This window comes from Schistocerca piceifrons, chromosome 1, assembly GCF_021461385.2.
Source record: "Schistocerca piceifrons isolate TAMUIC-IGC-003096 chromosome 1, iqSchPice1.1, whole genome shotgun sequence".
Taxonomy (NCBI): Eukaryota; Metazoa; Arthropoda; class Insecta; order Orthoptera; family Acrididae; genus Schistocerca; species Schistocerca piceifrons.
Window position 1 is genome coordinate 780238592 of NC_060138.1, and position 119683 is coordinate 780358274.

The following is a 119683-nucleotide window of genomic DNA, read 5'->3' on the forward strand; positions in this document are numbered from 1 at the left end:
ACCGCACAAGAGGTGCAACCGTATGAGTTCGCTCGGGAGTGTGTGTCTCAGCTAATTTAGGCACAGGGACGCACACCCCAGACGTTAGGCTTACGATTTCCTGTATACACAGAAAAACTGTAACACATAATATTAGCCTTGAAGTTATTTACCTCTTCTTCCTTGAAGACAATGTTACGGCGTCGAACTTGCTCTGTTTAAATTTCTTGCTTCTCCGAAATATTACAGGTACCGGCAGCGCAGATATACACTCCTGGAAATGGAAAAAAGAACACATTGACACCGGTGTGTCAGACCCACCATACTTGCTCCGGACACTGCGAGAGGGCTGTACAAGCAATGATCACACGCACGGCACAGCGGACACACAAGGAACCGCGGTGTTGGCCGTCGAATTGCGCTAGCTGCGCAGCATTTGTGCACCGCCGCCGTCAGTGTCAGCCAGTTTGCCGTGGCATACGGAGCTCCATCGCAGTCTTTAACACTTGTAGCATGCCGCGACAGCGTGGACGTGAACCGTATGTGCAGTTGACGGACTTTGAGCGAGGGCGTATAGTGGGCATGCGGGAGGCCGGGTGGACGTACCGCCGAATTGCTCAACACGTGCGTGAGGTCTCCACAGTACATCGATGTTGTCGCCAGTGGTCGGCGGAAGGTGCACGTGCCCGTCGACCTGGGATCGGACCGCAGCGACGCACGGATGCACGCCAAGACCGTAGGATCCTACGCAGTGCCGTAGGGGACCGCACAGCCACTTCCCAGCTAATTAGGGACACTGTTGCTCCTGGGGTATCGGCGAGGACCATTTGCAACCGTCTCCATGAAGCTGGGCTACGGTCCCGCACACCGTTAGGCCGTCTTCCGCTCACGCCCCAACATCGTGCAGCCCGCCTCCAGTGGTGTCGCGACAGGCGTGAATGGAGGGACGAATGGAGACGTGTCGTCTTCAGCGATGAGAGTCGCTTCTGCCTTGGTGCCAATGATGGTCGTATGCGTGTTTGGCGCCGTGCAGGTGAGCGCCACAATCAGGACTGCATACGACCGAGGCACACAGGGCCAACACCCGGCATCATGGTGTGGGGAGCGATCTCCTACACTGGCCGTACACCACTGGTGATCGTCGAGGGGACACTGAATAGTGCACGGTACATCCAAACCGTCATCGAACCCGTCGTTCTACCATTCCTAGACCGGCAAGGTAACTTGCTGTTCCAACAGGACAATGCACGTCCGCATGTATTCCGTGCCACCCAACGTGCTCTAGAAGGTGTAAGTCAACTACCCTGGCCAGCAAAATCTCCGGATCTGTCCCCCATTGAGCATGTTTGGGACTGGATGAAGCGTCGTCTGACGCGGTCTGCACGTCCAGCACGAACCCTGGTTCAACTGAGGCGCCAGGTGGAAATGGCATGTCAAGCCGTTCCACAGGACTACATCCAGCATCTCTACGATCGTCTCCATGGGAGAATAGCAGCCTGCATTGCTGCGAACGGTGGATATACACTGTACTAGTGCCGACATTGTGCATGCTCTGTTGCCTGTGTCTATGTGCCTGTGGTTCTGTCAGTGTGATCATGTGATGTATCTGACCCCAGGAATGTGTCAATAAAGTTTCCCCTTCCTGGGACAATGAATTCACGGTGTTCTTATTTCAATTTCCAGGAATGTATAAATCGGGTGAAATAAGGAACTATTAAGTGAAATGGACTTATAACCATAAGAATTAACGTATTTCACATTATTATTGAACTAAACATAAATCACGTCCTCTCTCTACTATGGACGAGAAAAGACGGACAGTACATAATCGATGAAACATCCGACAGGAGTTTTTACAAACATAAGAAAGTTAATGTTCTTCATTTCTTCTCACTAGCTTCATAGGCTTGATTGCTGTGGGCATACCGGGTTTCAGTCTTTGCCGTAAACTACGAATGAATTGAAAAAGAAAAAACATTTCCGTATAGGTAAAGTAGCATAAGTCTCAATAAATGCGGACAGTCTAATCTCAAATGATCCTCCGAGGCACGCTGTCAGAGTGGACGGAGTGCACAAGTCTCGTCCACGTCAGAGAGCCTGCATGCTCTAGCCAGCTGCACTGACAATGCAGGTTTGCTTTTTGTTTACCTCCCCCACATGTTTCAAATGTTTGTGAAGTCTTATGAGACTTAACTGCTAAGGTCATCAGTCCCTAAGCTTACACACTACTTAACCTAAATTATCCTAAGAACAAACACACACACCCATGCCCGAGGGAGGAATCGAACCTCCGCCGGGACCAGCCGCACAGTCCATGACTGCAGCGCCCAGACCGATCGGCTAATCCCGTGTGGCCCACATACGAGAAGAGGACAGTCCGCCAACAGCGAAGAAGAGCGAACCTTCGACAATGCCAGCCACTAATACTGGCGAATCATCAGAAAAATCGTCCAACAATCGTCGGGCCAAGAACCCAAGACAGAAGCCAACAAGCAATGTGTCAACAACAGACCACGAAAGCCTCGACAATTTTATAACAAACAAAATCTTGAAACAATTTCCATACTCGTTTCATTGTTAATAAAACAGTGGAAAAATCGTTATCAAGCAAAATTATTGTCGTCTTGTCAGTAAATAACATACAATTAGGGAAGATGTTGCACACCGACACTGGAACCATACAGATTCTGCGGACTGGCGGCTCATGCCGCCAGAGGAGGGAGGGGCCTGTTTGTCGGAGGATAATGCCCGCTTCTCAATAGTGCTAAGGGGGTAGATCAGGGCGGAAATACTTTATTGGCTTAAAGTGTTCCTTAGAGAGTCTGTTCTTAAGATTCATTCATACGGTGATAAAAGTCACGGGACAGCGATGTGCATGAATGCAAATGGTGCTAATATAGCGTGCACAAGGTATGAAATGGTAGTGCACTCTGGAGCAGCCATTTGTACTCAGATCATTCATGTGATAATGTGTCCGACGTGATTATGGCCGCACGACGGGAATTAACAGACTTTCAACGCGGAATGTCAGTTGTAGCTAGGCGCATAGAACATTCCATTTCGGAAATCCTTAGGTAATTCAATATTGTAAGCTACACAGTGCCGAACTCGTGCAGAGAATACCAAATTTTGGGCATTAGCTCTGACCACGAACAACCCGAAGGCCGACGGCCTTAACTTAACGACTGAGAGCAGCGGCGTTTGCGTGGAGTTGTCAGTGCTAACAGACAAGCAACGCTGCATAAAGTAGTCGCAGAAATCAATGTGAGACGTACGCCAAACGTAACCGTTAGGACAGTACTGCGTAACTTGACGTCAGTGGGCTACGGCAACACGACCGACGCGAGTGCCTTCACTAACAGCACGATGACGCGTGCACCGCCTCTCCAGGGCTCGTAATCATATCGGATGGACCCTAGACGATTGGAAAACCGGTCCCTGGTCCTCGATTGTGGCGTGGAATCCACAAGGCCAAGACCCAAGTTGTCAACAAGTCACTGTGCAAGCTCGTGGCGACTCCATAATGGTGTGAACAGTGTTTACATGGAATGGACTGTGTCCTTTGGTGCAACTGAACCGAACATTGACTGGAAGTGGTTATGATCGGCTACCAGGAGACCATTTGCAGCTATTCGTCTACTTTATGTTCCCAAACAACAATGGATCTTTTATGGATTACAGTAAGCCATGTCACCAGTCACAGTTGTTCGCGATTGGTTTGAAGGACATTCTGAACAGTTCGACAGAATGATTAGGGTACACAGATCGCCCGACATGAATCCCATCGAAGTTATACTCGACTTCATCGAGAGGTCAGTTCACGCACAGCAGCACGCAACGTAAACAGTTTCTCAATTGTGGACGGCAACAGAGGCTGCATGGCTCAGTATCTCTGCAGTTGACTTTCAAGGACGTGTTGAGTCCATGCCACATCGAGTTGCTGCACTACGCCGGGAAAAATGAGGTCCCACACGATATTAGGAGGTACCCCCTGCCTTTTGTCAGCTCAGTGCGTGAAATGTTAAGATAATGTTAAAATCGTGATTTACTGCAGGAGAGTCTGGCTCATCGAGCTCTCGAATGCAACCAATGTAATACCATAATAGTTACTGGCAGAATGGGGGTCCTGTTGATTTCTGATAGTATTACAGAGGGCATTAATATCAACTAATATACTATTCTCAACAAGATTTCTCTTTGTGACGTGATTTGAGTATGGTATACAGTCTGAACCCTCATGCTTGTCTCGCGTTTCCTTAACTTGTCACTTCGTTTGTTTTTTATGGGAAGTAAAATGTGAATGCTTGAGAATGTCAAACTAACGTATCTATAAGGATAGAAAAAGTTCAAACGTTATCCCAATCGTGCAAAAAACGCTTCGATTGGTAAGCGGAGGCCAGTTAATCCATATCATTTCGTCAAAAAGAGAGTATTCCTATATCGGTGAAAGAAAGGCTAACTGTACGGTGCTCATATAGCCGATTAAAGATTTGTTTAGTTTCAATATTAAAAAACACAAGTTGAAACCTTGAAAGCTTGTTTTTTCAAAAATAAATTCAGTTTGGTGGTAGCTATAACCCACGAAATATACGTGCAGTTACCTTATACTGTTTTGTAACCTTGGCGTTTTTTCTTCTGTAGTAGATTTTTTCGATTTATTTTACTTTCGATTCTTTTTTTCACATTTTTATAACATCTTTTTCTCGAAAAAGTTGACTATTGTTTCAGAGTGTCGTCATTTTGTTAGAATCCATTTTTTTAAAAAATATCCCTATGTACTACATTAGACGATATCATCTGTTTCAAAGCAGGTTTTGTAATTTTGTTTTAGGTTGAAAGTTATGGCTTTCAGATCTCTTGCCAACTTTCCTCGCATTCGCAAAGGCCTTCGTCGATGTCGTGTAGTGTCTTCTGGGTGCAAAATTTACTTAAAAACACAGACTTCACTCTTACGGATGTTCAACAAAGGTCTAAAGTCAAACTTCTAATTTGTTTCTTATTAAAAAACGAATATCGGTTCCAAAATCGAAGGTCAACCTGGTCTATCCTTTCAAAGCCACGTCTTTCCATCCGTGTACTGGAACGATGTTATCCATTGCAGAACTGTAGATTTCATCGCTCTTTATTTCTCATTTTGTATTTCGAGCCACACATTATCCCACTCATAGACGGTTCTTCACCACAATAACGAGGTAATAGGACTCAAGACGACAGCACAGGGCGACACATTGTTTTCTTGGCACTCATCTCTTTCTGCCGTGTCACACTGCTCATTTCTCAAGATCACCAGGTGCCCCATACTCCAGTATATTTGTACAACTTTCGCTTGACGTCTATACAGGGTGTTACAAAAAGGTACGCCCAAACTTTCACGAAAAATTCCTCACACACAAAGAAAGAAACTATGTTATGTGGACATGCGCCCGGAAACGCTTACTTTCCATGTTAGAGTTCATTTTATTATTTCTCTTCAAATCACATTAATCATGGAATGGAAACACACAGCAACAGAACGTACCAGCGTGACTTCAAACACTTTGTTACAGGAAATGTTCAAAATGTACTCCGTTAGCGAGGATACATGCATCCACCCTCCGTCACATGGAATCCCCGATGCGCTGATGCAGCCCTGGAGAATGGCGTATTGTATCACAACCGTCCACAATACGAGCACGAAGAGTCTCTACATTTGGTACCGGGGTTGCGTAGACAAGAGCTTTCAAATGCCCCCATAAATGAAAGTCAAGAGGGTTGAGATCAGGAGAGCGTGGAGGCCATGGAATTGGTCCGCCTCTACCAATCCATCGGCCACCGAGTCTGTTGTTGAGAAGCGTACGAACACTTCGACTGAAATGTGCAGGAGCTCCATCGTGCATGAACCACTTGTTGTGTCGTACTTGTAAAGGCACATGTTCTAGTAGCACAGGTAGAGTATCCCGTATGAAATCATGATAACGTGCTCCATTGAGCGTAGGTGGAAGAACATGGGGCCCAATCAAGACATCACCAACAATGCCTGCCCAAACTTTCACAGAAAATCTGTGTTGATGACGTGATTGCACAATTGCATGCGGACTCTCGTCAGCCCACACATGTTGATTGCGAAAGATTACAATTTGATCACGTTGGAATGAAGCCTCATCCGTAAAGAGAACATCTGCACTGAAATGAGAATTGACACATTCTTGGATGAACCATTCGCAGAAGTGTACCCGTGGAGGCCAATCAGCTGCTGATAGTGCCTGCACACGCTGTACATGGTACGGAAACAACAGGTTCTCCCGTAGCACTCTCCATACAGTGACGTGGTCAACGTTACCTTGTACAGCAGCAACATCTCTGACGCTGACATTAGGGTTATCGTCAACTGCACGAAGAACTGCCTCGTCCACTGCAGGTGTCCTCGTCCTTCTAGGTCTTCCCCAGTCGCGAGTCATAGGCTGGAATGTTCCGTGCTCCCTAAGACGCCGATGAATTGCTTCGAACGTCTTCCTGTCGGGACACCTTCGTTCTGGAAATCTGTCTCGATACAAAACGTACGGCGCCACGGCTATTGCCCCGTGCTAATCCATACATCAAATGGGCATATGCCAACTCCGCATTTGTAAACATAGCACTGACTGCAAAACCACGTTCGTGATGAACACTAACCTGTTGACGCTACGTACTGATGTGCTTGATGCTAGTACTGTAGAGCAATGAGTCGCATGTCAACACAAGCACCGAAGTCAACATTACCTTCCTTCAATTGGGCCAACTGGCGGAGAATCGAGGAAGTACAGTACATACTGACTAAACGAAAATGAGCTCTAACATGGAAATTAAGCGTTTCCAGACACATGTCCACATAACATTTTTTCTTTATTTGTGTGTGAGGAATGTTTCCTGAAAGTTTGGCCGTACCTTTTTGTAACACCCTGTATAGTACCTGCTTCAAAAGGCTTTCGGCACTGACTCGGTATGCGCTGTTACTTAGAAAGGCAATTAAAGTTCAGAGAGAAGGAATAAAAACTTAGAGATTTGTCAGTGAAGTTGTAATTTGGTCACTGACAGCAAAAGGCTTCGAAGGGCAGCTAAACAGAATCGATATTGCCTTGAAAATAAATTCTAATATGAACATACCAAAGAGAACAACAGTAATGGAATTCAGTCTAGTCAAATCAGTCGATACTGAGAGAATCGGATTAGAAAATGAGACACTAAAGGTAGTAGTAGAGAGGAAATACATCAAAAAAAGTTTTGCATCACCCTGGTTCCCAGAACTCTTGAAGATAGACGTTGAGTGTGGATATGGTATTACAGACACAGTCCCTTTGACTATTCAGAGATAACACTAAACCCGTCAAATGGTTCAAATGGCTCTGAGCACTATGCGACTTAACTTCTGAGGTCATCAGTCGCCTAGAACTTAGAACTAATTAAACCTAACTAACCTAAGGACATCACAAACATCCACGCCCGAGGCAGGATTCTAACCTGCGACCGTAGCGGTCGCTCGGTTCCAGACTGTAGCGCCTAGAACCGGACGGCCACTTAGGCCGGCCTAAACCCGTCCAAAGATGTAAACAACCATGCATGAGCAGCGACTGTTAGACGGATAGGGTCCGACAGGCGATCAGTTCCAGTCATTCCACCAGGAAGGAGGTGCACGGCTCGTGTTGTCTGTAGTTCAACAATGCCTAGACGGTGAATACCGCTGTTCGATCACTTCCGCATTGCTACTTTGTGCCAGGAAGGGCTCTCAACAAGGGAAGTGTCCATGCGTCTCGGAGTGAACCAAAGCGATGTTGTTCGGACATGGAGGAGATACAGAGAGACAGGAACTGTCGATGACATGCCTCGCTCAGGCCGCCAAAGAGCTACTACTGCAGTGGATGACCGCTACCTACCGATTATGGCTCAGAGGAACCCTGACAGCACCATGTTGAATAATGCTTTCCGTGCAGCCACATGACGTCTTGTTACGACTCAAACTGTGCACAATAAGTTGCATGATTCGCAACTTCACTCCCGACGTCAATGGCGAGGTCCATCATGCAACCACGACACCATGCAGCGCGGTAGAGATGGGCCCAACAACATGCCAAATGGACTGCTCATGACTGGCATCACGTTCTCTTCACCGACGAGTGTCGAATATGCCTTCAACCAGACAATCGTCGGAGACGTGTTTGGAGGCAACCCGGTCAGGCTGAACGCCTTAGACACACTGTCCAGCGAGTACAGAAAGGTAGAGGTTCCCTGCTCTTTTGAGGTGGCATTATGTGCGGCCGACGTACGCCGGTGGTGGTCATGGAAGTCACCGTAGCGGCTGAACGATACGTGAATGCCATTCTCCAACCCATAGTGTAACCATATCGGCAGCATATTGGCAAGGCATTCGTCTTCGTGGACGACCATTCGCGCTCCCATCGTGCACATGTTGTGAATGACTTCCTTCAGGATAACGACATCGCTCGACTAGAGGGGCCAGTATGTTTTCCAGATACGAACCCTATCGAACATGCCTGGGATAGATTGAAAAGGGCTGTTTATGGACGACGTGACCCACCAACCGCTGTGAGGGATCTACACCGAATCGCCGTTGAGAAGTGGGACAACCTGGACCAACAGTGCCTTGATGAACTTGTGGATAGTATGCCACGACGAATACAGGCATGCATCAATACAAGAGGACGTGCTACTGGTTATTAGTGGTACCGGTTTGTACAGCAATCTGGACCATCCTCTCTGAAGGTCTCGCTATATGGTGGTATGTGAGGTTTTCATGAGCAATAAAGAAAGCTGAAGTGATGTTTATGTTGATCTCTATTCCAATCTTCTGTACACGTTCCAAAACTCTCGGAACCAAGGTTATGCAAAACTTTTTTTGATGTGTGTAAAATGCAGACTGTCAATGGCAGGAAAAGCATTTCTGAAAAGAGGAATCTGTTAACATATGCACGTATTGCGAGGTGTGTGAGAAAAGTAGTGGGACTGACAACGCTGCGAGCGATTTGGGAACGCTGTGTTCTACTTGTGTAGACCGGTGTGTTCATCCCTTCCAAATGCTCATTCTGAGTTTCAAGTCCGTACAACCATCACGTTATTTTTGAGATCTCAGTCAGTCAACTTGTGGACACGTTGAAAATGAACCTCGCTCAGGGAATGTTTGGCATCAAAGGCATTCCTGTTGTTCCACGACCCCCCTAGTCACCTGATCTGAGTCCTTTCCCGAAATTGAAAAATGTCTCAAAAGCGCTTAATTTTGGGACTCTGGACATGCTAAAGGCCCTATCAGCTGAATAACGATTCCACCGGACTGTAGCAGGGGTAGGGAACTACTTTGAGGGGGACTATATTATTGGCTGAAAAAGTCAGTCTCATTACTTTTCTCATACATCTCGTATAAATTAAAAGCCCCCTGCCACGTTTTTCTGTGTGTATATGAAGGCTAATCACTGGAAATACACTTGGCATTTTGATACCGTTTTCAATAATAAACTGATTCACAAGGAAAGCTTTGCATGTAATGTATAACCACGACACCAGACAAGAACTACGTCCGTAGACACTTAGTGCTAAGTGGGCGCTAGTTATGAGGTCCTTGTGGAGATATTTGTCTGGAGTGTAACCTTGTACGGAAGTAAAACGTGGACGATAAACAGTTCACACAATAAGGAAATATAAGCTTTTGGAATGTGCTGCTGCAGAGGAATGCCCGAGATTAGAATTTTAGATCGAATAACCATTGAGGAGGCCATGCATCGAACTGGGGGAAAAGAAATTTATGACACAACTTGAGTAATATGTGGAATCGGTGAGAGGACGTATCCTGACGCGTCAAAGAAGAGTGGGTGGAGAGGGAGGGGTCAAAGTTGTACAGCAACATCTGGGCAGGAAGACAGAAGTTCAAATGGATTTAGGCTGCAATAGGTGTTCAGAGATGAAGGGGTATGCACGGGATATACTGGCGTCGTACGCTGGATCTAAGAAATCTCCGGTCTGAAGGCAAGAACTGTTAGCTGGAGTGTCCAAGATGTAGTTCTCCGATTATCGACGGTGCTGGGCTGTGGCGTGCAGTACCTGTCATTATTGGTAGGTACACAGTGTGACTGAGTGGACCATCGGGCTATCTGTGTTACACAATTATAACAAATTCAACTGATCAACTCGACTTCGATTATTAACGTTCATCTCAGAAAATCCGTTTTCAATACTCTCTCCATCAGATCTTCAGATCTGCACCTTGAACCAGACGCCTGCCGCCTCGAGGTGCTAGACCCCTCCCGAAGCTACTGACAGGGCCGAGAGTTCTCCAGAAGCCGCCGGAGACGCCTGCGGGCCGCTCCCCTCGCCGCGCCGGGATATTTCGGTCCGCCAGCAACCCACGCAGGGCGTGCTCCGGCACTGACCTAGAGGCTCCCTCCTATAAATAGGCGAACGTCCCTGCGGTCGCGTCAGTGCCCCGCCAGCATGCATGGGATCAGCGTCACCGCCTCCGTGTCGGAGCAGGACCGCCACCTCACCGACATCTCCACCATCATCTTCGGCAACGGCAGGCTCTATAGCGGCGGCGACGATGGCAAGGTCAAGGTACGCCATCCCCAAAGATGCACACGCACATTGGTTACCTAGGCATCAATGTTCAGATCGCCCTTAAGTAGAAAGCTAGAGTCGTCGCTGGATATTGTGGTCGGTGCGCAGTGACCAGTGTTCGTACGAAGCCCTGTGCAAGTTCATTCGTTCGTTCGGAAAGGGAGACTAATAGTGTTTGCCCCTTTTGGGCAGTCGGCAATGATAGAATCGTGGCGCACGCCCCGCAGTCTTTCTAAAACGATTTTACAGTAACTGTTCGGTAAAAAAATTCTTTACTGACGTACTTGTAGCTTTATATGTCAGATTCATGACGATGACCTCATCATTTCGTTAATGGTCATAGTTATTGTGATACTTGCATGAGAGTAAGACACTGCACGAAATTCGAAGAGGTTAGCAAATGAAAAGTAGGGGTCGCTGTGATTTTACGTTTCGTGCGTATTAAGTAATACGTTACTGCGTATGAAATTCAGCTAACGTATTGAATGTTTCGTTAGACCTGGGTGGAGATCTCCAACTGTCCCCAATATCAAGAAAAATTATCTGACGTAACACACTCATCTGCGATGACGTGTGTCGGCCGGAGTGGCCGAGCGGTTAATGGCGCTACAGTCTGGTACCGCACGACCGCTACGGTCGCAGGTTCGAATCCTGCCTCAGGCATGGATGTGTGTGATGTCCTTAGGTTAGTTAGGTTTAAGTAGTTCTAAGTTCTAGGGGACTTATGACCACAGCAGTTGAGTCCCATAGTGCTCAGAGCCATTTTTTTGTGATGACGTGTGCCAGCGATAAAGCCAGAGTGAAATATTCATAACATTCCTCATATTTCATAAACGGTTTGAGAGAGCTAAGTGAGATTTTGGCAAAGAGGAAAGTATTTTGCCACATGGTTATTGTGCAAAACTTCATTATATACTTTGTTATTCTACTAACTACAGACTTTTTCGATGAAAGAATGTAATTTATAAGGCCCATGGATAGCTGATGAAACGAGAAATGCTATGGGTTTTGGAACAACATAAGCGAAGACGTAACACGTTTATTTTGTACCGATTATGTACTTTTTAGTTAGCAATTGACCTCACTTTTCCTCAGTTCCTCACTTAACAGACTTAATAGACTGCGGCTGTACATGTTAGTGAGGTGACACTATGTAAAATCCGCTATGTTTTGGCAGAGGAAACAAATTTAAACGTTGAAACAAGAGGAATGTGTAGGTTTTACACAAAATTCGCCCCTCATGACGCCTTTCTGATAGCTCCAAGTGGTCAACAAACTAGGCGGAAATAATTCGCTGCTTTTTTTGCATTTTAGCGGAATTCTTTTTAAGGGGTGACAATTATGGAACTATATGAAATAAATCTTTATAACTTCTTAATGGTTTGCGTTAGGACATTCAAACTGCGCTGTTTGTCCGCGGGGCATGGCGGGAATTAGTATGGTATATACGGTTTGGTTTAGCGACGAAGCCCAGTTTCATCTGGGTGGGTTCGTCAATAAGCAAAATTGGCGCAGCTGGAAGACTGAGAAAACGCATTTCCCGATCGAGAAGTCTCTTTACCCTCAACTTGGGACGCACACTGGACTCGCATTCGGAAAGACGACGGTTCAATCCCGTCTCCGCCCATCCTGATTTAGGTTTTCCGTGATTTCCCTAAATCACTTCAGGCAAATGCCGGGATGGTTACTTTGAAATGGCACGGCCGATTTCCTTCCCCATCCTTCCCTCACCCGAGCTTGCGCTCCGTCTCTAATGACCTCGCTGTCGACAGGACGTTAAACACTAATCTCCTCCTCCTCCTCCCTCAACTTGTGACTATGTTGTATGCAATGTCCTGTCACTTGTTGATGGCAGGCATGTCGCGCGGTTCCAGACTGTAGCTCCTAGAACCGCTCGGCCACACCGGCCGGCCTGCCTGCCATCGTTGGTGACGATGTGGTGCAGACGAAAAGCGAATTTCTGCATGACCTGCTGAAGTGTTGATGGCACGATGACTAGTGAACGTTGCCTGAAGGTTTTGGAAGATGATTTCATCCCTGTTATCCACAGTGACCATCATTTCGACAAGATGTGGTTCATGCAAGACCCCATAGAAGCAGGAGAGTGTTTGATGTCCTGGAGGAGCACTTTGGGGACTGCATTCTGGCTCTGGGGTACCCAGAGACCACTGGCAAGGGCCTTGTTTGGCCACCATATTCTCCCGATCTGAACACAAGCGACTCCTTTTCGTGGAGCTGTATTAAAGACAAGGTGTACAGCAATAACCCCAAAACCATTGCTGAGCTGAAAACAGCCATTCAGGAGGTCATCGATGTTTCAACACTTCAGCAGGTCATGCAGAAATTCGCTTTTCGTCTGCACCACATCGTCGCCAACGATGGCAGGCAGGCCGGCCGGTGTGGCCGAGCGGTTCTAGGAGCTACAGTCTGGAACCGCGCGACCGCTACGGTCGCAGGTTCGAATCCTGCCTCGGGCATGGAGGTGTGTGATGTCCTTAGGTTAGTTAGGTTTAAGTAGTGCTAAGTTCTAGTGGACTGATGACCTCAGAAGTTAAGTCCCATAGTGCTCAGACCCATTTGATGGCAGGCATATCGAACATATCGCAACCTAAATCCGAATATCTGTAGTGACGTTCACATGTTGAATAAAGTTGGTACACGCCGAAGTTTGTAACTAATTTACGTTTTCCTTCATGTAGTTCAATAATTGTCACCCTGTATGCAAATACTAACCAAAGCAGAGATGACAGGTCGTTTTGAATAGGTACCAGGCAAATGTGGGCGTGGAGGGGCTCCACTTAATATTTACAAAAAATGTTAATGTGGTCTTCAGTTTAGAATGGCGTTTCCCCTCGAGCGCTCAGCACATCCGCTACAGCGCCTCTCCGTAATCCCTACCCTACCAGTACCGCTTCCACCAGGCTTTCCCTGTTGATTGCGCATCTACTCGTCACGTTATTCTGCGTGCACTCTACATATGTGCTTGATAACTTACCATCTTTCACGTTCATGGAGATTCAGCTGCCGTCTGTAAGGAATAATTGGCCAACGGCGGAAGAGAAGTACTTTTCGTTCACTGTGAAACCAAAGTAAGACGCCAGATTTTCCACAAATGAGAAAATTCACTCTCTTTAGTCACAAATGTCTTGACAGAAATTGGTAGATATGTTACAGTTACGGTTCATCTATGAATCATAATCAGAGCTAAAAATCTGATATCGTGTTATAGAAGTAACTCGTCAAAGAAAATCACCAGGCACTTATTGTGAACCATTAAAATTAAAATATGTTCGGGTTTTAAGTGCCCACAATGAGTGCTTGACAATACCTGGGTGTGTTACTTCCGCAACGAGATTGGGTTATTCGTTCTAATAATGCCACATAGAGTCGAAACTAATTAATTGAAACGTCTCTCAGACATTTCTCTCGACGGTACATCCGCAACTGTTAGTCACTGCCAACGATAAAAATCCGATACAGTTGTAAAAATTGTTTATTGCTAAAAAGGAAAGGACTAACCGGTTTCAGGACATATGTCCCATCTTCTAGTGCAGCTGCAATATTTTAAATGAATAATAATATCTATCCACATGATTAAGACAATCAACGCTAAACAAAACCAGTAGATATTCTTAGAAAAAACCGTTATACGTACATTAAAATTTTAGTTCACAAAAGTTAACCTTAGTTATGCGTATTTTGTGGACTCACATTTTAATGTACACATAGGGTTTTTTTTCTAAGAATTTCTGTCAGTTCTGTTTCGCTCTGATTATTTTAACAATGTGGATAGGTATTATTATTCATTTAAAATTTTGCAGGCGCACCTGACGATAGGACATACGTCGTGAAACTGGATAGTGTTTTGCTTTTTAGACATCAGAACACCTCACCTAATAAAAGGAATTCTATTTGTTAAGGTATTCTTATTCTTATGGTGATGTGTATCGGAAGATGGAAAACGAATAAGTTTTAAAATGATCAGATAATAATGTAGTCACTATTAAAAGAGTGACTGGAATGAAATATTCTACGAAATTGTTACCGTAAAACAGCTGCTTTCCTTCCTTCTAGCTACATGAAAAGTAAAATTTCTCATTTCTTTGCACGTATCTTATGTGCATTTTCCTGAAAATGGTTGTTTAGAAAGCACGAAGTTATATTTTTACTTACTTATAATTTTATGCCAACGTCTTGCCGCAGTGGTAACACGTTCCCGTCAGATCACCGAAGTTAAGCGCTGTTGGGCTTAGATGGATCACGGTCTGGGTATGCCGGATGTTGTTGGTAAGCGGAATGCGCTCAGCTCTTGTGAGGCCAACTGTAAAGCTACCTGATATAGAAGTGGCGGCACCGGACACGAAAACTGGCAACGGCCGGATGAGTGGTGTGCTGACCACATGCCCCTCCCTGTACACATCCGGTGACCCCTAAGGCCTGAGGATGACACGGCAAACGGGCGGTACCGTTGAGCCTTCAAGGTCTGTTCGGGCAGCCTTTGTTCCTTTTTTTTTTTTTTAATATTGTAATGAACTGGCCAAGTGCTTACATCAGCATGCGACTGCTATTACTTTAATGCTATTTATTGTTTTCCTGATTGACAATATTGAAAGTAATTTTGTGAGTGCTTGGGTGTGTGTGTGTGTGTGTGTGTGTGCGTGTGTGTACATCAGAGTAGAAAAGCGGGACGACCATGAAAAATTAAGGAGAGAACATCGATGACAATACATCAATAGAAGAGTGTGTCAGCAGATTTAGCGTGTAAATCATGATCTTAAAAGAAAGAAATAAAGATTCTGTCAAAATTATACGTTTTAAGAAAATAAACTATGCGCCTCCCTTCAGCAATACAGTGTTGGCACAAGAACATAAACCCGGAAGCATCTGGCATGTGCATTAATTTCACCTTAAAACACAGAAGAAAAGGGAGTCTTAGATATGCTATAAACATATACCTGTTTCTTTCATACAGAGGCACATAGACGGTCGCTTTTCCCTCACTCCATTTGCAAGTGGAAATGAAAGGGAATGACTATTGGTGGTACAAGGTACCCGTCTCCGTGAACCGTATGATGGCTTGCGGAGTATGACTGCAGATGTAGATGAAACGTAAAACAGTAGTCATCTAGTCCATATTACAACAATGTTTCCTTAGCACTGAAGATACTGTTGTGCAACTCTGTGACAAATTTTCACATATATTATGTTTTCTGTGGAGCGTAGTTCATTAACTTAAACTCACGTAAAACGTATTACAGTAAGTGAACTCACTAAAAATTCATTTTGCAACAGATCTTAATTTTGCATTGGCTCCCGTTAATCTTCTTTATTCCGAGGTCTGGCAGCTATCCTGAAATGCTACATGTCACAGTGTAGACGTAGGTCTCATCACACATATCATTTGTTTGTTCTTCTATATCCACCTGGTTAACCACTTTGTCCTTATTCTAGATTTTCTGTATTGCGATGAGGTTCGCTGCATTCTGCAGTATTTTAAAAAGGATTATCGACTTCGTGACGGTTGAAAATCTTTCCCATAACTGGAGAACCCCCCATGAACCATGGACCATGGACCATGGATCTCGCTGTTGGTGGGGCGACTTGCATGCCTCAGCGATACAGACAGCCGCTACAACGGAGGGGTATCTGTTGAGAGGCCAGACAAACGAGTGATTTCTGAACAGGGGCAGCAGCCTTTTCAGTAGTTGCAGGGGCAAGGGTCTGGATGATTGACTCATCTGGCCTTGTAACACTAACCAAAACGCCCTTGTTGCGCCGGTATTGCCAACAGCTGAAAGCAAGGGGAAACTACAGCAGTAATTTTTTCCGAGGGCATACAGCTTTAATGTATGGTTAAATAATGATGGCGTCCTCTTGGGTAAAATGATGGCGTTCTCTTGGGTAAAATATTTCGGAGATAAAATAGTCCCCAATTCCGACCTCCGGGAGGGGACTACTCAGGAGGACGTCGTTATCAGGAGAAAGAAAACTGGCGTTCTACGGATCGGAGATTGGAATGTCAGATCCCTTAATCAGGCTGGTAGGTTAGAAAATTTTAAATGGGAAATGGATATGTTGAAGTTAGATATAGTGAGAATTAGTGAACTTCGGTGGCAGGAGGAACAAGACTTCTGGTCAGGTGAAATGAGGGTTATAAATAAAAAATCAAGTAAAGGTAATGCAGGAGTAGGTATAATAACGAATAAAAAAATAGGAGCGAGGGTCAGCAGCTACAAACAACATAGTTAACGCATTTTTGTAGCCAAGATAGACACGAAGCCCAGGCCTACCGCAGTATTATAAGTTTATATGCCAATTAGTTCCGCAGATGACGAAGAGATTGATGAAATGTATGATGGGATAAAAGAAATTATTCAGATAGTGAAGGGAGACAAAAATTTATGAGTCATGGGGGACTGCAATTCGATAGTAGGAAAAGGAAGAGAAGGAAGTAGTAGGTGAATATGGATTGTGGTTAAGGAAAGAAAGAGGAAGCGGGCTGGTAGAATTTTGCTCAGAGCATAACTTAATCATAGCTAACACTTGGTTTAAGAATCACGAAAGAAGCCTGTTACGTGGAGACACTGGAAGGTTTCGGATAGATTATATAATAGTAAGACAGAGATTTAGGAACCAGGTTTTCAATTGTAAGACAGATGTGGACGCTGACCTTAATCTATTGGTTATGATCCGTAGATTAAATCTGAAGGAACTGTAAAAAGGTGGGAATTTAAGAAGATGGGACCTGGATAAACAGAAAGAATCAGAGTTTCAGAGAGAGCATTAGGGAACGATTGAGAGGAACAGGAAAAAGAAATACAGTAGAAGAAGAATGGGTAGCTTTGAGAGATGAAATAGTGACGGCAGTGGAGGATCAAGTGGGTAAAAAGACGACGGATATTAGATATCCTTGGGTAACAGAAGAGATATTGAATTTAATTGATGAAAGGAGAAAATACAAAAATGCAGTAAATGAAGCAGGCAAAAAGGAATACAAACGTCTCAAAAATGAGATCGACAGGAAGTGCAAAATGGCTAAGCATGGATGGCTAGAGGACAAATGTAAGGATGTAGAGGCATATATCACCACGTGTAAGATAGATACTGCCTACAGGAATATTAAAGAGACCTTTGGAGAAAAGAAAACCACTTGTATGGATATCAAGAGCTCAGATGGAAAACAATATCTAAGCAAAGAATGGAAAGCAAGAAAGGTGGAAGGAATATATAGAGGGTCTATACAAGGGCGATGTACTTGACGGCAATATTTTGGAAATGGAAGAGCACATCGATGAAGAAATGGGCGATATGATACTGCGTGAAGAATTTGACAGAGCACTGAAAGGCCTAAATCGATATAAGGCCCCGGGAGTAGACAACGTTCCATTAGAACTACTGATAGCCTTGGGAGAGCCAGCCCTGACAAAACTCTACCATCTGGTGAGCAAGATGTATGTGACAGGCGAAACACTCTCAGACTTCAAGAAGAATATAATAATTCCAATCCCAAAGATAGCAGGTGTTGACAGGTGTGAAAATTACCGAACTATCAGTTTCATAAGCCATGGCTGCAAAATACTAACACGAATTCTTTACAGACGAATGGAAAAACTGGTAGACGCCAACCTCGGGGAAGACGAGTTTGGATTCCGTAGAAAGGTTGGAACACGTGAGGCAATACTGACCCTACGACGTATCTTAGGAAAAGATTAAGGAAAGAAAAACCTACGTTTCTAGCATTTGTAGACTTAGAGAAAGCTTTTGACAATGTTGACTGGAATACTCTCTTTCAAATTCTGAAGGTGGCGGGGGTAAAATACAGTGAGCGAAAGGCGATTTAAAATTTCTACAGAAACCAGAGGGCAGTTATAAGAGTCGAGGGACATGAAAGGGAAACAGTGGTTGGGAAGGGAGTGAGACAGGGTTGTTGCCCCTCCCCGATGTTATTCAATCTGTATATTGAGCAAGCAGTAAAAGAAACAAAAGAAAAATTTGGAGTAGGAATTAAAATCCATGGGGAAGAAATAAAAACTTTGAGGTTTCCTCATGACACTGTAATTCTGTCAGAGACAGCAAAGAACCTGGAAGGGTAGTTAAACGGAATGGAGAGTGTCTTGGAAGGAGGATATAAGATGAAAATCAGCAAAAGCAAAACGAGGATAATGGAATGTAGTCTAATTAAATCAGGTTAGAAAAGAGACACTTTAAAGTAAATGAGTATTGCTATTTGGCGCGCAAAGTAACTGATGATGGTCGAAGTAAAGATGATATATAATGTAGACAGGCAATGGCGAGATAATCGTTTCTGAAGAAGAGAAGTTTGTTAATATCGACTATAGATTTAAGTGTCAGGAAGTCTTTTCTAAATGTATTTGTATGGAGTGTATGGTGTGAACCATGGACAATAAATAGTTTAGACAAGAAGAAAATAGAAGCTTTCGAAATTTGGTGCTACAGAAGAATGCTGAAGATTAGATGAGTAGATCACGTAACTAATGAGTACGTTCTGAATAGAATTGGGTAGAAGAGGAATTTGTGGCACAACTTGGTAGGACATGTTCTGAGACATCAAGGGATCACCAATTTAGTACTGGAGGGCAGCGTGGAGGGTAAAAATCGTAGAGGGAGACCAAGAGATGAATACGCTAAGCAGATTCAGAAGGATGTAGGGTGCAGTAGTTACTTGGAGATGAAGAACCTTGCACAAGATAGAGTAGCATGGAGAGCTACATCAAACCAGTCTGTGAAATGAAGACCACAACAACAACAAGATCAACAACTGGACAAAGATTATTGTTTAGTTAAATTTATGAACTACATGTGGGTACATAATTTTCCTATATAATTTCTTGTATAGTTAAACTACATTTTAACAGAAACAGGATCTTTATTCGTTTTGTCCTGTTCATATACAGATAAGGCTCTAAAGCCGCGAAACTAATTGGAACACAAACAAACAATTATCGTTCAGCTGAAGTAGTCTTTTTCATCATGGTACCACTTGACATGATGTAGAGAATTCGTTATTTTAGCGTTTTCTGCGAGAAAGAATTCCAATGAACTACTGATTTTATTTACATGTCTTTTATGAGCCGATCACATAAAATATTTTTCATCCATTTAAATACAAATGTGACGTTCGATCAGTGACTGTCACTGTAGATGGTTCAAAATGGTTCAAATGGCTCTGAGCGCTATGGGACTTAATTTCTGTGGTCATCAGTCCCCTAGACCTTAGAACTACTTAAACCTAACTAACCTAAGGACATCACACACATCCATGCCCGAGGTAGGATTCGAACCTGCGACCGTAGCGGTCGCGCGGTTCCAGACTGTAGTGCCTAGAACCGCTCGGCCACCCCGGCCGGCCACTGTAGATGGCACTAGGCCGATTCAGTACCCAGTTGGGAATATTTGGGAGGAGATATGCAATTACGGCATTTGCTTCATAACCGAGGAGAATGAACCAGACAACTGGAATTGATTTGTTTCTGGGATAGTACGTCTGAGGCAAAAATTTGAGGGCCTGGTGTGTATGCGGGCTTGCACGTGTGGTGTGTGTGTGTGTGTGTGTGTGTGTGTGTGTGTGTGTGTGTGTGTGTGTGCGTTTTACTGCAAAGAGTGGGTGGCGGAATGATTGGTGCATATAACGATCAATACATTGCATCAACGGACGGTTTGTTTCGTAAGTTCATAATCGCTTCCTTCCCTTATGTCCTATTTGGTCAGTTACACTTCGTACGACGAAAGAAGAGCTCTGACAGTTGTCAGCGATGTTGTCAGGTTTCAAGTGCGAAGCGTAAAAGGTCACTGACGGTACCGAAGTTACGTGGCTGGAAACAATAGACATCTATAGACTATGTTGTAGAGAAGTATTCAAAATCGCGTTACCTGATTGGTTGTGGAAGACGCGCGAAGCAGTCGCACCAAGCCCACTGAAATTGCTGTCATGTTTCGTAATTCGCTGTACCATCCATTCCTTTCATTTTAGTTTTAGGCAAGATTTTCAGCAAAGCTCTATCGGTTTCTGCTACTTTTCTTCCAACTATAAAAATAGTAGATATCGATGTCGTCTATTTCGTCTGTACTGGTACTGAACAGCCCCCTCTGAGCAACCTCCCCTCAACATCACACAACCCCAGGCAAAAAACAGACCGATCTGCTAACTAGCTGCCCCTTGACCCAAGCAGCCTTGGTTACTTGATGGACATTGGGTTGGCGGGTTCAATTATTGGCAGTCTCTGGATGTGCTTGAGGATTTGTTTAATTATCCCGAAATCGATTAGAAGTAAGTTAGTAAGTTTTCAAAAAACACAACTACATAGACAAGTGAATTTAATAAACCGGAGTTAACAACTGTTCATTTCGCAAGATAACAAAGATTTTATTCTAATAGCGATAGAGTGCTGACTGGTTTACTATCACAGGCGTGATCTTGATGACTGGTCCTCAACAGGCTTGCCTCGGCCACCAGGCAAACTTCCAGAGCCTACTAGATAAAAAAGGTGCACTGTTACATAACCCTGGGGCTGAGATTGCTAACGCACTCACTACGGCTTCCTTTGGCTGTCTGCCTCGGGCGTGTTTCATATGTGTACCAACGAGGAATGACAAACGAGTAACTATGAACGGTACTGTAAGTTTTCTGTCTGGCAAACGACCGAAAGCTCTCTCATATTGTAAGGAATGTCATGAGCGTTTAATGTATCCTATTAAAATTAACCACTGTTTAAAGGTATTTTTCCTCACTCAAAGGATGACAAGTGTAACGAATATTAGGGTCTGTGGTAAAATGTAGTCTCACAGTAAAAGCAGATATGATACCCATAAGCTACACAATGGGTTACAGTAAATGGAACTTCCCATCTTAAAGATGTGTCGGGATTAATAGGTGGATTTTAGCAAGAAATGTCTGCGATCACTTTCCATAGCACAAATGGAGGCAACTTGCTTCCGTCACGTCTTCTAAAGATATTCCGTAACAGTTGTCCCGCTTGGTTTCTTCTCTGTCGGTCGCGAGCTCTAAGGCCTTGTACACGTTAATATACATAGTCGAGCGAATTTTATCTTTATACATTGTCTATAGACTGCCGAGTGATTTTATATATAGACAACTAAGAGACATTTCTTATCTATAGGCACGCTTCTGCAACAAAATCGGACAACTTTTGGCTTCCATTTAAAATGGGAGCTATGTGACAATTCCTAGACAATGATGCGCAACATTCCGTAGTGTGAATATGTTGATAGACATGGCCTCCAGTTCTTCTCATTGCGCCGTGGAAAACTCATGGTCATTTTTTTTTATTATTTTTGATTTTTTATTGTTAAACTTCACTTACCAAGATGTGGCCAATGAGATAGTGTTCGAGCTGATCGAAGATTTTCAAGTGGAATCATGTTTGTGGGAAGTTAGCAATAACGAATATAAAAAACGAAACAACAAGGAGTTGGTCGTCGAAGTGTTGGTCAAATAATATTAAGTATCAGTCAATGACGTAACAAAAAAAAAAAAAAAAAACGAATTCAAATAGAAAACCAAAAAAACATGTTGCTTCTAATTTCAAAGACGAAAGTAAATTACAGCCGAAACGAGGTCCTTCCGCAAACAGTACACGTTTGTACCAAAGTCTCCTCTTTCGATGTCTTTCACTACCCATTATTATCATGCATAACTCGACATTCTAACAAGGTCAACCGTATTTAGCAAAAACATCAAGGAACAACGCATTCAGGTGTGTACACAAGACAAATTATCTAGACTGTCTATAAACTTCGTCTAGCTACATGTCTATAGACACTCTCTACAATGTCTGTAGGTAGTCGCTAGATTTTCTACACAACGCTTGTGCCATAAACACTGCAGAATAATGTGACAAGTGGTTAGGTGTAGATGCTAATTATAATAAGAATTGTAAGATGTTAGAGTTCCAACTAATATTGTTTTTTTTTATTTCATTAACAGCAAAATTAGTAAAACAATTCCTAAAGCCAATCTATTTTTAATATTCGTAACAAGATTCCCTGTCATTAATCATTAGTTCCCGAGCACCGCAAAAGTCACAAAAATGCTTCACACGATCTTAGAATTAACATGAGATCGCACAAATCTGTTTTCCGAGGCAAATTTAACGCCGGCCGGTGTGACCGAGCGGTTCTAGGAGCTTCAGTCTGGAACCGCACGACCGCTACGGTGGCAGGTTCGAATCCTGCCTGGGGCATGGATGTGCGTGATGCCCTTAGGTTAGTTTGGTTTAAGTAGTTGTAAGTTCTTGGGGACTGATGACCTCAGATGTTAAGTCCCATAGTGGTCAGAGCCATTTGCACCATTTTTTTTTTTTTTTTTTTTTTTGCAACTTTAACAGTTAGTTCCGTCTTTATGCGGACTTGCACTTCACACACTAGTTCGCCTGTTGCCATCTCTAAAATCGATCGCAGACTACCTTGAATTAACACAACATCGCACAAGTATGTCATACGAGTCAATTTCTCAACAACTGTTAGGGCTTAACATGAGATCAGGTTTTATACAGGGATTCATGTATTACTTTCTCGGAAACAGATCACAGAAGTTTGGTGCCTGCCCTCTCAGGGCATACTTGTCATTGGTCCATACTTACCATCAATAAGCACTGACAGTAACTACAATTTTTAATTAGCACTTCCTGATGAATTGAGTGATATTGAAATCACCGTTAATACGATGTCAGTGCAAGTAATGTCATCAGGGCAGTTGAAGCTATAGATTAATATTTGAACATGTAAATAACAGATTAGTTTCTTTGCACTCAGCGTTATAGGTGAATCGCCATTGTCTCTCTCTGCTCCAGTGGCACGCGGCTCTTGCTCACCCGGCCATTGTCACTGCATCGACCATCTGGCGCGCAGTCTGATGAGTCCGCCTTATCATCCTATCTACTCGCTAGTCTTCCGTAACAATTTTTTTTCATACTCTGCATTAAAGCGTAACAACAAAAATATAATAAACGTGGGCAGTGGCATAAACGCCTCAAGTGATGCATTAATTATTGACAGTCATGACCTTCAAACCACTTGCCGAAGCAAGTAATGAAATCGGTTATCGGGTGATGCATTGCAGGTTACCAAGCACCAATTAGTAAAACTCTCGTAGTGGCATGTCAGGAGCGGTCACAAAATTAACAATTTCAAATGTGCTTGGCCCAACAGCTGAATGATATGAGAGATAGGTGTGAGATGGCTGCCAAACTGCATGGACATTCGGTACGACAGTTCTGTTGTACTAGATTTCGATAAATGGAATGTGGTGCAGCATAACTAAAGACAAGTCATATGGTAGACAGTTGTGCAAAACTTAAGGACGAAAGTAGCTTTTGCATGATGTGTCACTGCCAAATAACGTAGCGTCATGGAACTCTGACCGTAGACAAAAAATTACAGAAGGTAAATGGAGAAATGCGCAATTAGAGGAATGGAAACGACAATTTTGTTGAGAGAGAATAATTACACATAAGTCACCGTGATTTATGATGGTCCCCTGGACATTGAGAAAGGCGGGACATGGTTCTTAATAGGGTTGTGATCACCACGAACAGCAATGCGTGTTCTGCCGTGTGCTCCCTTGTTGATCGCAAGGGATTTTAGAACATATATTGTGTGCGAACATTATGAATTACCTCGAAGAAAACTGTCTACTGTCACACAGTCAACATGGGTTTAGAAAACATCGTTACTGTGAAACACAACTAGCTCTTTATTCACATGAAGTGTTGACTGCTATTAACAAGGGATTTCAGATCGATTCCGTATTTCTGGATATCCAGAAGGTTTTTGACACTGTACCATACAAGCGGCTCGTATTGAAATTGCCTGCTTACGGAATATCGTCTCAGTTATGTGACTGGATTTGTGATTTCCTGTCAGAGAGGTCACAGTTCGTAGTAATTGACGGAAAGTCATAGAGTAAAACAGAAGTGATTTGAGGCGTTCCTCAAGGTAGTGTTATAGGCCTTTTGCTGTTCCTTATCTATATAAACGATTTTGGAGACAATCTGAGCAGCCATCTTCGGTTGTTTGCAGATGACGCTGTCGTTTATCGACTAATAAAGTCATCAGAAGATCAAAAGAAACTGCAAAACGATTTAGAAAAAATATCTGGACGGTGCGACAAGTGGAAGTTGACCCTGAATAACGAAAAGTGTGAGGTCATCCACATGATAACTAAAAGAAACTCGTTAAACTTCGGTTACACGATAAATCAGTCTAATCTAAAAGCCGTAAATTCAACTAAATACGTAGGTATTACAATTACGAAAAACTGAAATTCGAAGGAACACATAGAAAATGTTGTGGGGAAGGCTAACCAAAGACTGCGTTTTATTGGCAGGACACTTAGAAAATGTAACAGATCTACTAAAGAGACTGCCTACACTACGCTTGTCCGTTCTCTTTTTGAATACTGCTGCGCAGTGCGGGATTCTTACCGGATGGAACTGACGGTCAAAGAAAGGCAGCACGTTTTGTATTATCGCGAAATATGGGAGAGAGTGTCACAGAAATGATACAGGATTTGGGCTGGAAATCGTTAAAAGAAAGACGTTTTTCGTTGCAACGGAATCTTCTCACAATCACCAACTTTCTCCTCCGAATGTGAAAATATTTTGTTGACACCGACCTACATAGGGAGGAACGATCACCACAATAAAATAAAGAAAATCAGAGCTCGTACGGAAAGATGTAAGTGTTCGTTCTTTCCGCGCGCTATACGATATTGGAATAATAGGGAATTGTGAAAGTGGTTCGATGAACCCTCTGCCAGGCACTTGAATGTGATTTGCAGAGTATCCATGTAGACGTAGATGTAGATGTATAAGGTTAATGGGAAGTTTCCACCAGCGCGATTGACAACTGTTGGATGGTCGCTGGTGCATGTGGATGTCTCTCCAACGCGACTCAAAAATGCTCGATGGGATTTAAGTCACGGGAACCGGCAGGCTAGCCGGATATCCTCTTGTTCCAAGAACCCTTCCAACCGCGCTGTTTGATATTGTCATCCATAAAAATAAAGTCAGGACCGAATACACCACCGAAAAACGCACATGGGTAAGGAGCACGGTGTCACAATAACGTTGACTGGTGAGGGTACCGTGTTCAAAGATCTGGATGTCGGTACTCCCGTGCAACCCTCTCGCCATATGAGAATGCGTCAAGAATGACAGACTGAGTCTGTTTTCATCCAACAAGAAAACGCGGTCTCACTCCCAGTTGGCCCAGTCCCTATGCCCTTGGCATCACCGAAAACGGTGCTAACGATGTGCAATTGTCAATGGATCGTACTGGTCGTCGGGCAGAGACTCCTTTTAAATGTGGTTGCAATTACACCTGCTGTTGATGTGCGAGCATTCTTGCCTGTTGCACAATGTAGTGGTCATCTGCTGGTATAGTTGACCTTCGTCAACTACCTTTTCTCCTTCGAGCAGCGGTACCTGTGATTTGGAAAGCTCCCCATGCACCTGAAGCTATGCTATGAGACACACCAAACTCCTGGGCAACACTGGTCACATTTCGTCCTGCTTCCTGTTTTCCCATGATTGTTTCCCGTCTGAAGTCATCCACATGTTGCTACTGGCCATGTTTTAATGACTACCACAGTGCATCGTAAATACTAGCCGACTGGCACACAGTGCGTTTTCCTGTCCTTTCAACTGGCACGATTGTGGGGCCATCCCATGTAGTCACTTTGAGCTCACGCCATGTAATGTCCAGCCCTCTGTGCATGACTAGGAGACCTCTGACAAAACGTCCCCGCACTTTCATTCATTTCCACTCGATAGTTGTAACGTAATGGTGTTTAATTTATTTCGTCCTCAAGATTTGCAGAGCAGTGTATTTTATATATCGCAAAATTCGCGGGGTACATAAATGACATCGTGTGCTTATAGTTTATAGAAGAGTAAGTTGATGGTTGTAGTTGTACTCATCAGCCCAAAGACTGATGTTATAGGCAGTCAGTGCTAGCCAGTCTTGTGCACATATCTTCATCCATGAAAAACTATTAAACTTTACATCTACACACATCAAAAAAGGTTTTGCATCACCCCAGTTCCCAGAACTCCTGAAGATACACGTTGATTGTGGATATTGTATCACAGACTCAGTCCCTTTGACTGTTCAGAGATAACATTAAACCCGCCCAAAGATGTAAACTACCATGCATGAGCAGCGTCTGTTAGACGGACGGGGTCCGACAGCCGATCCGTTCCAGTCATTCTCCAGGAAGAAGGTACACGCTCGTGTTGTCTGTAGTTCAACCGTGCCTAGACGGCCAATACCGCAGTTCGATTGCTTCCGCATTTTTACTTTATGCCAGGAAGGGCTCTCAACAAGTGAGGCGTCCAGGCGTCTTGGAGTGAACCAAAGCGATGTTGTTCGGACATGGAGGAGATACAGAGAGACAGGAACTGTCGATTACATGCCTTGCTCAGGCCGCCCAAGGGCTACTACTGCAGTGGATCGCCGTTACCTACCGATTATGGCTAGTAGGAACCCTGACAGCAACGCCACCATGTTCAATAATGCTTTTCGTGCAGCCACAGGACGTCGTGTTACTACTCAAACTGTGCGCAATAGGCTGCATGATGGGCAACTTCACTCCCTTCGTCCATGGTGGGGTCCATCTTTGCAACCGTGACACCGTGCAGCGCGGTACGGATGGTCCCAATAACAGGCCGAATGGACCGCTAAGGATTGGCATCACGTTCTCTTCACCGGTAAATGACGCATATGCTTTCAACCAGACAGTCGTCGGAGACGTGTTTGGAGGCAACCCGGTCAGGCTGAACGCCTCAGACACACTGTCCAGCGAGTACAGGAAGGGGGAGGTTCCCTGCTGTTTTGGGGTGGCATTATGTGGGGCCGTCGTACGCCGCTGGTGGTCATGGAAGTCACCGTAACGGCTGTACGATACGTGAATTCATTTCTCAGACTGATAGTGCAACCATATCATTGGCGAGGCATTTCGTCTTCATGGACGACAATTTGAGCTCCCATTGTGCACATGTTGTGAATTACTTCCTTCAGGATAACGACAACGTTCGACTAGAGTGGCCAGCATGTTCTCCACACATAAACCCTATCGAACATGCCGGGGATACATTGAAAAGGGTTGTTTATGGACGACGTGACGCACCAACTACCTGTTGAATCGCCGTTGAGGAGTGAGACAATCTGGATCAACAGTGTCTTGATGAACTTGTGGATAGTTTGCCAAGCCGAATACAGGCATGCATCAATGCAAGAGGACGTGCTACTGGGTATTAGAGGTAACGGTGTGTACAGCAATATAGACTGTGTGTGGTTTTCATAAGCAATAAAAGGACGGAAATGATGTTACTGTTGATCTCTATTCCAATTTTCTGTACGTTCCAGAACTCTCGGAACCGATGTGATGCAAAACATTTTTTGGTGTGTGCATTTGATGCCCAACAAGTACATTCCATTTCCAGTCCCGATTTGAATCCCATCACTCTAACATCGCAGACATGTTTAGATTATCTTAAGTGATTTGATTCCTTATAGCCATCTGATGTTGAGTTTCAGTGACAGCATTCGCATTTGAAAATAATGTGCCGCTAGTGCAACTGGTAATAGAAGCGCATGACCACGGCTTAGAAAAAGGGTGAAAGAAGCTGCACCTCCACCCACGAAACGTCACAGCTGTTCTCTCGCCCACCCCACCCCCACCCCCACCCCACCATCTTTTGCAGGCACGCGTTGAAATAGGGGTGTGGTGGTATATAACACTTGTTTCGTTGTTATTCTGTATGGCAACAGAAGACAACATTCCAAAAAAACACGCAATTGATTAGGAAGCATAACAAACAGCACTCTGGTATACATGCAATTCAGACCGTTGATGTACTTTCATGATGTTTCACAAAACCTATTGAGTTACCTGTTTTTAGATCAAAATGTTAAGAGCACCCTTAGTCTCTCTGTTAATTGCGCATAGAGTCTGAGGAGGGGTGTACAGTAAATTCCATGGATTCGGACGTCCGCCGCTTACGAGTAAGAGTGGGACCCTCCTGTCCAGACGGTAAATTGCTTTCATTGGCTGTAGTCAGCTAGTTAAAAACAACGTATAAGACGTTTTATCGATAATGTTTAATGTAGTTGACGACATAGTCTTACCTGTTTTTCTCAATAAAACAAGACGTCTTTTTCCAGGAAGTACCTCTTTGTTCCATACATGTAGCATTCTACAGCATGAAAGATGGCGTTGTGTGCGAGTAACACGACCTGTGTCATGACGATCAATTAGTTCGATAGAAATTGGCAAGTTAGCGTGGCGAAGGAAACTTAATAAGAGTGTCCGAAAATGTCAAAAATTTCGCTGCTGTCGATTTTCACTCATATAACGAAAAGATGAAGACATCATCTTATACAAACAACTCCAGATTAAGTCCCCCATGGCCCAACAAAGTAGGCAATAGAAATGCAGCCCGACTTGAACGATCCTTGCAAATACCAACAGGATATCATGCAGTCTACAGAGCCTTTAGGAGTATTTATAACGGTACTGATATTAACAACAAAATAAGAAGAAGCAAAATTAAGAATCTTTCAAAGGAAAACTTTGAGGAACTTATTTGATGGAATTCGAGATAAGGACACGGTTTAATAGAGAATGTTAGCAACGAAAGAAATATGTTATATCTAAGGAGAACCAGATATTGTATCCAAAATTAAAACTAAAAGACGTCGATGGATTGGACACACACTTCGAGCTCTAGAATAATGGAAAATCTATCACGTATATTTACAACACCTTCATGGAAGAAGGCCTCGTGGAGGACCAAGGCTATTTAATTTCTACGTAAGAGAAGATACGGAAATCTTACAAGCGCTAAACTGGAAAATTAAATGTCAAGATATAACTACTTGGCAAAGCTTTCTGATGTCAGCAGTAAAGAGTTTTCGTAGCTTGTGAAGCTTGTTAATAACTGATATCAGCCCAGTTAGTCGTCTGTGGTGTTTGAGTAAGTTTCTTTTTATGCATGTTTCTCCATTGCATGGATTACATTCACGACAGCTTACCGCTGATCCCGAAGGTATTGGAGGGAGGAACAACTTGCTTCGCATTGGATGGGATCACCTTTTCTTCTCTAGGAAGTAGAGATAGATTCTCCAGCGTTCAAATGGAGACTGTGGAAATTGCATAGACGATGGACCGACCTAACATTTGTGACCGAAACGCGCGTAAATAATGGAATGGGACTGATGTGAACAGCAATCAGTATTTCCGAATTTATGGACCTACAATGTATTTATAATATGGTCACATGCGGTTTCAAAGGCAAAGAGCGTATCCAGAAACAATGGGATTTTCGAGTATGTTGATAACACGTGAGATTCATTTTCCATCGTGAGAGTGATATATGATATTTTACAAAATTAGAGCATCATGTCCAGTATAGTACTTACAACAGAGTAATATTTAACATGTTTAGGATTCACGTGGAAGATGTATAATAGGTAGGTCATTATCCTCCAGAGCAGTTACGAAGACGCAAACTTGTCATCTTGAGAAGTGACTACACGTGATTCACTGAGTCAAAAATGGTTCAAATGGCTGTGAGCACTATGGGACTTAACTTCTAAGGTCATCAGTCCCCTAGAACTTAGGACTACTTAAACCCAACTAACCTAAGGACATCACACATCCATGCCTGAAGCAGGATTCGAACCTGCGACCGTACCAGCAGCGCGGTTCCGGACTGAAGCGCCAAGAACCGCTCGGCCACCCCGGCCGGCTTCACTGAGTTATTGTTAATCTCTGTACCTGACTGTGCCTCTTTGTGTGTGTGTGTGTGTGTGTGTGTGTGTGTGTGTGTGTGTGTGTGTGTGTGCATAACTTTTCCCTGTCTGTCTTTGTATATCATTTTCCCGTGTGTGTGTGTGTACTGAAGCACACGTTTAAGTAGTAATGAACTGTAAAGTCTGCTATACTGATGTGTATCTTAATGACCGGCCCTAGCCCTCTCTGTATTACATCCACATCCACCTTAGCGCTTAAACATGTATTAATATTTTGTAGAATATCTCGTGCCAAAGATATTGCGTAGGTTGAAATAGAAATTCTGGGATAAATTTAAGAGTCTCTGTATCCACTTCGAGCCTTCTGAACTTGTCTATGTCTAGCGGTATTATATTTGTTGGAGTTAGCTGAATTCGGCGACTCAGTACATCTTTACTATTCACTTGCGAAACTCTATTTCTCCAATAGGTTCGTCATCCCTCTTTTTATGTTTTTCTACAAAGCCAGCGAGGATCTTTGTGTTGCGCTCTTGCTAGTTGAGCCCACAGGACACAAGCCTTTCGTCTATCTTTCAGTTTGTTCGAAATTCCCCTCCAGACTCGCTTCTTAGGAATCTGAAAAGTGGGCGAACTAGAGGTTTTCAGTTCACAGAGGTGTTCACTTCACGCAACTGTTGCACGTAATATTTCCAATAAACGTGCGTAATGACCATTTACAGACCCTTTAAAAGAAATGACAGTGTAATTCTATAATTTTGTTATCTATAGGTGTAACGGAAATTGTATTGGCTCTGAGCACTATGGGACTTAACTTCTGAGGTCGTCAGTCCCCTAGAACTTAGAACTACTTAAACCTAACTAACCTAAGGACGTCACACACATCCATGCCCGAGGCAGGATTCGAACCTGCGACCGTAGCGGTCGCACGGTTTCAGACTGTAGTGCCTAGAACCGCTCGGCCACCACGGCCGGCGAAGTGGTATTAACCTTGGAAAGTTATTACACCCATATAACTGTAATGTTTGTAATACCATGACCAACCAAAAGTCTTGTGTGGTTCTGAAGCCTATACGGAGCATTTTTCTCCACACAGACCTGATAGAAAAGGGTTGCTGACGCCCACATTCAAATCGACAACGGTCTGATTCACACTGCGCCGTCGATCACTTCATATGGCTCTTCGGAGATGACGCAACGTCCTGTCGAAAAACCTCCTTTGCTTCTGAGTTCCCGTAATACTGAAGAGCGATTCTGGACACTGATGACTTATTGAACCCTGGATTCCTGTGTAATCTCTGATATCCTATGATCTATGCATTGGGCAGCGATTATCACGTTGACTCTAAGCTGATCAACTCGCGACGTGCTGCTCTGAACACCATTCACTAGTTTGTAACAGACTGCTCAGTTATCGTCTGTATCGTCAGGCCATCCACAGACCCAGTTGCAACATTCGGGTGTCGTACATATTAGTACATCTTCGAGTGGGATAATCCTTCCCGTAGCTTTTGGCCTCTCAGGTTTCTACTAGGGCCCTTTTTTTCCGACTTGCGATGGGTCGCGAAACTAAAACCACAGTGAGCGTGCGGTGAAACTCTGAGGAGTTGTGTTGCGCAGTGTCTCTAGTATGCCCGTCTATCACGTCACGTTGAACTTTGCAGTTTTGGGAGTACAGTGAGCACGTAAACATGATAGGAATGGCTCCCGTAAAATGTAAGATCTTGTTGAGGGGTCTCGCCTCATTTCATGCAGTCCACATAACGTAATGTCATGCGTTTCCTTCATGCGTTTGCAGCGTTTTCGACGACAAGTGTTTGATCACCCACCACACAGCCCGGATTTTCATCTCTTCGCTTACATGAACCGCCGGCTATGAGGACAGCACTTGGCACAGACAACGAGCTGCCTGTGACTTCCACCATTTCCCTACAAATGGTGGAAGACACAGGCAGCCTGCCTTCCATGACGAGAGAAAGTTGGTACCACGCGACAAATGTCTAAGTCGAATCGGTCTCGATGTGTTGAAGTAGCTCGAAGGTGTAGTTATATTTTACAAATGAAACTTTTTTTTTTTCTCTGTGGTTTCATTTCTCGCCCGATCGGAGGTTGGAAAATAAATAGCCTTTGTAGTAACTGCTGGAGTGCACTACTTGACCTGTCTGATACGAGCACGTACGGTTCTAGAAGAGAAGCGAGTGAGTGTGTACGTAAGCAGAGCGCCACGCCGAACCGCATGTAACGGATGAGAGAGCGGCGGACTATTCCGAGAGGAGAGGGGCACGCTGCCAACAGCTTCCCTACTGCAGCCTCTGTGCGCAGTGCCGTAGTGCTGTCAGCGAGACGTTAAACTCTGACCAGCAGAAAGAGCAAGAAGAAGAGGAGAAAAACTGCCGCCTAGCGGGTGTCTCTCAGCAACGACGTCAGAAAGCGCGCAGGGTGTGGGCTGCGTGAGGCGGCGACAGTTTTTGAAGATGAAATCCCTGACCGGAACTGCATAGTGAGACTGGTAGCTCACCGCTAGTCCTCGCGCTGCCGTCGTCATGCTATGCCCAGGGCCCACGTTAAATGCGGGCCCCGTAACGAATATTTCACGTCACACTAGTTGCCCTGCGAACGCTCGGCTACTTCAGGGGCCAGGAGGGAAGTCAAAATGTCAGTGAAAAGGTACCCAGTAAAGTCATTAACTTTGTCATTTGTTATCGAGAGCATGAGTCTATTTAAACGTGCAGCATTAAAGTATTAAACTGATCTGAGACAGTAACTCGCTCCCCGTTGGAGACGGTCGCTGCAACTGGTGAGACATGTTCCATCACTTGCTGTGACGTACGGTATAGGGATCATAATATATCTCGTTCGCCCTGGCCATGCCCCACTGTTCATCGTGTATATTCGCAAGCAAGCACACAGTCCAGGTCCAGTCACGTTAATGTGGCCACCGCCTATGTTCGAAGCCATCTTGAAATAATCACTTGCAGACGGCTGTTGGCAACACTAGTAGTGAAGGACATACAAAGCGTGTCGGGGGGGGGGGGGGGGGACGCGGAAAACAATGCAGTCGTTTCCAGAATGAGATTTTCACTCTGCAGCGGAGTGTGCGCTGATATGAAACTTCTTGGCAGATTAAAACTGTGTGCCGGACCGAGACTCGAACTCGGGACCTTTGCCTTTCGCGGGCAAGTGCTCTACCAACTGATCTACCCAAGCACGACTCACGCCCCGAGTTCGAGTCTCGGTCCGGCACACAGTTTTAATCTGCCAGGAAGTTTCATATCAGCGCACACTCCGCTGCAGAGTGAAAATCTCATTCTGGAAACATCCTCTAAGCCGTGGCTAAGCCATTTCTCCGCAATATCCTTTCTTTCAGGAGTGCTAGTTCTGCAAGGTTCGCAGGAGAGCTTCTGTAAAATTTGAAAGGTAGGAGACGAGGTAGTGGCAGAAGTAATGCTGTGAGGACGGGGCGTGAGTCGTGCTTGGGTAGCTCAGATGGTAGAGCACTTGCCCGCGAAAGGTAAAGGTCCCGAGTTCGAGTCTCGGTCCGGCACACAGTTTTAATCTGCCAGGAAGTTTCAATGCAGTCGTTGTCGCAATGCGGGAATAGAGTGATCTATCTTACGTCCATAAGGTGGTGATCATTGACTGTCGGGCCAAGGGTGGGAGCATATCCGAAACGGCTAAGTTTATAAACTGTTCGCGTGCCCCCGTTGTTAAAGTATACCGTGTACGGTGAAATGGCGCAGAGGGAAATGTGGTGGACCATGGGCCACAGGTGACAGTGATGAACGACGGCTGCGGAAATGTGCTCGGGCGCCGCGCGGGATTAGCCGAGCGGTCTCAGGCGCTGCAGTCATGGACTGTGCGGCTGGTCCCGGCGGAGGTTTGAGTCCTCCCTCAGGCATGAGTGTGAGTGTTTGTCCTTAGGATAATTTAGGTTAAGTAGTGTGTAAGCTTAGGGACTGATGACCTTAGTTGTTAAGTCCCACGTGATTTCATACACTTTTTTTGTGTTCGGGCGAATAGACGTCCACTGTTGAGCAACTGACCGCCCAGATGAACCAAGAGGCTACTAACAGTGTTTCCTCAACGATCGTTTAGCGAACGTCGTTGCGTCTGGGCCTCCGCACCAAGCCCATGGTTCGTTGGGCCCATGCTGACGGCTGTTCATCGGCGACAAAGGCCTGAATATGCATGCCACTACCGCAACTGGACGTCGACAGGTGGCCTTTTCAGTCGGATCACATTTTATGCTCCGTCGGACAGATAGCAAAAAGACTACAACAATTGTCGAAATAGTCCATGCCGGAGGTGGGAGCATCCACTGTGTGATCTCTTAATTTCGGAACACTCAGTGAATCAACACAAGTATTCATCTATTCTCAGCACGATGGTATCTACCAGCAGGACAATGCAACCTGTCACACAGCTCGCTGTGTATTGCGAAGAGCAGCAGCATGATTTTACCGTATTTCCTGGCCACCAAACTCCCCGGATTTGAATCCAATCGAGACTCTGTGGGACCACCTCGATCGGGCTGTTCGCGCCATGGATCCTCAACAGAGAAACCTAGCGGAGCTGGTCAGAAGACTGGAATCGGCACAGCTCCACATCCATGTCGGTATCTTCGAGAACCTCACTGATTCTCTTTCTGCACGTCTCTCAGAGGTCCGGTTCCGAAAGGTGGATACTCAGGCGTCTAACAAGTGGTCACATTAATGCGACTGGACAGTGCGTACGATGCAGAAATCAGCTGCAGAATTTCCACCTATAGGTATACCAGCAACTTGTTCCACGGATCTGCAATGTGATGTGGGATTAAATTCGACTTCGCGTTGACTAAAACCGAAAATAATGGAGAGGACATATTGCAGTCGGTACAGTCAACAAGAACGCGTCATCTGTTACTTCGTTGGAAAACATTCCATCGTGAGACATCGTCTCGAAAAACGCTACTGTTTTCTGAAACTGTATGGTCTTTTGCGGCTCAGGCAAGTTCGTTTGTTGTCTTCTATTAATCTTCAATTCACATTAACGGGCTGTTTGGTGCGTCGAAGTCTCAGAACGTTCGCGGCATTGTGTTTTCGGATTGTAATGTGTCTGGTAGCCTAATTAATTATGCAACCTACCAGCCCTGTTAACGAAGAGCAAAAAAACTTCGAACAGAGGAAAAATTTACGTAGTTTCAAATTTTTGTTCAGTTATAGGAGAGAGTGCCAATCTTCATAAATTCATTCACTGTGAAACTGTGAATATGTCCTGACGATATATACTGTACACGAATTAAAGATTGTGCCGATATTACAAAATCCACTTTAATGGGCCCTGTGGAGCGTCGAACTGTGAGAACGGTCGCGGCAGTGTGTCTTCGGATTGTATGGTATCTAGTAACCTAATTAATTACGCAGCCTACGAACCCAGTCAAAGGAGACCAAAAAATATCGAATAGGGTAAAAATTAGTGCAGTTGCAAATTTTTGTTCAGTGGTAGAAAGGAGTACCATGAACAACACACTAAAAATCGTGACTGATGGGTTATGACCGTGGAGGTGCGGGGACGTTTAAAGTTCACTTCGCTGGACTCGCATTCGGGTTCAAACACGCGTCCAGCCATCCAGATTTAGGTTTTCCTTCATTTCCCTAAATTGCTTCCGGCAAATGTCGGGATGGTTCCTTTGAAAGGGCACAATCGATTTCCTCCCCCATCCTTCCCTTATCCAAACTTGTACTCCGTCTCTAATGACCTCATTTTCGACTGGAGTTTACACATTAATCTCTTCCTTCTTTTCCTCCTTAAAGTTCACTTTTTATGGTTTTCTTGAATAAATCTAAAACCATAGCTTCTAGCGAAAATGTTTCCAGTTCAATATAAACTACAGTCTATTTAAAACAAAAAGTCCTATAGTTTCCCTGTTGCAGACAAAGGAAATCTCGTAGATTATTAAAATAATGATTTAACTGTATAAAATTAATGTTTATTATTATTATTATTATTATTAGTCGTAAAGCTCCCAACATGGAAGACGCTAAGTAAAGATGGTTCACTTCTGGGGCTTCTTATTCTTCTTGTTTGCCCACCAGGTCTTCATTCTTTGCGAGAATTCAGCTTTTCTTTCTTCGCTCCATTTTGTTCCAGTTCTCGGCGCTTTTGTCTCTGGTTTGACCTCCCATTTGTCAACTTTAAGTTTGAAATTGTTTCTTTTGTTCATGTCTTCAGTAGTAATGTTGGCTAATTCCAGATCTTTCTTTACATTTTTGATCCATTCTCCTCCATTAACAAGGGATGCTACGTATCTTACTATCTTTTTTGTAAGTCTGTGATCGGGAAGTCTCATTATGTGGCCATAGAATTTTAGACGCCTCTTCCTCATGTCTATCTCTATGTTAGAATATTCTTCAATTTTAGAATTTTTCTGTAATCTATACCCCTCTTTGGTCCATCTTGGTCCCAGAATTTTCCTAATGATTTTCCTTTCCTCTTTCTTCAGGTTTTCCATATCTGTTTTCCTTTTAAGTGTCAAGGTTTCGCTGGCATATAGCATTATTGGTTTAATTACCGACTTATAATGTTTAATTTTTGTATTTATAGATAGACATTTTTTATTGTAAATGTTTTGGACCAGCCCTAGACCCCTACGAGCTTTTAATATTCTTTCTTGTTGTGAGTATTTTTCAGAAATTATCTCTCCTAAATATTTAAATTATGGTACCCTCTTGATTTCTCCATATTTGGTTTGTAACTTAGAAATTTCTAGAATTGTTGTTGTAAACACCGTTTTCTCAAAAGATATTTGTAGGCCAACTTTTCCTGCACACTCTTTTAAGGTTTCTATCTGTTTGACTGCCATTTCACTAGAATCTGCCATTATTGCAAGATCGTCTGCGTAGGCTAAGTAGGGGATTTGTAGGTCATCTTTTTTGGTTCCCAGTGATATTGGTTTCCAGTACTTTTCTTTTTTGAATTCTTTTTCCCATTCTGCCACGACTCTATCCAGAACTAAGTTAAATAACAGAGGTGATAATCCATCACCTTGTCTAACCCCAGTTTTTATCTCAAATGATTTTGAAAGTTTTCCCATGAATTTCACTTTGCATTTTGTATTTGTTAATGTCTGCTCTATGATGTTCCGTGTCTTCTTATCCAGTCCTTGTTCTTCAAGAATTTTAAATAGTGTGGGTCTGTGAATTGAATCATATGCCTTTTTAAAGTCGACAAAGACATATACTGTAGACTTCCTTCGCATTTGTCTCATCCTTGTAATCAATTTCAAGTTTAAAATTTGTTCTGGACATGATCTGTTTGGTCTGAAACCAGCTTGGAAATCTGAGATTTTGGGTTCTAGCAGTTTTTGTGTTCTTTCAAGAAGACAAGCTGATAATATCTTGTATGTGACGGCAAGTAAGGAGATTCCTCTATAGTTGTTCACATCCGATTTATCCCCATTTTTATGTAACGGATGTATTAGGGCACATTTCCAATCTTCTAGTATTTCTTCAGTAACCCATATGTTTTGAATAATTTTAACTAGCTCATTTCTTGAGTTAGACCCTAGACTTTTGAGAAATTCGACTACAATTCCATCTTCTCCTGATGCTTTGTTATTTTTGAGTTTGTTTATGTGTTTGATAATTTCTTCTTCAGTTGGCGGTACAGAGTCTTGCTGTTGCGGGGCCTTAGTGCTGGATATTGGAAGAGCTTCTGTTGGTTCTGGACAGTTTAGTAGCGTTTCAAAATATTTGGCTAATTCTTCACAGTTTTCTTCGTCGCTTAGTGCCAGATTCCCATCTGATTTCCGAAAACAGACATTTTGAGGGATACACCCTTTAATTTGGTTTGCAAAAGTTTTGTAGAATCCATGCGTATTATAATTTTTAAAATCTGCTTCTATTGATTCCAGTTGCTGAGTTACATACTTTCTCTTCTCTTGTCTAATAAGTTTATTTGAAAGTTTCCGTGTTTCTAAAAAGTTTTGAAGAGTTTTCTCATTTTTATTTGAACTGTACTTCGCAAAGGCTTCTGTACGAACTTGAATTGCCTTTTCGCATTCCATATTCCACCATGGATGTTTGTGCTTCTTCTTCAGTGGTATTTGCTCCTTCGCTATTTTTGTGATTTTTTCCTTGAATGTTTCCCAGTTGTTTGCGGGAGAATTTTCCCATTTTTTAATTGTTTCTGATTCTGTTAGTTTTTGTAGGTCAAATTTTGGGATTGCTGGTGGAATTCTTGGTGTTTTCCTTCTTGGGGTGAATTGGACTCGAACTCTTGTGAGATAATGATCTGAGTCAATATTTGCACCTCTCCTAACTTGGATATCTCTGATCTCTTTTTGGAAGTTATATGAGATGGCCACATGGTCAATTTGAAATTCTCCCAATTGGCTTATAGGGGATCTCCAGGTCTTCTGTTTTCTTGGTTTCTTATTGAACGACGTTGAGCTGATTTTCATGTTGAATTGTTGACAAAGTTGGATTAGTCGCATGCCATTTTTATTGGTCAATTTGTGTGCTGGGTATAGCCCAACCGTCTTCCTGTATTTCTTCTCTCTGCCAATCTGTGCATTGAAATCTCCAAGAAGTATTTTGACATCACTCCTCGGTATCTTTGACATTTCAAGTTCTAATCGTTCCCAAAATTTATCCACATTGTCTAGGTCCTTTCTATTGTCAACGTTGCAGGGTGCGTGAACATTAATTAGGGTGTAATATTTATTCTTGTGTTTCAACCTAAGAAATTATTATCAAAAAGAAGTTCGTTAGGAATAAGTATTATATGTTTGTGCTACGTCTACGCGCAGTAGAGTCGTGTTAAAGGATAAATTGTGTTCTTGGGTTGTAAGTGGGTTGAGGAGGCAAGGGTGTAGGATAGAAAGAAGCACGAGAGAAGATTCAAATGGTTGAAATGGCTCTAAGCACCATTGGACTTACATCTGAGTTCATCAGTCCCCAAGACTTAGAACTACTTAAATCTAACTAAAGTAAGGACATCATACACATCCATGCCCGAGGCAGGATTCGAACCTGCGACCGTAGCAGCAGCGCTGTTCCAGACTGAAGCGCCTAGAACCGTTCGGCCACAGCGGCTGGCCGAGAGACAGTAGGTCGCTGGGTTGTGGTTATGCACTTCCCTCCTTCATGGGTCTGCAGACTGAAGAGTGGGCAGGTGATTCCCAACTGTTATCTACCTCACTAAGCTATAAGAAGCAACTCCAGAGTGTTTCACGAAGTAGCGCTGACATTTCACAGCGCGCCGTGTAAGTAACTGGCGACGCAGCGGGCAGACATGCTGGAAGGGGGGGGGGGGGGGAGGAGGGAGGGGGAGATGCAAATTTTCCATAAATTGCTTTAACAATACATGGAATACAGATATGAATTAGTAATAACACTAACGCAAGGAACACCTATGGATAGAGTGTACGGAAGTCCGCGCCGCGGGGGGTAGCCGACGCTCTTACGCGGCTCCCCCCGTCGGATGTTCGAGTCCTCCCTCGGGCATGCGTGTGTCTGTTGTCCGTAGCGTAAGTTAGTAGTTTAAGATAGATTAAGTAGTGTGTATGTTTAGGGACCGTTGACCTAAGCAATTTGGTCCCATAAGATCTTACCACAAATTTACAATTTTTAGCTAAATCCGTCCATACTCTTCTACACTGCCAGAGGGGAAATATCATTCTTAGTCATCATTTACGCCAGTTACAGCGTTCTTCCGGGAAAGGTAACTTCCCCCGCCAGAACCGCTGCTCGCTTTTCAGTTTACAGGCTGACTATACTTCCTCAGCATTTCCTTATGTAAGTCGTCAAAATTACTTCATTTAGCACTTGTTAGTATAGTGGAGTTAATTTCAGTTTATTGAGTACTTACTACCAGTTGTTAAACGATCTATATACATAATCGTTCAAATGACTATAAACTTCGATATCTCCTAGAATTTTCATTGTCTTCTCTCTCTTTACACGATGAAGGATTTAAAACTTATCGTTAATGTTTCTGGACGTGTGTTTGTTATTTGTAATGTGCAGCGGGAAAGCATTTGCTTTATTATCGTTACGTTTGCAGTGTTCTTTAAAACGAATCCGAATTTTTCTCCTGGTTTGCCCGATGTGGATGTCATATCACAACCGTCACGGCCAATGTTGTATATTACCGATTCATTTAATGGTTCCGTTTTATGGGTGGTTATGTCCAAAGTATCTTTGTGACCTTTTCTAGTGCGAAACCCATTTTTTTAAAAGTGGGCTGTTTTGCTAGAAATGTGATGGTAATATGGAGCGCACTGCGAATTTAGTATTTCCTTTAAATATTTACCTTTGCAGATAATCCGACTGGTGCCTGAATTTTAACTTTCAACTGAATTTTATTGATTTCCATAACTGTTTGCGGTGAAACACCGTCCACTTTAGCTAAAATTTTTAGGACTGCTGTTTCTTTGTTAATCTCTTCTTCATCAGCTCTAACCAGTCTCTTTCATTATGTGAAAATATGCCTTTTAATGGACCGACGGGTGGTTTCATTCGTTACTGCTAAACCCTTTAAATGATAAAATGTTCTTTCCATCACAACAGTGAAAAACACATGTCAGCATGTACTCTTTAGCAATAGTAATGAATAAAAACACTCAATTCATTACGTATTTCTAAGCCCACCATGCGTTGTGAGGTGTAAACATTCATACTAATGAACCAGGAGCACAATATCTGTGTCGAAAAAGCTTGAAAAATTCTGCAGGAAATTAGCAATGTCAACTTCTACTAGTAAACATATGCCCTCAGAAGGAAGACATTTCCTAAAGGACTTGGGTTCACTATCAACCTTAGTCCATGAATATAAATCCACATTTTCAACCAGTTCCGTATCAGAGTCGCCTTCACAGCTTTGATGAAATGCTTCTACGAGGACAGGGAGACAGTTTATCTCACCTGCTGCATTTGCACTAGATATTTCACCTCCTGGTTCACTTGACGATGTGTTACCCAGACTACCGTCAGTCACTGTAGTAGTGTTTGAAACCATAGAAACAACAGCTACAAAATCTGTACCAGAGTTTTCTCCCAAGACAGAATCTTGTGAGTGCTCTTGTGTAACCTCTTATCAGCAGGATCTCAAACGATCAACTAGAATTTAATTTGCTATAGAATCTCTAAGAAGTCGTTCTTATAAATCTAAAATAAATAGTCACGAAAGTCAGTATGATCCCTCTAACTATAAAAACTCACCAAAAATCAGTAAATAATATGCCTATTACTCTCAAGTGTGGGCATAAACAGTTTTCGTCACGTTTCAAGTTTTCGGTAATGATCCTATATGTGCACAGTCAGGGGACATAATTTATATTATCTCAGCAGATAACATTTTCGACATAATTTGTGAAACAATATTATCTGTGGTGTTTATTCTCCATTAGAAGAAACATTTCGCAGCATATAATCAGTAAAATTAGATGTTACAAGGAACTGAAGGGCGACAACCTATTTGTTTGCACGCACGGCGCGAAAGAAAACTATGTGTACCTACGCTAAATAACGATTCCTGTGTTAATTTTATGCCTTATACTGTAGGAAATGTTACTGTGAACTGAACTTGCCGTTTTTTAATCAGAAGATATCAGAGGAGTAAATCTACAAGCGACACATGTTAGCTGAACACAAAATTAGCTCTGAAGACGAGTGCCTCAGAGGCGTCGGTAAATATTGATACCATTACTCGCTTGTTCGCTGAATATCGAGACAACCGAAATAGATACACAAAAATAGTACTCATACTTATCAGAGAAATCATTGTAAATATTTTAATACTAGTGCAATCGTTTGTTTGCACTATATAAAATAATAACCAGCATTTAGGATCAGTTGTATGTGCAGTGTCTCCCTTGTAAGTGTCGTCAGGCGCATTTTCTCTGGTGTTTCATCAGATATTTGCAATTTGGTTCTTGCATTGAGTAGCTGGAGTCAGCCCAAGCAAATACTGCTCATTCCGTCTCTCACACGACACCAGCTTTGACGGAAAGCGTCGGTTTGTTTCCCACTACAAATCGGAATTTTACGTGCCCATTCGACAGAGAGGTCTCAAATCAGTCTTCTGCGATATTCGTTTTATCGATATGCAATAACAGGGACAGCAAAAAACGAAGTCCAGCGCCGACAGCACTGTCCTGGCCCAAGCTGACTGCTGCCGCCAAACATGCAGGGCCACTGACTCATTGCTGGACTGTTGTTTATTCTCCCTGTTTTACCCTCCCTGTTATTACATATCGATAAAATAAATATCGTACTACAATAATCTGGGACCATTCTATCGAATGGGCACGTAAAGTTCCACTTTAAAAACCATTTTCTTTGTAATTCGAAACAGACACTTTCTACCGACACTGGTCGTCGCGTGGAACAAGTGATGAGCAGTGTTTGTCTGGGCTGACTACAGCTACTCAATGCAAAAACTAAACTGAAAATCGATGATGAAACACCAGAGAAAATGCGCCTGATGACTCTTAGGAAAGACACCCTGTATATTTATCAGAGGTAAAACGGCTTGCTGTGTCTGTAGTTTACAAGAAATTCCTAATTTGTGCATAGCATCGAACCCTTTTTCACTGTGCAACTGAGTGTGCGCTGATATGAAACTTGCTGACAAATTAAAACTGTGTGCCGTACCGAGACTCGAACTCGGGATCTTTGCCTTTCGCGGGCAAGTGCTCTACCAACTGAGCTATCCAAGCACGATCACCCCCCCCCGTCCTCACAGCATTAATTCCGCCAGTACCTCGTCTACTACCTTCCAAACTTCGCAGAAGCTCTCCTACGAACCTTGCAGAACTAGCACTCCTGGGAGAAAGGATATTGCGGAGACATGGCTTAGCCGCAGCCAGGGGGATGTTTCCAGAATGAAATTTTCACTCTGCAGCGGAGTGTGCGCTGATATGAAACTTCCTGGCAGATTAAAACTGTGTGCCAGATCGAGACTCGAACTCGGGACCTTTGCCCTTTCGCAAGGTCCCGAGTTCGAGAGTCGGTCCGGCACACAGTTTTAATCTGCCAGGAAGTTTCACATGATAATGGTTTAAAAATCCAAAAATTGTTGCGTAACGAATAAGAGGTGTCAGTAAACACAGAAAAAGTGGAAAAATGCCGCCTCATTTAATAAAATTGTGCTGGTAGTGAACTGTATTAAGAAGGCTTTAGAACAGTGTAGGAAATTGATAGTTCATCAACTTGTAATCCTGGCAGAGAAGAGAGCTCAGTGGTGGCGATGCTGCCGGCAGGTGTGGAAGCCGGACCTGAGCCTGGAGCGCGAGTTCCAGGCGCACCCCAGCGTGGTGTACCACCTGGCGCTGTGCGGCGACTCGCTCTACTCCTGCTCCAACGACGGCACCGTGCGCGCCTGGGACCCCAACACGGGCGACAGCCGCGGCACGCTGCTCGAGTACGACGACGAGGTGTGGCGCTTCTGCGTCGACAACGGACACCTCTACTCTGGCGACAACAAGGGCATGGTGAGCCACCGCTCACTCCTCACTGCGCATGCTGTCTCTTAGTCTCCTCTATGGAAAACCAGTGCGTAGTTTAGATACCACTCACTCTTCTTCAGGACAATTTTTTTAATTTTTTATTTTTTTTTTAACGTATCAGTCCTAATTTTCAACATTCATCTGCGATTCTCTTCTGTTCCGGTTTTTCCACAGCCCATGTTTCACTGCCATAGAACACTGTGCTTCAAATATACATTCTCAGAAATTTCCCCTCAAATTAAGGCCAATTTTTGATACTAGTAGACTTCTCTTGAACAGGTTTGCCCTTTTTGCCAGCGCCAGTCTGCTTTTTATGTCCTCCTCGTTCGGTTCATCATGGATCATTTTGCTGCCTAAATACCAGAATTCCTTAACTTCGTGTTCCCCAATTCTGATATTAAGGTTCTCTCTTTTCTTCTTTCTACTGCTTCACATTACATTCTTCTTTCTTCGATTAACTATCAATCCATATTCTGTACTCATTAAATTGATAATTCAGTTCAGCAGAGCTTGTAATTCTTCATCACTTGGGCAGAGACATAGTGAGATAACTTTCTCTTCTCTGGGCGGAAGCGTGCATTATGAGACAATATCGAACGTCTCTGCGGTAACAATTGCATGATTAGGCATCAACTGCTCTTCCCTGGAGACAACGACAGCTCTCTCTTTCTGGCGTCGAAATGGTACACTTGCTGTAAGTATGATTCCTTTACCAATAACGTTGTTGGTATCCACTCACCAAACTACTCTCTGTCCAACACACACACACACACACACACACACACACACACACACACACACACACACACACGCACGCACGCACTGCCGGGCGCTGTGGCCGAGCGGTTGTAGGCGCTTCTGTCTGGAACCGCGCTGCTGCTACGGTCGCAGGTTCGAATTCTGCCTCGGGCATGGATGTATGTGGTCTCCTTGGGTTATTAGATTTAAGTAGTTCTAACTCTAGGGCATTGATGACCTCAGATATTAAGCCCCATAGTGCCTAGAGCCATTTGAACCATTTGAACACACGCACGTACACAGATGATTGTATGAAGACTTACACACTATAGACACACCCAAAACAAAATAACAAGATTGAATGAAATCATTTGTGGCATTTGTTAGAGACGACCAATCTGTACAGAGACGCGCAACTACTGCGAAGAAGTTAGCGAGTTTCAAAGATTTACTCATGACGCGTTTCTGGAATATAGCGGTTTCGATGTTCGTTAAATGAAAAAAGTAAATTTTCACTAAAAGACTTCACTAAATGCAAATTCATTAAGGTGCAAGTTATTTAATTTTAATATTAATGGTCTCTGCTGTTTTATCAGCGAACACTGTCTCTATCTCTCCTCGACCTTAACGCTCCTATGCAAACAAAATGACAGAAACACTGGTTCTCAACAGAGCAAAATCCTTTCTCTTCCAGCCCATGATTCAGCCACTTTGTCAAAGTCTTACTCAGTAGCAGGACTCCGACTCTAGGGTAACCTCCCGCATTCTGTTAGAGATCTGAACAACATTTCCAGCTTCAGAAGACAGTTAATGACATACCTACTAAAGTAACAATAAGGATTAACATTGTGTCTGCATGCACTCGTTAGCCTTGTACGTCCTTCTATCCAACCAGAGTCTCCTCTTTTCCCTGTATTCTGAGCTTGTGCAGTCTCCTTAAATCTGCCTTCTCCAGAACTCGCTATATCAGAAAACGTCTATTTTCTACACCTATACATTCGTTTTCTATCTGCCGCTATCACTATTGTTAGTATTGCCATTATTATTATTATTATTATTATTATTACTATTGTCACTTTAGTGCCCGCTGCTGCAGTAGTACAACTGCTGCCACAGACTTTAGGAATGTTGTAATTTGGCTCAAAACTATTCAGTGGCTTCTTCTGAATTTCTTTCCTGCTTCTTGTCATGATGCGTCTCGGGAGTATCCCATTATCTGATGAACTGATAAGTAAACACGATTTGTTTTTACATTTTGTGGGTTAAAAAGAGTGTTATAATTGTCATTACAATCAAACAACAGTCAAAAGTAATAAAATGTAAACCTCTGATGCAAGAAAGACATAGAAATTTTTTTCGTGTGTAATGGATTACGAACGAGACGTGAGCGGAAAAGGAGGTTTACTTTTTGTTGCTGTTGTTTTATTGTAATGACCGTCATAATACTATTGTGACCTACCATATGTGAAAACAAATTACGTTTATTTATCAGGTCATCAGTTGATGGGATAATCCCGAAACAACTCATGACAGGAAACAATAGAGAAATGAATATTTTTTAACATCTTACAGTATACTTACAGTCTATTTCATAATTACTGTGATAATGATCGCATTCCTCTTTAAATATTTTCAATCTAGTTTAGAATAGCATTAAGTTCATAAGTTCATAGACAGTATTATTTATTCATTTTGATTATAATCAGACACTCAAATCATTTTAATACTAGACTGAAGAGACAAAGAAACTGGTACACCTGCCTAATATCGTATAGGGCCCCTGAGAGCACGCAGAAGTACCGCAGCAAGACGTGGTATGGACTCGACTAATGTCTGGAGGAAACTGACACCATGAATCCTGCAGGGCTATCCATAAGTACGCAAAAGAACGAGGGCGTGGAAATCTCTTCTGAACAGCACGTTGCAAGGCATACCAGATATGCACAATAATTTTCATGTTTGGGAAATTTGGTGGCCAGCGAAAGTGTTTAAACTCAGAAGAGTGTTCCTGGAGCCATTCTCTCGCAATTCTAGACGTTTGGAGTGTCGCATTGTCCTGCTGGAATTGCCCAAGTCCGTCAGAATGCACAATGGACATGAATGGATGCAGGTGATCAGACAGGATGCTTACGTACGTGTCACCTGTCAGAGTCATATCTAGACGTATCAGGAGTCCCATATCACTCTAACTGCATACGTCCCACACCATTACAAAGCCTCCACCAGCTTGAACAGTCCATAGATTCATGAGGTTGTCTCCATGTCCATACACGTCCGTCCGATCAATACAATTTGAAACGAGACTCGTCCGAGTAGGCAACATGTTTCCAGTCATCAACAGTCCAATATTGGTGTTGACGGGTCCAGGCGAGGCGTAAGACTTTGTGTCGTGCAGTCATCGAAGTTACACGAACGGACCTTCGGCTCCGAAAACCTATATCGATGATGTTTCGTTGAATGATTCGCACGCTGACACTTGTTGATGGCCCAGCATTGAAATCTGCAGCAATTTGCGGAAGGGTTGTACTTCTGTCACACTGAACGATTCTCTTCAGTCGTCGTCGATCCCGTTCTTGCAGCAACTTTTTCCGGCCGCAGCGATCTTGGAGATTTAGTGTTTTACCGCCATATACTTCTATGTGAAATATCTCTTCTATATAACTGAGCTCAATTTTCATCTATGGCCTACCTTAGAAAGAAAGAAAAACCGCTTCAGCAAATTACATGCTACCGTTTACTCCACACTCATGCCAGTTAAAGGATATGTTCCACGTGTCGGTGTCGCATTTAGGTCTAATAATGAACACGTCTGTGAGGTGAGTTATGAATCCTTTCAAACAACCCCGTATCGTCTCGTAATTTACAGTATGACAAGACAGTACAGTTCGCTGCTTCAGTTCTTCAAACGTGTCAGCAAGAGTGCTGCACAGAAGACTCAGGTCATGCAGTCTTGCAGGCCAAGGTACAGGTCTTTTTCGAGCTACCCTTCTTGGGGAATATTTTAGTGTTAGTGGTCATCTTACATCAACATCAGCTTTTTTTCGGTACCCCATAATACACACATCACATTCCCCAACGTTGCACCCGGCAAAATCCTCAAGCAGTTCTACAGTAAACGAAGGCGTCTCAGTCCATCAAGTTTTATTGGAAGAATATCTGCCCCAACTTACTAACACTAACCACGCTCTAATTTTGAAACATTGTTGATATGATGACTCACGAACAATTTGAAATTGTACCTTAGTTACTTAGTTTGTTAGCTATATGTTCCATAGATCATTTCAACGATTATTTTATCGAAATGATGTGGAAGGGGTCGATTGACAGTAAGTTAATCAAAGTTAGTCTATAAGTGACGAGTATGCTGAAAATAGTGAAGGGTAAAGCTATACATGACTAGTTTTAACATTCATGAACATATTATTTTTCCATCCTACTCATGCAACCACACTTAAAACTAGATTTTTTAAGGCTACTAGTCCATGGAATAGAACGACTTGTCCATAAGAAATTATTTTAGGTTAGATTTGAAACTTGCTTAGCTGCCTGTCAGACGTGTTATGTTGCTGGGCAAATGATCAAAGCTTTCAGCCCAGTTAGATGGGTGACCAACAGAAAAGTTTACGTTTCAAATACATTTGTATTAACTAGCATAAGACTGCATACTGAAGTCAGCGACGGCTCTTATGCACATACTGACAATTATATCGTAAATGGATCATTTGCGAACCGTGTTCATTGGAATATTTTTGCTGCTAATATCGTATACGCTCACCTGTGTCGCTTTTAGCTACTAATTATGGTGCATTCTGTAAACGAAAAAAGATCGCGTCACAAACTAAGACTGTCCACTTCCAGTTTTTCTATTTGACATCCGTCGGCGTCGGTTGCAGTACACAGAAAGTGAGCACAAAATGGTTCAAACGGCTGTGAGCGCTATGGGACTTAACATCTGAGGTCATAAGTCCCCTAGAACATAGAACTGCTAAAACCTAACTAACCTAAGGACATTACACACATCCATACCCGAGGTATGATGCGAACCTGCGACCGTAGCGGTCGCGCGGTTCCAGACTGAAGGGCCTAGAACCACTCGGCCACACCGGCCGGCGTAAGTCCCTGTGTTTTGATTTACGACACATAGCGTGACCCAAGGTACCATCCTCCTTTCTCCGCGCCAACGGTTCTCCATTGTAAACTTAATGTTAGGATGAAGAAAATCCAGATGTAGAAATACGTCTGGGAATGCAGTGCCATGATACCAGACTATAAAGGAGTCATTCACATATCGACAAAAGCACGTAGGTATTAACTCCTCCGGCTGGAGTGCTGTCTGTTCCAAATCTTCCATAAAAAATCATGTACAATTGGTGACAAGAAATTACCCATTGCGAAAAGCTCACTCTGTTCAACGTCTAGGTCGAAGCGAACACGTGCTTGAATAAATCTAGTAGTTCCACTTCCACGATGGAGAGAGCGGACAGGTGAAAAAAAGTGCATTGAAGGCTTCTTGGAGGAAGAGGACTTGCCTGATGACTTGATAGAAGAAGAAATAGAGAGTCCATAGGGAAGAGATAGAAGAGCCAATATCAGAACCAGAATTTAAAAGAGTTTAGGAAGACGACAGAAGGGATAAATAACTCTGCGTCGGAACTTCTAAAATCATTTGGGGCATGGTAAAAATACAACTATTGACGATGGTGTGCAGAATGTATGAGACTGGCGATATACCACCAGACTTTCGGAAAAACATCATCCACACAATTCCAAGATAGCAAGACCCGACAAGTGTGAGAATTATCGCACAATCAGCTTAACAGCTCATCCGTCCAAGTTGATCACAAGAATAATATACAGAAGAATGAAATAGAAAATTGACAGTCTGTTAGACGACGATCAGTTTGGCTTGAGGGGGCCATTCTGACGTTCCGATTGACAATGGGAGCAAGACTGAAGGAAAATCAAGACGCTTTCATACGATTTGTCGACCTGGAAAAAGCGTTCGACATTATAAAATGGTGCAAGATATTCGAAATTCTGAGAAAAATAGGTGGAAAGGCGGCAATATACAGTATGTACGAGAACCAAGAGGTAATAATAAGATTGGAAGACCAACAACGAAATGCTCGCATGAAAAAGCGTGTAAGGCAAGGGTATAGTCTTTCTCCTCTACTGTTCAATCTGTACATCTAAGAAGCAATGAAGGAAATTAAAGAAAGGTTCAAGAGTGCGATTAAAATTCAAGGTGAATAGGTATCAACGATAACTTTCGCTGATGACATTGCTATCCCCAGTAAAAGTGAAGAAGAATTACACGACCTGCTGAATGAAATAAACAGTCTAAAGAGTATAGAAAACGATTTGAGAGTAAATCGAAGAAAGACGAAACTAGTGAGAAGTAGCAAAACTGGGAACAGGGAGAAATTTGTTATCGGAACTAGTGATCACGAAGTAGATGGAGTTGAGTAATTCTGCTACCTAGGCAGCAAAATACCCCATAACGGACGGAGCAAGGGGAACATAAAAAGCGGATTAGCACTGACAAGCCGGCCGCGGTGGCCGAGCGGTTCTAGGCGCTTCAGTCCGGAACCGCGCGACTGCTACGGCCGCAGGTTCGAATCCTGCCTCGGGCATGGATATGTGTGGTGTCCTTACGTTAGTTAGGTTTAAGTAGTTCTAAGTTCTAGGGTACTGATGACCTCAGATGTTGAGTCCCATAGTGCTCAGAGACATTTGAACCATTTGAAGCACTGACAAACACGGCGTTCCTAAATAAGAGAAGTCTACTAGTATCAATTTGAGGAATAAATTTCTGATAATGTACGTTTGGAGCACAGCATTTTACGGTAGTGAAATACGGACTGTGGGATAACCGGAGGAGATGAGGATCGAAGCGTTTGAAGTGTGGTGCTGCAGAAGAATGTTGAAAAGTGAAGTGGCAGAGTAAAGTCTGAGAAGGTTCTCCGCAGAATCGGCGAGGATAGAAATACGTGTAAAACACCGACAAGAATAAGTGATTAACTTCCATTGTACTAGAGAGAGATGTAGAGCATAAAAACTGTAGAAGAAGACAGAGATGGGAGTACATCCAGCAAATGATGGAGGACTTAGGCTGTAATAGAAAGGTTGGTATAGGAGAGAAATTCATGGCGGGCCGCATCAAACCAGTCAGAAGACTGATGACTGAAAGAAGAAAGAGAGTCCCTCTTCCATCTTCGTGCCAATGCGTAATAGTGATCGATGCAGTGGAATTAGAGTGAAAAGCGACTCATGGGTATATCAGATGCTGTGAATCGTAAGTTCTTGATACGATGAACGAAGCCTTCTAACTTACGTGTGTGGTGCTCACATTTTACAGCTTAATGGGTCATTTACGCTGTCAAGTCTTATGTTGGTGCCCCAATATTGCTCACAACTGGGAAAAGTGCCCACTATTCTAATGAATTGTAGACGATCCATGTAGCCTGGGAGAGACAGGTGTACGTAGTCTCTTCGTCACAACATCTGAGATCGCGATGGTCTTGCAGAGTCATAAAGTTCTTCGCTGTATTTTGGCCAATAAGCATAGTCGTCCAGTAGATACATCATCATGCTTAAGTAAATCGGTCTGGGGCGAATCTACTGGTACAGAGTCTGAATATGTTTAAGAGGAATAGTATACTGCCAACTATCAATAACGATCCAAAACATGCAAAAACTATCATCGGTACAAAGCAATACTAAAAACGTTATTACATGTTTAATGTTTAGTTCCAGATACTGTGTGAATAATGTCATAGTACCATTTTACTTTAAAGTTATTGCATAATTTCTTTGTTTGTTGCCTTTTCTTGGCATACTGCATGTCAGCTGCAAAGGTATGAGCCACTGTTATTAACAAATATGAAAATGTGAACTTACAGACTTCAGTCTTATTACTGTTATAATTTGCGGTTTTATAGAGGATACAATTTTTATGGACACTAGGTGGTAACGTATAACCATGTCATGTACTTACGTTAGTTGTCCGGCTGTTAGTTGCTCGAAAACGCAGAAAAGCATATCTTTTCACCTTGCCAAATATTACTTCATCTTGCTGTTAACGTGTGTGGCGAGATGTATCGCGAGAAAATTTTGGAACCTGTATTGGGAATTCTGATGACATCTGTTCCTTACTTAGACCTCTATTTCCGATGGGGAAGTGGGGGGTAATTGTATACGGGGTGTTACAAAAAGGTACGGCCAAACTTTCATGGAACATTCCTCACACACAAATAAAGAAAAGATGTTATGTGGACATGTGTCCGGAAACGCTTAATTTCCATGTTAGAGCTCATATTAGTTTCGTCAGTATGTACTGTTCTTCCTCGATTCACCGCCAGTTGGCCCAATTGAAAGAAGGTAATGTTGACTTCGGTGCTTGTGTTGACATGCGACTCATTGCTCTACAGTACTAACATCAAGCACATCAGTACGTAGCACCAACAGGTTAGTGTTCATCACGAACGTGGTTTTGCAGTCAGTGCAATTTTTACAAATGCGGAATTGGCAGATGCCCATTTGATGTATGGATTAGCACGGGGTAATAGCCGTGGCGCGGTACGTTTGTATCGAGACAGATTTCCAGAACGAAGATGTCCCGACAGGAAGACGTTCGAAGCAATTCATCGGCGTCTTAGGGAGCACGGAACATTCCAGCCTACGACTCGCGACTGGGGAAGACCTAGGACGACGAGGACACCTGCAATGGACGAGGCAATTCTTCGTGCAGTTGACGATAACCCTAATGTCAGCGTCAGAGAAGTTGCTGCTGTACAAAGTAACGATGACCACGTCACTGCGTGGAGAGTGCTACAGGAAAAACAGTTGTTTCCGTACCATGTACAGCTTGTGCAGGCACTATCAGCAGCTGATTGGCCTCCACGAGTTCACTTCTGCGAATGGTTCATCCAACAATGTGTCAATCCTCATTTCAGTGCAAATGTTCTCTTTACGGATGAGGCTTCATTCCAACGTGATCAAATTGTAAATTTTCACAACCAACACGTGTAGGCTGACGAGAATCCGCACGCAATTGTGTACTAACGTCATCAACACAGATTTTCTATGAACGTGTGGGCAGGCATTGTTGGTGATGTCTTGACTGGGCCCCATGTTCTTCCACCTACGCTCAATGGAGCACGTTATCATGATTTCATACGGGATCCTCTACCTGTGCTGCTAGAACATATGCCTTTACAAGTACGGCACTACATGTGGTTCATGCACGATGGAGATCCTGCACATTTCAGTCGAAGTGTTCGTACGCTTATCAACAACAGATTCGGTGACCGATGGATTGGTAGAGGCGGACCAATTCCATGACCTCCACGCTCTCCTGACCTCAACCCTCTTGACTTTTATTTATGGGGGCATTTGAAAGCTCTTTGTTTCCGCAACCCCGGTACCAAATGTAGAGACTCTTCGTGATCGTATTGTGGACGGCTATGATACAATACGCCAGTCTCCAGGGCTGCATCAGCGCATCAGGGATTCCATGCGACGGAGGGTGGATGCATGTATCCTCGCTAACGGAGGACATTTTGAACATTTCCTGTAACAAAGTGTTTGAAGTCACGCTGGTACGTTCCGTTGCTGTGTGTTTCCATTCCATGATTAATGCGATTTGAAGATAAGTAATAAAATGAGCTCTAACATGGAAAGTAAGCGTTTCCGGACACATGTCCACATAACATATTTTCTTTCTTTGTGTGTGAGGAATGTTTCCTGAAAGTTTGGCCGTACCTTTTTGTAGCACCCGGTATACAGGGTGATCCATTGATCGTGATCAGACCAAATATCTCACGAAATATGCATCAAACGAAAAAACTTCAAAGAACGAAACTTGTCTAGCTTGAAGGGGGAAACCAGATGGCGCTGTGGTTGGCCCGCTAGACTGCGCTGCTATAGGTCAAACGGGTATCAACTGCGTTTTTTTTTTTTTTTTAGATGGCGCTGTAATAGTCACAAACATATGGCTCACAATTTTAGACGCACAGTTGGTAACAGGTAGGTTTTTAAAATTAAAATACAGAACGTAGGTACGTTTGAACATTTTATTTCGGTTGTTCCAATGTGATACATGTAGCTTTGTGAACTTATCATTTCTGAGAACGCATACTGTTAAAGCGTGTTTATCTGTAAATACCACATTAATGCAATAAGTGGTCAAAATGATATCCGTCAATCTCAATGCATTTGGTAATAAGTGTAACGACATTCCTCTTAACAGCGAATAGTTCGCCTTCAGTAAAGTTCGCACACGCATTGACAATGCGCTGACGCATGTTGTCAGGCGTTTTCGGGGGATCACGATAGAAAATATCGTTCAACTTTCCCCACAGAAAGAAATCCGGGGACGTCAGATCCGGTGAACGTGCGGGCCATGGTATGGTGCTTCGACGACCAATCCACCTGTCATGGAATAACGCTATTCAATTCTGCTAAAACCGCTCGCGAGCTATGTGCCAGACATCCATCATGTTGGAAGTACATCGTCATTCTGACACCCAGTGAAACATCTTGTAGTAACATCGGTAGAACATTACGTAGGAAATCAGCATACATTGCACCATTTAGATTGCCATCGATAAAATGGGGCCAATTATCCTTCCTCGCATAATGCCGCACCATACATTAACCCGCCAAGGACGCTGATGTTCCACTTGTCGCAGCGATCGTGGATTTTCCGTTGCCCAATAGTTCATATTATGCCGGTTTGCGTTACCGCTGTTGGTGAATGACGCTTCGTCGCTATCTGTCATCGTCCCGTAATTTCTCTTGTGCCCAGTGGCAGAACTGTACACGACGTTCAAAGTGGTCGCCATGCAATTCCTGGTGCATAGAAATATGGTACGGGTGCAATCGATGTTGATGTAGCATTCTCAACACCGACGTTTTTGAGATTCCCGATTCTCGCGCAATTTGTCTGCTACTGATGTGCGGATTAGCCGCGACAGCAGCTGAAACACCTACTTGGGCATCATCATTTGTTGCAGGTCGTGGTTGACATTTCACATGTGGCTGAACACTTCCTGTTTCCTTAAATAACGTAACTATCCGGCGAACTTTCCGGACACTTGGATGATGTCGTCCAGGATACCGAGCAGCATACATAGCACACGCCCGTTGGGCATTTTTATCACAATAGCCATACATCAACACGATATCGACCTTATCCGCAATTGGTAAACGGTCCATTTCAACACGGATAATGTATCACGAAGCAAATACCGTCCGCACTTGCGGAATGGTACGTGATACCACGTACTTATACGTTTGTGACTATTACAGCGCAATCTATCACAAAGCGAAAAAAGTGTTCCAACTTAAACATTCATTTTTTTTACGTACTACACGAATATGAAATAAAAATTGGGGTTCCTATTTAAAAAAAACGCTGTTGATATGCGTTTGACGTATGACAGCGCCATGTGGTTTCCCCCTTCAAGCTAGACGAGTTTCGTTCTTTGTAGTTTTTTAGTTTGATGCTTATTTCGTGAGATATTTGGCCCGATAACTACCAATGGACCACCCAGTATATATATCTGTGTCCTGTGTATGTTGTTTTAAAGAAGTAAATAGCGTGTCGTTGTATAGTACTGTGTGTTCATATATGACTTTTTCCCTTCTACTGAAGCCTTTTGTACGTGATAGTTTTCTGCTATCGTTAATTTGCGACGTAAAGTGTTGCTGTCTGTAAGGATGTGTAGATCAGTTTCGACATTTGTTGGCTGGTGGTTTTCATTTATTTAGAGTTCTGCGACTGTGGATTGTGTGCTGCTACTCTTCAGAACTCTCATGTGTTCTGTGTGCCTTGTTCAGACGTTCCTGCTTGTTTGTCCTATGTGTCAGGATCGGCAGGAGATGCACATTAGTTGGTATATTCCTACACTACCGAAATTGTCTTTAGTTCTTATGCCTTTCTTAGTCTTTTTTGTATTGTGTTGATTGTCTGAATTCTATTGGAATCCTTTGCTTCTTCATTATATTTCTAATTCGATGTACTATTTTATTGTTATGTGTTAGTGTGTATCATTTGTTTCTTTTTTCCGATGTGATGTGGTCCTCCATGTTGTCAGTGTGTTCTGCCTCTGTGTTTCAGACCTTTTCGTTGTGCACTTGTGTGGGTGGTGACTTTCATTGCCTTTGATTATTATCTTGTTGTTGAGCTCGTTCAAAAATGGTTCAAATGGCTCTAAGCAATATGGGACTTAACATCTGAGGTCATCTGTCCCCTAGACTTAAAACTACTTAAACCTAACTAACCTAAGGACATCACACACATCCATGCCCGAGGCAGGATTCGAACCTGCGACCGTAGCAGCAGTGCGGTTCCAGACTGAAACGCCTAGAACTGCTCGGCCGCAACGGCCGGCCTGTTGAGCTTGTTTATGATATCTGTTTCGTGTTCATTTTCAACAGCAATTTGTTTGATTACTTTTAGTTCGTTTGTGTCCTTTTGAGGTTAGGGAGATGTCCTGTTTGACATCTGAATTCTGTGTTTATTTGCCCGCTTGTGCTATCCTCAACAGTAAGTAAAGCGCCCTGAAATACCTGTGGGGATTGTACGCGCCGCAAGACGATAGCAGCTTCGCCCGCCTCGATATCGCTACCAAGTCCGCCCGGATTTGGCCCCGGCACTCAGCGTGGGTGGTAATGGGCTTATCGTGTCTGGAGGGTGACCTACGCACGTGTCCTTCACGTGGTCCTGTCCTGCCGCATTCCACTCTGCTCCTACAAAACCACTCGCCGCCTTAAAGTTGAAAATCAGAAGCTCGAGGTGATACAAAGTAAACAGCACTTCGACTTGCGTGCAGTCGTCGAGAATGTAAATGTTCGTCTATTCAATCTCCGAAAGTTCTTCACCCATTGTTTTGAAAATATATCGTGTTTTATATACCTGTTGGGGCCACATTGCGTTGTTGGTAAAAACATGATGTATGTTTGTTCAAAATCTTAAATCTCAGAAAGTTCTTTATTGATTCCTTTGAAATTTTAGCTCAATATTACATCCGAATATGCGTATGTTTTTATATACCTACTGGAGGTCCATATGATACCATAGGGTGCCCATCCATATTAGAAAAGAGAATAATAAATAAAAATAATAGATATACTATATATATTTTGGTATCATACGGTGCTCTTCTAGGTGTATATGAGACACGTGTGTTCAAAGAAATGTGTCAAAATTTGAATGGAATCAGTGCAGAACTTCCGGAAATTTTAAGATTTTGAACAAATGGACATGATGTTTTTGATAACAACGTATGCCCATATATATCGCGCTCCAGTAGGTATATAAAAACATGCACGGATTTGAATACAATGTCGTGTCAAAATTTCAAATCAATTGCTGAAGAAATTTTGGAGCTTTAAGTTTCTAAACAAACGAACTTTTACATATACATAAATAAAGATATAAATGTTCGTTAGCTCAAAATATTATATGAAACATCTTCTCTGATTGTTTCGAAATTATAACAGGATGTTGCATTCATGTACACACCTGTTCTTATGTACCTATTTTTAATATACATAATGTATCAATAAATATGTAATCGATAAATGGGAAACATTACTACCATAATTTCGAAAAGTGTCTGACACATTTACGTCAAATATTTACACAATGCTCTGATGAACATTCGGACAGACGTAGGGTAAATATTCTTAATATATAAATTTATATGTAATATAAAATAGGGAAAAATGTTTACCAAAAGTGTTAAAAATTGTTCGATCAATTTTGTTCAAATTTTTATACGTTACTGTAACAAATGTGTGGACACATACAGGCTACGTATTTTAATGTATATAATATATACATATACAAATAAGATATATATTAGTGAAACATTATCAGCAAACAGGAACGTTGTATTTGTGGCTTACCAGGTTGTGAGTAGACCTACAACGGAATCAGAATCTTCACAAAAACACGGACAAGGTCAGAGAGAGAGGGTAATGGGAAATGGAGAGAAGAGTGGCAGGAAATTGATATAGAAAGCGGAAAGAAGGAGGTGAACAGGGAGAGGGGAGAGGAAGTGATGGACAGAAAAAGGAGGAAGGAGGTGGAGATGGTCAAAGAAAGGGAGAGGGGGAGAAGGACGGAGACAGGAGGGAGAAAAAGATTAGGACATGTATCCAATGCCCATACAAATTAGAATCGTGTACTTTATCTCCTGTCTCTTTTCCCCTTAACCAGTCTGAGCCAAGCAACGCGCCCCGGTAGCAGCTAGCAGTACATATAAAAACGCTTCCCCTTCGCGCAAGTTGCACAAAAATTGTGTAGCAATAGAAAAGACATCTGAGCACCTTGTGTGCTTACATCACGCCTGGTGTTCGCAGATCTGCTCATGGGTGAAGGACAAGCAGAGCCAGCTGTACAACCTGGTGGAAGAGGTGCGCGACCTCATCGTCAAGGGACAGCTCATCTACACGGTGCGTGACCGCGACGTCGTAGTCACCGAACTCGCCGGTAAGTGCCAGCAAGGGTTACGTGCAGAACCCGAGTACGCGTGGTCACAGTGGAATTTGAATTGTAAGTAGGCTGTTTAGGTTTTTATATTGGTAACGCCACGTAGCGCTCTGTATGAAAATCACTGACTGTGCTGTGCGCAGTCCGTGGCTGGTTGGAATTGTTGTAATATTCGCTATTGTAGTGTTGGACAGTTGGCTGTTAACAGCGCGTAGCGTTGCGCAGTTAGAGGTGAGCCGCCAGCAGTGGTGGATGTGGGGAGAGAGATGGCGGAGTTTTGAGAGCGGATGATCTGGACGTGTGTCCATCAGAGACAGTAAATTTGTAAGACTCGATGTCATGAACTGATGTATATATATATATATATTATGATGACCTTTGAACACTATTAAGGTAAATACATTGTTTGTTCTTTTTTTTTAAAAAAAAAAAAAAAAAAAAAGAGAAGACAAAGAAGACGCATGGAACATTCCATTTCACAAATCGTTAGAAAATTCAGTATTCCGATATCCACAGTGTCAAGAGTATGCCGAGAATACAAAATTTCAGGCATTATATTTCACCACAGCCAACGCAGTGGCCGATGGTCTACACTTAATGACCGAGAGCAGTGCCGTTTGCGAAGAATTGTCAGTGCTAACAGAGAAGCAACGCTGCGTGAAATAACCGCAGAAATCAACGTGGAGCGTACGATGAACGTATCAGTTAGGATAGTGTGGCGAAATTTGGCGTTAATGGGCTGTGGCAGCAGACGGCCGACGCGAGTGGCTTTGCTAACACCACGATGTCGCCAGCAGCACCTCTCCTGGACTCATGACCGTATCAGCTGGATCCTATACAACGGGAAAACCGTGGCCTGATCAGATGAGCCCCGATTTCAGTTGGTAATGGCTGATGGTGGCCCAGACCCCACGAACCCATGGACCTAACTTGTCAACAAGTCACTGAGAAGTTGGCGGTGGCTGCATAATGATGTGGGCTGTGTTTTCATGGAATGGACTGGGTCCTCTCGCGTTAGGAACTTGCTTATTAATAACAGTGAGGCTGTAACTGTTGGTTGGTAATATTTACTGACAAAATGCAACCTAACTCTAGATTGCGCACTTACGGCTATCCTGTGTGGTCGTTTTTTAGTACGACTTTAAAAGAGAGAGGGAGATTGTTAATAGATCACCGATGCGTCGGTTCTCGATTGTGTTCAGGAGACGTACGGATTGATTATGCGAAGGTGTTTTCTTAATTGACCTTTCGACCCAGATTGCCTTCGCACAATCAGAATCTTCGATGAAAATACCTAAGGGACCTATTTGAATATAAAAATGGAAATGAAAGCAAATTAGTTTAATTTCGTAAGAGAAAGATTAACAGATAGGAAGTTGAACACATTAGTGGTCTCCCAAATACAATCGAGACACCGCGATAAACAGCGAACTTGTAACAAAGCTCATATTGAAACGTCCCCTTAGAAAAATTATACATGACTGTGCTTAAACTGACACACAATATTTTTTAGCGCAACGCAATCTGACTTTCAATAATGCCTGCAAGAGAATGGCCCTGACTAAATTCACCTATACGTTTCACAAATCACTTACCTCACAAAAATCTTCGTTACTCGAACTACTGCAATACAGCGAGCGCCACTACTGCCAGCTAAATAAAAGATTCAAACTACTGAAGGCACTTACTACTGATAGGCATAGTTAGCAAATGAAAGATTTTGATAGAGAACAAACAATGTATTTATCTTAATAGTATTAAAATTCATTATATATATATATATATATATATATATATATATATATATATATATATATATATATACTCCTGGAAATTGAAATAAGAACACCGTGAATTCATTGTCCCAGGAAGGGGAAACTTTATTGACACATTCCTGGGGTCAGATACATCACATGATCACACTGACAGAACCACAGGCACATAGACACAGGCAACAGAGCATGCACAATGTCGGCACTAGTACAGTGTATATCCACCTTTCGCAGCAATGCAGGCTGCTATTCTCCCATGGAGACGATCGTAGAGATGCTGGATGTAGTCCTGTGGAACGGCTTGCCATGCCATTTCCACCTGGCGCCTCAGTTGGACCAGCGTTCGTGCTGGACGTGCAGACCGCGTCAGACGACGCTTCATCCAGTCCCAAACATGCTCAATGGGGGACAGATCCGGAGATCTTGCTGGCCAGGGTAGTTGACTTACACCTTCTAGAGCACGTTGGGTGGCACGGGATACATGCAGACGTGCATTGTCCTGTTGGAACAGCAAGTTCCCTTGCCGGTCTAGGAATGGTAGAACGATGGGTTCGATGACGGTTTGGATGTACCGTGCACTATTCAGTGTCCCCTCGACGATCACCAGTGGTGTACGGCCAGTGTAGGAGATCGCTCCCCACACCATGATGCCGGATGTTGGCCCTGTGTGCCTCGGTCGTATGCAGTCCTGATTGTGGCGCTCACCTGCACGGCGCCAACCACGAATACGACCATCATTGGCACCAAGGCAGAAGCGACTCTCATCGCTGAAGACGACATGTCTCCATTCGTCCCTCCATTCACGCCTGTCGCGACACCACTGGAGGCGGGCTGCATGATGTTGGGGCGTGAGCGGAAGACGGCCTAACGGTGTGCGGGACCGTAGCCCAGCTTCATGGAGACGGTTGCGAATGGTCCTCGCCGATACCCCAGGAGCAACAGTGTCCCTAATTTGCTGGGAAGTGGCGGTGCGGTCCCCTACGGCACTGCGTAGGATCCTACGGTCTTGGCGTGCATCCGTGCGTCGCTGCGGTCCGGTCCCAGGTCGACGGGCACGTGCACCTTCCGCCGACCACTGGCGACAACATCGATGTACTGTGGAGACCTCACGCCCCACGTGTTGAGCAATTCGGCGGTACGTCCACCCGGCCTCCCGCATGCCCACTATACGCCCTCGCTCAAAGTCCGTCAACTGCACATACGGTTCACGTCCACGCTGTCGCGGCATGCTACCAGTGTTAAAGACTGCGATGGAGCTCCGTATGCCACGGCAAACTGGCTGACACTGACGGCGGCGGTGCACAAATGCTGCGCAGCTAGCGCCATTCGACGGCCAACACCGCGGTTCCTGGTGTGTCCGCTGTGCCGTGCATGTGATCATTGCTTGTACAGCCCTCTCGCAGTGTCCGGAGCAAGTATGGTGGGTCTGACACACCGGTGTCAATGTGTTCTTTTTTCCATTTCCAGGAGTGTATATATATATATATATATCAATCTACGATATCCAATATTACAAATTTACTGTCTCTGGTGGACACACGTCCAGATCGTCCGTTCTCAAAACTCCGCCATCTCACTCCCCACATCCACCACTGCTGGCGGCTCACCTCCAACTGCGCAACGCTATGCGCTGTTCACATCCAGCTGCGCAACACTATAATGGGCGACAATAATGCAAACTATCCACAGACTGCACACAGCACAGCCAGTGATTTTCATACAGAGCACTGCGTGGCGTTACCAATAAGAGAATCTAAACAGCCTACTTACATAGCCCCCATGCTCCCCACAAAAAATTTTACAAATTGTTTTGCGCACCGGCCAGTACATATTTGTTAAAATTTTTTCACAATTACAATAACAACGAAATCAAATGCACACACTTATTGATACAATGTTGGTCAAAAGCTAAAATTTTCTCACAGTCCATAAAGACAGTCCTGATCGTTCATCACAGTAAAATAGCAGTGTTTTTCTCAAAGTCTAAGCAGTAAAAGAAAATGCACACGGAAGTAGTGGATTTCCATGCAGTCTTGAAGAAGTAGTATTGTCCTTCCAACGGAAAGACAATGCTGACTCTTGACATGCAGACAGGTAATCGGCCACAACAGAGAAAACCCACAGCAGAGTCAGTCGAAGTTTTGAAGCGTATTGGTAGGTAGGTCATCACAGAGCAGACCCACTGCAGTCCTTGAAGAAATAATGGTACTGGTGGGCCATCAAAGACGCAGACCCACTGTAGTCCTTGTAGAAATGATGGTATTGGTGGGCCATCAAAGATGCATACCCACTGTAGTCCTAGTAGAAATAATGGTACTGGTGGGTCATCAAAGGTGTAGACTCACTGTAGTCCTTGTAGAGATGGCCAGCAGCCATCTGTTGCAACTGTGCAGGTGCACAATCACCATCGAAGAGTCTTGCGGACAATATAGCAAGTCCATAAACCACCACTTGTGCACTCACAAAGTTTTAGAAATTGTCCTTAGAACCAGCAATGCTTGTTGAATTATTAACACGCGTGCAAACACTAACAGCCCCCTTTTTTCTCGCATATTCTGCGTGTACTATGACCAACAAAAACGTGTACAGTGAAATGAAACTTAATTTAAAGAACTGGAGTCTATACAATTATAAATTTACAACATAAGAATTCAATTACAAAGGTACAAAACACATCATTAAAGAACATAACAGTGCAGATAACATTTGTAGTAGTACAGGTTTTACAAAAGAATAGAAATAAACAGATACATCAGTGTTACAGGAATTATGACATATGTAAATATATAAAATGATGAGAATAGTTTTTGCAACATTAATTTCACACATGAGCATTAAAACAGAAAAGAATAAATAATGTCTAAACATCTTTACAAAGAAATTAACATAGTATTTGAAAAATTCTACAACATAAATCTTATTAGCTAAACACATAAAGACAGGAAAAACACAAATTCACATAGTGTAATAACACAAAAATACAGGACAGGGTTTGTTTTCAGTGCAACATTTGGTACTGCAGTCCTACCCAAAACTTCATTCTGTAGATCTTTCCTCTTATTTCAACATTTGTTTCCGCCAGAAAAAATCACATCCAAGCATGCTTTTTGTATTCTGTTCACATCCTCTTTCAAAAATATTTTTCTCCACTGTACACTACTTTTTTGGCCAAACCATTTTCTTATAGCTTCTCAATGCATTTCTTCCAAATCATCATAGTTAGTTTCTTATATCGTCTACCCTCTCTTAAGCTAACTTAAATCTACTGAGCTCAGATATATATATCAAGAGACGAGGCAATGCAGCAGCACATAACAAATTTATACAAACAGCAAGACCAAAAAAATGTAAATTGGCAAAGCAAGCAGCAGTAAATCTAAATTAACAGAGCAAATGCAACATTACAACTAATATGAGCCAATATGCAGCAACAAGAAAAATAAATCAGTAGTAAAACTAGCTTAACAGAGTAATACAAAGTGACATTTAGTAGCACTGTGCCTGGCAAACAGCAGCAGCAAATGCTATAACTTATACCTAAACATGAGAAAGCTCAAGCAGAAAAAATATTACAGTAAAAATGGCCATGTTTAATACCTATGTCACATCTTAACACTAGAGTGATGCATCACCTTGATTTATCGACGGAACAAGTTACCCACTCATTGTGGGCATAAAATATCTATATTAGTACATCTATTAAATTTTACTTTAACCAATGCTGCTGCAGCTAGAAACTAGATATTAAACGAAATGAGCAAATATATATATAAAGCAACATATAAAACGTCATTCACTACGCAAATGGCGTCTCCAAAGGCAAAAAAAAATCTCTCAACTAGAAAGACAATAGATGTAAAATGTTTCTCATCATTTTGTTAGGCATTTTAGTAAATATCATAAATTAAGAGCTCCACAGTGTAATCATATATTTTCAAGTTTGAGCGTGTTGTATTTGTGATGCTTTCTACAAAGAAATGTCAATAGCGAGGAAAATGGCCTCTTTTTTTTCTCCACCTAATGGCTTTCTTTTGTCACACGACTATCTCTCAGCTGGGCGCCCAAAACACATTATGTCAAGGTCACTTACCTTTCTTACGGAAATATTTACGACAGCAGTTTCCGCTACAGTGACAGTCTCATATAAAAATTTCACAGGTCAAGAATTTGCGTTACAAATGTGTAGAAACAAAATCCTATAAATATAACAGAGTCGAAAAAATTTTCGCCAGCATTGTGATACATTCACGCATATACACACATTTCATAACTCTTAAAGTACGATTCTTGGTTTCCAACATCCTTTTTCACAAACCAGAGTCCCTAACTTCTATTTATTATTCATATAAATATAAACACATAATAACGTTCCTCATATAGCATCAGTTTATTCATCATAAACATACCTCAACAGCATAATACACATTGTCATCGTAATAATACCATCATAACAGATCAATCACATCTCAGAATCGTCGCAGCTTCTTTCAATAATTTCAAGACATTCAATAAAGTCATCTACCTCAAACGTACTTCAAAAATCATGATCCCTTACCAAATACATCATTCAAAGCTCTCATATTATCACAATGGTTCCAAAAAAGTATGAACAGTTCACAAAGTACAGACAAAATACAATTTCATGAGTGTGAAGTTATCCAACTGTGTAATTGCGTAAACATCTGTCACTGACATAGTAAAAAAATGTTTGTTTCTCCGCTAAATAATCAGGTAGCTGTGTAATTCTGTGTTGGAGAAATATGATACCAATGTGTAAAGTTGTATAAGCAAATACCATATTAGCTAGGGCTCCTTGTACTTGCCACACACATGGTACACAAAGTAAGCGTGTACCCCCCTGAGGATTAATGTAATTATACCCTCAGGTGTTACAGATTATAGCAATTATGTATCACGGAAAACCTTTGTATCATTGTAATTCAAAAATCTTTAAAAATAAATTTTTTAAGTATAAAATTAATCACTCAAATACGTGTCCTTTAGCGCTAAATGTGCGTCTTGCCATAAGATAATTCTGTGGAAGTGTCATAGTTATCGTCCTCTGTAAGCAAAGTTCTGCTGAAGTCAATGTACTCACCTCATCATAAACAAAAGTGAAATGCTATGCGTGTAGATATCGTAGTTATTACGTACATTACCGTGATCAAGAAAGTACTATACTGTAACTATTGTTGTGCTACGAAAAAGGCTGTCACATTGTCGCTATACTACGAAAATTACTACTAAAACATGTTTTACTTTGCAGAATGATACAGAAAAACTGTGCAGATATAAAACAGATACACCGCAAAAAGCAGCAATATAAATTGTGTCACATATTGGTAGCGTCGTGATATAATCGTGTAGCTGTCAAAGAAACCAAATGCTAAGTTATCTATAATCTCACAGAATGTACTGCAAATCCAGAAAGTATTTTCAAGTAAACCAAAATGTTGCATTAAAATCTCATTAGCAGTACCTGTATATTTTCTAAGTATGTAAGCCTTATAGTAGTTACGTAATCGTGCAACTAACAAGCAAGAATGTACACACACAATAACACTGTGTCGTCCGTTCACTATAACAATGCATTCGTAATTACTGTCTAAATATGTTCCCTAGGTTCTAGACTGGATAGTTCATTTTAAAACATAGTTGCATGTTAACAGTTTCTAAGTGTGACAAAGAGTACTAGTAACGTGAAGTAAAAAATTTTATACCAAAGACTAAATTAAAAAACAGATTAGCTCTCAATAAACGGTTTTACATATGAAATGTGGTGCAATCTTTTACCCTTTCTAGTACGCAGAGTTTCAACTCGAAAGCAATTATCATGCGGTATACATCGGTAAAGAATACTGGAATTTTTCTCAATGTTAGCGTCTAGGTTATTTTTCTCTGAGCCAGCCAGCGCAGGTGGCTGCCTGCAGTGCGAGTCATTGTCTGTTTCTTTGTTGGCGCGCGTCGTTATTAGGATTAGGGGACCTAACTTCTACAAATTCACCTTGTTGAGAGGGCCCTGACCTGTTTGAATCCCGCCAGTTCTGATGCAATTCAGGTCCGTCGTTACGATTATACTGTCTGTCGTCATGTCGGTAGATTCCATAATTTCTTTCTTGTCGGTCACCTGGTGGAGAATTTCTCCCTGAATTGTAACTGTGCACTGAACTGTTGCGTCGGAAGTTATTCTGTCTCGCTTGATAATAATTGTTTTTGTTCCCATATTGTCTGTTTCCCCCCCCCCATGAACCATGGACCTTGCCGTTGGTGGGGAGGCTTGCGTGCCTCAGCGATACAGATTGCCGTACCGTAGGTGCAACCACAACGGAGGGGTATCTGTTGAGAGGCCAGACAAATGTGTGGTTCCTGAAGAGGGGCAGCAGCCTTTTCAGTAGTTGCAAGGGCAACAGTCTGATCTGGCCTTGTAACAATAACCAAAACGGCCTTGCTGTGATGGTACTGAGAACGGCTGAAAGCAAGGGGAAACTACAGCCGTAATTTTTCCCGAGGGCATGCAGCTTTACTGTATGATTACATGATGATGGCGTCCTCTTGGGTAAAATATTCCGGAGGTAAAATAGTCCCCCATTCGGATCTCCGGGCGGGGACTACTCAAGAGGATGTCGTTATCAGGAGAAAGAAAACTGGCGTTCTACGGATCGGAGCATGGAATGTCAGATCCCTTAATCGGGCAGGTAGGTTAGAAAATTTAAAAAGGGAAATGGATAGGTTGAAGTTAGATATAGTGGGAATTAGTGAAGTTCGGTGGCAGGAGGAACAAGACTTCTGGTCAGGTGACTACAGAGTTATAAACACAAAATCAAATAGGGGTAATGCAGGAGTAGGTTTAATAATGAATAGGAAAATAGGAATGCGGGTAAGCTACTACAAACAGCATAGTGAACGCATTATTGTGGCCAAGATAGATACGAAGCCCACACCTACTACAGTAGTACAAGTTTATATGCCAACTAGCTCTGCAGATGACGAAGAAATTGAAGAAATGTATGATGAAATAAAAGAAATTATTCAGATTGTGAAGGGAGACGAAAATTTAATAGTCATGGGTGACTGGAATTCGAGTGTAGGAAAAGGGAGAGAAGGAAACATAGTAGGTGAATATAGATTGGGGGACAGAAATGAAAGAGGAAGCCACCTGGTAGAATTTTGCACAGAGCACAACATAATCATAGCTGACACTTGGTTTAAGAATCATGAAAGAAGGTTGTATACATGGAAGAACCCTGGAGATACTAAAAGGTATCAGATAGATTATATAATGGTAAGACAGAGATTTAGGAACCAGGTTTTAAATTGTAAGACATTTCCAGGGGCAGATGTGGACTCTGACCACAATCTATTGGTTATGACCTGTAGATTAAAACTGAAGAAACTGCAAAAAGGTGGGAATTTAAGGAGATGGGACCTGGATAAACTAAAAGAACCAGAGGTTGTACAGAGATTCAGAGAGAGCATAAGGGAGCAATTGACAGGAATGGGGGAAATAAATACAGTAGAAGAAGAATGGGTAGCTTTGAGGGATGAAGTAGTGAAGGCAGCAGAGGATCAAGTAGGTAAAAAGACGAGGGCTAGTAGAAATTCTTGGGTAACAGAAGAAATATTGAATTTAATTGATGCAAGGAGAAAATATAAAAATGCAGTAAGTGAAACAGGCAAAAAGGAATACAAACGTCTCAAAAATGAGATCGACAGGAAGTGCAAAATGGCTAAGCAGGGATGGCTAGAGGACAAATGTAAGGATGTAGAGGCCTATCTCACTAGGGGTAAGATAGATACCGCCTACAGGAAAATTAAAGAGACCTTTGGAGAAAGGAGAAACACTTGTATGAATATCAAGAGCTCAGATGGAAACCCAGTTCTAAGCAAAGAAGGGAAAGCAGAAAGGTGGAAGGAGTATATAGAGGGTCTATACAAGGGCGATGTACTTGAGGACAATATTATGGAAATGGAAGACGATGTAGATGAAGATGAAATGGGAGATACGATACTGCATGAAGAGTTTGACAGAGCACTGAAAGACCTGAGTCGAAACAAGGCCCCCGGAGTAGACAATATTCCATTGGAACTACTGACGGCCGTGGGAGAGCCAGTCCTGACAAAACTCTACCATCTGGTGAGCAAGATGTATGAAACAGGCGAAATACCCTCAGACTTCAAGAAGAATATAATAATTCCAATCCCAAAGAAAGCAGGTGTTGACAGATGTGAAAATTACCGAACTATCAGCTTAATAAGTCACAGCTGCAAATTACTAACACGAATTCTTTACAGACGAATGGAAAAACTAGTAGAAGCCAACCTTGGGGAAGATCAGTTTGGATTCCGTAGAAACACTGGAACACGTGAGGCAATACTGACCTTACGACTTATCTTAGAAGAAAGATTAAGGAAAGGCAAACCTACGTTTCTAGCATTTGTAGACTTAGAGAAAGCTTTTGACAATGTTGACTGGAATACTCTCTTTCAAATTCTAAAGGTGGCAGGGGTAAAATACAGGGGGCGAAAGGCTATTTACAACGTGTACAGATACCAGATGGCAGTTATAAGAGTCGAGGGACATGAAAGGGAAGCAGTTGTTGGGAAGGGAGTAAGACAGGGTTGTAGCCTCTCCCCGATGTTGTTCAATCTGTATATTGAGCAAGCAGTAAAGGAAACAAAAGAAAAATTCAGAGTAGGTATTAAAATTCATGGAGAAGAAATAAAAACTTTGAGGTTCGTCGATGACATTGTAATTCTGTCAGAGACAGCAAAGGACTTGGAAGAGCAGTTGAATGGAATGGACAGTGTCTTGAAAGGAGGATATAAGATGAACATCAACAAAAGCAAAACAAGGATAATGGAATGTAGTCGAATTAAGTCGGGTGATGCTGAGGGAATTAGATTAGGAAATGAGGCACTTAAAGTAGTAAAGGAGTTTTGCTATTTGGGGAGCAAAATAACTGATGATGGTCGAAGTAGAGAGGATATAAAATGTAGGCTGGCAATGGCAAGGAAAGCATTTCTGAAGAAGAGAAATTTGTTAACATCCAGTATTGATTTAAGTGTCAGGAAGTCATTTCTGAAAGTATTCGTATGGAGTGTAGCCATGTATGGAAGTGAAACATGGACGATAAATAGTTTGGACAAGAAGAGAATAGAAGCTTTCGAAATGTGGTGCTACAGAAGAATGCTGAAGATTAGATGGGTAGATCACATAACTAATGAGGAAGTATTGAATAGGATTGGGGAGAAGAGAAGTTTGTGGCACAACTTGACCAGAAGAAGGGATCGGTTGGTGGGACATGTTCTGAGGCATCAAGGGATCACCAATTTAGTATTGGAGGGCAGCGTGGAGGGCAAAAATCGTAGAGGGAGACCAAGAGATGAATACACTAAGCAGATTCAGAAGGATGTAGGTTGCAGTAGGTACTGGGAGATAAAAAAACTTGCACAGGATAGAGTAGCATGGAGAGCTGCATCAAACCAGTCTCAGGACTGAAGACCACAACAACAACAACAACATTGTCTGTTTCTGTGGATATCTCTGTCATATTCATTACTACAGAAATGCGATCTTTCTCTGTAAATATTATTATTCTGCCAACGGTTGTCATATGGCTGGTGTCTGTTTTGGTCACGATTTACGTTGTAAGAATAGCCTAGTCGTGTCCAGTTATTATTTCTGTCATCGCAAAATTGTGACGGATGTGACCTGTAATTGTTGTGTTCCTGTTTTCGCGTTCCGCGATTGTCAGTGTCAATTTCTAATTATTGTAAGAGTCCCTGAAAAGCTTCAATGTCGTCTTTGCAACGTCCTGCCAAAATAATATGTCGTATATGTTCAGGCACTTTGATTAAGCAAATGCGGATGAGTTCTGAGGAGCTGTATGGGTTTGACAGGTACTGATGTCTTCGAAATATTTCACAAGACTGGAAAATTCAGATTGTTCGAAATGTTTCATCATTATGATGCTATGTTTTACTTGGTCTTGTGTAGCTTGAGACCAATATGCTGAGAGGAAGGCATGATAAAATTCTCCTTCATTGTGACAATCGTGAATGACCGATCGCATTCTTACAGCTGGTTCATTCTCTAAATAGCCACACATAAATTCTAATCTGTGCTCTAATGACCAGTTGGGAGGAAAACAATGACAGAATTGATGAAGCCACGCTTGTGGATGAATGTCGTTGCCGGAATTCTTAAATGTTTTGAATTTACGTGTAGTAATAAACAGCTTATAGTCAAAATCATCATGTCGACGAGTTGCATATCGATCATTGTTACTTCGTTTCGGCGGTTCCATCTCAATATTCGGTGTACCTTGCCAATTTCTTTCATAATTTCCGAAGTACCCCGTGTTATTATTTTGTGGCTGTTCGGTATTTCTATGTCCCTCTTCCCGTATTGGAGCGCGAGTGTCCTCTGAAATACGTAATTCTTGTATTACCTGTGTCAGCTGATCTTGTACTTCCCGCATTTCTCTTTGGTGTTGCGTATTAATTTGATTCTGATTTTGTTTAAATTTCCTAATTTGTTCGCACTCTTCTGTGTCATTAAAGACTACCGGTTTTGTGTCATTCAGATTATCATCTGCCTTCGTAGATAAATTATTTAGCTGATCCGAAAGTTCAACTACTTTCTCTGATAATGAACTAATTTCCTCCATGTGTCTTTCTGAACCAATTTTCAGAGTATCTACTGTGTCCTTTAAGTTTTCCTGAGTTTTTGCAAGTTGCGTAACCGAATCGGTAGATGCAACTGAGTCAATTTTAGCTTGCAAGGTCTCATGATTTTCATGAACAATAGTTTGTAGTTCTTTTATAGCTGCTTCGTGATTCTGTAATGCAGTTTCATGCCGCGAAAAAATAGGTTGGAAATGCTCACAAATTTGTGTTTTTACGTCATTACAGACTTTTTGACATTTCGATTCGACTGTATGTAACTCAGTCTACATTTACATCTACATCCATACTCCGCAAGCCACCTGACGGTGTGTGGCGGAGGGTACCCTGAGTACCTCTATCGGTTCTCTCTTCTATTCCAGTCTCGTATTGTTCGTGGAAAGAAAGATTGTCGGTATGCTTCTGTGTGGGCTTTAATCTCTCTGATTTTATCCTCATGGTCTCTTCGCGAGATATATGTAGGAGGGAGCAATATACTGCTTGACTCTTCGGTGAAGGTATGTTCTCGAAACTTTAACAAAAGCCCGTACCGAGCTACTGAGCGTCTCTCCTGCTGAGTCTTACACTGGAGTTTATCTATCATCTCCGTAACGCTTTCGCGATTACTAAATGATCCTGTAACGAAGCGCGCTGCTCTCCGTTGGATCTTCTCTATCTCTTTTATCAACCCTATCTGGTATGGATCCCACACTGCTGAGCAGTATTCAAACAGTGGGCGAACAAGCGTACTGTAACCAACTTCCTTTGTTTTCGGATTGCATTTCCTTAGGATTCTTCCAATGAATCTCAGTCTGGCATCTGCTTTACCGACGATCAACTTTATATGATCATTCCATTTTAAATCCCTCCTAATGCCTACTCCCAGATAATTTATGGAATTAACTGCTTCCAGTTGCTGACCTGCTATTCTGTAGCTAAATGATAAGGGATCTATCTTTCTATGTATTTGCAGCACATTACACTTGTCTACATTGAGATTCAACTGCCATTCCCTGCACCATGCGTCAATTCGCTGCAGATTCTCCTGCATTTCAGTACAATTTTCCGTTGTTACAACCTCTCGATACACCACAGCATCATCTGCAAAAAGCCTCAGTGAACTTCCGATGTCATCCACAAGGTCATTTATGTATATTGTGAATAGCAACGGTCCTATGACACTCCCCTGCGGCACACCTAAAATCACTCATACTTTAGAAGTCTTCTCTCCATTGAGAATGACATGCTACGTTCTGTTATCTAGGAACTCTTCAGTCACACAATTGGTTTGATAGTCAATATGCTCTTACTTTGTTCATTAAACGACTGTGGGGAACTGTATCGCCTTGCGGAAGTCAAGAAACACGGCATCTACCTGGGAACCCGTGTCTATGGCCCTCTGAGTCTCGTGGACGAATAGCGCGAGCTGGGTTTCACACGACCGTCTTTTTCGAAACCCATGCTGATTCCTACAGAGTAGATTTCTAGTCTCCAGAAAAGTCATTATACTCGAACATAATACGTGTTCCAAAATTCTACAACTGATCGACGTTAGAGATATAGGTCTATAGTTCTGCACATCTGTTCGACGTCCCTTCTTGAAAACGGGGATGATCTGTGCCCTTTTCCAATCCTTTGGAACGCTACGCTCTTCTAGAGACCTACAGTACACCGCTGCAAGAAGAGGGGCAAGTTCCTTCGCGTACTCTGTGTAAAATCGAACTGGTATCCCATCAGGTCCAGCGGCCTTTCCTCTTTTGAGCGATTTTAATTGTTTCTCTATCCCTCTGTCGTCTATTTCTATATCTACCATTTTGTCATCTGTACGACAATCTAGAGAAGGATCTACAGTGCAGTCTTCCTCTGTGAAACAGCTTTGGAAAAAGACGTTTAGTATTTCGGCCTTTAGACTGTCATCCTCTGTTTCAGTACCATTTTGGTCACAGAGTGTCTGGACATTTTGTTTTGATCCACCTACCGCTTTGTCATAAGACCAAAATTTCTTAGGATTTTCTGCCAAGTCAGTACATAGAACTTTACTTTCGAATTCACTGAACGCCTCTCGCATACCCTCCTTACTCTACATTTCGCTTCGCGTAATTTTTGTTTGTCTGCAAGGCTTTGGCTATGTTTATGTTTGCTGTGAAGTTCCCTTTGCTTCCGCAGCAGTTTTCTAACTCGGTTGTTGTACCATGGTGGCTCTTTTCCATCTCTTACGATCTTGCTTGGCACATACTCATCTAACGCATATTGTACGGTGGTTTTGAACTTTGTCCACTGATCCTCAACACTATCTGTACTTGAGACAAAACTTTTGTGTTGAGCCGTCAGGTACTCTGTAATCTGCTTTTTGTCACTTTTACTAAACAGAAAAGTCTTCCTACCTTTTTTAGTATTTCTATTTACGGCTGAAATCATCGATGCCGTAACCGCTTATGATCGCTGATTCCCTGTTCTGAGTTAACTGTTCCAAATAGTTCGGGTCTGTTTGTCACCAGAAGGTCTAATATGTTATCGCCACGAGTCGGTTCTCTGTTTAACTGCTCAAGGTAGTTTTCAGATAAAGCACTTAAAAAAATTTCACTGGATTCTTTGTCCCTATCACCCGTTATGAACGTTTGAGTCTCCCAGTCTATATCCGGCAAATTAAAATCTCCACCCAGAACTATAACATGGTGGGGAAATCTACTGGAAATATTTTCCAAATTATCCTTCAGGTGCTCAGCCACAACAGATGCTGAGCCAGGGGGCCTATAGAGACATCCAATTACCATATCTGAGCCTGCTTTAACCGTGACCTTCACCCAAATCATTTCACATTTCGGATCTCCATCAATTTTCTTCGATACTATTGCAAGTAGTTAAAACTTCACATGTTTGTTTAAGTGTGGTGTCTAACTTTTGAAGATTTTGTTCCATTGCGTCTAACTGTTGCTGTGTTAGTCTCTGGTGTTGTTCCATTGTGTCTAACATTTGAAGCTTTTGCTGTGTTTGTCTCTGATTTTGTTCCATTGTGTCTAACTTTTGAAGCTTTTGGTGTGTTTGTCTCTGATTTTGTTCCATTTGTTGCATTAATTGCAATAATAATGTATTAGTGTCTGGAATCTGTTTCTCTATGCTTTTTGGCAGTGCATTTTCACAGGCAACATTCACATTTTGATAAGCAGAAAATGTGTCTTGACTCATTTGAGAAAACGGTGAGGACCCAAAACCTGGGTCTACAGTATTTGCAATATTGTGTTCTGTCATTTCGGATTCCTGAGGCGAGCTGTTGCCGACCGATCGATCGATAATGCTCCCCTGTTCACTATTTGTTTCACTGTCTACACCATTATTTGCTGCCTGCTCCATTCCCCTATGCACAGTTACCAAATTACTACTTCGAATGTCTGTTAATTCATTACACAGTGGTGTTGATAAGCTACGCTCATCGTCACTATTATTTCTAAGTTTACTTTGGAGCCTAGTGTTACGTTTTTCACACGTCATTATTGTCACAATATTTCACACGATAACACAGAAAAGCACAATTTGAAGAGCAAAATAAGAAAACACATTAACATAGCACTGAAAATAATATCTAGTTAATTGCCAGCGCAGCTGCGAAATACTTGGTGCAAATCTACATGCATGCCACAACTGTTTTACTGTACAACAATGAAAGACTGCAACTACAAAGCAGATTCTCTCTACAATTACGCGCTAGCAAGAAACAAAAGCTACACTAATTACACAAACTGCAAGAGAAAATCAGAAGATTCCAGTGAGGTATCCTCGGCTAAGGGTCGACATATGAAACGTCCCCTTAGAAAAATTATACATGACTGTGCTTAAACTGACACACAATATTTTCTAGTGCAACGCAATCTGACTTTCAATAATCCCTACAAGAGAATGGCCCTGACTAAATTCACCTATACGTTGCACAAATCACTTACCTCACAAAAATCTTCGTTACTCGAACTACTGCAACACAGCGAGCGCCACTACTGCCAGCTAAATAAAAGATTCAAACTACTGAAGGCACTAACTACTGATGGGCATAGTTAGCAAATGAAAGATTTTGATAGAGAACAAACAATGTATTTACCTTAATAGTGTTCAAAAGTCCATGATATCCAATATTACCAATTTACTGTCTCTGATGGACACACGTCCAGATCGTCCGTTCTCAAAACTCCGCCATCTCACTCCCCACATCCACCACTGCTGGCGGCTCACCTCCAACTGCGCAACGCTACGTGCTGTTCACATCCAGCTGCCCAACACTACAATGGCCGACAACAATGCAAACTAGCCACAGACTGCACACAGCACAGCCAGTGATTTTCATACAGAGCAATACGTGGCGTTACCAATAAGAAAACCTAAACAGCCTACTTACAATATACAATTTGAACATCATTTTTTGTTAGTGAAAGAAAAGAATAAGAAGAAAATTACTGCATCGTAAGATATTAATATATTTTGAACAAACTGGCATTAAACTTTTACACATTGACAAATAAACAATACATGCATGCCTTACATCTGATATTGCTTATGTAAATGGCGCAGTCCAATAATCGCTGCTTTGTCAGTCCGTTTCTTCTTAAAATTAAATTTTCTTGCGTGTGAGTAAGTACATTGTATCCTCACCCGGGTTACCGAAATGTTTGTTCGTCGTTTCACATAGTTTTTACACAAAATAAAAATACAACTTGTAGCAGTGCTATGTAGTACGTCCTAACATGTCGGCGACCAAAAATACAAGGGATAATGAAGTCTCTTGAATATTTCTTAACAAAAGATAGATTGTTCCTTCTTCTGTTTCGCAGCTTCTTGCTATCAAGCGCTGCGGCAATGATTTTAAATACCTGCGTCCAGCGGGTCATAGTGTTTATTCAGAATATTTAAATGCTGGACGCGCGTTTTGGTATTAGCGAACATTTAAAAAAAATATTTCATCTCTTTACTCTCGCGCTGTGATGCTTAGCATCTTTACGAACTACAGCTCGTTGGCTGTCCTTTTCTTTAATGACAAATATCTCACATGCAAAGTAGCTGAAATCCAATAATATTACAGTCCTCAAGTCAAACTGAAACGATCATTGACTAGAAATGAATATTTTCGGCTATTTGGAGACCATTTCCTGCCATTCATGGACTTCATGTTCCCAAACAACGATGGAACTTTTATGAATGACAATGCGCAATGTCGCCGGGCCGCAATTGCTCGTAATTGGTTTGAAGAACGTTTTGAAGAATTCGGGAGTACGATTTGGCCACCCATATCGCCCGAATGAGTCCCATCGGCCATTTATGGTCATAGTCGGGTGTTTAGTTCGTGTACAGTATCCTTCACCTACAACACTTCCGCAATTATGGACGGCTATAGAGGCAGTATGGACTTCCAGTGATATGTTGTGTCCGTGACCGAGCTGCAGCACTACGCCGGGCGAAAGAGGTGCGACACGATATTAGGACGTATCCAATGACTTTTGTCACCTCAGTGTATGTTGGTAATATATTACGTGATATTCATGACCACCAGTAGTAAGAATATAAACCTTTGAAAGCTTTAAATAAAATAGAAAAGTATACAATTTGTTTGACTAATATTACCAAAGAGGAGTGGATTAAATATTTTAAAAACCTGTGGTATCATACATGGGAGAGAAGAAAAGAAAGATCCAGAATCAGAAGTAAACGCCCTAGATGACCTAACAATGAAAGTACTAACAGCAGCTTCGAAAACCACAAAAAAACGAAAAGCAACAGGTTTAGATGGAATTAATCCTAAGTTAATTAATTGTGGACGATTGTAACTACATCTAAAATTGTTACATTTGTTTAACCTATGTTGCTGGCCCGAGTGGCCGAGCGGTTCTAGGCGCTTCAGTCGGGAACCGCACGACCGCTACGGTCGCAGGTTCGAATCCTGCCTCGGGCATGGATGTGTGTGATGTCCTTAGGTTAGTTAGGTTTAAGTAGTTCTAAGTTCTAGGGGACTGATGACCTCAGAAGTTAAGTCCCACAGTGCTCAGAGCCATTTGAACAATGTTTTAACATATGTTGGAAGCAACAAGATGTAGCACAAAAAAGGAAGAAAGCAAAAGCAATATCGACATATAAGAAAGGCGAAAGAATATATGTCAAAATGCTGAGGGATAAACCTCTATGACGCAGCATATAGAGAACTTTAAACACAAGTCTAAAAACGGTAGCACAATGTTTGCTAGTGGAGGAGGAACAGGTTGGATTCATATTACAACAGTTTGCTGCAAAGCAGAGAGACTTTAACAAAAAACACTTATTGGTTTTATAGATATTGGGAAAGTTTTGATAAAGTGCTTAGAGAAAAGTTATGCAGAATAGTGGGTACGGGCGTTACTCTTTACAGCTTATAGCAGCTATCAAAAGTCTGTATAAAGAAACGCCAGAAATCTTAGATGTAGAAGGCATATACACAGACACAATACAAGTACATAAAGAAGCTAGACAGGGATGTAATTTATCCCGTACGCTGATCAATATTTGATGATGATGTTTGCAGATTGGATCCTAAGATAAACATCGGAGTACAACTAAATAATTCGGTGCAACTAAAATCACTCCTATATGCTGACAAACTTACACGATTTTTTTCAAGATAAGATGATTTATAAAAAGGAATTTATGAACTAAATAAAATATGAACCGGATATAATACGAAAATATCTTCTAGTAAATCTATGTCAATGGCATTTTGTAGAAAATATTCAGTGAGAAGTAACATAGTAGTTGGTGAAAAAAGCAATAGAAAAGATAAGATATTTTAGCTATTTTGGATGTAAAATATTGTATGAATACGAAGAACATATTCATATTTGGAAGTATCTGTGGAACAATTAACAGAACCTTAAAAAAAATAAACCACAGAAAAAAACACGAGTGAAAATATAACAGTTTCATGAAAGTGAATCGTGGGTATTGAATAAAAGACAAAAAACAAATACAAGGAGTAGAAATAAGATTTCTTAGAGCAGTGAAGGGATGTAAAAAAATAAAAATAAAAAAACCTAATGACGATATCCGAAAGGAGTTGAAAATTTGGAAGGTGAAAGAAAAACTGGATGAAAAAAAAGAAATTGAATGAACAAGTACGGAGAATGGATCCAGGGAGATTACCACGTCAGATAAAAAAACTTTAAACCAGCAGGGAACAGATATCTTGGCAGACCGAGAAGAAAATGGAAACCATAATAAACCATAGTTGACCTAATACGGAAAGTACAGTATAGAAGACTGGTGACAGCGATGCCAGTAGGACCAGTTCCACGTGCTTATTTCCTCTCTGAATTCTCGTTAAGTGTTCCTGCTCAAAAGTGGAATGCCCAATCTCTGCACGCAGCTTGATTGTTATCTTTCTTGACGTTTTAATTGTTATAATTTTTATGATAATTTGAACGGTTATTGAGTGTTTTTCTATTGTTATTCATAATTCCATACATTCGGAAGTAAATATAGCATTAATTTTTAACATTCCTTGTGAAACGAAATACGACTGTACAGCCATGGGCGTGGCTCCCCAGGGCTGTTAGACAGCGTATTTCCGGAGCAGGAGGGGTGTGTCTGGGAGTGGTGGCACCCCGTTATCCGTACGAGGTATTCTGGGAGCGACGTCTGAGTCCTGTGCTTCCTGAGGATATTTTCGGCGTTACAGGGAGTTGCTTACTAGGAGCGGACACGTATACCGACAGAGGTCTCATGTTCCTGGCTGTCGACTGAGTTTTTCTGGTGCTATGGCCTGATGCACCTAGGATTATGAAGTGTCTCTCCTGGTACTCGTGTCTTCTCCGGTGTCTGTACAGCACCGGCGTCGTTTTGTTGTGACAGAGTGAAATGAGTGCCGATACTGTCAGACTCTCTAGCAATTTGCCGGAAGTGTCGAACTTTACACTCGTTTGCATTCCAAACGACGTTTGAATGTTGTCGTAAACAGCTATGTTCTCTTCATTCATTAGTGGCAGCATCAAGAATTAAATCATTTCCTAGTTGTTTCTCCCTCTCAGAAGTATTACTATAACCAACCCATATTCGGTAGCCAACGCTCTACTTTTCCGTATTATTGTTTGTACTTCAGCAGTGTCCTTAGTATTCCGGCTCCATCCATTTTTGCCCCAAGTATATTCGAATTGTGACTCTATTTTGCTTTTTCCTTGTCCTGGTTGAATATATTTGCTTCTAGTTCGATATTTTCTTTTCGCTTCGTATATAGTAATCCTAATCCGCCCATTCTTTTGGAGAACTCATATCTTTTACAACATTTACATCCATAGAGCAATTTCGGTTTTGTTAATTTATGCAATTTAAGCATCGTCTGACTTGCTATCCCCAAAGCTATACTTGATGTGTCACATAAGGAATAAACTTTCCTCTTCTCTCTACTGATGTTAACGTTGAACGTCTATTTAATCTCGTAAACATGATATAACAGTTTGTATCATTGTTTGACTATTAAATAGCTATCTTATCTCTCTCTCCTTTTCGTTGAGTGCCTATATTCTGGTCTTTACTGTGGAGATATTCATATTATAATCATTCACTGTCACACGCAAGTACAGACCCCGTTTTTCTCTTCCTCATATTCGATTAAAGCCACTGAATAAAGACAAAAAGATATTAGTAATTTTGAAATCCGTGAGTAATTTAGTTGACTATTTGTAGGCAACATCATCCACAAAATATTTAAAATATTGAGAGAAAATGTATAACTTAATATCAACTTTTGTCGTACCACCACGTGAAACTCCTTATAGTTGCGTACTTTGTTGATAAAATAATTATGCCCCTCATTGTCGATGATGGACTATTTCATCGTTTATATTGTTTTTGTGTGAATTTAATTAAGCTCAATGGATTGAGACGCCAGTATTAGTTTATTATTGTCGTTTTTCCAAAGGTATTTTTGAATAATAGTAATGAAATCATGTTACGGAATTCGCATAAAGCGTCAACTTCCGTAAATATTTCAATCTTTGACGACATGCCCCACTTGTGAATTACTGTTCAACATGCTTCCTTTCAAATACTTCCTCCAACCGAATGTTCACGATCGGCAGCACCTCAAGATTATACGTTAACGAGTGCCTTGTTGACGCGTGTTCAAAAACAAGCAACCGCAAAACTCATTTAATCGTTGAGTTCAGAGGCACCTAACCACACGTTGTCGCAGAGGCTGCATCTTTTCTCGTATCTATCGAGATGCAGCAACAGTGTTAAGTTCGGACGTATATAATTTACACAACTCTTACTAAAAGACCAGGAAATCCTTGTCCAGCAATATCTGAAATAACTTCACAATGTTTATCTTGTCGACAACTTCCTTATAATCAATTAAAGCGACTTAACTTGGTCATTTCATAGTGAATATACAGTCAGTGAACTGTCAGTTTTAAAAACCATTTATAAGTAGTTCTGCCATCTCGTACATATGTCTTTCAGTTATCATGATAGGAATTTTGAATACTGTGCGTAATCGGCTTAAGCCTTTGTGCTTTACAGCTTTCATTTTGTCACCGTTCTTAAATACTGTACACATTTCTACAACATTTTAATTCCCAGGTACAAATCCGAGCGCCCAACTGCTATTTAAGAAACTCAGCAATAATATTTTAAGGCTCGGTAATGCTTGCTTAAACAATTTAGATACTTATGAGACCACACTCTGAATTCCTCTTTTTATAATATTGACATCATCATCATCATCATCATCAGCCAGTTCAATCATTAAATGATGTGGCCTCTTCGAGTCGTGGATTCAGGTAGGCTTTCAGCAGTCTTCTCCAAGTGGGACGGTCTTGGGCAGTTCTCTGCCAGGTGTTACCAGCGATCTTCTTGATGTCTTTGTCCCATCTGTCTGGTGGTCTTCCTCTAGGACTCCGGTGCTCTCTCGGACTCCACTCCAGTACTAGCTTCGTCCATCTGTTGTCTTTTCTTCCTGCGACGTGGCCAGCCCACTGCCATTTCCAGGAACCTACTGTCTCTAAGATGTCATTAACCTTCGTCACAGACCGGATGTCATCTGCCCTTTTCCTGTCCTTTCTTGTATAGCCCAGCATTGATCTCTCCATGGCTCTCTGTGCTGTCCTAAGTTTCCCTTTTGTAAATGAGTTCAGTGTCCATGTCTCGCAGCCATACGTCATCACAGGAAGAATGTATTGATCAAATACTGCTTCCTTCAGATTTACTGGCATTTTTGATCTGAATACTTTTGAATTCTTCCCAAATGCTTGCCAGCCAAGCGTGATGCGTCGATAGATTTTTGGCTTTATGTTTCCCTTCACATTTATAATCTGGCCTAGGTAGACATATTCACTGACCTCTTCTAGTGGACTGTCCTTGACTTTCACATCTCCAGCTGGGACCCATTTGTTGGACATTACTTTTGTTTTGGAAAGGTTCATGTTCAAGCCAACCAGCTGACATTCCGATGCAAGATCTGTAACTAAGTTTTGGAGCTCTGCGAAGTCTTTGGCCGGTAAGTCAATATCATCAGCAAATCTCAAGTTGGTAAGCCTTCTTCCATTAATTCCCTTACCTTCCCAGCTCGGTTTTGACATAGCCATTTCCAATACAACAGAGAACAGTTTTGGGGAGATGGGATCGCCTTGCTTGACATCCCTAATGATGCGGAATTCTTGAGTTGATTCGCCGATGTTAACATAAGATGAAGAATTCTCGTAGGTTTTCCTGAGCACTTCAATGTATGCTGCTCCCACTCCTTGCTCACTCAAAGCTTGGAGGACAGCTACGTGGCTAACGGAGTCAAATGCCTTTTCAAAGTCAACAAAGGCAACGCAGAGAGGCAGTTGGTATTCATTCGCTCTGCTTATGACTTCACTAACGGTCAGAATGTGGTCAGTAGTGCTAAAATTGCTTCGGAATCCTGCTTGTTCTTTAGGTTGGGCTGAGTCTAGGGTGGAACTAATTCAGTTTAACAAGATCTTTGTGAAAATTTTGTACAAAATTGAGAGCAAGCTGATAGGACGGTAGTTTTTAATATTGTGAATCCTTGCTTTCTTGTGTATCAATATAATCTTAGCCTTGTTCCACGATAGTGGGATTGAAACATAGTGCAGGCAGGAAGTAAATACTTTTGCCAAGTGATTTATTGTTACCTCTCCTGCCAGTTTGAGGATGTCAACGCTGAGCTCATCATCACCCGGCACTGTTCCCTTCTTCATGCTATCTAGAGCACACTTGACTTCCGATGGGAGTATATCTGGAACACTACGTACATCATTTAATTTAGATGCACTCAAATTTTCCCTTGGATTGCTATACAAATTGCTATAAAACTCTCTGATGAACTTCAAAACCTCCTCCTTTTCAGTGATTCGACTGTCATTTCCATCGAGTGCGATAATCTGCTTTTTACCGATTGTGAGTTTGCGTTTGGCTGACATTAAAACTTGTCTTGTTCTCCAAGCTTGCTCGTAAGGTGTCTTCAGTGAATTTCTGTATGTCAGTTTTCATTTCTCTTCGCACTGCCTTACATAGTTCGGAATACGCTACCATGTCACGATCGGTTTGGATTTTCATTTCTCTCCTTTGTTGTAAAAGGGTTTCAGTTTTGGCACTAAATTTCTTTGGTTGTTTATTTTTTTGGCATAGGCCACAGACTTCTTGTGCACTTGAAACAATCATTTCCTTCAAATCACCATCTTTAATTACGTGTAACTTGCTTTGGAGGACTTCTTGGAATTTCGAGGAATGTTCTTCCAGGTTTTTGAGGTTGATATAATGGGGGTTGCTAGTCCCCCATCGGGCGCCTCCCCAGGTGGCGGATAGGGGAAAGCCTCTCAGATATGCGTGGCACCGGGGAACTGAAATACCCGGGGTGGACCAAAACTAGCAGCGTGGTGGCGTCTGTACTCTAGTGGAGCGGCCTACCAAAGGCGTCTGTACCCCATGTCAGGGGCGGCCTGGAAATTATATCGCCAATCCGTTCTGAAGCAAGAGTGGCGATTATGCTTCTCAACTTCGAGTTATGTGGTGTGACATTAATGTTAAATTTTCCGGAGTAATAGCCCCACAGTCGGATCTCCGGGTGGGAGCAACTTTGATGTCCCAAACACCAAGTGGTGCTGAGAAGAAGATACAGACTCAAGTCTGTACATATAACTGTCGCTCTCTAATAGGCAACGACAGACTAGAAGAAATCGAGAAAGAGCTTACAAAAATCAACTGGAGTATTGTTGGTTTAAGCGAAGTACGCCGAAAAGGGGAAGACTGTCTCCGTTTGCACCCTGGCAACTTGTTTTACTTTTGTGGCGACCCAGAATGAAGACTCAATGGAGTTGGGTTCTTAATCAACAAGAATATTGCTGATAGAGTATCTGTCTTAGAAGGAACTTCCAGCAGGACAGCTCGAATGGTCCTGAAGGTGTCGAATAGGGATAAAATACAGATTGTTCAGGTGTACGCTCCCATCTCAAGTCACCCTGACGAAGAAATTGAATCCTTTTATGAAAGTCTGGATAGCACCTGTAAAAAAGGTAGCGATTGTCACTTCCAGATGGTCATTGGCGATTTCAATGCAAAAGTTGGCACCAAGAAACAAGGCGACACAGCGGTGGGCAACTATGGGATTGACGACCGAAACGATAGAGGTGAGAGATTAGTCCAGTTCGCTGAGTACACCAGTATGTCCATCATGAATACGTTCTTTAAGAAGCACCCTGACCGAAAATGGACTTGGAGGAGCCCAAATTTCAGTGTCAAAACTGAGATAGACTTTATTCTGTCAAACATTCCGCAGATTGTAAAAGACGTGTCAGTGCTAAATCAGTTCAACACTGGCAGTGATCACCATCTTGTGAGAGCAAGGGTCGAACTCAATGTAACAAATGAAAGGAATACGGTCTAGCGTGAACCCGTCTTTTTCCAGTTTTTTCACATCTCTTAGTATAGGGTATATTCTCTCTCGTCTGCCATGAAGATCACTTTGTCATTTATCTAAGCATCTCAAAATTGTCTTTTATTTCCTTCTATTCTTGCTGTACCAGTACCACATTTATAAATACTATTATCTTAATGGCCTATTGCCACAACTTTGTTTATTTCAATAATTTGAACAATCTCCTCCCTCCACTGCTTCAACTGCGTATCTGAAATTGCAAAATGTAATACAGGCCCATAATATACTGCGCAGCTCAGTGGACACCTGAGACAATTGGAACAACCAATGTGAAAACGTAACTTTGATAGCACAATTCAAAGACGTATCTAATGCATCATAAAAAATACGTATATCATATCTACCGCTCTTCCTTTTGACAATATAGGCGTCTCACCTTTACGGATCCCTTTCCCCCACAGACGTGTGTGAAAGGAATGATACATATTACTGAAATGAACCGAGTAGGATTCTGGCAATACAAATGTGATTAAGATTAAATGATTTCTCACTGAAGAAATCAATGTAGTGTGAAGCCCTGTCATATGACGATCAACGCTTCCAATTGTCGCTATGTAGAATCATGGGAGACATGCCTATCTTTGTGTGAAACTCCTTCCTCTCGATTCGTATGGGAACCCATAAATTATCAACGTTATTGCCAGAGTACCTTGAGTACCTTCATGAATGACCTGTTGAAGGGAGATTATGTAGATGGGGGTAGCTGAAATGTTTGGTGTTTCCAAAGTCATCGAATCGAAGATTTATACGGTATACACAGAGAATGCGGGAAAACATCATCCGTTAGATCACAACGCAGAAGAAAGGAAGTGTTTGTTGAGCGATCGTGACAGACGGTCATTAGAGAGGACTATGACGGAAGATAAGAGGACGACACTGAAAAAGTTACTGCAGAACTGAAAGTCACACCGCGAACCCTGTCATCACTAGAACAACACGAAGGGAGCTACATAAACTAGGCTGTACAGGGATAGCTGAAATTCCAAAACTCACATATCAGTCATGGAAATTCCCGTAACAGGGAAACGTGGTGAAGAGGCTAAAAAACCTGATCTGTGGAGCAATGGAAGAAAGTCATTTGGGCCGATAAGACTTGTTTCACACTGTTTACAACTTCTGGCCGAGTTTAAGTCTTGCGTACGCTGTCCCAAGCCTACGATGCGGAATGCTTGCTGCCGAGAGAGAAACGTGGTGGGGGTACGGTGATAATTTGGGCAGCTATATTGTGGTAGTCCATGGGCCTCATGGTTACTCTATTAGATCTCATTACTGCCAACGACTATGTGATCATTCTGGCTGATCAGGTATATCCCATGGCATAATATTTGTTTCCTGAGGATGATGCTGTGTCCCAGGATGACAGCACCCCTGTTCACGCAGCTCGTATCGTCCAGGACTGGTTTTGTGACCATAAGGATGGATTGGCGCATCTGCCCTGGCCGCCACAGTCACCAGAATCCAATATTAACGATTTTTTATCATCTACATTTCAGGAAGGTGCCTGATCGTTATCCACCACCACCATCGTTACCTGAACTTGCCACCTATTCGCAGGAGAAATGATACAAGATTTCTTAGAAAACCATACAAGTGCTGTATTTATCCGTTTCGAGACAACTGAAAGCTATTTATAGTGCCAACGGTTTTCCTGTACCGTACTAGGCGTAGTAACGTGTTGTGTTTTTTGGTGTTCCCATATTTTTATCCACCTCCTGTATCTTTCCCGACAATCGTAATAATCGCCCTGTCACGAGTCTGAACAACTTGACTCCATTCTAGACTCTTTACGTCCTCTTAGAGCGACAGTAAGCAGCTGGTTGGCGGTGTTGCAGGAGACAAGGGCCGCTACGTTACAAGAGCAACGATGGAGGGCAGCAGTCCCATGGTGATGGTGGGCGACAAGCTGTGCTTCGCCTCCCGGACGGGCACCGACATCTGCGTCCACGAGAACAGCAAGGAATCGCGCTTCAAGCAGCTCAAGCAGTTCAAGGTCAGCACTGTTCCTCATGACTCGCTAATCATAATTTTGAACTGACGATGTCACTAATACGACTATACTGATACACAGCAAGTCACCTTTCCGTGTGTGGCGGGGAGCACTCCTGTTACCACTATCTTCCACCGCCTCCCCCCCCCCCCCCCTCTTTCCCTGCTTCATTCGCTAATGGAGCATGGGAAGAATGAAACCACTGTATCAACTCTAATTTCTTGCATTTGGCGCTGTTGTAATTGCGCGCGAGACGTATGTCCGACTCTTCCCCGAAAATGCCCTGTCGGAATTTCAACAGAAATCATCTTCGTGATATACGGTGTCTCTCTTGAAGCATCGGCTAATCGAAGCTGAGCACCTCCATAATGCTCTCGCACCACCTAAACTATCCTGTCATGAAACGCGCCGCTCTTTGTTGGTTATTGTATATTTCATCTATTAATCCAACCTGGTAAGTGTCCCAGACTGATGAGCAATACCTAAAAAGCGACCCAACCAGTGTTTTGTAAGCCTTAAGATTTCTCCAACGAATTTTTTCCTAGTTTCTTCTATGAGGTTATTCCACTTTAAATCGCACCGAATGGTTACGCCTAGGTATTTTACAGTAGTATTTTACAGTTTCCAGTGACTTGTCGTCAATAGTGTAATCGTACAGTAGTGGATTTCCTCGCCTCTTTACGCCGACTATGTTACATTTATTACGTTCAGGGCCAACTTTCAGTCACTGCACCTGTCGTCGTTCCTCCACACGCCTTCCTACAATTAGTAACAGTTTTCTGGCGTTATTACGTTCTTATCGACAGTCGCATTATTTGCGATTAGTCACATGGAGACGACGACGTTATTCACTACATCATTTATATATATTGTAAACAGAAAAGGCTGCAACACAATTCTTTTGAGTATACCTGAAACTAACTTTACATCTGTTGATTTTCTTCCGTTGAGAGCACCGTATTGAATTCTATCTTTAAGGAACTCCTGAATCCATTCTCACATCCGCTCAGATAGTAGGTAAGCTACTAATTTATTTACTAACCGTCAGTGTGAAACAATATCTAATCCCTTCCTGAAGTCAATGAACACGCTATCGATCTGGGTGCCGTTGTCTACGGCGCCCTGGGTGGATAGGGAGGGCTGAGTTCCGAAAGATCTTTGCCTGTGGAATCCACGTTGAGTGTTATAAAGGAAATTTTCGTTCTCTAAAACCGTCATGCTACGTGAACATAAAATATGTTCCATAATTCAACATGAGTTTGTCAGTGATACAGGCCCTTTGGCAATGTACATTTGTCCTACAACCCTTCTTAGAAACGGGAATGACCTGTGCTTTCTTTTTCCCAGTCGCGAGGTATCCTTCAACTGTCACGAACGACTGTTCATTGCTAAAAAATTGCATACTTTTTGCTTTCATTGTGTCATTATCAGACTGGTACGCCTTTCACAGTGCTCATAACCTCTGGCGTGGACCAAAAATACAGTGTCATTAGGATGCTCACTCTGTGAATTACACTGTTTTGACTCCGGAAACACCAATCATCCGTCTCTGAATTCCAACTTGTTTAAATAATTCGCTGAAAGTGATACCAGAAGCACTCTCCGCTATACACCGTAAGGAACATGGCATTAGTCTGTGCGCTGCTACCAGCTACATTTTGCAGCTCATGGTCGAACAGAGCTGATCTTCACAGATCAGATGTTCTCCACCAAAAATGTGTTTTCTTTTAATCAGTCCTCTGGTTTGACGCGACCCGTCTTGATATGCGTTTTTGCGACAACCTTTCCATCTCGCGACAGCACTTATGCCCACAGATCTCAAGTATTTATTTTACACATTCAACTTCTGTATTTCCCAACAATGGTTGTCCTTTGTGATTCGCCTACTGCTTTCACCATAAGAATAAACATGATGTAAATACTACACTATGTATTATTCCATGTTTGCTGGAATGTCACTGGATTTCGTTTCACGTGGAACGGAAACCGAGCAGTCTTGAAATCAGTCACGTGCGATAGTAAGGATAAGTTTTTACTATGTGTTACGAGCATGTCGGCTCGACGATACTATAGGACAACAGCTTTATCGGCACATTTAATTTGGACAGCACTGACCAAACAGCTTGTCCAACTTACCACCAATAAAGTGAACAGTCGCAGTTAAAACGTGGAAAGAGACGAGCTCAAAAAAATGTAGCTTAGAATGTCATTTAATTTCCAAACAGAATGAAATAATATACAGCAAAACTCCGGCAATGCGCATCTTAGAGGACCAGATGGGTAACAGAACATGGTCTCTTTCATACATAACATAGTACTGTGAGTATAAACAAGTGATGAAAATTCTTAACTTCAACACAGAGTAATTTTTCTGCTTCAGCAATGTGTGATATAAAAGCATATTGCAGGGATTCCATCGTATTGTTAAATTTTTAAGCCCGTCCGTATTACTCACAGTCAGTCATCTGGTAATCTCTGAAGTTCCCCCATATCCGAATCCGAGGAATCCACTTAACTACTGGAACTGTTGTCTGCTACATCGCATAGATATTTCTTTATTTAAGATAACCAATTTTGACAGACTTTGTTGTCATCTTCAGTTCCTAAAACTCTTTTTGTTATGAAACGTGTTCATTTTACGTTGGACCTCACATCAAGTTGCACGTGAATAAAAATCAACACATTATAAAACATTTGTCACAACTAAAATATTTGAAAACATAAAGCATCTTGTGCAAATGACCATGTCTATATATATATCACTCACAGATGCTTGTTGCGTCGGAAAAACATAGTTCACAGTACAAAAACTGTTTACATTAGCTGGGTATATTCTCACATATGTCTAGCTTATGTAAACTGATGTGCTTCTGTGTACTGTGTTTTTGCGATATAACAACGATCATTTGTGAGCGATATATATATATATATATATATATATATATATATATATATATATATATATATGAGACTCTCGCCGGTGGCGACACCTACAAAGTGCTGACATGAGGAAAGTTTCCAACCGATTTCTCATACACAAGCAGCAGTTGACCGGCGTTGCCTGGTGAAACGTTGTTTTGATACCTCGTGTAAGGAGGAGAAATGCGTACCATCACGTTTCCGACTTTGATAAAGGTCGGATTGTAGCCTATGGCGATTGCGGTTTATCGTATCGCGACATTGCTGCTCGCGTTGGTCGAGATCCAATGACTGTTAGCAGAATATGGAATCGGTGGGTTCAGGAGGGTAATACGGAACGCCGTGCTGGATCACAACGGCCTCGTATCACTAGCAGCCGATGTGACGGGCTTCTTATCCGCATGGCTGTAACGGAACGTGCAGCCATGTCTCGATGGTTCAAATGGCTCTGAGCACTATGGGACTCAACATCTTAGGTCATAAGTCCCCTAGAACTTAGAACTACTTAAACCTAACTAATCTAAGGACAGGATTCGAACCTGCGACCGTAGCAGTCCCGCGGTTTCGGACTGCAGCGTCAACAGATGGGGACGTTTGCAAGACAACAACCATCTGCACGAACAGTTCGATGACGTTTGCAGCAGCATGGACTATCAGCTCGGAAACCATTGCTGCGGTTACCCTTGACGCTGCATCACGGACAGGAGCGTCAGCGATGGTGTCCTCAGCGACGAACCTGGGTGCACAAATGGCAAAACGTCATTTTTCCGATGAATCCAGGTTCTGTTTACAGCATCATGATGGTCGCATGCGTGTTTGGCGACATCGCGGTGAACGCACATCGGAAGCGTGTATTCGTCATCGCCATACTGGCGTATCACCCGGCGTGATGGTATGGGGTGCCACTGGTTACACGTCTCAGTCACCTCTTGTTCGCATTGACGGCACTTTGAACACTGGACGTCACATTTCAGATGTGTTACTACCCGTGGCTCTACTCTTCATTCGATCCTTTCAAAACCCTGCATTTCAGCAGGATAATGCAAGACGCATGTTGCAGGTCCTGTACGGGCCTTTCTGGATACAGAAAATGTTGGACTGCTGCCCTGGCCAGTACATTCTCCAGATCTCTCACCAATTGAAAACGTCTGGTCGATGGTGGCCGAGCAACTGGCTCGTCACAATATGCCAGTCACTACTCTTGATGAACTGTGGTATCGTGTTCGAAGCTGCATGGGCAGCTGTAACTGTACACGCCATCCTAGCTCTGTTTGACTCAATGCCCAGGCGTACCAAGGCCGTTATTACGGCCAGAGGTGGTTGTATTGGGTACTGATTTCTCAGAATCCATGTACACAAATTGCATGAAAATGTAATCACATGTCAGTTCTAGTATAAGATATTTGTCCAATGAATACCCGTTTATCATCAGCATTTCTTCTTGGTGTAGTAATTTTAATGGCCAGTAGTGTATATATATGTCATTTGCACAAGTTGTTTTATGTTTTTAAATATTTTAGTTATTTCAAATCTTTTATAATGTGCTAATTTTGATCCGCATGACAACTTGGCGTGGGGCCAACGTAAAATGATCACGTTTCACAACACAAAAATTTTTAAGAGCTGAATGTGACAGCAAATTCTGTCGAAGCCGGTTGTCTTAAATAAACAAATATTTATGCGGCCTAGGCTGTTGAATGCTTTTAGCAAGTAAAAAAAATGGCTCCTTCGGTATTTCAAAGTAAGAAAATTCAGTCTTGCTATTTCTTGCGACAAATCCCTAACTTGGATCCAGATCAGTTCTGTTGGTTGCAAATTGGAGTTTAACGGTAGCAAGTGTAAAATGGTTGCATTTGTACTGTGTGCCGGATGCACTGAAGTCTATTGTTTTCCACGTTCTACGACGTTAATCACTCTGATCCGTATGAGACCACATCTGTATAAATAAAGAGTATCTGATTTTTCACTTCTGTCCCACTATTTAGTTTGTAGTGTTTTCTTAATTTAAACTATTTTTATGAACAGTCTTTTATAAAATATCGATATATATCTAACGAAATCTGGAATTTTGCATGTGATATATAATTAGAAACAAGAACACGTGCAATTTTCGTAAAATATGATTATTAGATATTTGTTACTTAGCATATATTTGATAATTTTTATATTTAGATGATGCAGGTACTCTTTGTTTTCTCATTCACAAGGAAAGAGTAAAATTTATGACTCTCGATTTTGCTCAGGATTTCTTGAGTAACTCGTGCAGAGGATGCCTCCTTTTCCATTGACTTAGTCGAGACCTGGAGATATACATGTGTCTTACGTTTGCATTCCACACCTACATATTTACCGCTGAAAGTGATATCTGAAAAATGCCAGAAATTTTGTATTCAATATGATAAAATCTGTGGGCATGGAGTCTTCCAGCCACATTCATCTCTCGCTATACCTTAAACCTCTTTTCACTACAGTTCCATTTCCTGAGTTCCTGGCCAATTTTCATTAACTGTTATCTGAAAATCATCTCAGTACCATTGCCCAATTTCGACGATATTTCGGTAGCGTGAAGTGTTATCTTCAGAGTGCTACCAAGATGAAGAGAAGATGATAACACTTCTCGTTGTCAAAATATTGCAACAAATCGGTGATGAATACTGCTGAATATCACAGAGTAGTTCAGAACCGTCCTACATCTGGAAAATTATTACCTCGTAATATGGTTCTACTTTATTTTCACAAAAATTGTTCACGTTTTCAGGATACTGCGCTTAGTTGCGGACTGGAAGTGTCTAAGTAAATTCTTTTGGTACATTCAGCACATCTTCAAGGTGACATGAATACTACAAATTCTGATCTCGTGTGGTGAAGGGAGCCGTTTTATCACGTAGCAGCATAATTACTGTCTGTTCAATGCCTTCATTAGTTTCTGAGAAAAACAGACAGTCCGATCAATAGTTTGCTTGGTTGTCTTAACACGGAAGGCGTCGCCTACATTAAAGGCGTAATTCATGGTACTGATGTGTACTCTAAAGTTGTAGCACACTGACCGAAGAGCCTGTCACCAGCTCTCCCTTCTGAGGGATTCAACAGGAGGGAAAGGAAGAAAAAAACTGAGTACGTATGCGATGTGTCGAAACTTATTTCAGGAGACCCCTCATTGACAACAAACATAATGTTTTCTCTCACAGTACAAACTGAGGACCGAGAAAGTCAGGGGAATTGCGGAGGAAGGGTCTTTCATTTTATTTCAAGGCTGATATATCACAGGAAAAATAAAGAATAATTCTAAAAAAAAAAATGCAGCAGCTGTCAATGCTGCTATGTAGCATGAACGAATATCGGTTTTGCTCTGCCACTCGAGGTCTCGAGGTCCCGAGTTCGAGTCTCGGTCGGGCACACAGTTTTAATCTGCCAGGAAGTTTCATATCAGCGCACACTCCGCTGCAGAGTGAAAATCTCATTCTGGAAACATCCCCCAGGCTGTGGCTAAGCCATGTCTCCGCCATATACTTTCTTTCAGGAGTGCTAGTTCTGCAAGGTTCGCAGGAGAGCTTCTGTAAAGTTTGGAAGGTAGGAGACGAGATACTGGCAGAAGTAAGGCTGTGGGTACCGGGCGTGAGTCGTGCTTCGGTAGCTCAGATGGTAGAGCACTTGCCCGCGAAAGGCAAAGGTCCCGAGTTCGTGTCTCGGTCGAGCACACAGTTTTAATCTGCCTGGAAGTATCAACAATGGATTTGTTTATAAATAACTTTCTGCTGCCAGTGAGTTTTCTTTTATTGATGTTGTATACGACGCGTTTCGGAAAGCGATTCCTATTTTCAAGTGCGTATTTCTTTGTACTATTCCATTCTATCGTAATGTTTTCTATGTGTGATGTTATGCTTTGTTCTGTTGCCTTTACTGCAATATATAAAAACGAGTGATTTTTTAGTTAATTATCGACTTTTATATATAGTTGGTGGCGAAATTTGGAAGAACTCGTACTTAGTTTTCTTATGGACTAAATACATATAAAAATCGATAACTAACCAAAAAATTGCGCTTTTTTATATATTTATTTTATTTTATTTATTTATGCATTTACAGGGTGATTCAAAAAGAATACCACAACTTTAAAAATGTGTATTTAATGAAAGAAACATAATATAACCTTCTGTTATAGATCATTACAAAGAGTATTTAAAAAGGTTTTTTTTCACTCAAAAACAAGTTCAGCGATGTTCAATATGGCCCCCTCCAGACACATGAGCAATATCAACCCGATACTCCAACTCGTTCCACACTCTCTGTAGCATATCAGGCGCAACAGTTTGGATAGCTGCTGTTATTTCTCGTTTCAAATCATCAATGGTGGCTGGGAGAGGTGGCCGAAACACCATATCCTTAACATACCCCCATAAGAAAAATCGCAGGGGGTAAGATCAGGGCTTCTTGGAGGCCAGTGATGAAGTGCTCTGTCACGGGCTGCCTGGCGGCCGATCCATCGCCTCGGGCAGTTGACGTTCAGGTTTCATAACTAACCTTTTTCGTAGGACTCTCCATACAGTTGATTGTGGAATTTGCGGCTCTCTGCTAGCTCCGCGAGTCGATTTTCCTGGGCTGCGAGCAAATGCTTGCTGGATGCGTGCTACATTTTCATCACTCGTTCTCGGCCGACCAGAACTTTTCCCTTTACACAAACACCCATTCTCTGTAAACTGTTTATACCAACGTTTAATACACCACCTATCAGGGGGTTTAACACCATACTTCGTTCGAAATGCACGCTGAACAACTGTCGTCGATTCGCTTCTGCCGTACTCAATAACACAAAAAGCTCTCTGTTGAGCGGTCGCCATCTTAGCATCAACTGACGCTGACACCTAGTCAACAGCGCCTCAAGCGAACAAATGTACAACTAAATGAAACTTTATAGCTCCCTTAATTCGCCGACAGATAGTGCTTAGCTCTGCCTTTTGTCGTTGCAGAGTTTTAAATTCCTAAAGTTGTGGTATTATTTTTGAATCACCCTGTATTTTACCTGGCAAGATTTGCAATGGAGTCAACAAAAGAAAGCTGAACCTCACACATCGCTAACATTACGAAAAAATAGCAAAAAGAAATACACACTTGAAAATAGGAATCATTTCCCGAAACGCGTCGTGTAAAACCATAAATAAAAGGAAACCGTGACTGGTAGCAGAAAGTTATTTATAAAAGAACTTCATTTCTTTTAGTAACAAAGTTTCTGCTTGTTGCTGGAAATGCGCTTTGTGTAGAACAGACATATGAGACAGTTGACGTTGTCCGCAGGCGCACGACATGATCCTGAACGCGCTGGCGGCGGTCGGCGACGCGACGCTGTTCAGCGGCAGCTGGGACAAGACGGTGAAGCGCTGGGACCTCGGCACGTTCGAGTGCTCCGGCACCTGCGACGTCGGCGTCTGCGTCAGCTCGCTGGCCGTCGGCGACCAGGGACAGGTCTACGCCGCCGGCTCCAACGGACACATCTGCCGCATCGACAGCAAGTAGGCCGGCGTCCGCGCTGCCCGGGTCCCGTCTTGTGGCTCAGCATCCACCGCCTTACTGTGTCGACAACAGCTGCTCTCGGTCCACAAAGGTTTTATCACGTGCGACCGGCGGACGATACCGTATCGTAGTTTTTAAGCATCTTTTATATAATAAAAATGACTCCAGGAACGGTTACTACTACCTGAGCAAATAACACGCTAGACTTTTGTAAAAGCCATTTCTTAATCTTGCAGGAAAGAAGCCGTTTCGCGTATTTTAACAATCTATCATTTACCATCGAAGCATAAAACGAACTGTCAACGAACTGTCACAAGTAATGATTTTCTTTAATTTGGAAGTGATTTAGAAAGCTCAGATTTCTTATCATTTGCAAACAGTAATATTTTTTATGGAGTAGTACACTTTAAGGATATATGTACTGCTATCAATATACTACGAACATCTTTTTGCAATGGACCTGTTCGAGAAGAAACCAGAATAAGATTTTCTGTCATAAAGCTATTGCCAGATTTAGTGCGTCAGCTAGTGATATTTGCTGAAACAATAGTACATTCAAGCCAGAATTAGCTGATATTTCACAGAACTCTGATATGTTATTCGGCCTTAAAAGTTAGTGAATGGTTTATTTTCTGACACAGTGTTTCTGTGTTTTCTGTTTGTTCGTAATCTTTTGAAAGTAATTTTCGAGTCCATTCCTATTGACTGATCTTTGCAATGAACGCCTATAACCAGTCTTCAGCCACAAAATATATGTCCTGTTGTCAATTGCTCACTCATTGTTCCATATGAGGTTGAATCACGACCCTTTCTTTCTCATCATAACTGAGAGTTTTTGGTACGTCTGCATTTGATGAAAATCATGTGTCATGTCTGTTAAAACAGAAAATTTTCTAATCAGTCCAGCACAGCAGCCTATCTAGCTGTGTTGGTTCACAGGACGCATTAACTTTAACCGCGATAAGGAGAACACTGTTCACAACAAATTTAATAAATCGAAGTAGTGTAGTTTTTTTTTAGCCACAGAATCATATATTGGACTTCTAAGTTCAAACTGGTTGCTGTTTCGGCAGCTGAAAAACAGATAAAGTAACTTATAATAGTTATTTCTGAAAGCATGTGCTGAGATGTCTTCAAATTATAGTTTTTTATTTCACCGTAATATTTGTAATATAACGAACAACATATGATTATGTCATAAATAAAGTAACTGTTATAGAAAGTAAATCATAAAATAATCTGTTGCAATAAGACTTAAACGTATCTTAACAGTGTTATTTACAGGGAAAATATGTAACTAATTCCCCACTGCATGTGCCCTATCGGTATAAAATGTGTTCAATTAAAATTAGATAATACAATTCTAGTACAAAAGTAGTAGGGAAATACTTAGGGATCAAAACTGAAATCTTAACGTCGTATATTTAAAAGTACGATTTTTATCCATATTAATTCTTTTTGCATTATTCACCGAGATAATTTAGACGTAAGTTTACCCTTATAATTACTAACCCAGTTCGGTTACTATGAGTGTAAGTTTTTCAAACATTTCTATTTGGCAATAACTAAAAATGTAAAACATGACAACGAACTTTGTACTTCACATAATTACTATTATGTTTTCTGTACTGAAATGTCAGTACCATTTTAGTATTCCTAAATTTATTGTAAAACATTTAAACTGACTGAGAATAAAGTATAAAAGTAGAACTGTGGTGTATAGCAGTGTTTTTTCTTTCTTTCTTTTATTAAATGTAAAGATAATCTTCCCTAACAGATGGACGCATCCGTCAGATTCTAGCAACCACTGCTTTGCTTTTGTTACATTTGCTCATTTTGTTTAAAGGAGGAAGTCAGTGAGCCTACTCTCATGTCCTCTGGTCCATTCGTTTAGAGAGAACCGTTTTCCAAAAGGTAGTAGAGTAATTGACGTGCGTGATATGTTTCACCTGATATCGGTGTTTATTGTAAGTTCCTACAGTCTTACATCCACACTTTGCTGTTTTTATTTGTTTTCTGCACACTACACATTCAACTGTCTAATCGGATGGCGGTAAATTTGGAAATTCGGCCAGTCACTTTGTTCGGTAATTTATTAAATCAATTTTCATAATCATAAGTACAGGCACGAACACACACACATACACACACACACACACACACACACACACACACACACGAAGACACAAACACAAACAAAAAAGGCAAAAGCGTTAATGTCAAATTCTGTACTGTCCTGCCAGTAAATTTCTTCTCACATTGCATAATGTTCTCTCTGTTTTCGTATTTAAAATTTATGTTAAATACTGTTGTCTCTTAGCAGTAAATTTCATCTGTCTCTCTCTCTCTCTCTCCCTCCCTCTCTGTTTTCCCACTCCAGCAATACTTAGGACAAAATACTATACTGTATCCTCACCTGCATCTTTTGTGTCTCTCTCATCTTGTAAAATACCGTATCTCCGTGTTTGCAGTATATTACAGAGCGAATGGGAAAGAAAAGAAATTCAAATAAAAAATACTCTAGATATAAAATATATTGTGAAAAAAATTGCATTGCAAAGATAGGTCCGCACTTGCATGACTATGCACGTTTACATACAACATGAAATTTCAGAATTTAAATTGTATAATTTTTTTACAGCTGATGTTTGTAACTTTTCCCACATATTTAATGTTTTTACATTTTTCACATCTCAAAGATATTGTAGATACAAAGAAAATTACATTCTAAAGAGAAGTTACATACATACCTGGTTGATTGCAAACATTTACATACCTCATTCAGCATAGACTATTACATGCACTATAGCTATGGAAAGGATATTCAGCATTCAGCATTTAATTTGTTCAGTGTCTTTACATTTTCACTATCTGAACAATTACGAGGTGATATTTCTTGACCACAAACAAACCAAATTATACAAATTTCCGATTTATTGAAAAACATACATAATACATGAGTTCAGATAGATTAAAGATAATGAGAACGTATTCTCCTGGTGGTTAATGTAGTCAGTCAGAAAGGAATATACGAATTCATATCAGTTACAAATGGCGGTAGTGATGTCAAGCCACAATCTACAATTACAGTTTACGTGTACAATCTACAATTTGCCGTAACATTTCACATTTTCTGGTATTTACCTTTGCAGATATTTACATTATTTCCATTTTTCAAGTATTTCTATTTACATTTTTCAGGGCCTTATAGATACATTTTTTGGGTGTTTACATCATTTACAATAAACTCAACCATCATCATCACCATTTTTCGAGCTGTAGTGTCCCAATCCAATGTATTTTGTTCATTTGGAAGTGTATAACATTGATCATCCAGTGCAGACAAACCCATTTTGTGTTTTTTAATAGTAGAAACAATATGTTGCTTTGACTGAATTACGTACTGCGCAGTTGTTTTAGCTTCTGAATCTAACACCCATTGGCTGCAATCATAGGTGGTCGACTTCTTCAGACTGCTTTATATCTTTTTCCATGCACATCACGCTTTCATTTTTGGTCTTGAGAGCACACATTTTTGCTCACAGGCCGATAAATTCTGTATCAGGTTCACCATAAGCTGTCTTTCATTAATCCAACCTCTTTTTAAAGTTCATCTTTCATTAATCCAACCTCCTTTTTATTTACAGCGGAATATTGTAACTAATATTCGCAGGGAAATCCGAACTATCGAATCATTCTTGATATCCTTGTAGATATTCGGAGTTGTAATGTGACAGATTAAGCGCTCTGTATCCGTGCAGCATATTTTTACACGTTGTGCCGGATACTTGTTTGATATTTATCCATACTGGAATACAATAAGATGTGCTTTCGAGATATCTAAAATGGCTATTCTATTATAATGGGTTTATCAAAGACCGCAGTAAGCCTGCTCAGTTCAATGTCAACTAGATTTTCGTTAAAAATAACGTTCTTTTGAAAATTTGAGCTGGCAGTTAATGCAGGTGCCCCAAACTCTGCTTTATCAGGATGTTGCTAGTCTTATGTCCCGGATATGTCGCACATTTAACATGGTTTTCCACACACACTGCTATTCATCAGCTTGAAAAGCTTCTTCCCGAAATAGTACGTTTTTGTGGCTACAGCCAAGGGGATTGCCTAAATGATAAAACTCGATTAATATTTTTTAAAACCAGTAAAGATGTATGCATTGTTTCAAATTTCTGTAATGAATAACATAATTTTTCTTATCGTATAAGGTTGTAATTAATTGCCTTGGGTTTTTACTATCGGATTGCAACTGTACCAGACATAAGAGCAACTTCGAATGTAAATCGTGAATCCTCTTGCAGTACTCAAGAGTCGCTGCTAAATCGTGCCCTGTGGTGGAATCGCCTGGTAAGTTTTCACGTCAGTAGTTTCGACACTCTCTGCAGGAAACCATTCAAAACTGGATTCCTAAAGGTACTGCCACATCGCCCAGATTTATAGGCTATTCTCATCAATATACGGGTATATGATGTAAGATACACGAATATCGTCGTCATAATCGTCCAACAACCTGTTGTTCCTAACGGGCACGTGTGCAAAAACAATGGACAATACCGCATCTGTTGCCATGCTCAACAAACTGGAGTTGTTCAATGTAAAGTGCAATTCCTCTTCAGTAATTTTCAGTATAGCATCCCATGACAAGGCAGGCAACGTAAAGGAGTGTGCAGTGTCCAATTCATATGTCTTACGGAAAACACCGCAAAAGTTTTCCTACACATTGGCAAGGGATATGGTTCAAATGGCTCTGAGCACTATGGGACTTAACTGCTGTGGTCATCAGTCCCCTAGAACTTAGAACTACTTAAACCTAACTAACCTAAGGACATCACACACATCCATGCCCGAGGCAGGATTCGGACCTGCGACCGTAGCGGTCGCGTAGTTCCAGACTGTAGCGCCTAGAACCGCTCGGCCACTCTGGCCGGCGGCAAGGGATAGCACGTTAATTTTTAAATACAAATCGGAATAGTCTCCTAGTGTTTTACATTTAAATACATTCAGTATACAACCCGTTCTTTGGTACTTTATCTATTTTTATTGTTTCACCTACTAGTTAACTTTCACGCTTTTCATTTTGGGATACGTGATCGTTCGCAAAAATCGATTCGTTGCCCATATATTAATACAGAAGAATACCCTTCGGGTTAACTAAATTAAAATCTCAGTCACTGAGAAAATACGTCCTCATTATCTCGAATTCATCAGATTTCGGGTGAGATACTCGCTTTTCAAGGGAACACATCAGGAAATTTAGTGAATTGGTGAATTTGAAATTTGCATTACATATCTTCCCTAGGTGCAGTGATGCCCCGCCAGCCATCGTGATCGAGGGGTAATGCCAGTCACTGTTCGGAGGCAAAGATTGTTTCAAGCAGCTATTGCAAAAACATCCTTCAGCTTTTTTCTACTTTGAAATTCCATGGTATTTGAGAAAACATTACGCGGAAAAACGTGTAAAGCAAAAATGTAATGAGATTTACTGACGAGGCTACTGCATTTGACATAAAAATGTGTGTGTGTGTGTGTGTGTGTGTGTGTGTGTGTCTGTGTGTGTGTGTGATTATGAAAAGTTTTTGGTAACTAATCGAATATCGTCATCTCGTACAGTGATCGGCTGAATCCTTCAACTTTCCATTTTACTGTATGCGCCATATTTATTTTTTTAAATTTCCCACTGTCCGCCATTTTTAATTTTTAATTAACTGTCATAATTAATTTTTAAATTGTCCTTTATCTGTCTTCTTTACATGTTAAATTTACCACCAATTTCAATTTTTTAAATTTCGCACTGTTATTTTTTTTTAATTTCGCACAAACAAGACCGTGGCTTGTAAGATCACAATGATGGCGTCATAGATAAGGATGCGCGATTTTTGAAGTCATGAATAGGTCATTGACCTGAGTTACTTGACAACATAAATTTAGAGAAAGTGGTCCAGGTAGTACGCTGCAATACTACTCAAACCGCTATTCAAATTGTCGTGTAGAATCCATGAATCCGGACAACATACCATCAGTCATCCACCCTATCCCGAAGACAGCAAGTGCAGGCATGTGTGGCTACTATCGCAGATTCAACTTAACATGTCATACATCCAAATTGCACACAAAAATAATATACAGAAGAATGGAACAGAAACAGAGAACCTGGTAAATGTCAATCAGTTTGGGTTTCGCAAGGATAAAGATCCCAGAAAGGTAGTTCTGACGCTGTGATTAATAATGGAGGCACAGCTTGTGAAAAAGCAAGTCATGTTCATAGGATCTGCTGACTTCGAAAAATCGTTCAGTAATACAAGATGGTGCAAAATGTCGAAATCCTAAGAAAAATAGGAGTGAGCGATACGGAAACACGGGCGATATTTGCAGAGTAACAATGAGAGAAAAAACAAGATTGTACGACTAAGGAAGAAGTGATCGATTTAAAAAGCGTGATAGGAATGTTTTCTTTGACCCTTGAATATACATCTAAGGAGCAATAACGGAAATAAAAGGAAGTTCAAAATTAATTGTGAAAGGATATCAACGATAAGATTCGCTGATGATATTGCTATCCTCACTGAAAAGGAAGAAGAGCAAAAAGGTGAATGGCCTTTCAGATCATGATGCACAAATTTTAACTTTAAAAGATTTTTTTGCTGCAACACGTGTTAAATATAGTCATCAGCTGTTCAGGAAAGCTGATCCAGTTGCTGTAGTGACCTTTGTAAACCTTATAAAGGAAAACGAGTGGCAAGATGTTTATAGCGCTGATACAGTAGACGATAAATATAATGCTTTTCTCAAGACTTTTCTCATGCTCTTTGAAAGTTGATTTCCGTTAGAACGTTTAAAACACGGTACTAGCACAAACAGGCAGCCTGGGTGGCTGACTAGAGGGATAAGAATATCTTGTAGAACAAAGTGGCAATTATATCAAAACGTTAGAAACAGTCAAAATCTAAACGCAGCAGCCCATTACAAACAGTATTGTAAGGTGCTTAAAATGTTATTAGGAAGGCAAAAAAGTATGTGGTATGCAGATAGAATAGCTAAGTCTCAGGATAAAATTAAAACCATATGGTCAGTCGTAAAGGAATTTGCTGGTCTGCAGAGACAGGTCGAGGATATAGAATCAGTGAGTAGTGGGAATGTCCGTGTTACTGATAAGTCGCATATATGTACAGTATTTAATAATCACTTTCTGAATATAGCAGGTGAACTAAATAGAAACCTAGCCCCAACAGGGAATGATATAGCGCTCTTAGAAAAAAGTGTTCCGAGACTGTTACCTGAAATGCTCCTCCATGATACTGACAAGAGGGAAATTGAGTTAATAATTAAATCACTAAAGACCAAGAACTCTCATAGATATGACGGGGTATCTAGCAGAATACTGAAGTATTGTTCTATGTATGTTAGCCCAGTTCTCAGCCATATCTGTAACTTTTCCTTTAGGAGTGGTCGGTTTCCTGGCCGATTAAAGTACTCGGTAGTGAAGCCACTTTATAAAATGGGAGACATTGATAATTTTGGCAATTTTAGACCTTTTTCTATGCCATCGGTGTTTGCTAAAGTTATCGACAAAGTTGTATATACAAGGTTACTGGAGCTTTTAAATTCACATAATTTGCTGTCAAATGTTCATTTTGGTTTTAGAAATGGTTTAACAACTGAAAATGTTATATTCCCTTTTCTCTGTGAGGTTTTGGACGGATTAAATAAAAGGTTGCGAACGCTAGGTGTTTTCTTTGATTTAACGAAGGCTTTTGACTGTGTTGACCACAAAATATTACTGCAGAAGTTGGACCATTATGGAGTAAGGTGAGTAGCTTACTATTGGTTCGCCTCTTACTTTAAGAACAGAAAGCAGAGGGTAATTCTCCGCAATATTGAGAGTGGTAGTGATGTTCAGTCCCAATGGGGCACTGTTAAGTGGGGCGTTCCCCAAGGGTCGGTGCTGGGGCCACTGCTGTTTCTTATTTATATAAATGATATGCCTTCTAGTATTACAGGTGATTCAAGAATATTTCTGTTTGCTGATGACACCAGCATGGTAGTGAAGGATCTTGTGTGTAATATTGAAACATTATCAAATAATGTAGTTCATGATATAAGTTCGTGGTTTGTGGAAAATAATTTGATGCTTAATCACTTGCTGGCAGAAAGCCGCTCCGCGTGCCAACTCGTCTGTTCACGTGATGCATCTTTCTCAAATGCGGAAATGTCACCATGACGCTTAAAACTTTGACCAGACTCGTCCAATGGGAGCACAAGGCGCGTACAAATTCGCTTTGATCCAGAAGGTCACAAAGAAATCTTCGATTCTCGTCTCTTCTTACACCTGGGTAGGATGCCAGTAATAGGGAGAAATTCAGACCTTTGATCTGTGTGCAAGATGCAAGCTTTAGACCAGCACACTTCTGAGTAAATGCTGAGATGCATATAACCGCTCGCACTGAGAGAAAAAAATAGCATTTGATTTCATCCGAATGAGCTTCTTAAAATTACCAGTTTTTCACAAAGTTTCACTATTCCGCTTTGCTATTCATCTGAAAATTTCGCGTGCTAAATGTGGGCCTTTGATCACACTCGTATTTGCTTTGTAACATGTGGTGATCCGAATCTGTTTCATTGATAGACATCCGTAACCTCAAAAGACACCTAGGCAGCACTTTGAACTTTAAATGGGTGTTTTATACACTAAGCAGAGCTAATTTTGTGTCGTGGTTCTAAGATGCTGCTTCGAATGGATTGAAAAATAGTCAATTCTGTATGTGTATATACGGTCAGCAGGCCTGGACTGTAAATTTAACTTCTTTGTCCATTACGAGGGGTTTCAATTTATCTATAGAGATTTATTATGCTACACTACTTATCCTAATTTACCGATTCTACCATGTATAACATCCATGTTGGAATTTCGAAACTCGGTCCCTTGGGACGACGTATCTATTGAATATACGATGCATTCTGCTCAAGAGTCACTGCACACGAGCACTCCCTTAAGATTGTTTTAAAGTGATTTTCAGCTTACGACGTAATGTGAAGCTGATGTAGCACTCCGAGACCATTAGACGGTGGCAACAAAAAATTTGCGACTGATAACTTTACTCAGCAGGAATTACGTTCACAGTTTATTAGGTGGTGATAGGTGGCAGCTAATAAGATACATTATTGGAGTTAGTTGGACCTATAAGGTACACCTTGTCACACTTTTTCGAGTTCATGCAGATTGTCGTTTACAGTTCCCACTAAGTATTCGATGTTCAAACGGTATTATGACCAAGTAACTTTCCCTTGTTGCTGGGCGTTGCGAAAATTTTGCAGTAGTCTTATTACTAATCAGAAGTTAGATAATGTTGTCACTTAATCAAACATTTTGTTTGGTGGTATGTATCAGGGCATGAACAGTGATCATATTCCTGAACGGATAGTTGTCGTTAATTCAAGAAAGAATGGCAGTTTTCACAACAAATAATTGAGGAAGTAGGGTGTAAGTTCTACTCTGAGATCAAGAGGTATGCACAGAAGAGCAATTCGTGGCGGGATGCATCAAACCAGTCAGCAGACAGAGGTCAAAAGAAATTTCTGTTACTAGTAAGAAAGCTGTAACTTACATCCCTATCAACAACAGTTCAGCATCATAGCCGTTCTATAAAATGTGTGAAAACAAGACGAACATGTGTAATACTAAAGTCTTAGCACAAAACGTAAACGAGTGCAATATACTAATGTCATGTGACGATTTTAGTTTGGTGTTGAGCCCTTACCACCACCTCTCACGACGGTGTTTCTAACAATAACCGAAAAAATACGAGGGGTGGTTTTTTTTAATTAAGTACCGTTTTGAAATTTAAAAAAGACATACTAAGATTTCGAAATAATTTTATTTTTACATGAAAGTTTGTACCTTAATCTACGCACTGACGCCATTAAAGTTTGATTCTTCCTTGTTTACGTTGTGTACTGAGTGTTTAAGAGTCCCGCTGACTGTGAAGTACGGGCTGTTATAAGATTTCTTGGTGCTAAAGGCCTAAAAGCGATCGATATTCATCGTGAGATCTGGGCAGTTTACGGAGAAAACATTATGAGAGATGGCATGGTAAGAAAGTAGGTGAGAGCATTTAAAGATGGCTGCACAAATGAGCATAATGAACAATGGAGTGGGCGTCGTTCGGTCGTTAATGAAAGTTTGGTGCAGGAAATAGACAATAAGGTGAGAGAAAACAGACGCTTTACGATTTCCTGCTTGCGGGATGAATTTCCTAATGTTTCTCGTAGTGTTTTGTATGGCATTTTGACTGAGCACTTGAATTACCGAAAACTGTGCGCACGTTGGGCACCGAAAATGTTGACGGATGTGCACAAAACCAAACGTTTTGATAGTGCATTGACTTTCCTTGAGCGGTACCACAACGACGGTGATGATTTCTTAAGCCAAATTGTTACGGGCGATGAAACATGGGTGGCCTACGTCACACCAGAATCAAAGCAACAGTCCATGGAATGGCGGCATTCAGATTAACCCAGAAAAATGAAGTTTAAGCAAAAACAATTTCTGTCCGGAAAATCATGTGCACAGATTTTTGGGACAGAAAAGGAGTATTGCTTGTGGAATTTCTACCTCGTAATGAGACATCAATGCAGTAGCTTACTGTAAGACACTGCACCATCTGCGCCGTTCAATTCAGAACAAAAGACGTGGCAAGTTGAGCAAGGGCATCGTTTTGCGGCAAGATAATGCCCGTCCACATGTGGCGAATCAGACCAAAGATCTCATCACATCTTTTCGAAGGGGAAACTCTATATCATCCTCGGTAGAGCCCCGATCTTGCGCCCAGTGACTACCTTCTGTCCCTGCACTTGAAGAAACATCTGGGCGGTCAGCGTCTTCAAGACGATGACGAAGTCAAAACAGTGGTGATGCAGTGGTTAACAAGTCAGGCGGCAGACTTCTATGCGGAGGGTATTCAAAAATTGGTACAACGTTATGACAAGTGCCTCAATATTGACGGAAATCATGTAGAAAATAGATTAAGTTACAGGCTTTCATGTAAAAATAAAATTATTGAGATATCTTAGAACGTCTTTTTTTTAATTTCAAAACGGTACTTACTTTAGAAACACGCCTCCTATGTATCATGGGCGGTTATTCATTCTTCCTACAGAAAACTGACAATTCACCTTTCGGGGGCATCTTCACCTGCAGTTCAGTCTACAGGGCTGCCCCGTTAGAAAACGATTAATGGTTCCCGACTGGATAATCTGTAGTAGAACCAGCCGCTCTAAACTATTCTGAAGAGTACATCACGTTTTCTAATATCAGGTTAACTGAGATGTTAATTGAAAGGTGGTTTGTGAGTGAAATCTTCAATATATTGCTACTTCTTTTATGCAAAACGCAGTAGCACACAATAAGTAACAGTAACAAGAAGTACAGTAACAACTTCTGCAACATTGAACACTACAACAAACAAAACCACAGGGTGCAACGATCACGCAGGACAACTGGCTGATTGAAACTGAAGCACATTGCAACTGGAATTGTTGTGGTGGTGGGGTGAAGTTCTGACAAATTCATGTGGTTGCCGCAGCCAAAGGTATCACGGAGCTGACAGAATGTGGTACGACCCCCATTCCCCCTTTTCTGCTTCATCATAACTGTGAATCCGAAAGTAAATTTGAAAAAAATATAGAACAATTTTGCATGGAGCATAATTTCACCATCGATAATACTTAGTTTAAGAACCGTGAAAGAAGATTGTGTCTGTGGAAGAGACCTAGGGACACAGGAAGACTTCAGATAGAGCATACAGGGCCGTACAGAAACCATGGAGAGTTTGGCTGCCGCCCAGGACACTAGCACGCAGGGGGCGCAATAACTAGCTGAGGAAAGTATATTAAAATCTTTCGAAAGACAGTTTTCAAGTTAACGGGGAGAGGTACATCAGTTCACTTGTCAACGTGCTCCTACCTTCTGCCTGCGAGAAGAAGCTTTTCCCTCGGCCCGAGGCTAAACGAGCGCTCTTGTCACAGTGGCATTTCGTCCAAGTAGCATCATAACGAAATTCCTATCGAATAGACATCGTATAGGTTACATGCCAATAGTGAGCTTTTTTAACACACCTGCCGCCTACACAAACAGCTCACATTCAACAACTGAGTTTTCGATACAACTTCGCTACGGTATTGGAGGATCTTAAAGGCTGGCGAGTGGGTGCTGAAGAAAATGTGCTGTCTGTTAGGAGCCTTACGATTGTTATCGATTTCAGCCAACTGACCACTGTTGTGAAATTGTTTAAACGAGAGTACTTCAAATTATTTAACAGAATAATAAGTGAAATGGGAAACAGATCTTATACGTAACATACCATTTCATCCGTATCAACAACAGTTCAGCAACACTTTAATTTTCTGCCAGGAAATGAGGTGCCTTTATCTTATTTTGCAAAATATGCATCAGGCTTCGATGTCAAATATAGCAGCAATAATCGACGATATGCTTATCCAAATATGGACGTAGCTTTGGGTACATTTATGACAACTCCAGTGAGTGCAGAATCTGGTCAGCGCAGTGGCAGAAAATTAAAGATGACAAAAAACAACTTACCGTCGAGTATAGGTGAAGTAGATTGTCAAATTCAGCTGTCTTTTGGATAGAATACGACACAGCTACTAAATCTGACACAACCAATGCAACGAAATGGAAACTAAAGTTGTAGTAAAACGTAATTCTTGAAAAGGAAGATGATCTCAACATTAATTTATAGCCTCTTTGCTTTTATTTTCAACTATTAATAATTTGTGAGGAGTAAATAAAATCTTATTTATTACAATTCATACTAAAATGAGTGTGTAGTCGCCGATATAAAAGAGATATGTAGAGTTTGTTTTAGAGTTTTTTAAGAAAGTTTATACAACTTGTAATTTATTTACACCAGTGCTGCATTTAAGTAGCTATGTCCAACGTTTTTCATCTCTTTTTGTTATTGTTGTTGTTGCTTTGAGCTCTTCAGATGGAAGACTGGTTTAATGTAGCTCTCCATGCTAGGCTACCCTGTCCAAGCCTCTTCATCTCTACACTACTTCAGCAACATATATCCATTTGAGCCTGCTTACTGTATTAAGGCCTTAGGCTCCCTCTACAATTTTTACAACCCTCCCCACCACTTACATATACAGTTACCAAACTGACAACTCCTTAGTATCTCAGAATGTGTCCTACCAATCGATTCCTTCATTTACACAAGTTTTGCCTACATTTCCTTTTTTTCCCAACTGATACAGTAACTCCTCCTTTTTAATTCGATCTACCCATCTAATATTCAACATTCTTCTACAGCACCAAGTTTCAAAACTTTCTATTTCCTTCTTATCTGTACTGAGTGTCATCCACATTTAACTTCCATACAAGGAAACATACCAGACAAATATCTTCAGAAAAGGCATCCTAACTTCCAGACTGAAGCACCTAGAACCGCTCGGCCACTCCGGCCGGCCCCATGGAAGACATGAAGCTTTACATGCCGCTATGAGCTTCTTGTGCAAGGTACCAGACTCCAAACAACCATTGCACGCAAGCCTTTCGCTATGTTCGTTTGGAAACTGGTTGAGATGTGTTTGCACTCACTGACAGCAGCAATTTCTGTTGGGAATTTTACCATTGTTTGGAGCCACAGTGATGTCATATTTCATAAATGAAAGTTCCGCCATTTCGCTGTATAGATCGTTATTTCTAATGTTTAATCACGATTTCGGCTTTTGGCCATTTTCAAGTACTGTCTTGGCTGTTTGCCTTGAGATAATAGTACCTACACATGTAACGTCTGCACTTGCCGATAATTTTATGGCACAGTCACCCTGCGTATGTTATACATGTTTGTTTTATTTCTGCCACATACTTTGTGAATATGTTCTCTTTTTTATGCTGAAGCACGTGCATGTAACCAAGTTAAACATATTTTGACATTGACTTCGGTTATAGAAGTCTGATCATGCCCAACATTGTTCAAATGGTTCAAATGGCTCTGAGCACTATGGAACTTAATAGCTGAGGTCATCAGTCCTCTAGTACCTAGAACTACTTAAACCTAACTAATCTAAGGATATCACACAGACATCCATGCCCGAGGCAGGATTCGAACCTGCAACCGTAGCGGTCGCGCAGTTCCAGACTCAAGCGCCTGGAACCGCTCGGCCACACCGACCGGCCCCAACATTGTGATACTTGAAAATGGCCAAAGGCCGAAATCACAATTGCACAGTAGAATAATCGATCTATACAGTGAAATGGCGGAACTTTCGTTTAAAAGTGTTACATGTCTGTGGCTCCAGACCACGGTAAAATAACCAACAAGAATTGCTGCTCTCAGTGAGTGCAGGCTCATCTCGATCACTTTCCACGCGAACATCGCGAAAATCTTGTATGCAATGGATATTTGGAATTTGGTACCTAGCAGAAGCCCATTGTCCACAGTGGCACGTAAGGCTTCAAGTCTTCGATAAGTGAGACATGCAGAAACGGGACAGTAGCTGACTAGGGTCGTGTGCTGTGGTCGGAAAAGTCGAGATTACGCCTTTTTTTTAAATGAGGCGAGGCGTCGAGTGCACGGACTTCCCAATAAGACGTTTAACCCATAGAGTCTGAAGGGTGTAGTTCGAAATGTGAGTGGTTTTGTGACGTTTGAGAGGTGTTTGTCATTCCACTGCTTGGGTCCATTCATTCAAGTTACTCCATCCTATGTGTTCCTGGGGACATTCCCGTCTTCCACGACGATACCAGCCTGTTCACAGGGATGCACTCGTAGGATCCTTATTTTACTACACTAAGGCACCCAGTCGCTCCTCAACTGACCCACTAAATCATCCATTCTTAATCACACAGAAAATGTCTGGGTGTATTTGGAACTGCGAGTGAAACCCGTAATCTGATAACTGTGGGCTCTTACCGTACATGACCGGCTTCAACTGCATATGGCATACCTGCAGAAAGTTGTTGACTCCTTTCCTTGCCCAGTTGAGGATTTCATTAAGGCTACAGACGGTGATACACGATATTAGACACATGTTTCCTTGGAATGACTAATCAATTAACAGTCTACTTTTCAAGTATCAGTGCACACGAGCCTGACATTTCGTGCCCTTTACAAAGCAATTGGACTTCGAATGAAACTGGTTTCAACTTTTTTTACTTTGTCCTATTCTCTCGGCTCAAGTTCAGTTTTTAGCGTGGTACTATCGTCTTATCGTGTCCTCCGGATTTGTCTCCTCGTTGAGTATACTAACTTTTACACTGAATTCCATGCAATCCTGGAGACACTGGAAGCTTGAGATGTGACTGAGACACGAAATTCTTTAACTGCTCCGATTCACTGACTTCCGTAGATTCTATCCAGCATTTACACCCAACAAACAAAACAAACAAATACAATACGCCATTTATCAATTATGGCACCAATGGAAGACTGGTTTTGTGCAGCTCTCCACTCTAGTCTATTCTGTGCCTCTTCACCTCTTCATAACTACTGCAACCTACATCCATTTGAACGTGCTTACTTGTACTCATCATTTTGTCTCCTCCTTCAGTTCTTACCCCCCCCCCCCCTACACTTCCCTCCGTTACCAAACCGACGATTCGTGATGCCTCAAGATGTTCCCTATCATTCGAACCCTCCTTTTGGTCAAGTTGCGCCATAAGTTTCTTTTTCCTCAATTCGATTCAGTACCTTTCATTAGTTGTTCGATCTACTCATCTAATTTCAGCATTCATCTATAGACCTCATTTCAAAACCTTATATTATGTTTATGTTTGATCTGGTTATCATCCACGTTTCACTTCTGTATAAAGTTACACTCCAGATAAATGTGTCCAGTAAAGTAGTCCTAATACTTAAATAAAGATGTTAAAAGTTTCTCTTTTTCAGAAAATTGTTCTTGCAATTGCCAGTCTGTTTTTTACACCCTCGTGACTTCGGCTATCGTTTTGATTCCCAAATAGCAAAAGTCATCTACTATTTTTTGTCCAATGAAATCTTCTCGGTTTGCAAGCCGCTTCACTTGGAATAAAACACTCGACCTTTCAACAGCTGTCTCCGCTTCGTCATCGGAAATTAAAATTACTGACTTCCAGGCCTGGCATGGTGTTACGCTTATATAAATGTATGGCAGCGTTTGGAACCTTCCAGAGACGGCCAGCTCCTAGCAGCCCCATCCAGCCGCGGGACCGAGTGACGTCAGATGCCGCAAGGAGCCGGCGTCACTTCCGAAACTGCCGCTGCCGCGACCCTACGATCGTCAGGCATCCGTCTTTGCTTTCGTTCAGTGTCCAAAGCCCGCCCCCATGCCCTACTAATTGTGTACCCCAGGTCTATGTTAAAACTGTTGCTGTTTTTTCTAATTTCTGCTGCTTCTTTACAACAGACAAAACTCTCGAGGCAGGATTCGAACCTGCGACGTAGCGGTCGCGCGGTTCCAGACTGTAGCGCCTAGAACCGTCGGCCACTCCGGCCGGATAGTCGTGACACAAGGGGACTATTTTCTTTTCTTTTTTGCTCTGCTCTTTTGCTCTTTTCTTTTTGCCGTTGTGCTTGTCTCTCTCGGTTAGCTTGATTCATGTTACGCAATTAATTCTGCGGATTCGATGAAATGGACATAGGAGATCTTTCTTGGACTGTTACTTAATTATTTAAAGCTGTAAATATTATTACCAATCAGAATATCAAGTGTACATTTGAATATCGCGCGATTCTTGTAGAGGATATTTTGTTTTAAATACTAGGCTGTGTGGAATAGTGTAAGTTGACTTTTATTTCTTTAATATATACTCTTAAATTTTAACCGTATTTCATTTATAAATCTGTCCTTCCTTTACAGATTCATCATTTTACATGTTTTTTTTTAAATACGGATGCATTTCTTTTGGTTATTATATTTTGCGTGCGCCATTTGATACGCCGTAGTCTTTTGTTTGTGAAATACCATGGAACCTGCATCATTTTTATATGGCGAATTCCAGTAGTCAGTTTGATACAAATTTCCGCAAAGAGACATGTTTAAATTCACGGTCAGTAGCAAATTTTACCTAAAGATTTGCTCTTTAAGCCAAAACTGTGAACTGTTGCGAAAGTTCTGAATTAAGTCAGTCATTTAACAAAAGAGGCCCCAGCTTCTTTTAACGTTGCTGCCATTGCTTTTCATTTTAAAATAAAAATAGTTCACAATCCGAAATTGCCTTTCATATTAATTGCAAGTAAAATAATTAAATCTCAAATAACTTTAAAATTTTATGCCCGTTTTCTAAGCAATGTTCAGCCTTGGCCGAATTCTCAAGTTCCGTTTGTTTAATTAGTCGTGAATTCTCTGCACAACGCTCATCAAAAGTTCGAATAGTTTGACCTGTCCTATGTAAATGGTACTACATTCACAGGGGATGCCATATATGTCAGGACCTCGAAGACCTATGTTGTCTTTTTACAGGGCGTAGCATATCTCTCGTCTCTGAGGCGTGCTGGAACACTGGTATCAGTCCATGTCCTAGTGTTACGAGTTGTTCTGAATACAGTGCAGTGCTCTCCATAATTTCCGGATTACGTCTGTTCAATACTGTTGTTATAAATATCGTGGTTTTTAGAGTTTTCATGCGTTTCGTGTCTTTCATGAATAAAAATTACGATAAGAGAAAATCCGTTTTGTCTATTGCGACCAGATGGATTATATGGTAATGTGCATTTGGTGTGGATGACGAATAAAACACAATCTCTCTCATCAGTTAGGAGAAATTCAAAATTCTAAACTGTTCACAAATTGTATATCAGCTCGGAGCCCCTACGTGCTACTATACGAAAAGAGTCACCCACACATTGCATAGCACATACTCTTTAATTGGCCCCTGTGAATGTGCTTGGTCTTACAAGTTTGGCTTCGTTTCGTCAATGGGGCACCAACTCACATTCATCGCAATGTATCCAATATTCCACAAAAGTATTTAATATAAATGCAGGCAAGATTTTCTATGCAAAATCAAGTATGCACTCACATATTTTTTGAAGTTTCACAAGTTCGAGTTTATTTCGTATTGGAAATAACATAGAAAAACATTGGAAAATCGAAAGTCACAGTTCGCAATAACAGCCCTAAGCAAGGTAAGTTCATACAACGCAGTGGGGTCCATGACAACAGAATACATTGCTTTAACACTAACTTAGGCGGTATGGGATGAGATATGGTTGAAAGAGATGCTAATGTATAATTCAGTTTATCCCATAGTAAATAAGTGTCAATATTCAAAATTGCTTTCCTAAAAAGCATGTAAGTTACGGGATACTAAGAGTCTCGCGTAAGAGGAAAATGGAAATTTAAAAAAATGCCAGAGTGATCCAAGATCCGACATAGCTTGGATAATACAAAAAATACCGTAGTATTTTATCGAAGGCCATTAAAATGTCCAGAAGTATGCATGTCCTGACAAAAATATATAATGCAGATAATAAGGTTAGAACTACATGGGATACTGTCAAATGGGAGACAGGAGAGGCAGCAAGTGTACAAGATACCATAACAATTAAACTAAATAACAATGTTGTGACTGATAACTCACAAGCTGCGAATACTTTTAACAATCACTTTCTAAATGTAGCAGCAAAAATAGGATGAAATTGCTCAGATGAAGAAGCAAGAGAAAATACAATGCCATCCCACATAATTTTTAAACAACTAGAATTAGCACCAACACCATTCACTGAACTTAAAAGTATTATAAAAATTCTGAAAACATAACTCCTGTGGAGTTGATGGAAGATGGAATTTCAAACAGAATTCTCAAAAGTTGTTCCAAGTTAATAATTTATGTCCTTAGTGATCTATGTCATGCATCGCTGGCACAGATAATTTTTCCAGACAGGCTAAAATATTTAACTGCTGTATTACTTCATAAGAAAAGTCACAAGACAGTCTATTATCATCCTCTTTCCTCATTGATATATTTTTCTAAAAGATTCGAAAAAGTAATGTACTCCAGAGTAGTCGCACACTTGAGTGGAAACAATTTACTTAGCATATCACAGTTTGGATTCTGGAAGGTTTGCTCGACTGAGAATGCTGTTTACATAGTCATTCATCTAATAGCTCAGGCGTTAAACAATAAAATATCACCAGTTAGTATTTTTGTGATCTTTCCAAGGGGTTTGATTGTGTAGATCATGTTACCCTCTTAGAGAAACGTAATTTTTATGGAACTGTTGGCTTGACGTACCGCTGGTTTGAATCATACTTAAGAAACAGAATTCCAAAGGTTGTGTGAATAAAGTGTAGAACATTATAGTGACTGGGGAGAAATAGTAAAGGGAATCCCACAGGTTTCAATTTTGGATCCAAATCTATTCATTATATATCTGAATGACCTTCCATTTAACATTCAACAAGCAGTATTGGTACGTTTTGCACACGATATTAGTGTTATAATAAATACTATTAGACATAAAGCAACAGAAGATACGGTGAATGATATTTTCCAAGTAATTATGAAGTGGTTCTCAGAAAATTGCACTCACTAAAGCACTCCGTCGTCAGGCCACGAGTGGCCTACCGGAACCATCCGACCGCCGTGTCAGCCTCAGTGGAGGATGCGGATAGGAGGGGCGTGGGGTCAGCATACCGCTCTCCTGGTCGTTATGATGGTATTCTTGACCGAAGCCGCTACTATTCGGTCGAGTAACTCCTCAATTGGCATCACGAGGCTGAGTGCACCCCGAAGAATGGCAACAGCGCATGGCGGCCCGGATGGTCATCCATCCAAGTGCCGAACACTCCCGACAGCGCTTAACGTCGGTGGTCTCACGGGAGCCGTTATATCCACTGCGGCAATGCCGTTGCCTCTCAGAAAATTGGCTCTCCCTAAATTTAAATAAAACTCACTATACACAGTTCTGTACAACAAATAGAGACATCGTAACAGTTAATGTAGCTCGTGAACGGTACTCAGTAAATATGGTAGAATACTCCAGATTTTTTGCTGTAGATATTGATGAAAACTAGAACTTGAAGAAGCACGTTACTGAGCTTTTCAAACAAGTGAGTTCAGCTACTCGTGCACTTCGTATAATCTTGGAAACAAACGAATTAACCTCCTGACATATTTTTCATATTTCTACTCGATACTGTTTTACGGAAAAATTTTATGGGGTAACTCAGGGCTCAGAAAGAAAGTAGAGAGTGCTAGCAGTAAGAGTGATATGTGGTGTTTACCCATGGACATCATGTAGGTACCTCTTCAAGTAGCTAGGCAATTTAACTGCGTCGTCACAATACATATATTCGCTAATGAAATTCGTCGTAAACAATACATCACAATTTGCGAAGAATAGTAATGTCTCTACCTACAACATTAGGGGTAAAAATGACCTTTATTATGCACTGTCAAAGCTGTGAGTGGCTCAGAAAATTGTTCAATATGCAGCAACAAAACTTTTTAATACTTTGCTCAATAACACAAAATGTCTGGCAGGTAGAGAAGCAAATTCTAAATACAATTTAAAATCGTTCCTCCTGGACAACTTCTTCTTTTTCACTGACGAATTTTTACTTCAAAACTGACAGCCCCTTAAAAAATCAAGTGTATTTCCGTCAGTGGAACTAAAAGTAATAATGTGTTCATCAATGTTAACAGTAATCATGTTACTAAATAAATAGCTAAATTCAGAACATGTGCTATCTTGCTAGTAATTGCTCCACTATTTGAAAGGAATATAGCAGGATTGGTGTCTTTCGCCAGCATCTTTTGTCAGTGGCAACTGAAAACTTTTGTAATTTCTCCCTTGATGTAACCATATTCTCTGAGCACTTGCTTAAAATGCTGAAATTCAAACTCTAGATGATCTTCGTAAGAAAGAGTCTTTGCCCTGTGCACTAACGTGTTCAGGACCGATTTTTTTGAGTACAGGATGGTGGAAACTGTTAGCGTTCAAGTACCGGTTAGTGTGCGTAGATTTCCTATACATTAAGTACCAAACAGAGCTCCTGCCTTCCGTTCAACAAAAATATCCCGAGAACGGAAGTTTGCCATTCCGAGAGTAAATTTTAGGTTGGGTGGCCGACGGAACGCTGCAGTACACTTTCACCAAGAGGTCACATCAGGAAGAGAAAGACGAGACGGAGGCTTGACGCTTGTAGGGACTTGGGAGCGGCGGTTTCACACGTGGCAGCAGCTCCTCGCGCCCTCTGGCGCCACTTTTGCTGATGATCATATAATCTTTTCTCAAGACACTGTCCGTTTCATTCAGCTGCACTTCAAACTCTACCTTCTCCTTCAGCCTTAATTACGTTTCCAAATACCTCCTTCGTTTCTTTTGCAGCTTGCTCAATGCACCCACGGATCTTAAGAATTTCTATTATCTCATTATACGTCTTTCAGTCTCTTAATCAACTGTGGTGTTAGTACGCATTTAAAATAGCATCACTGTTGTGGCGGTGAATTGCGTCTGTCTTGCCTATGATAATGTTAATGACAGTTTAAAGATGAAGTTGAGCTTTGGAATACTTCTACATTAATTCTTTCAATAATAAACACTTGCTGAGTGGTTAAGATATGTGGTCTTCGTGTAGTATACGCTGCGGAAGAACTCTCAAATATTCGCAATTGTACACAAGTCCCTATCACAGAGGTAATGTACTATCATTGTACAATACTGCATTTAGATAGAGCAAATTTAAGTAATCTGTTATGAGATTCATAGTAAGTGATTCTTCTGGAGTGATCGGTTTTTGGAATTTTTTTGAGTGCATAATGAGATAGGGTACAATTAAGAACGGTAATTAATTGAATCTATTATCAGTAAAACAAGAAAACATTATTAATCTGTTATCTCTGCTGTGGTAGGAAGTGGGTAATACAAAGATAGTTCTTTATACTACAACGCAAACACTTAGAGTCGCTTGGTAAAAGCTCACACAATTTTGTTCACAGTGTTTACAGACTGGCAAAAGCAGATATTTAACGTCCCCTGTTGTATTTAAAATTATTCGTCTATTGAATACTGTCCTTATTTCACTAACTAGTCGCTTCTAGAAATTGATAATTGTGGCGCAAGCGCCGACAGCACTCTTCCAAGGTTCGTCGTGTCTCCTTCCTAGATCTCTGCAAAAGCCAATTTATAAAGAGAGTTAATAAATACAAGTAGTTCCATTGAAAGCGTGGCCATTAGCGGCGGTCCCTATCTGCATACGTAGCGCCACCCGTTTCCACTGGAGGTCAGCGTAGAGTTACCATACTCGGCTGACTTTGGTGCGACGTGGTGGCACCCTCGTGTGCAATCATCGTTATCATTCTCAGTCCTTCATGATTGAAAACTTGAAACAATGATTCATCAAGAAAACAAAGGGAGACTTCGTGTTTCTTTCGCATAATTACGCGATATGGTTAACCACATGCTCTGCTGTAATGGCAACAACAGTCATTAACATACAATCTCGGGTAATTTCCAAGAATGATTGCCTATCGAAGTCGTGGGGTCCAAAGAAGCATATCGATCATGTGACTCTGGTGGCCGGCGCTATGATCAATTAATTGTGATCGTTTTTTTATTTCTTCATCTGTTTTCCATCGTTCCCTTCGTGTCTCTAAGTTGCACACCCCCGCGAATAAATAACAAAAATGGAATTGTTCCCGTAGAGTTCACATCACCTGGACTTTCACATGACGACAACAAGTAAGGTAAGTCATCTCCGTTGTAATTACAAGTATTTTTTGTAACGGTCTTCTGTTGTCATTGCTGTACTGACCACCGTAAACATACTCATAACTCCCGCCACCAGGGTTGCGTGATCGATTTAGGATCGCACGTTCGGTATTTATCGTTTAGACCCCGCGACTTGGATAGGCAATCATTCCTGGAAATTACCCAATGTCGGGATAACACGGACGAGTTTAAAACTACCATTCTGATACACTCGTCCTAACAAACACACCTATATCAGGAAATATGGGCAGAACTTGGCGAGGAAACTTAGTAGGACAATGTATAATTTGTACAATTATAAAATAAATGCTTCGCCAACACAAACTGCCGCAGACAAATGATGGTAAACTTTCTGGATGACTGCTTTGTACAATCAAATAATTCTAAGTATAACTGATGTGTCGAACATTTCCAAGTTTTCAATTTGAGAGCTATGTTTTGAGTACCACTGATTGGTAGAATTCAGATGTTTGTTGATGACTTACCTTCTGATGCTGCTGTTGCTCCCCGCTTTTGCAGCATTTAACGGGCTTCTTAAGATTTTTCTGAGTGTTGACAGAAACATTCATGTTGCTCGCCAGTCATCTCATGTCAAAACTGATGCTAGGCAACGGCGTGAGCCGCTGCGGAGACCTTTCCATTGTTGATATCTCAGGAACAACGCTGTGCGCTGTCTACTATAAGGGCCAGTTGCCACTAGAGTGCGGCAGGGCAGCACGCGACAACGGCAAACGGCGTCGAAGCGGCACGCCGAATTAGCGTCCCCATTTAAAATGGAAACTGCTAGCGGTAAACAGTGCTGGACAGAACAGGGCTATAGCGGGCGAACAATTGAAATTCGCTAAGCAGCTCTCACTCAGGCAGAGGTAAACACACCAGTTTGGCTCGGAACGGCGAGTTAAAATATGACGAATATCAAGGAAGAAGAAGTATTTTTGAGTTTTAAATCATAAGCATCTTATAAACTGAAGGAACAGCTATTGCAATTGTTTTTTCAGCTTACGTATAGTAAGGTAGGGATTAGCATTTTCGAGTTTGTATCAGTGCAGTTCGTATCCTCAAACCCAGTACGGTGCTGTCACATTTTCACGACTTCTCCCCTCCCTAGTACTGAATTGGTAGAAGTCGCTGCAACTAACATGCTGACTCCACTCGCTGCCAACTTTCGTTATGAAATGATGTTGTTTGCAATGAACCTGATACTGTGGTAGTCATTGTTTAATTTCGGTGATAAGTAATTTGTAGCAGCATTTATACACGACTTCATCCGTAATTGTGCAATCTCTGACCTGATGCAATAAGTTCAAAAATGGTTCAAATGGCTCTAAGCATTATGGGACTTAACATCTGAGGTCATCAGTCCCCTAGAGTTAGAATTACTTAAATCTAACTAACCTAAGGACATTAAGCACATCCATTCCCGAGGCAGGATTCGAACCTGCGACCGTAGCAGCTGCGTGGTTCCGGAGTGAAGCGCCTAGAGCCGTTCGGCCACAGCGGCCAGCGATGCAATAAGTATTAATTGTTCACTCTAAGATGACTCATCAAACGGAGGCTGTTGAGTATACCTGTTTCAATAGAAATTGAAAGATCGCGTGTTTGACTTCGGATTGATATTCACGTGTTTCCAGTCCCCACCAACCTTAGCTTTCAATATTGTGTGGAAAGAATATCTTCATTCATTGTATCAATAAACTGAAACCATGTTTCTGTTTTCTTTACTTTATGTGCTACGTCTCCCTTTGTTAATAAGTAAGTGGGAACGGGAAGATAGACAAAATAAACGTTACGCACAGTGCAGGAGTCGGTGGCAAAGACGTTAATTATTTGATTACTGTTTGTTTTTTGCCTTTTGTTCTATGGAGTTAGAATCTTCCGTTGTTCATTGTTCGCTTTTATGTTTTACGAGAAAGAGAAATGAAGTTGTATGTTTTGCCATGTGTGTATAAGAAGTTATTGTTTGATATGATGTTACATAGCGACCTTAAAGGGGTGACGCTGACGAGGATCAACAGGCGCATACAGCAGCACAGTTTCAGATTAAAGGAATAAGTAGAGCGACAACTCAGTGCTTGGAAGACCACTGCCGACCGCGGTGGTCTCGCGGTTCTAGGCGCGCAGTCCGGAACCGCGCGACTGCTACGGTCGCAGGTTCGAATCCTGCCTGGGGCATGGATGTGTGTGATGTCCTTAGGTTAGTTATGTTTAAGTAGTTCTAAGTTCTAGGGAACTGATGACCACAGCTGTTAAGTCCCATAGTGCTCAGAGCCATTTGAACCGTTTGGAAGACCACTGGTTCGGAGGGTTCTGCAGCGCATGTAGGAAACAGTGGACGGATGAAACCTGAGCAACTATATTCGTATCATAAGCAGTTCGGTGAACGAGTCGCCAAGTGTATTCTACTATGCAGTTATGCACGCCATGTCGATAACATGGAGACTGTAAGCACGGATCCTTACGTTTTGCCTTTATCACGACGACTCTATGTACAAGATGTGAAGACTTAATGTTATTATCTGGTAGACACCGGGTCCGACTTAATCACATTGCCAGTAGAGAGATAGATCTTAGTCAAGGACGATTTGTTAGTTCGCCTCACGGCAGCAAATAAACAGCCGATAACAGTGTATGGCAGCTGCAGCAAGGATGTGAATTTAGGTTTTCGTAATACTTATCATTGGAAGTTTGTAATAGCGGACGTGCTGGAACCAATCTTAGGAGAAGATTTTCTGTACGCATACAGTATCACCACTGACATTCGGTTGGCTCGACTCGAGAAAGTAGAAGAAATAGTAACTGGGTTTCTAGGGAAATTCAGAAAAACAGAAGGTGGTTCAGTAAAAGTTACAGAGCTGGATCAGCATATGGACCTTCCAGTACAAACGCTGGCCACAGCGGCACATGCTACGGTGCACCTCACGTACACAGCGCCAGGCCCTCCAGTCTCTTTTAGACTGAGAAGACTGGCAACGGACAGGTTCACGGACATTCGTGATTTTACGAATGTAATATTTCAGCGTCATTGATTGTCAAAAGGCATACCATCAGATATCGGTTGCAGACGTTGACATACCGAAGACAGATGT

General features: G+C 41.7%; 1 protein-coding gene across 1 annotated transcript; it reads left to right on the forward strand.

Annotated features, from left to right (window-relative positions):
* Positions 1–10434: 10434 nt before the first annotated feature.
* Positions 10435–95580, forward strand: LOC124775083 (myosin heavy chain kinase B). Its single transcript, XM_047249894.1, has 5 exons — positions 10435–10554; positions 43592–43822; positions 57947–58076; positions 85289–85446; positions 93655–95580. Exons 1-5 carry the CDS (start codon positions 10435–10437, stop codon positions 93871–93873), a joined length of 858 nt encoding a protein of 285 aa, XP_047105850.1. The 3' UTR covers positions 93874–95580.
* Positions 95581–119683: the final 24103 nt, after the last annotated feature.

Coding starts and splice junctions, on each gene's coding strand:
- LOC124775083 (XM_047249894.1), top strand. CDS start 10,435: ATGCATGGGATCAGCGTCACCGCCTCCGTGTCGGAGCAGGACCGCCAC. Junction 10,555..43,591: donor GCGACGATGGCAAGGTCAAG/GTACGCCATCCC, acceptor TGCTGCCGGCAG/GTGTGGAAGCCGGACCTGAG. Junction 85,447..93,654: donor AGCAGCTCAAGCAGTTCAAG/GTCAGCACTGTT, acceptor CGTTGTCCGCAG/GCGCACGACATGATCCTGAA.